Below are 144,179 nucleotides of genomic sequence, written 5' to 3' on the forward strand. Positions count from 1 at the left end.
TTTAGACCTCTTCGTGTCACGCGACCTTTAATTTATATGTGCACTACACATGTTTTACCGATCAAGGGCATGATCGTCATTCTGCGATTCACCGATATCCTAGGCATTAGGGAGCCGGAAACACCTCGATTTATGAACGGAAAAGGGCGGCCCGTTCGGGTGCGAGTTTCATTCGCACGGCCCATTCCGTTCACTTTCGGTGTTTCTATCTCCCTATTGTAGATTCGGCGGTGAACATTTTATTTCTGTTACAAAACATGAAGAACCAGATTAATCATGTACTTGACTTGATCAAACATTAGATAATGGATAGGTGGAATGTTAGGTTCCAATCTAGAGTAAAAAATACAAGTTTGGCTAATTCGGTGAAACCAAAGTGACACATCACTGAATAAAGTTTTAAAACAAATCCACACATTTAATTGGCCTAGAACCACATCCCAGCCCACCTCTTTGTTGGCCTAGGTTAGATACATTGTTTGCTAATCAACCCCGGTTAATAACTGATTAAATCACATACACTCGACTGAATATACAACTTGCCTGTATTCATCTATATTTGTCAGTTGTCGTCTGTTTTTCATCAATTTTATCAGTTTTCTCCTGTTTTCCACTTGCTTTTGCTGATTTGTTGTGGTTCGGGTCCGAGCCCATAGGTTACGTGTTGCACGGGGCCCAACGCCCAAAATCACCGAACACGAGGTCCAATGCCTCCTAATCCACTGAATGCGTGCAACCCGAGTGCGGAATGGGATCTAGCCTCAAGTCACCATCACACTCCAAATGCGGCCTATGTGGAAGGTAATTTGGATTGGATGTGTGAAACGTGTTTAGATATCACCCGGGAACTCAATCGGCCCAACGGTTACAGTGAGAACTAATTGGTTCTCCTGCAAACCGTCGTTTCGATTGGACCCAACCTCCGGCTCCTTGAGCCCGCATTGCCTTAATTTATTTATCGATCATTTAAAACACACGGTGAGCCGGAGTAGAATATTGGCCCAATGCAAACCGATCGGGATCCATTTACTTATTCAGTTATACTTTGTAATTATTCGAGAGAACATTGTGAGGATTTTATTTGTACATTCACTCATTCATTTGTAAGGATCCCCGATCGGCGAGCAAGAGGTTCGAGTATCGAACTGGTCAAGTCGGTCCATTATTACCAAGAGATGAGTAAGCTCGAACACTCGTGGTCTCGGTTCGCGCTGGGAATCGACCATCACGGTTCGATGAACTGTAACGCTAAGATAGTGAACCGATTCCTCGATGCACAAGCCTACTCATCTTTCGGATTATTGGCCCAACTTGATCAATTCATCGACTTTACGGTGTCAAAATGGGCGAGTTGAGTGCAACCCTAAATATCGCGGTAAATAAATAAAATGGCAAGCCTAGCAAACTAGAGTACCGAAAGGGCGTGCGGGATATAGGCCCGCACGTAATAGAACCCCCGAATTCGGAATTTCTGGTTCCATACGACCATTGCCTTAGTATTTAGGTGTACCTCGTACCCCTAGACCCGGGCGACTCAACGGCCCTCGACCTACGGGTCATAAACAGTAAGTGGCGACTCCTTCTCACGTGCGTCCGTCGCGCGTCCCCGGGAAGGTGGACACTCCCGAGCCGTGTTGCATAGGCTTCGCGCATCTTTGCCCCGATGAGATAAAATTCGGGTGCGCACAGCTTGGCGACTCCATTGGGGACAACTAGAGGGTTCGGGCTCGATTCCGTTTGTTTGCTTGCATGTTTATTTATTGCCTTCTGTACATTTATTTTAAGCACATTTATTTCGTGCACATTTACTTTACGCATTTGCATCGCATCATTCTAGCGGGTTCTTAGGTCCCTTGTCCGAAATCCCACAGGCACCAAAATAGGAAGCTAGGTTAGTCAGAGGTTCCGAGTAAGAGAACGGATCGAGTCGGCTATGCCATCGAACCGGCTCTCAAAGATCCTCGCTCGATTTTAAGGAATTCACACCCTTATATCGGGAGCCCCCATCCCTAGTTAGCGGTTCTCCCAATAGCACCGGAAACCATGCATACACAGGGACCGTCATGCTGGACTAATCTTTGCCTCCATGCCGCCAACCGACCCCAAAGTCAAGTCGTTGAGTCGGCCCGTAGTTTTTTTTAGGACGGGCTTTTGTTGTTTTCTTGAAGAAGGAGTGATGTATACTGTAAAGAACACGGTTATAGTTTATCTTTCCGCACTGCATGCATAATTTCCGAAAACGACTTAGGACATTACATTGGTTTGATTCTTAAAACGTTGAGTCGACATCTCCTCCATTTAGGTAAGGATGGACCGCCCGGCTCCCGGCCTCAGGCTCGAAGCAATCACACCGCCTAGGCAAGAAATCATGCGCATTTGGAGGACATTCCGCCCGGTAGATCGAGCCTTCATTCAAGACATCATCGGAGACGTGGTTATGTTCACTGAAACTCCAGTGGACTGGATCTTCTTAAGGACCGCGGCCAAATTCTGAGACCCCCAACATGCAGTGTTCAACTTTCAGGGAACAAAATTGGCACTCACAATTGAGGAGTATACGGCGCTTATCCAGAGGCCCACGCCCACGACCCAAGGCATCTTTGTGCCCAACCCGTTCGCGGTAATTCGAAGCCAACTCTCCACCCTCCTCGGCATACCCGTCCAAGAAGTCCACCAAGAGCTTCATCAAGGATGGGATCACGACGTCAGGATCGCATGGCTTTCAGACTGGACGCTTCTCCGTGCATTGACACCTTCGACGGCGTCCTACCAGCGCGACGCATGTCACGGGTTCCTGCTTTTGATCTTCGGCACCCTCCTGTTCCCATACGCGCCAAACCTCATTGACGGGGCTATAGCCCAAGTCGTCCTCCAAGCGGTGGGAGGCCATAGTTATGTGGAGGCTTTACTAGCCGAGATAGTTCGGTCTTTAGACTATGTTAGAGAGGTTCGGCGCGGCAGGATGAGAGGATCCCCGCACCTTCTGCAAGTTTGGCTCCTCGCACATATTCGCCCCTTCTGCTCATCACATCCTTTCTCCTACATTGCGGACGAGCGTTCGCTGATTGAGCGTCTAGTGCCGGTCTTTCCACCTCCTGAGCGCAGTTTCTCGGAATGGAGGCACTTTTGGCGCGAGTTGACACCCGCGCGATTCCTATGGGTCGCTCGTTGGAATCCCGACGGCCCCATGATCACAGGGTGTCCCGGAATAGTGGGAGTCCCTCTTCTCAGCCACTTGGGAAGCACGCTCATATTCCCTGGCCGGGTAATCAATCAACTCGGCGGCCTACAGGACATTCCCGTCGAGGCGGACCGCCTACCCTACCGCATCCAATGGGCCGACTCCACATCCACAGCCCCTGCAGGATTCCTACAGATCCGAGAGATTCATCGTCAACGGGATGCTAGCACCATACAGCGTCTTTACTTCCCCGAGCATCCCACCGACGAAGAGCGAGCACTTTCCGCCACATCAGTATATGTGGCCCAGTTTTATTCGCAAGGGCCGACGTCGCCATAGCGGTCCCAGACCGCCCCGATGCCCCGAGCCATGCCTACACCCGCCCCGGAAGTCGAAAGCTCCACCCAAGCGGCCATGCACGCAGAGCTACATTTCATCAGGGAAGAGCGAGATAGACTCCGTTGCGAGCTTGTTGACTCTCGAGCGGAAGTCGCGGACTACAGGGAGCTTCAGACGGAGTTGGCTCGAGCACGTGCTCGAATCGCAACCTTAGAAAGAGAGATGGCCCGCCTGAGCGCTACGTTGGACCGAGTGCGAGCAAGGGCGCGCGGAGCCCCCCATCCCTAGGATTAGTGGGCGCACTTGTTTTGCCCTCGCTTGGACCTACGCTGATCTCAACCGGCCACCGAGCACAAAGGGATGTCGGCTTACGTTTATGTTCCTTTTCTTTCGTGTACTGTATTTTGTAAAACTATGGAACTCGAATCAAACCAATGTAATGACATTAGCGTTTTGAAAACTCATGCATCTCATACATCCTGTTCTTTTATTTATTCCGTACTTATCGTTTCAAAATGTCGACGTCGCACTTACACACTCTTGGAATTCAAGTGATCGCAACTGGCGTCACACCGATACCCAACTCGTCAACATGTTAGGATAGCGAAAGAAGACAGTGTCGATATCTCCGAGGAAGTCAATCCACCGCCCCCGGCACATTCTCAGTCGCCCCCGACGCATGCTCCACCACCTCCGACTCTCGCGGGCGTACTTCCGACGTATTCGGGTGCCCCTCCGATGCATCTCCAGCCCCCAACGTCATCAGGGGTGCCTCTTCCGCGAGTCTCACTAACGTCGTCCGCCTCCGACGACCACGCCCGCATCGCAGCACTTGAGGGCACAGTTAACCAATTAGCTGCAAGCATGACAACCAACATGGCGGAATTGTTCGCCCTACTCAGAGGACCGAACCGCGCATCCTCAAGCTCTACACCACCTTCGGGACAAGGACCAACGGCCGACCCGACATCTTGGATTCTGCCAACCCAAGTTCCGGAAAACACTGATGCTCCCGCACCGCCAACGACGCACATGGCCGCGGCCCACCCATTTACCATCCCTTTTCCACCACCACCGGCCCCCGCAGCCGTCCCTCTTCCACCGGCGGCGTTCCTCACTTTGGATCAGGTCCTATCCTCGCCGCCACTTGTTTCCATGTCGACCCCAGCTGCAGTCTATACCGTCCCTCCGCCGATGGTTTTTTCGGCGCCAAGTGCACCTGCTCCGACTCACCCTCAAGCCGCAGAGCTTCCCTCCTACCCGCCTCTACAACCTCACACTAACTTCCCCTACCAAGCACCGCCGCCCATAAACACTACTTTCCTCGAACCAGGCACGCCGACTCACGCGGCCTTGTTCGCCTCACCAACTCACTTTTTCACCGAGGCTGACACCGAGCAGGAGCGAAGGCTCAAGAGGATGGAAGAAACAATACGGGCCCTACAGGCAAGTGAGGCTTGACCCGACGCGCGCTACGGCGACTGTAGTCTATTCCCGAGCATGCGGTTACCATCGAAGGTCAAGATCCCGGAGTTCAAGACTTACGAAGGCACAACAGATCCGCGGCACCATTTCCGCCATTACCAGGGGAAGATGCTACAGTATTGGGACCACGAGGAATTCGTTATCCATTCATTTCAAAACAGCCTGTCGGGATCCGCTCTCGATTGGTTCATGTCACTGAAGGCCGAGGACATTCCGACGTGGGAGGACCTCTCCCGGAAGTTCATCGACCAGTACCAATACTGTGCGGAAACGCCTCTGACCCTCTTAGAATTAAGCATGAAAGAGATGGCGCAAGGCCAAAGATTAGAGGAATACGCCACCAAATGGCATGCCCAAGCAGCGAAACACATCCCTCCAATCAGCAAAGTACAACAGATCCAGCTGTTCCACTCCACGCTGAGAGGAGTATATTATTCGCATTTATTGGCCCACACTTCTTCATTTTCCGACCTCATCGAGGCCGGAAAAAAGCTCGACTTGGGAATCAAGCTCGGCAGGATGGAGGGCCCCACCAGTAAAGGAGAAGAATCCTTGAAGAAGGCCCCTGCGATGACAACGCCCTCTAGCGGAAGAAGAGGGAAGGAGGTAGCAGTCAACGCCGTCAACCCCGCACATCCAGCGCCCCAACAATACTCGATGAATTTCACGTCTGCACCCCCCGTGGTCCCCTCCTATGCTCCGCATGTACCTCAATATCGGCCTCAACCCCCTACCCAACCGATCTACTACTCTGCACTGCCGCCTTCACCCCCGTCTACGGTACCATCGCCCGTTGTCCACCACTATGTCCCTACTCCACTCCAAGCCCCTCAATACCAACCCCCGGCTCTGAGAGTCTCTCAACCAACGCAACGAGTCCCACCCTTGCAAGGCCAACAGGGCGATGCAGCCCAACCGCGACCACGCAGACAATATCTGTCCTTGCCAGTTCCACTTGCTCACATTTATCGGCAACTCCGGGTGAGCGACAAGATCGGGACAATAGCGCCTGGTCCGAACTTCGACCCAACAAGCCAAGATCAAAGCAAACAGTGCGAGTACCATCGGGGGGCACCAGGGCACACCCTAGATACTTGTTGGAGATTAAGGGAGAGGATCCAGGAGATGATTGATGCAAAGGAGCTCTCGTTCAATGCGGTAAGACCTCCGAATGTACAAGCTAATCCCCTCCCCAATCATGGACCAGCCCAAGGGCCCTCCATCAACATGATCAGCATATGCGCATTAGGAGAGGGCGAAAGCGAACAAGGCGGTCCCTCCCCCTTCATGATTGAGTACATCCCCGCGGAAGCTGCAGTTGGGTTCACCGGGATTGACGCACCTCCTGCCCCGTTCGTCATAGATATTCCCGCCCGAGAACCATACTCGGACGACAAGGTCCCCTGGACCTATGAGGGAGGTGTTGGAAGCCTCGAGCAACAATTCGACGTCATGGGCATAACACGCTCGGGACGGGTATATGAGAATCCAGTAGCCACTGACAAAGGGAATGCACCCGCCGCGGAAACCGAGGCGATACCCGGAGTCCCGCCTACTCCGCCCAAGAAGGTGACCGAAGAAGAAGCTGAAGCCTTCATGAAAATCATCAAGGCAAGTGAGTATAAGGTAGTGGAACAGATGGCCAAATCTCCGGCCCATATATCGTTGCTCGCCCTCCTCCTCAGCTCGGAACCACATAGGGAAGCCCTCCTGCGGGTCCTAACGGCTACACAAGTTCCCAAGGGGACGTCTCCGGACCGGATAGAGGAAACCATCAACTCTATCTTCTCCAATACTATCTCGTTTTCGGACGACGAGCTCCCCTCTGAAGGATGCGCACATTCCCGGGCATTGCACATTGTCTGCAAATGCAACAACCATATCGTTGGTCGAGTCATGATTGACAACGGCTCCGCGCTCAACGTATGCCCGGTGACTACTTTGAAGCAGATGAACGTAGATCTCAATCGCGTCCGTCCAAGCAAGACAGCGGTCCGAGCCTTCGACGGCTCGCGGAGGGAGGTGAACGGGGAAATCGACCTCCTCATAGATGTCGACCCGTGCTCTTTCAGCGTCACATTCCAAGTGCTAGATATCTTGAACGCCTTCAGCCTACTACTCGGAAGGCCTTGGATCCACTCGGCTGGTGCCATTCCCTCCTCTCTACATCAGAAGTTGAAATTCATCGTCGAAGAGAGGATTATCATGGTCAAAGGGGAGGAAGACTACGCCATCTATAAAGAGACGGCAGTCCCTTACATCAACGTCGGAAACGACGAAAATCTGCCCTTCCACTCCTTCGAGACCATCTCCGTCATTCGGGATTACGGAGGGGACGGACCATCCCGCGTCGACTGCATGATAGGGAAAGTTCTCTTGCGCCACAACTACATCCCCGGCACCGGCCTTGGGGTTCGCGGGCAAGGGATCAACCGCCCCATTGAAGTTGAAGAGTATAAGCATAGGAGGGGACTCGGCTCTCGCCCCTCCTGCCATGAAATCATTGAAGCCCGCAGGGGCAACCACCTCCACCGCCTCGCCATGCACTATGGGAGGCTCAACAGGGGCATGCAAGTTCCCCTGCTGTCTCACTTCTTTCCCGGACCTTCACTCATCATCGGGAACACCCTTGACGGCCCTTCCTCGGACTTCGATGACACGCCTGATGGTTTGTCAACCGTGTATGCCGTCACCGAGGAGATTCCTTCAGGGGTTCACATCCGCCCGGCGCAAGAAAATGAGGAGCTTAATAACTGGACCTCAGTCCCCCGCTATTCGGCTGTGATCGCCGATGTGTAAGATTTATCTATGTAGAAGATGTTTCCCGCGTGTTGGCATAGCCATAGGCCGCACGACGAAAGAGGGATCACTGTTATGGTTTCACGATTCATACTATCAATGAAATCACTACATGCATTTTTTGAATTCCTACGTGTTTTATCTTCTTTCCCTATCCTCTCGTTCACAGCGTTCTAAATTTTCTAAAACAATCCTTTCAATTTTCCAGGCTCCACTCGAATCCAAATCATCGACATGTCGATTCGAACCCATCCGAAGAATGTCTCGGAGAGCCCGGACCCATATACTTCGGGGAAGGGCTCGACGAAGACAGTCAAGTGCCCGAGATAGAAGAGAGTTTGCGCCGCCTCGAGGATCGCCAGCTCACCTCACTCGAGCCAACGGAAGAGATTAATGTGGGCACCGAACATGAGCCCCGTACCTTAAAGATTGGCACGGGCCTCGACCTAACGCAACAAGCCCGAATGATCGATTTCCTGACAAGGTACCAAGAAGTTTTCGCCTGGTCCTACGCTGACATGCCCGGTCTAGATCCATCGATAGTCAAGCACTTCCTCCCACTTGACACGAAAAAGTTCCCACCCAAGCGACAGCAGTTACGACGGCAACCTCCTCCTCCGCATCAAAGAGGAGGTTGTCAAGCAGATCAACGCGGGCTTCCTCGAAGTCTGTAACTATTCCGAATGGGTGGCAAATATTATACCGGTAGAGAAGAAAGACGGAAGGGTCCGAGTTTGCGTCGACTACCGAGACCTCAACAAAATCAGTCCCAAAGACAACCTTCCATTATCTCACATTGACGTTTTGGTCGACAACACCGCGCGCCATACTCAATTCTCCTTTATGGACGGCTTCTCCGGATATAACCAAATCCGGATAGCCAAGGAAGACAAGATCAAGACGACATTCACGACGATGTGGGGAACCTTCTGTTATTGAGTCATGCCTTTCGGCCTCAAGAACGCCGGGGCAACCTATCAGAGGGCCATGGTCACGTTGTTCCACGACATGATGCACAAGGAAATAGAGGTCTACGTCGATGACATGATCTCCAAGTCAAGAGAAGGGGAAGATCACCTTGTCAACTTAGAGCGCCTTTTCGACCGCCTAAAAAAATATAGGCTTCAGCTCAATCCAACGAAGTGCACATTCGGCGCCAGGTCGGGGAAGTTGTTGGGGTTTGTGGTCAGTGAACGCGGCATCGAAGTTGATCCGGATAAAGTCAAAGCCATCAGAGAGCTCCCTCCACCATCGTCGGTCCGTGAAGTACGAGGCTTTTTTGGGCGATTGAACTACATCGCATGATTCATCGCAAACCCGATAGACAAATGCCAACCACTCTTTCGCTTACTCCGCAAGAACGCAGCGTTCAAATGGAACGAAGAATGTCAAAAAGCCTTCGACACCTCAAGGAATATCTAGTTCAACCGCCCGTATTGGTTCCGCCTACACCAGGCCGCCCCCTCGTGCTTTACCTAACGGTACGCTGACAATCATTGGGGTGCATGTTAGGGCAGGAGGAGGAATCCACACACACGGAGCACGCAATCTACTATCTGAGCAAAAAGTTCACCGACGGAGAGTCCAATTATCCGGAAATCGAGAAGAAGTGTTGTGCATTGGTGTGGGTCATGCAGAGAATCCGACAATACACTCTTTATCACACGATTCGTTTGCTGTCAAAGACGGAACCCCTGAAGTATTTGCTTGATAGCCCATCCTCCATGCGGAACTTCACCAAGTGGCGTTGTCAGTTAAGGGAATACGACATTGAGTACGTGTCCCGTACCTCGGTTAAAGGGCAGGCGATCGCAGATCATCTGGCAGAATTCCCAATTGAGGATAGTATGCCGATCAATCCCAACTTCCCGGATGAGGGGATTCTTCAAGTAGATAATGAGGAGGAGAAGCCGGAATGGAAATTGTATTTTGACAGTGCCGTCAACTCCACGGGGTCCGGCATCGGCGTAGTGCTAATATCCCCGGACGGACGCTATTACCCGGTGGTGGCAAAGATCGACTTCCCGTGCACCAATAACGTGGCCGAATACAAGGCATGCATCCTCGGCCTACAAGCGGCAATCGACTTCAAGGTAAAAGAGCTAGAAGTATTCGGCGATTCTATGCTCACAATCTTCAAAACATTGGGGCAGTGGAAGACAAAAGATGCGAAGTTAGTGCCATACCACAAGTACCTCGAGAGGTTAACGGAGAACTTCAAAGACATCTCGTTCACCTATACCCCACGCATGAAAAATCAGTTCGCAGATGCGCTTGCAATGCTTGCCTCCATGGTGAGCATCACGAGGGAAAACCTTATCGAGCCCCTCGAGATTGAGATAGCCAAAGGACCGGCACACTGCAACGCAATCGAAGCGTTCGAGGCAAAGCCGTGGTACGAAGATATTAAGAACTTCTTACGAACCGGCCAATACCCTCCATTTGCCGATCGCCGCGATCGAAAGACGCTCAGACGCCTCGCAATACACTATTTTCTGAGCGGCGAGATACTTTACCGCCATTCCTTTGACTCCACGCTCCTCTGGTGCATCGATGAACACGAATCACGACGTCTCATGGGGGAAATGCACGGGGGAAATTGTGGACCCCATATGAATGGTCTCATACTCGCTAAGAAGATTATGCGCTTAGGCTACTATTGGTCCACCATGGAGACTAATTGTGTGAAGCACGTCAGACATTGCCACCGATGTCAGGTTTACGCCGATCAGATCAAAGCGCCGCCCAATGAGCTACGCCCCATGACGGCACCGTGGCCTTTTTCAATGTGGGTGATGGATGTGATTGGCCCGATCAACCCCAAAGTGTCTAACGGACATATGTTTGTCTTGGTGGCAATTGATTACTTCACCAAATGGATCAAGGCTATCACTCTCGCATCGGTCACTGCAAAAGCCGTGGCCCGTTTTCTCAGACGCGACGTCATTGCTCGGTGTCAGCACCCCATTTTGGTCCACCGGCTCCAATAAAGGACTCCCGGATGAAGCTCGGATTACTATTCATGACCTGGCAACCAGGGGCGAACGTTCGGACATGAGGGCACGGACTACAGAAGAGAAGCAGGGATCACTAGAAAAGCACAGAAGGATAATCAAGAGAACGAACGAACAGCAAACCCCGAAAACAGCAGAGGCCGGCACTATGGCACTATTCATCACCGGATCATCGGAGTATCAGAAGGTATCCAATATGAGACTCTAAAAATCCCTCTTGGTGCCAAAATGACTAATGGCACATCCGAGTGCACTTCAGAAGCATCCTGCTTAAGTCGGGGCACTCCCAAACATTCACATACGCCTTCCTAACAGGGCCCCCGGGACGCCCGATCCACGAATGAGCAAACGACACTCGGAAACAGGCCTACACATGCCCCAGGACCACCAGGGCCATGGAGCAAGTTTCAGATTGCCTTTCGGAGTTCAACTTGGTCTCCCGAGTGGACCCCAACCTGGAAAAAAGGACCCTTTCAAACGGAATCTTTTGCTCAGAGCTCATTCGGGAAAATGTTGACATCCGAGCTTTGCACCACCCACTCCCAATAACCCCCAAGGGCTATGAAATCAATTCGGTTTGGACCAAGCAAGTCATACCGATCTCCCGAGTGACGTTTCAATGGTCACGAACGCCTCCCGACAAGCCTTCGGGACTCATTTTTGACAAACGGAGATCACAGTGGTCTCCGAACACATCAGAACACTCGAGAAACACTGAGAAAGCCCCGTTCGCAGATTCCTAGGTCACCTCCGGTTATCGATCTCCAACCGGGGTCGGTGAGTAAACCGTTTCGCTCAATGCGAAAAATACACCGGTGCGAGCCTTACAACACGCAGAAGTGCAAATAGGCGTCAGAAGCGGACAACTTCGCTCCGATCATCCAAACAGAGCAAAACCAGCTTTCGACTCCCCGAGTCATTCGAGCATTCGTTTTCAAGAAGCATGTCAATATTAGGCTCATTAAAACCGTATTCGCGCGCACATTGATAATTCGTCGTTCAAGCGAACCACGGAAATCGAACGCACGATCAATCGAGTCCCGAGCTTCTTCCGGCTTTCTTCCTAGTCAAGTGGGACCCTTGAGCTAGCCAAGCCAAGCCGAGCCGAGCCGAGCCGAGCCTTGCCAAGCCGCAAGCCATGGCTCTACTCTAGAGTTGAGCCAAATGAGCCTCCACCATACATTTCAAAATATCTCTTACACACTTCCCATCCATCCTTCCATCCATTAACTCTCATTTCCCTTCTCTTCCTTTCCCCACACTCAACAAGACAACTTCCCCACCCTAATCTTCCCTCCAAAATTCGGAACCCCTAAGCAATCCCCTCTAATTGCACTTAAACTCACTAATTTGGCTCATTAAGGCATCCTATAAGTGCCTAATTGCAAGAGACTTTAATCACAACTCCTCTTGCACTCTCTCTCTAGCTTTCTCACTCAAAAACTCTCTCAAATTCCTCTCAAACTCCAACACTTCGTTCAGCCCAAGCACAGCCCGGTCTAAGGCCAAAATTGCCGGAAAACTCAACCGTTTTTCGGCGACCGCCACTCAACCCGAACCAAACTTGACCAAACTTCATATCCCACACGTACTTGACCTCCCGAGTCCATTTCCGGTGTTAGTTTCGGCATTTGAAGCTTCCAGTAAGCAGATCCAGAACAGTCCAGAATCGGGTCTCTAGGTACTTTCCCGGTTCCTAGGCGAGTCCCGCCCCCCGACTTTGCCCGAGCCTTAACCAAACTTCTTACCCCACATGTTTTCGACCTTCTAAATCCATTTCCGAACTTAGTTTTAGCATTCAAAGCCACCAATACACCGTTTCAGCAGGTAACAGAAACAGTACAGAAACGGGTTTCCATAGCCACCCCGGGATCCTTGGCACGCCATTTCTTCCCACGACCATGGAAACTCGACATGTCCAATACTCATAAAACCACTGCAGGCATGATCCTCACTCAATTAGGAGTCCAATGCCGCCGACCTTGCATCAAAAGACCACCGGGAGCCTCCCGTAGAGTCGTTTCTTCATCGGGTGCCAGTCGGGTTTGTTCCTCTAGTTTTCTTTTCTAACCCAAACTTTACAGGAACGTACAGGTCAGCTCGGGTTGAATCTTGCTACTAGCCACCTATCACCGTGATCCTCAGTCAGTTAGGAGTCCAATGCCACCGATCTTGCATCAAAAGACCACTGGGAGCCTCCTGTGGAGCCATTTCTTCATCGGGTGCCAGTCGGGTCTGTTTTGACCCGATTGGGTCTGTCCTTTTTACTGACCCGACTTTGTTTTTTATTTCCCGAAAATCTACGCATGCTCTCCTCCCGAAACCACCACAGGCGTGATCCTTAGTCTCTTGGGAATCCAACGCAACCGGCCCCGCGCGAAAATTCCATCCCGGTAAACCAGTACAGCCCCGACAAGCCAGATTGCTAGTCGGGTCTGCCAGTCGACCCGACTGCACCGGTTCGGGTCTGTTCGTTCCAGCCGAGTCTCCCGACTCCCTTTGCCACTTCTCCGACTCTTTCCTCGTGTTCCGAGGCTAGGTAAAACTCCTCTATGACTTAGAGAAGCTAGGATCTTCGATACTTGTTTGTTATGGGGGTTAGGGTGGTTAACAAACCGAAATGCATGCAAGTTCAAGTTTTTATATATTCCCATGCAAATGTACGTCGTTTATCACGTTGCACGTCCATATAACGTATGTACCGTGATGGGAAATGGCTAGGATCGAGGTAGGAGAGACGTCTAAGCTATGGTCGAACCAAGGGAACCCACGGCCTAGTCCCAAGGAAGGGACCCGTGAGCTCTCTTGGCTCACCCGAGGCTAGGGCGGCCTCTCCTTCCCCGAAGTTAGTTGGTTCCCGTGTTTTTTCCGCCGTTTATCGCATGTAATGTATTAGTATGATGGGAAAGGATTTAGATCGGAATTGAAGAGCCCGTCTTGACCCATGTGAGCCATGGAAACTCACGGCCACTCTTGAGGGGATGTGGCCGAGAGTTCCTTTGGACCACACTGGTCCAAGGAGACCTCTTTCATTTCGAAATAGATCGGTTCCTGTGTTTTCGCATTTTACCATTGCATGAATCGACGCCGTTTTATCGATTCCTTTATATATATATTGTATGTGTTCGTTTGTGTGTTCGGTTGTGTTTCGAGATCTTGACGGCGTCGGTTTCCTTCCATTTTCACCGAAATATGTGTTATTATTGTGCTCGATGTATTACGTATGCGACGTACGGCTAGAATCGACGTAGGAGACTCTCCATAACCCAAGTCGGGTCAAGGAGAGCTCTCGGCCTAACCCTTGGAGAGGTGGCCGAGTGCCCTTTGACCCTTCCCGGGTTTAGGACGGTCTCCTTCGTTGCTTTGGAATCGTCCCTTGGAATTGAGTGTATTCATATTTTGCGTTTTTATCGTTGATCATGTGCTAGCCGCCTCCTAGGAGAGTTAGTTTTGGAAGATTATCCGTCAAGTCCACAATTCCTCGATATAAGATCACTACCACCGAATAATTTCACAAATGGGAGAAACGGGACGTATCATTCGGTTAATTAAATCACTTGGACTAAATAATTGGATAAATTGATTGCTAATTCGTAAGCGCATCGATGGTTCACGGAACGGCGGAATTGTCCTTTTCTTTGAAAGCTCACAATTTCAAAGCACCGAGACGTGTAACACGAATAGAATCGGTGTCTAGCGAGTACTCGCGTACTATGACTCAAGTCCGGGCCCAATTTGAGGCGGCTCGAGTCGAGACGCGCGAGTCCTTTATAGACCTCTTCGTGTCACGCGACCTTTAATTTGTATATGAACATCACATGTTTTACTACTCAAGGGCATAATCGTTCCGTGATTCACCGATATCCTAGGAATTAGGGGGTCGGAAACACCTCGATCTTTGGACGGAAAGGGGCGGCCCGTTCGGGTGCGAGTTTCATTCGTATGGCCCATTCCGTCCACTTTCGGTGTTTCTACCCCCTATTGTAGATTCGGTGGTGGACGTTCTCGTTACCATTGCAAAACACGAAGAACTGGATTAATCATGCATTTGACTTAATCAAACATTAGATAATGGATAGGTGGAATGCTAGGTTCCAATCTAGAGTAAAAAATACAAGTTTGGCTAATTCGGTGAAACCATAGTGACACTTCACTAAATAAAGTTTTAAAACAAATCCACACATTTAATTGGCCTAGAACCACATCCCAGCCCACCTCTTTGTTGGCCTAGGTTAGATACATTATTTGCTAATCAACCCCGGTTAATAATTGATTAAATCACGTACACTCGACTTAATATACAACTTGTCTGTGTTTATTTATATTTGTCATTCGTTGTCTGTTTTTCATCAATTTTATCATTTTCTCCCGTTTTCCACTTGCTTTTGCTGATTTGTTGCGGTTCGGGTCTGAGCCCATAGGTTACGTGTTGCACGGGGCCCAACGCCCCAAATCACCGAACACGAGGTCCAACGCCTCCTAATTCACTGAGTGCGTGCAACCCGAGTGCGGAATGGGATCTAGTCTCGAGTCACCATCACACTCCAAATGTGGCCTATGTGGAAGGTAATTTGGATTGAATGTGTGAAACGTGTTTAGATATCACCTGAGAGCTCGATCGGCCCAACAATTACAGTAAGAACTAATCGGTTCTCCTACAAACCGTCGGTTCGATTGGACCCGACCCCCGGCTCCTCAAGCCCGCGTTGCTTTAATTTATTTATCGGTCATTTAAAACACACGACGAGCCGGAGTGAAATATTGGCCCAATGCAAACCAATCGGGATCCATTTACTTATTCAGTTATACTTTGTAATTATTCGAGATAACATTGCGAGGATTTTATTTGTACATTCACTCATTCATTTGTAAGGATCCCCGATCGGCAAGCGAGAGGTCCGAGTGTCGAATCGGTCAAGTCAGTCCATTGTTACCAAGAGATAAGTAAGCTCGAACACTTGTGGTCTCGGTTCGCGCAGGGAATCGACCATCACGGTTCGATGAACTGTCACGCTAAGATAGTGAACCGATTCCTCGACGCACAAGCCTACTCATCTTTTGGATTGTTGGCCCAACTTGATCAATTCATCGACTTTACGGTGTCAAAATGGGCGAGTCGAGTGCAACCTTAAATCACGCGGTAAATAAATAAAACGGCAAGCCTAGCAAACTAGAGTACCGAAAGGGCGTGCGGGATGTAGGCCTGCACGTAATAGAACCCCCCGAATTCGGAATTTTCGGTTCCGTACTACCATTGCCTTAGTATTTAGGTGTACCTCGTACCCCTAGACCCGGGTGACTCAACGGCCCTCGACCTACGAGTCGTAAACAGTGAGTGGCGACTCCTTTTCACGTGCGTCCGTCGCGCGTCCCCGGGAAGGTGGATACTCCCGAGCCGCGTTGCGTGGGCTTCGCGCATGCGTGCCCCGACGAGATGAAATTCGGGTGCGCACACTCGGTGTGGGGTCCAGGCGACGATCATCACGGATAACGCCAAGAACTTGAACAACAAAGTCATCGACGAGCTCTGTGTCCAATTCAAGATTCAGCATCGCAATTCCACTCCATATCGTCCGCAAATGAACGGTGCAGTGGAAGCTGCGAACAAGAACATCAAGAAGATCATTGAGAAAATGACAGTGAATTACAAGGACTGGCACGAAATGCTCCCTTACGCTCTCTTGGCATACCGAACGTCAATCCGGACCTCCACGGGGGCAACTCCATATTCCTTAGTCTACAGCATGGAAGCAGTCCTCCCAATTGAGGTTGAAATCCCTTCCATAAGGATCCTTGCCGAAACCGAACTTGAAGAAGCAGAATGGGCAAAACAACGTTACGAACAGTTAAACTTCATTGATGAAAAGAGACTGAAAGCGCTATGCCATGGACAGTGCTATCAGCAAAGAATGGCTCGAGCATTCAACGCAAGAGTCCGTCACCGCGAATTCAACCCCGGTCACCTCGTTTTGAGGAAAGTCCTACATGTCACGCCGGACTCCCAGGAAAGTTCTCGTACAAATACGACGGACCCTTTGTTGTCAAGGAGACCTTCTCCGGGGGAGCCTTCATTTTAAGCGACATGGACGGGACTGAAAATGCGCTCCCGGTCAACGCTGATGCCATCAAGAAATATTATCCATGACCACCCATGTTTGTATCTCAATTGCTGGACCTCGTGTCCGTTTCTTTTATAACATCTTTTTCATTCATCCATGTGTATACAGACTCCCGTCATTCTCTTCACCACGCAACCTTCCTGACAGAAAAGAAGAATAATTTTCCCGCTATGTCGAAAACCTCCCCCGAGGCCGCCTAGGCAAAAGTTAGGGAACGAGGGGCACAGCTTAAAATCCCGCAAAGGGGAGTCGTGGCAAAATGAGAGCATAAATCATTTCCTCGCTAGGTCTAAGACCCTCAAAGGGAGGCCTAGGCAAAAGTCAGAGGACTCGAGAGGTGCGATCTCACCCAAAGCACGGGTGATCGTAGCAAAAGGTGAGCGTTCATGTGAGAAAAATCAAATAAAATATCCCGCTAGGTCATCACGCATCTCGCGGCCTAGGCAAAAGTTAGGGGACAATGTCGACTTGACCACGAAAGAAAGGCAACACTTCTCCGTGAAGCTACACCGAGTAGTGGTTCGGCATCCTCCGACACAAGCAAACTCTCTTCGGCTCTCCAGACTCGAAACTCGCCTCGAAATGGGGTCGAATCAACGTATCCTTGATTTGGAGGATCCCATAAGATCTCTCCTTTTACCTTTATGCACATATTCCACGGGTTACCCGTTCCAGAAAAAGCCATTCTCCGATAGGGACACGACCGCCCTCCAACGGTCACCAATAGGAAATCCCCGATACATCTTTACATAGATTCCTCTTACGCATTATAGTCTCGTCGACTGAGCGCGACTGACATCCTTTGTAGGTTTCCTTTTCTCCGCGCGCAGGTGCAGTCGGGAACCCTGAGAGGCATCTTCTCCCCAACGGACGCTTGATTGGCCCATGCAGCAGGTCGCGACCTCAAGCCGAGTGGAGTGCCTAACAATAAAGGGGAAAGCCATTCGACTCCGACTCAAAACACGACAAGTAGCACCCGGCGTTGCACAAGCATGACTTCGGCTCCGAACCGAACAATTCGCCTCTGTCGACACCTCTGAGATGCCTCCTGGCATCGATCCCCACCTCTACCTTCCCTACACTTTTGTGATTTACTGCTTTCTACGGGCTTCGGCCTAGTAATTTACTGCTTTCTACGGGCCTCGGCCTAGTGATTTACTGCTTTCCACGGGCCTCGGCCCTGCACATACTGTCATGTAGGCTTAGGCCCCTCATCTACATTTCATAATTTTCGCTTCTCAACCATATGGTTACCCTGTGACAAGTTCGAACACTTTTGCACATCCTCCCTACGTATCCAACTCGGAGGGGCGAGCTACTACAGGGAGTGACAACAAGGCGATCGCCGGGACCAAAAAGGGATGCTTCTCATGATCTTTGGTTACCTCCTCTAATCGAGCACGCAACCAAAGAGGGGCAAGCTGTCAGCACCCCATTTTGGTCCACCGGCTTCGACAGAGGACTTCTGACCAAAGCTTGGGACGCTATTCACGATTGGAAAACCGGAGGCGAACGTGCGAGCCCAGAGTCATGAATAAACAAGAGAAAAGCAAGGTCCACTAGGAGAGCAGGAGAGGGCAATCGGAAGAGTAAACAGACGACGGGTCCCGAAGCAACAGTAGCTAGCACTATGGCACTATTCATCACCGAATCATCGAAGCATTGAAAGGTGCCCAATGTGGGACTCTAAAAATCCCTCCCGGTGCCAAAATGACCAATGACACGTCCGGGCGCGTTTCGGAGGCATCCTGCTTAAGCCGGGGCACCCCCGAACTCTCACAAACGCCTTTTTCTGACAGGGCTCCCGAGCGCCCTATGCACGGACAAGTAAACGGCACCCGGGAATGGGCCTGCACGTACCCAGGGACCACCGGGATCATGGAACAAGTTTCAGATAACCTTTCGAAACTCGACTTGGTCTCTCGAGGGACGTTTCAGTGGTCACAAGCGCCTCTCGGCGAGTCTTCGGGGCATATTCATGGCAAACAGAGATCACAGCGATCCCCGAACACCTCAGGGCATTCGGTAAACATCGATAAAACCCGGATCACGAGTCCCTAGGTCACCTCCAGCTAATGGTCTTCGGTCGGGGACGGCGATCCAATGATCCCACGCAGGGCAAAGGGGTCACCGAGACGAACACCACAATGCACAAAGGAGCAATTGGAGAGCGGGGACGGTTAACTCCACTCCGAATGCTCAAACGGGACAAAACCGACCCTCGAGGTGCCGAGTCGTCCGAACATTCGTTCACATGACATATGGCGATATTAGGCTCATTTAAATTCTCTTCATGCAAGCATTCCAAATTCATCGATTAATCGGACCTCGGAAGGCACATGTGTAACCAATCGAGCCTCGAGCTTTTCCCGGTTTTTCTCCTAATCGAATGGGACCCATAGCTTAGCCAAGCCAAGCCTCCAAGCCACGGCTCAAGCCCACAGCCACGGCTCGAACCCAAGCCACAGCCCAATTGTCCCAAGCCACGGCTAAATCCCCCAAGGCCGGCGGCTCCAACCCCTCTCCTCCTCCCTTCACCGCACAATTTGAAATATCTTCTTACACACTTACATCCATCACCCATCCATCACCTCCCATCACTTCTCCCTTGCTTCCCCCACACTCTAAGTGACACAAATCCCACCCTAACCCCTCTTCAAATTTCGGCAGCCCACTAAACCCCCCCAAATCACACTTTGCCTCACTTAATCAAGCCATTAAGCTCCCCTTTATAAGCCCTTGCACCATTAAACTTAATCACTTCTTCATTCTCACTCTCTCTCAAGCCAACATCTCTCTAAAGTCCTCTCAAACCCCAGCCCTCTTCCTTGCTTCCGTCCGAACCATCTCAAGGCCGAAACCGGCCAAAACCAACGGAAAACCACCCGGTATTTCGATCACCACCCGACCCGACTTAAGCCAAACATCCCCAAACTTCCTAACCAACATATTTCCCACCCCCTAAGTCCATTTCCGGGCTTAGATTTTCCCTTGGAAGTCCCCAACATCACGTTCCAACCGTGAAGAGAGTTGGGGTCTCGGGAACCCTCGCCGGGCGCATCCAACTTCTACGACGTGCCATTTCTTCCCACGACTTCAGCGAGTCATGCCATCGCGTTCAAAGGGTTCCCCACAACCCCCACTCTCCCCCGTGAAGAGGTGGTCACGGTCCGAGAGCCCTACAACCGTGCACGACCTCCGTTTCGCTCCTTTCTTCTTATCAGGTTCCGTTATTTTTACCGAGTTTTCTCTCAACGTTTCGGGTTTGTCCAGGCCTTGGCACGTTCGGGACTGTCCACAAACGTCTAGGTCCATCTGTTAGGAGTCCAAGGAGCCCGATCTCGCATCGTGCCGTGGTCGGAGCTAGCATGCCAACCCCGTTCCCTCCAAGTTGTCGCTGCCGCTGCTCTCGGGTGTCCTTCGCCCATCGCGTCCAGCCGGGTCACCCGACCCTCTCGCCGCTTCCCCGACTCTTTCCCTCATACATCGAGGCTAGGTAACGCTCCTCTACGACTTAGAGAAGTTAGGTTCCTCACATTCGTTTGTTTTAAGGCGTTGAGGCGATTATTAACCAAAGAACATGCAAGTTAGCTCTTTTCATACGTTTCCATGCATTTCCATGCATTTTCATGCAACTTCATGCATCTCCATGCACGTACGCCTCCATGCATCGTTCACATGCCGCGTGAAACGTATGTGCCGTGACGGGAAATGGCTAGGATCGAGGTAGGAGAGGCGCTTAAGCCATGGTTGGACCATGGGAACCCACGGCCTATGTCCCGAGGGAGGGACCCGTGGGCTCCCTTGAACTTTCCAAGGCTTAATCGGCCTCCACTTCCCCGAAACTTGTTGGTTCCCGTGTCCTTACCATTGTTTATTGCATGTAATATATCGGCATGACGGGAAAAGGTTTAGATCGGAGTCGAAGAGCCCGCCTTGACCCACGTGAGCCACGGGAACTCACGGCCACCCTTGAGGGGATGTGGTCGAGAGCTCCTTTGGACCACACGAGTCCAAGGTGGTCTCTTTGGTTCCGAAATAGATCGGTCCCCGTGTTTCATGTTTTACCATTGCATGAATCGACGCCGTTTTTATTGATTCCTTTATATTACGTGCTATATGTGCTTATTTGCGTGTTTGATTGCGTTTAAAGATCTCGGCAGTGTCAATTCCCTTTCGTTTTACCGAAATAGGTATTGTTCTTGTGTTTGATGTATTATGCATGCAAGAGACGATCGGAATCGGCGTAGGAGACCCTCCTTAACCCAAGTCGGGTCGAGGAGGGCTCTCGGCCCAACCCTTGGAGGAGTGGCCGAGAGCTCCTTGCCCCATCCCGGGTTTAGGGTGGTCTCCCTCGTCGTTTCGGAGTCGTCCCTTGAATTGATTGTATTCATATTTTGTATTTTAATCATTAGAATGTGATAGTTACATGTTAGACGCGTTAATTTCGGACAATTACTCGTTAAATCCATAGCGCCCATGATATAAAATCGTTACCACCGAATAATTTCACAAATGGGAGAAATGGGACGCACCATTCGATTAATTAAATCATTTGGATCTAAAAGAATTGGATAAATTGATCACTAATCCGTAAGCGCATCGATGGTTCACGGAACGGCGGAAATGCCATTTTCCCTAAAAGATTCACAATTGTAAAGCACCGATACGTGTAACATGAATAGAATCGGTGTCTAGTGAGTACTCGCAAACTATGACTCGAGTTCGGGCCCAATTTGAGGCGGCTCGAGTCGAGACGTGCGAGTCCTTTTTAGACCTCTTCGTGTCACGCGACCTTTAATTTATATGTGCACTACACACGTTTTACCAATCAAGGGCATGATCGTTGTCAGCACCCCATTTTGGCTCACCGATTCAAATTACATTATCAGCAATGATCCAAGCTATGACTTGAGCAGAGTACAGAAAAACGACTCAACAGAGCGAAAAATCACTATTCATCCTCAAGTCGGCAAAATTGAGCAAATGACCCATGGATGTGACAGAAGGACTCCAGGGGTCATCAAAAGGCAACAGAGCGACCAAAAAGCTCAACAATGTCCAAAACCGGCATTTTCAGTATATCACACGGACGGTACTATTTTTCGATAGTTCGCTCAATCGTCGGAAGATAGCCAATATTGGACTCCAAAAATCCACTTCAATGCCAAACAGATGAAAAGTGTCCCCAAAGGCATTTTGCAAATCATCTGCTCTATACAGAACAACTTTCTGTATACAGACAACTTTTCAGTGGAAGTCCAAAAATGCCGGTTTCCTGGAGAAAAGTTAATTCCAAATATCAGACGCGGCCATGCCCCACCAGCACACAGAGCATGAACAATGCTTCAAATTGTCTCTTGGAAGTCACACACACACTTCAAATGATTTCCGAGCGGCAAAACAAGCACACCCCTCTTCGGAAGAGCATAGCCGGAGATTGGTCTGATGGAATTATGGCAAACGAAGTTCATACCGCATTGCCCTGAAAACTCTAGCAGACATTCACAATTGGGCAAAATAGACAGCAAAAACCTTATCAGTTTCCCGAGCAACCTCCGAGGAGCGGAAATGGCCATTTTCAGTAGAAATGCATATTCGGAGGTCCTTTTTACGGAAACTTGACGCCGGGTGTCTATCCTACACCATGCTAGCCTTCTCAGGGCTCAATGTGGAATCGTCGGAATAAATCACACGACTCATCTAGACCTCCCGAGCAATGCTTTAGAGGTCTCAGATACACTTTTCAAGTCCTTGGAGGTCTGATCTCGACAAACAGAGATTACAGTAATCTTCGGAGTGCCCAAGCAACTCAGAAATCATCCTGAGAAATTCAGTTTCGGCCTCCTAGGACGTCTCTAGCCCCACGTTAGCATTACTGGCTTAAGGGACAATTGTTCACGTTGTCTGACAATTTACGTCAAAATGATGTGAGATGCAGACACAAGATATGCTGTCAGAAGCGGACAACTTCGCTCTGGTCACCTATAATGAGTAAAACCGGCTTCTGAGCCTCATATGCTTCCGGGACATTTCTCCATGAAAAATGCCAATCTTAGACTCGTTAAAACCGTTTTCTCGCGCATATCAATAATTCGACGTTCAATTCAAACCACGAACTTCGAATGTGCGACCAATCGAGACCCGAACTTACCTCACGACCTGTGGGACCCACGGCCAACTCATTGCCGCGTCACCCATGCCCATTGCCGTCCATGTCCCTTGGCTTCTTCCTTCAAGGCAACTTGCATTTGTCTTCCACTTTAAAATATCTAAGTGTTTGAAGACAACACTCCAAGCTCATCAATGCTCTTATCTCTTCTCCATTAATGCAATGGATGAGGATGAAGCTTGATATTTCCTTAAGAAATTCGGATTCCACTAATCCATGGCCCTAATTACACTTTTCTCCAATAATCTTGCATTTAAGCTTTCCTATATATTGTCCAAATGTCATTAACATAATCATACACCTTCAAGCACTCTCTCTCTAGCATTTCTCACTCAAACAAAAGCTCTCAAACTCTCAAGGAGTTCAGCAAAATCGCAGCTCAGCAAGAACAAGCAAAACCAAGCAAAACCGGGCAAAGTCTTAAGTCGGAATCCATCCCGGCTTAAATCCAAACTTTACCAAACTTCATATCCCACATGTTTTTGACCCCTTCTATCCATTTCTGAGCTTAGATTTTAAGTTTGAAGCCTCTAAGCCATAGAACCAGCTTTGAACAAAATCTGGACAGATTTGGTCCTTCTCGGGTCAAAAATGTCAAACCAGGTTTCAAGCCTTTCCAAGTCGGTTTGAGCTACCAAAACCCATCAAACACCTCCCCACACAACCCTAGGGTGTCAAGGAGCCAAGAAATCCAAGACAAACCAGTCGGTTTAACCCCAGGAAGAAGAAAAAACCCGACTGCCCAGTCGGGTCGAAATTTCTGACTGTTTGTACGGTTTTCTTGCAGATCGGGTCGATCCAGGACTCTTTTCGGAAAACGACCACCACAGTCACCTCTGGAGGTGAGTTAGCAGTCGGGAGCCGTTGGCCTTGCTCAAAATTCCATCGGGAGCCTCCGTGGCAACGTCCGACCCGACTTGTGCCTGTCGGGTCTGAAATTCCAGACGTGCTCTGTTTTGGGTGATTTTTGCAGGACTGTACGGGTCGACCCGATAACTCTGGGAACAAACGACCACCACGGTCACCTAGAGGGGTCCCTTGGCTACCCAAGGCCGCCGACCTTGCCTCAAAATTCCATCGGGAGCCTCCGTGGCGAAGTCCGACCCGACTTGTGCCAGTCGGGTTTGTCCAGTATTCCAGCCGGATCTGTTTGGTGCCATTCGGGTCCGTTCAACGGAAAACAGCCCAAACCCGACCCATCAACGGTCCAACCCGACTCTTGAAGGTCCCATCCCGCATCTCGGGACTAGGTATGACCATTCCCGACTTAGAGGAGCTAGGACTTTTACATTCTCGTTGCGTTTATGGAGTTATAAGGGGTTTTATGTATGTTTTATCTTCAAGTTTTAATCTTTATGCATTTTCCATGTTATATCATGCATATTTATCCTTGATTTATATGCTAGCATGTCGGGAAACACTTGGATCGTAGTCGAGAAGAACATCCCGACCCGGGAAAGGCAAAGAGCTCACGGGTTTCCCTCCAAGGGAGGTGACCGAATGCTCTCTTGCTCCTTTCGGGCAAGGAACGATCTTCTTGACCCGATCCAAGTTCGATTCCCGAGTTTCATCGTATTTTCTCACGTGCATGAAGTCGGTATTGTTTTATCGATTCCTTAAATAACTTGTTTGTGCATGTTTCCATGTTCGAATGCGTTATTCAAATCATGGCAATACGGACTTTCGTTTAATCGTGTCATTTATAATATTTGTCGTTTAAGCATGCGAGAAATGATTCAAAACGAGACGGGGAAACCTCGTGGAACCCCATTCGAGCCATGGGACCTCTCGGCTATCTCTAAGGAGAAGTATCCGAGAGCCTCTTAGACTCGTACGGGTTGCATGAGGCTTCCTCTTCCAGTTTTGAGTTCGTTATCGGCTTTCGTGTAATTTGCAATTTACATTATCGTCGCAATATCGCATGAAAATGTCTTTTCAAAACAAAGCATGCATGGATTCGGGTATCGATGACTCATTCGGGTCCATTCGGTTACGAGGGTAGTTTCGGTCATTGGACCAAATTATCCTCGATCCTTATGGAATCGTCTTGGTCGTCGAGTTGCGAATCGTTTTCACAATTAATGCATTCGGCACAACCCTTAAACATTAATTCCACAAACGGGTTAATCGGGATGCTCATATGATTAAACCCACTTCACACTGATAAAGTTTACATGAATTGGCCATTAACTGATAACTCGCGTCGATGAGTTGTCAAATGACGTTGGTGCCCTTTTCAAACTTATCAATTTCAAAACCCGAAACGCGCGGTCCGATGTAGCATGGACGTCTGAAAAGGGCTTCTGTGTCTCAACTTGAGTTTTTACCTGATTCTAAGTAACTCAGGTTAGGATACAGAAGATCTTTCTAGATCACTTCCGGGCAGTTCGACCGGTTCTTTGGCTTTTTCGAGGTTCTTGCACAACCCTGGACGATCCAGGGAATTGGTCGACACCGGCTACAGGCCGAGGTGGCCCGCACTGCGATGTTTTCCCTTTTCTGAAAACGATTTTCAAATAAATGGCAAAATCGTCTTTTCACAATTCAGCGACACCCTTAGGGTTAGCATGATAGAAACACTACAGTACGATATAAGAACAGGCTACCTGTTCAGGTGCAGGTTCATCTGCATAGCCTTTTCTTATCTTAATGATGAGTTTCTGTCATCCTACCATAGACTCGGGTAACTAGAACGGTTATCTCTGTCAGAAAACATGCAAAATGCTGATTAACCTTTCATTCGACCTAACCAAACACTAGATAATGGTTAGGAGGAATTCTAGATTCCAAATCTAGAGTCAAAACACGAGTTTGGCTAATTCAGTGGAAATTCAGTGTCACAATACAGAACAACTGCAAAAGCAATCCATACACGTGAGATTTGACTCTCTTTGTCAAGTTCTCAAAACAAAACCGAATGCTAAAACATTGGCACGTGCTTGTTTGTCTAGGGTAGGATTTGCATGCCAAAATACCCCGGATTAACAACTTGTTAAAACATGTACACTCGATAATAACAAACACCTTGTCTGTTATTTACCTGCTGCGTGTTATCTTTCCGCACCTGTTTGCCATGCGGGTCGAGCCTGATCCATAGGCCGAATAATATTAGGGTTCAACGCCCTAATCATCGAGCACAGGGTTCAACGCCCTAATCAACACTCACAGGGTCCAACGCCCTATTCAGTGAGAGCGTCCATTGAATTTCAGTTCTTCGGTCTTTTCCCTAAACTCACGGTGAGTTAGAGTGGAATAATAACCGAACGCGAAACGACTGGAATTCGACCCTTTTGTAATTTGTATTTATTGTTTTCGAGAGCATTATAAGGATTTTATTTTGTACATTTATTCTGTAAGAATTCCAGTCGGTAAGCGAACGGTCCGAGAGTCGAATTAATCGAATCGGTCTAATGCTTGCCCAGATACAAGTAAATCCAAGAACTCGCGGTTCTGGTTCACGCAGGGATTCAACCTCCATGGTTCGATGAACTGTAACGCAAGATTATGAACCAACTCCCCGACATACGGGTTTACTTCTCTCTCGGCTTCTCAACCGACATCGTTTAGTTCACCGAATCTCCGGTGTCAAAACGTGCGAGCCGAGTGCAACTTAATTCAAGCGGTAAATAATAAAACATGCAAGCCTAGCAAACCAGAGTACCGAAAGGGCGTGCGGGATATAGGCCCGCACGTAACATGAACCCCCGAACTCGGACTTTCCAGTTCCGCACAGATCAATGCCTTAAAAACAACTAGGTGTTCCATACCCCTAGACCCCGGGTAACTTATCCACCCTCGACCTTCGGGTCGTAAAATGATAAGTGGCGACTCCTTCTCTCACGCGTCCCCACGGGAAGGTGGACACTCCCAAGTTGCGCGATCCAAAAGCGCGCAATGCGGGCCCCAATGAGAGTCCACATTCTGGTCCGTACAGCTTGGCGACTCCGCTGGGGACACACTTAGTGGGTTAAGGCTCGATTCGTTTGCTTGCTTGCATGTTCATTTACCGCTTTTCGCAATTTTTCGCTTATCTACTTTACGCACCTTTACTTTTCTGCACTTGCATTACATCATTCTAGTGGATTTAGGTACCTCGCCTGAATCCCACGGGCGCCGATTTAGGAAGCTAGGTTAGTCAGAGGTTCCGAGTAAGGGAACGGGTCGAGTCGGCTCTGCCACCGAATCGACCCCCAAAGATCCTCGCTCGATTTCAAGGAATTGACACCCTTGAATCGGGAGCTCCCATCCCTAGTTAGTGGTTATCCTAGTAGAACACTGAAACCATGCATAAACAGGGACTGTCATGCTGGACCAAAATTTGCCTTCATGCCGCCAACCGACCCAAAAGTTGAGTCTTTGAGTCGGCTCATAGTTTTCTTTTTAGGCGAGCATTTTGTTGTTTTCACTGAATGAGTGTTGTATAATGTAAAGAACTCGTGTTATAGTTTATTTTCTCCGCACTGCATGCACATTTTCAAAACAAACTAGGGCATTGCATCAGTTTGGTTATAAACATTAAACCAACATCTTTTCCATTTAGGTAAGAATGGATCGCTCGCGTCCCTGTCCTAGGCTTGATATCATCATCACACCATCTGTGGACATTACTCGCCTTTGGAACACATTCCGCCCCGTGGACCGTGCATTCCTCCGGCTCATCATAGGAGATCTACCATTACTCGCTGATTCTCCCATCGATTGGACTCTGCTCAGAACTGCCATTAGTTTTTGGGACACTCAGCGGGCCGTTTTCAGCTTTCATGGGACAGAGTTAGCCCCTACAGTAGAGGAATACGCAGCACTACTTCAGCGGTCTATGCCGATTCACGACATCGTGGTGCCCAACCAGTTCGCCACAATACAGAGTAGACTAACCATCCTTTTAGGTCTCCGCAATGAAGAAATTCGTTGCGAGCTTCAGTATGGAGGGGAGCACAGCATTAGGACTACATGGCTCATAGACTTCATACAGACCCATGCTCTGAATGCCACTGGAGAGTACTATCAGCGTGACGCTTGTCACGGGTTCCTTTTGCTCATCTTCGGGACTATGCTGTTCCCGTACTCGTCGAATCTCATAGACGGGGCACTTGCTCAGGTCATCCTCCAAGTGGTAGGAGGCCATAGTTATGTGGAAGCCGTTTTGGCTGAGACCATTCGGTCTCTTGACTATGTACGAGAGACTCGACGGGGCAGGATGAGAGGATCCCCACATCTGCTTCAGATTTGGCTTCTAGCACACATTAGACCGTTTGGCTTGTCCCATCCTTTTGCATGTATCACCGACGAGCTCTCACTCATCGCCCGTCTACTCCATGTGTTTCGACCCTCCGACCGTAACTACACCGACTGGACGAGGTTTATGGAAGAGCTCACCCCAGCACAGTTTTTATGGACCACACGTTGGAATCCCGGCGGTCCCATGATCATTGGATGTCCTTCAGTTATAGGACTTCCCCTTATCAGTCATTTAGGGAGCACACTTATCTTTCCAGCCCGAGTCATCAGACAACTCGGTGGACTACAAGATATTCCTATAGAGGCAGATCGCATTTCACACCGCTTCAGGTGGGCAAACACCACAATTTCACTCCAGGATAGGGTTCTACGGGTTAGAGAGGTCCGACGCTTATGGAGCACGCGCATCATTCAGGAGCTGTACTTCCCGGAGCATCCCACTGACGAGGAGCGGGCTTTCTCAGCTACTGCAGCATATGTGATGCAGTTCCATCCGTATGGATTCGCACCTGTTCGTCGGCTACGCATATCACAGATGCTGCAGACACAGCAGGCAGACATTCCAGACGCAGAGAGCTCAGTCCAAGGAGCCATGCACACAGAGCTGCAATTCATTAGAGCAGAGCGAGATCGACTCCGCTGCGAACTTGTGGATATTCGTGCAGAACTCACTGATCACAGAGAGCTTCAGAGCGAGTTGGCTCAGACTCGTGCGCGCATAGTGAGCCAAGATAGGGAGATAGCGCGTTTGAGCACTACGCTAGACCAAGCGCGGGCAAGAGCGCGCAGAATCTCTCATCCTTAGGTTCAGTTGCTGAGCGTTTTTGCTTGTACAGGACCCGCGTAGTGCTCACTCAGCTACGGGTTGTAATAGTTGTCGGTTTAATGTTTATGTTTCCTTTTTAAACAAACTGTCTTTGTAAATTATGGAACATGAATCAAACTGATGTAATGGCATTAGTGTTTTCAAACTCATGCATCTCATGCATTCATACACTGTCATTTATATTTTTGAAGATAGCCAACACACAACAATTACACTCATACACTTGTACATATAGGTACTAACAACTGGCGTCGCATCGATATCCTACTCGTGCATGTGGAAGAATGGCCGAAGAGTAACAACCCGTTATCTCGGAGCAAGACGCGCCACCGATCCCGGCACACTTCCTTCCGCAAGACACGCATGTGATGTCGTCTCCCGCCGCATCTATGGCGTATTCCGGTGTTCTTCCAATGCACCTCCCTTCTCCTGCACAGGCGCCATCCAATGTTATTGATCCCGCGCGTTTCACCGCACGCGAAGGGATGGTTAATCAGTTGGCTGCCAACATGAATACCAATATGACAGAGCTCATGGCTATGCTTCGGGATCAAAACCGAGCTTCCTCGAGCCACACTCCACCTCCTGAACGCAGGACAACCGTGCACCTGAATCCGGTCAACCCGCCTATTTATGTGACGGATAGCGAAGATATGTCTTTTTCAACAATGACATATGTGCCGACAGTCAGTCCAGTCAGTGATCCTATGCCACCGCCACCAGCTCCTACATCGGTACCTTTTCCACCCGCGGCGTTCCTATCAACGGATTCCGCAATGCTCACTTTGCCGCCGTTCATCATACCTACTCAACCTTCAATTTACACCGTTCCACCACCGACGGTTCCTCCAGTCGCGATCACACAAGTCCCTGCTTCCACTGTGGACCATTTCTCCTTCCAAGCTCCACAACCCCAAATGAGGTTCCCCTACCAAACTCCACCGCCTCTAAATGTTCCCCCACTGAACCGGGCACGCCTACTCATGCCGCTCCTCCAGTTCCACCGACAAACATTCCTCCTGAAAATGAGCAGGAGAAAAGAATGAAGAGAACGGAGGAAACCATTCAAGTCCTCCAAGCAGGCACGTCCCGTCCTGACTTCGGTGACAGCGACTGGAATCTCTTTCCGGGCATGCTGCTGCCCCCTAAGATCAAGATTCCAGATTTTAAGAGATACGATGTGACCAAAGACCCTCGGCATCATCTCCGTCACTATCATAGCAAAATGCTCTCGTATTGGGATTACAAGGAATTTGTCATTAAGACTTTCCAAGACAGTCTTACGGGATCGGCGCTAGATTGGTTTATGACCCTGAAAGCCGACGACATCCCTACATGGACAGATCTTTCTCAGAAATTCCTCGACCAGTATCGATTCTGTGCAGAGACACCCCCTACTCTTCTTGATCTTAGCATGACAGAGATGAGAGAAAGTCAAACTTTCGAAGCATACGCAACGGAATGGAGGGGAAAAGCGGCAAAGCACATTCCTCCAATCACTGAGCGACAGCAAGTTCAACTGTTTCACTCTACGCTCAGAGGCGCATATTACTCACATCTCCTGGCTCATACCTCCTCTTTCTCAGACCTGATTGAGGCAGGAAAGAAGTTGAACATGGGTGTTAAGCTAGGAAGAATTGAAGGCCCATCAAGGAAGAAGGACGAAGAGACACCGAAGAAACAAACCGCTGGAACATCTAGGAGAGGCAAAGACGCGACTATTGGCATCGTCAATTCTGGACATCAGGCTTCACAGCCGATTTCGGTGGACTACACCCCTGCATTACCGACTTCTCAGGCATATGCACATCCCGTGCATTATGTGCAGCCCTATCAAACGCCGTAGGCTTATTTCCCGACCTCGCCAACTGTTATCCAGTCGTAACCTCCGCAACAGTACGCTCCTGTTCAAGTTCAACAAGCTAGACCCCCGGCTTCGAGATCTCCTCAGCCGGTCAACGTGCTCCAACTCCTAGAACTCAACAAGGTAATGCTAATCAACCGCGTCCACGCAAGCAGTACACCACTTTACCAGCTCCTCCCTCTCACATATTCAGGCAGCTTCTTGCAGGCAACAAGATCAGAACAGAAGCACCCGGTCCCCATTTCGATCCTTCCATGCAGAACCAAAATTTATGCTGTGAGTTTCATCAGGGTGCTCCTGGTCACACTCTGGATACTTGCTGGAGACTCCGAGATAAAATCCATGAGATGATTGATACAAGACAGATCTCCTTTAATGAGGCGAAGCCGCCTAATGTCCGTGCAAACCCTCTTCCTGATCATGGATCAGGTTCAGGACCTTCTGTCAACATGATTAGCATTGCTGCTATTGAAGAGGAAGAAGACTCGCAGAAGTCCTCAATTCCATTTGTCATCAACTATGCTCCAATAGAAGTTGCATTCGCTCCCATCCCGTTCGTTATCGAGGTTCCTGCAAAGGAGCCTTATCACGATAGCCGAGTTCCCTGGACATATGAAAGCGAGGTTGCCAGTGCAGAACTAGAAATGAGTGCGATGGGAATCACGCGTTCAGGACGAGTTTACCAAGGTCCAGAACCTGTTGACAAAGGGAAGGCTCCTGCTACTGCGTTCTCAACCGTTCCAGAAGCCGTGTCATTCCCTACAAAGAAGGTCACCGATCAGGAAGCCGAAGCTTTCATGAAGGTGATCAAAGCTAGCGAATACAAAGTGGTCGAGCAAATGGGCAAGTCACCAGCTCATATATCGCTGCTCGCATTGCTTTTGAACTCCGAACCTCATCGGAACGCTTTGCTGAAAGTTCTCACTGCGGCACAAGTCCCGAAAGATACTGCACCGGATAGAATCAAGGAGACTGTGAACTCTATCTTCACAAATCAGATTTCCTTTTCGGAAGACGAAATTCCCTCGGAAGGACAAGGACACTTGCGGGCATTGCACATAGTTTGCAAGTGCAACAACCACGTCGTTGGTCGAGTCATGATCGACAACGGCTCTGCTCTTAACGTTTGCCCCGTCTCCACGCTGAAACAGATGAACGTGGACATGAGTCGCATTCGTGCAAGCAAGACCACCGTCCGAGCCTTTGACAGCTCTAAGAGAGTAGTGAACGGAGAAATCGATCTCCTAATTGATGTGGGTCCTTGCTCATTCTCTGTTACCTTCCAGATCCTTGAAATACCCAATGCTTTCAATCTCCTACTCGGGAGGCCATGGATTCACGCCGCCGGCGCTGTTCCTTCATCATTGCACCAGAAGTTGAAATTCTTTGTCGAAGGCAAACTCATCACTGTCAACGGCGAGGAAGATTATGCAGTCTATAAGGAAACAGCCGTCCCTTATATCAGCATTGGCGAAGACCAGAATCTTCCCTTTCACTCTTTTGACACGATCTCCGTAATTCGAGACTATGGAGAAGTCGGTCCATCGCGAACTGATCGCATGATTGGAAAGGTTCTCTTGAAGAACAATTACGTCCCCGGAACTGGACTTGGGGCACGTGCACAGGGAATCCTCTGACCTGTTGAAGTGGAGGAGTACCGCAATAGGAGGGGACTCGGTTTTCGCCCCTCCTGCCATGAGATCGTGCAAGCTCGTCGTGGAAAACATCTCCACCGTCTCGCTACACACTACGGAAAGCTCTTCAGGGGCATTCCAGTTCCACCACTCTCACAATTTTTTTTCGCACCGCCGCAGATCATGGGAGGCACCTCCGACACCCCAATCATTGAAACAGATGACTTCTCTTCGGATGTAGTGGAAGCGTTTTTGGCTTTGCCAGCCATATATGCCGTCACTGAGGAGACATCTTCCAGGGTTCATATCCGCCCTGTACGGAAGGATGAGAAGCTTACCAACTGGACTTCAGTCCCGCTTTACTCGGCCATAGTTGCCGATGTGTAAGACGGTCTTTATATATAATGCTACCTGCATGTCGGCAACGCCATAAGCCACATGACAGAAGAGGGGTTTTTGTTATGGCTTGTTAATAGAATCCCTGCATGCTTTTTGATTTCCTGTGTCTGAATTCTCTCTCTTGCACTTACTTCTAGCACCTTTAATTTCTAAAACAATTCACTTTCGTGTCCAGGCTCCAATCGAATCCAAATCACGGATACAACGATTCGAATTCACTCGAAACACACCTCGGAAAGTCCCTACCCATATACTTCGGGGAAGGACTTGACGAGGACGGTTGCGTGCCCGAGATAGAAGAGAGTTTGCATCTCTCGAAAACCACCAATTCACTTCCGTCGAGCCAACCGAAGACATCAACATAGGCAATGCAGAAGAACCACGCACCCTTAGAATCGGGACGGGACTCGACCCTGCGCAGAGGGCTCGAATGATCGATTTCTTAACAGAGTATCAAGAGGTCTTTGCTTGGTCCTATGCTGATATGCCAGGCCTAGACCCCTTAATCGTAAAGCATTTCCTTCCACTCGACACTGAAAGATTCCCACCCAAGCGCCAACACTTGCGACGTCAACGAGCTGACCTTCTCCTACGCATTAAGGAAGAGGTTATCAAGCAGGTAGACGCGGGATTCTTGGAGGTATGCAATTACTCTGAATGGGTAACGAACATCGTTCCAGTGGAGAAGAAGAATGGGAAAGTCAGAGTCTGCATCGACTACCGAGACCTCAACAGGGCTAGCCCAAAGGATAACTTCCCGTTGCCCCACATCGACGTCTTGGTGGACAATACAGCACGTCACACACAATTTTCCTTCATGGATGGCTTCTCTGGATACAATTAGATTCAGATGGCCGAGGAGGATAAAGTCAAAACCACGTTCATCACGATGTGGGGTACGTTTTGCTACAAGGTCATGCCTTTCGGTCTAAAAAATGCAGGGGCAACCTATTAGCGGGCAATGGTCACTCTCTTTCATGACATGATGCATAAAGAGATCGAGGTTTACGTCGACGACATGATCACGAAGTCCAAAGAAGGAGAAGATCATTTGGTTAACCTCAAACGACTATTCGATCGTCTCAGGAAGTACAAACTCCGACTTAACCCAGCAAAATGCACCTTTGGCGTTAAGTCAGGGAAATTGTTGGGGTTTATAGTTAGCGAGAAAGGCATCGAGGTCGACCCCGACAAGGTTAAAGCGATCATGGAATTGCCCTCTCCATCGATAGTGCGCAAAGTAAGGAGCTTCTTAGGACGGCTGAATTACATCGCGCGTTTCATTGCAAATTTGACAAACAAGTGCCAACCACTCTTCCGTTTGCTTCGCAAAAATGCAGCGGTCGAATGGGATGACGAGTCTCAGAAAGCTTTTGATACCATCAAGGCATACCTAATTCAGCCGCCGGTGTTGGTTCCACCTTCACCGGATCGTCCTCTCATTTTGTACCTGACGGTACGCCGACAATCCATCGGATGCATGTTAGGGCAAAAGGACGATTCCTCTCACGCAGAGCGAGCAATTTATTATTTAAGCAAAAAGTTCACTGAAGGGGAGTCCAACTACCCTGAGATAGAGAAAATGTGTTGCGCACTTGTGTGGGTCATGCAAAGGCTTCGGCAATACACTCTCTACCATACTGTTCGCCTGCTATCGAAGACAGATCCTTTGAAGTATCTACTTAGCAGTCCGTCCTCCATGAGGAACATAGCAAAATGGCGTTGCCAACTGACGGAGTACGACATCGAATATGTGTCGCGCACATCAATGAAGGGCCAAGCGATAGCAGATCATCTAGCAGAGTTCCCAATTGTCGATGACACACCAATCAATTCTGACTTTCCAGACGAAGGAATCCTCCAAATGAATGGTGAGGAGGAAATTACTGGATGGAAGATGTACTTCGATGGTGCAGTCAATTCCACCGGGTCGGGTATTGGCGCAGTGTAGATATCCCCTGAGGGGCGTCATTTCCCTGTTGCAGCGAAGATTGATTTTCCCCTGCACTAACAACATAGCCAAATATGAGGCATGTATCCTCGGCTTGCAGGCGGCGATCGACCTCAAAGTCAAGGAGCTTGAAGTGTTTGGAGATTCTATGCTCACAATCTTTCAAACGCTCAAACAATGGAAGACGAAAGATCCGAAACTGGTGCCATATCACGAGTACCTCGAAGAGTTGACAGAGAACTTCGAGGACATTTCATTTACGTACACTCCACGTATGAAGAACCAGTTCGCCGATGCACTCGCAACGCTCGCTTTTATGGTGAGCATCACAAAAGAGAATCTCATCGAGCCTCTTGAGTTCGAGATTACTTAGGGCCCTACCCATTGCGATGTAATCGACGCTGTCGACGGTAAACCGTGGTACGCAGACATCAAGTACTTGCTGCAAACAGGTCAATTCCCAGTGTTCACCGATCGGCATGACCAGAGGACTCTTCGGCGCATTGCAGCAAATTTCTTCCTGAGTGGTGAGACTCTCTACCGCCGTTCATTCGATGCTACACTGCTTCGGTGTGTCGATGAGAATGAGGCACAATGCCTCATGGAAGAAGTGCACGAGGGAAACTGCGGACCTCACATGAACGGGCTCATGCTAGCAAAGAAGCTCATGCGACTCGGGTACTTCTGGTCTACCATGGAGACCGACTGCGTCAAGCATGTCAGACACTGTCACTTGTGTCAAGTCTACGCGAATCATATCATAGCACCGCCCAACGAGCTACATCCAATGGCTGCTCCGTGGCCCTTTTCAATCTGGGGCATGGACGTGATTGGTCCTATCAACCCCAAAGCATCCAATGGACACTTGTTCATACTGGTAGCTATCGATTACTTCACCAAATGGATCGAAGCTATCACCCTTGCATCCGTCACTGCAAAGACTGTGGCACGCTTTCTCAAGCGTGACATCATCGCACGTTACGGGGTCCCTGCGACTCTTGTCACAGACAACGCCAAGAACTTGAACAATAAGCTCATTGACGAGCTCTAGGCACAGTTCAAGATCCTACACCGCAACTCTTCTTCGTATCGTCCACAAATGAATGGTGCGGTAGAAGCAGCGAATAAGAACATAAAGAAAATCATCGAAAAAATGACGGTGAATTACAAAGACCGGCACGAGATGCTCCCGTTCGCACTCTTGGCGTATCGGACTTCTATCCGCTCATCTACCGGAGCAACCCCGTATTCTTTGGTCTACGGCATGGAAGCAGTTCTTCCAATCGAAGTAGAGATTCCCTCCATGAGGGTCCTTGCCGAGTCCAAGCTCAAGGAAGCAGAATGGGTGAAGCAACGCTACGAACAGCTTAATCTCATCGATGAGAGGCGGCTAACAGCACTTTGCCACGGTCAGTGCTATCAGCAAAGAATGGCCCGAGCTTTTAACAAGAAAGTTCGTCCCCGCGAGTTCGGCCCCAGCGACCTCGTCTTGCGAAAAGTTTTGCATATCGCCCCTGATTCCAGGGGCAAGTTTGCTTACAAGTACGACGGTCCCTTCATCGTTAAAGAAGTCTTTGACAGAGGGGCAATCATTCTTAATGATATGGACGGGAACGAGAACGCTCTTCCGGTCAATGCTGATGCACTTAAGAAATACTACCCGTGATGGTGTTTCTCTTATTCCACTGGGGGTGTTTTTCTCAAATGCACATTACATTTTAGCTTCTTTCACATGTACAATTCCCAGCACTTTCATTTCTGCTTATTAATATACTCCCCTCTTCTGTTTTTTTGTCCTTTTCTCTGAACTTTTTCCTGAGAGAAAAAGAATGAATCTCCCGCTAGGTTGAAAACCTCTTTGAGGCGGCCTAGGCAAAAATTAGGGAATGAGGGGCACGGTTTAAAATCCCGAAAAGGAGAACCGTGGCAAAAGGAGAGTATACAACAAAATCCTCGCTAGAGTGAAAACCCGAAAAAGGGCGCTCTAGGCAAAAGTTAGAGGAACCGAGAGGTGTGATCAGACCCAATCAGGGCGGTCATAGCAAAAGGTAAGCTCTAAATGAGGGAAAAGTCAAACAAAACACTCCGCTAGGTAGTCACGCGTCTTGCGACCCAGGCAAAAATTAGGGGATCTTTGGTAGCTCGACCACAAAATGACAGCTACACTCAGCGTGCAGTGATAACAAGTAGAGGTTTGGCAGTCTTCGGTGCAAGCAAACTCTCTTTGACTCTCACAGCACAAGATACGTTTCGACATGCAGTCGAATCGTCGTATCCTTGATCTGGAGGATCCCAAAAATCCCTCCGTTTACCTTAATGCAAATTCTACGGGTCATGCCCGTTCCGTAAAAAGCCTTTCTTGTCAAGTCACAATTTCGGGAGACGACCACCCCTTTAAATGGTCATCAAGTTCAAATCCCCAAAGTATTATTATTCAGACTTCTTTACACATCTTCATTATGGCTGTAGAGTAAGATTGACAACCACTGTTAGCTCCTTTGGTTCTAGATGCAGGAAGCAAGATGTAAACCCCGAAAGGAGTTTTTCTTTGACGAATGCATGGCTGCCTTATGCCAAGGACTACAGTCAAAATCCGAGGAGAAACCTTCAGGATAGCACTCCAGGCATTCAGTGACATCACTATCAGTTGGCAAGCAACGAAGCATTCTGCCACAACATCGATTGCAACACAGACAAGCTCAGTGATGGAGGAAGCACAATGATTCCTTCCACACCTCACGCAACTCCCCAGCGTTTGCATTTACTTTGTGCACCCTTTATTTCTGCAATGCACCTTTCAATTGGCGTGCACCTTCTCAGGAACGCAGTGCACCTTTTATTTCCGCAATGCACTTTTCAATTGGCGTGCACCTTCTCAGGAACGCAGTGCACCTTTTATTTCTGCAATGCACTTTTCAATTGGCGTGCACCTTCTCAGGAACGCAGTGCACCTTTTATTTCTGCAATGCACTTTTCAATTGGCATGCACCTTCTCAGGAGCGCAGTGCACCTTTTATTTCTGCAATGCACGTTTCAATTGGCGTGCACCTTCTCAGGAACGCAGTGCACCTTTTATTTTCGCAATGCACGTTTCAATTGGCGTGCACCTTCTCAGGAACGCAGTGCACCTTTTATTTCCGCAATGCACCTTTCAATTGGCGTGCACCTTCTCAGGAACGCAGTGCACCTTTTATTTCCGCAATGCACCTTTCAATTGGCGTGCACCTTCTTAGGAACGCAGTGCACCTTTTATTTCCGCAATGCACCTTTCAATTGGCGTGCACCTTCTCAGGAACGCAGTGCACCTTTTATTTCCGCAATGCACTTTTAATTGGCGTGCACCTTCTCAGGAATGCAGTGCACCTTGCAAACCCGCCGAGCAAGCGCTCGTGCACCCCGCAAGTCCACTAGGTAGGCGCCTTTGAGCCATGCAGTTCATTCGGTATGCGCCCCGTGCATATTGCAAAACCCCGGGCAAGCGTCCATGCATCGGGCAACATATTGGGCAAGCGCCCATGCCTCTTGCAAAAGCACTTTTCAATTGGCGTGCACCTTCTCAGGAACGCAGTGCACCTTTCATTATTGCAATGCATTTTTCAATTGGCATGCACCTTCTCAGGAACGCAGTGCACCTTTTATTTCCACAATGCACTTTTCAATTGGCCTGTACCTTCTCAGGAACGCAGTGCACCTTTCATTAAGATCAGCACTTTTCATTAAACTTGGCATACCGCATTTCTAATTAAACAAAGCATTTCTCGTTAACTGCAATTTCCTTTATACATGTACCCCATTTGTTTACTGCCAAACTTATGCACATCTCACCTCACTTCCTTTATCTTTATGATAGGCACAATATCCCGTATATCCAAAGCAAGAAGGAGAAGGCCATATAGGAAATTCCACATCGATCATTGCTATCAAATTGGGATGCTTCTGAAGTCTTTGGCTGCATCGTCTACTCGAGCACGCAGTCAAAGAGGGGCAAGCTGTCAGCACCCCATTTTGGCTCACCGATTCAAATTACACTATCAGCAATGATCCAAGCTATGACTTAAGCAGAGTACAAAAAAAAAACGGCTCAACAGAGCGGTCACTATTCATCCTCAAGTCGGCAAAATTGAGCAAATGACCCATGGATGTGACAGAAGGACTCCAGGGGTCATCAAAAGGCAACAGATCGACCGGAAAGCTCAACAATGTCCAAAACCGGCATTTTCAGTATATCACACAGACGGTACTATTTTTCGATAGTTCGCTCAATCGTCGGAAGATAGCCAATATTGGACTCCAAAAATCCACTTCAATGCCAAACAGATGAAAAGTGTCCCCAAAGGCATTTTGCAAATCATCTGCTCTATACAGAACAACTTTCTGTATACAGAAAACTTTTCAATCGAAGTCCAAATATGCCGGTTTCCTGGAGAAAAGTTAATTCCAAATATCAGACGCGGCCATGCCCCACCAGCACACAGAGCATGAACAATGCTTCAGATTGTCTCTTGGAAGTCACACACACACTTCAAATAATTTCCGAGCGGCAAAACAAGCACACCCCTCTTCGGAAGAGCATAGCCGGAGACTGGTCTGATGGAATTATGGCAAACGAAGTTCATACCGCATTGCCCTGAAAACTCTAGCAGACATTCACAATTGGGCAAAATAGACAGCAAAAACCTTATCAGTTTCCCGAGTAACCTCCGAGGAGCGGAAATGGCCATTTTCAGTAGAAATGCATATCCGAAGGTCCTTTTTACGGAAACTTGACGCCGGGTGTCTATCCTACACCATGCTAGCCTTCTCAGGGCTCAACGTGGAATCGTCGGAATAAATCACATGACTCATCTAGACCTCCCGAGCAATGCTTTAGAGGTCTCAGATACACTTTTCAAGTCCTTGGAGGTCTGATCTCGACAAACAGAGATTACAGTAATCTTCGGAGTGCCCAAGCAACTCAGAAATTATCCTGAGAAATTCAGTTTCGGCCTCCTAGGACGTCTCCAGCCCCACGTTAGCATTACTGGCTTAAGGGACAATTGTTCACGTTGTCTGACAATTTACGTCAAAATGATGTGAGATGCAGACACAGGATATGCTGTCAGAAGCGGACAACTTCGCTCTGGTCACCTATAATGAGTAAAACCGGCTTCTGAGCCTCATATGCTTCCGGGACATTTCTCCATGAAAAATGCCAATCTTAGACTCGTTAAAACCGTTTTCTCGCGCATATCAATAATTCGACGTTCAATTCAAACCACGAACTTCGAATGCGCGACCAATCGAGACCCGAACTTTGGCCCGAACTTACCTCACGACCCGTGGGACCCACGGCCAACTCATTGCCGCGTCACCCATGCCCATTGCCGTCCATGTCCCTTGGCTTCTTCCTTCAAGGCAACTTGCATTTGTCTTCCACTTTAAAATATCTAAGTGTTTGAAGACAACACTCCAAGCTCATCAATGCTCTTATCTCTTCTCCATTAATGCAATGGATGAGGATGAAGCTTGATATTTCCTTAAGAAATTCGGATTCCACTAATCCATGGCCCTAATTACACTTTTCTCCAATAATCTTGCATTTAAGCTTTCCTATATATTGTCCAAATGTCATTAACTTAATCATACACCTTCAAGCACTCTCTCTCTAGAATTTCTCACTCAAACAAAAGCTCTCAAACTCTCAAGGAGTTCAGCAAAATCGCAGCTCAGCAAGAACAAGCAAAACCAAGCAAAACCGGGCAAAGTCTTAAGTCGGAATCCATCCCGGCTTAAATCCAAACTTTACCAAACTTCATATCCCACATGTTTTTGACCCCCTCTATCCATTTCTGAGCTTAGATTTTAAGTTTGAAGCCTCTAAGCCAAAGAACCAGCCTTGAACAAAATCTGGACAGATTTGGTCCTTCTCGGGTCAAAAATGTCAAACCAGGTTTCAAGCCTTTCCAAGCCGGTTTGAGCTACCAAAACCCATCAAACACCTCCCCACACAACCCTAGGGTGTCAAGGAGTCAAAAAATCCAAGAAACACCCGTCGGTTTAACCCCAGGAAGAAGAAACAACCCGACTACCCAGTCGGGTCGAAATTTCTGACTGTTTGTACGGTTTTCTTGCAGATCGGGTCGATCCAGGACTCTTTTCGGAAAACGACCACCACAGTCACCTCTGGAGGTGAGTTAGCAGTCGGGAGCCGTTGGCCTTGCTCAAAATTCCATCGGGAGCCTCCGTGGCAACGTCCGACCCGACTTGTGCCAGTCGGGTCTGAAATTCCAGACGTGCTCTGTTTTGGGTGATTTTTGCAGGACTGTACGGGTCGACCCGATAACTCTGGGAACAAACGACCACCACGGTCACCTAGAGGGGTCCCTTGGCTACCCAAGGCTGCCGACCTTGCCTCAAAATTCCATCGGGAGCCTCCTCTCTTGGTAACAATAGACCACGAGTATTCGAGCTTACTCCTCTCTTGGTAACAATAGACCAACTTGACCGGTTCGACACTCGGACCTCTCACTCGCCGATCGGGGATCCTTACAAATGAATGAATGAATGTACAAACAAATCCTCGCAATGTTCTCTAGATTAATTACAAAATACAACTGAATAAGTGAATGGATCCCGATCGGTTTGCATTGGGCAAATATTCCGCTCCGGCTCACCGTGTGTTTTGAATAACCGATAAATACATTAAGGCAATGCGGGCTCAAGGAGCCGGGGGTAGGGTCCGATCGAACCAACGGTCTGCAGGAGAACCGGTTGATTCCCACTGTAACCGTTGGACCAATCGAGCTCCCGGGTGATATCTAAACACGTTTCACACATCCAATCCAAATTGCCTTCCACATAGGCCATACTTGGAGTGCGATGGTGACTCGAGGCTAGATCCCATTCTGCACTCGGGTTGCATGCGCTCAGTGAGTTAGGAGGCGTTGGACCTTGTGTTCGGTGATTTGGGGTGTTGGACCCCGTGTATTACATAACCTATGGGTTCGGACCCGAGTCGCAATAGATCAGCAAAAGCAAATGGAAAACAGAAGAAAACTAATAAAACTGATGAAAAACAGACAAAAACTGATAAATGTAGATAAATACAGACAAGTTGTATATTAGGCCGAATGTACGTGATTTAATCAGTTATTAACCGGGGTTTATTAGCAAACAATGTATCTAACCTAGGCAAACAAAGAGGTGGGCTGGGATATGGTTCTAGGCCAATTATATGTGTGAATTTGTTTTAGAACTCTATTCAGTGAGGTGTCACTACGGTTTCACCGAATTTGCCAAACTCGTATTTTGACTCTAGATTGGAATCTAGCATTCCGTCTATCCATTATCTAATGTTTGATTAAGTCAGATGCATGATTAATCCGGTTTTTCGTGTTTTGCAACCGAAATGAAGATACCCGCCACCGAATCTACAATAGGGAGATAGAAACACCGAAAGTGGACGGAATGGGCAGTACGAATGAAACTCGCGCCCGAACGGGCCGCCCCTTTTCGTCCATAAATCGAGGTGTTTCTGACTCCCTAATGCCTAGGGATATCGGTGAATCACGGAATGACGATTATGCCCTTGAGTATTAGAACGTGTGTAGTTCACATATAAATTAAAGATCGTGTGACACGAAGAGGTCTAAAGAGTACTCGCGCATCTCGACTTGAGCCACCTCAAATTGGGCCCAAACTCGAGTCATTGTACGCGAGTACTCGCTAGACACTGATTCTATTTGCGTCACACGTCTCGGTGCTTTGAAATTGTAGGCTTTTAAAGAAAAGGGCATTTCCGCCATTTCGTGATCCATCGATGCGTTTACAAATTAATATTCAATTTGTCCAATTATTTAAGCCGAATGATTTCATTAACCAAATGACACGTCCTATTTCCCGTTCGTGGAATGGTTTAATGATTGAGACCTCGAACCTCAATTGTTATGGATCAATGAAATGATTGTTCGATATTAATGTACCTAGCATACAAATTAACATGAAACCAACGATTAAATGAAAATTGTGATTACAATCAATTCCAAGAATTGGCTTTCACCGTTTCTTGCATGCGTAAAACATCAAACACAATGACAATGTACATTTTTACATAGCCGGTGCCGCCATGATCTTAGGAACGCAATCAAATATACAAACAAGCACAAACACGATATTTAGAGGAATCGATAAAACGGCACCGACTCATACAATGGTAAAATGTGAAACACGGGAACCGATCTATTTTGGAACAAAAGAGGCCTCCTTGGACCCCGTGTGGTCCAAAGGAACTCTCGGCCACATCCCCTCAAGAGTGGCCGTGAGTTCCCATGGTTCACACGAGTCAAGGCGGGCTCTTCAATTCCGATCTAAACCTTTTCCCGTCATGCCAATACATTACATGCGATAAACGACGGTAAAGACGCGGGAACCAACTAGTTTCGGGGAAGAGGAGGCCGATTTAGCCTCGGAGGAACCAAGAAAGCTCACGGGTCCCTCCCTTAGGACTAGGCCGTGGGTTCCCATGGTCCGACCGTGGCTTAGACGCCTCTCCTACCTCGATCCTAGCCATTTCCTATCACGGCACATGCGTTCATGCGACATATAAACGAGACATAGGGGATGTACGTGCATGGGATTGCATGAAATTGAAGGAAATAACCTAACTTGCATATAACGTGCATATTAATCACTTTATTGTATCATAACAAACAAAGATCGAAAACCTAGTTCCTTCAAGTCGTAGAGGGGCGTTACCTAGCCTCGATGTATGAGGGAAAGAGTCGGGGAAGTAGCAAGAGGGTCGAGTGACCTGGCTGGACGTGATGGGCAGTGGACACCCGAGAGCAGCGGCAGTGGCAGCTTGGAGAAAATGAGGTCGGCACGACGACTCCGACCGCGGCACGGTGCAAGATCGGGCTCCTTGGACTCCTAAGGGACAAATCTAGACGTTCGTGGACAGTCCCGAATGTGCCAAGGCGGAGGTTGTGCACGGTGGTATGGCTCTTGGACCGTGACCACCTCTTCATGGGGAAGAGTGAGGGTTGTGAGGGACCCTTTGAACGTGATGGCATGACTCGCCGAAGTCGTGGGAAGGAATGGCACGTTGTAGAAGTCCGGGTGCACCCGGTGAACGGTCTCGGGACCCGATAGTCCACACAGCCAGAACGTGATGTTGGAGGCTTCAAATGGAAAATCTAAGCTCGGGAACGGACTTAGAGGGTGGTAAATATGTCGGATATGAAGTTTGGTTGTGTTTGGTTTAAGTCGGGCCGGGTGGTAATCGGAATACCGAGTGGTTTTCCGTCGGATTTGGCCGGTTTCGGCCACGGGATGGCTTGTGCGGGGATGAGGGAGTGGGCTGAATGTTGAGAGAATTTTAGAGAGAAGTTGGCTTGAGAGAGGATGAAGTTGAAGAAGTGATTAAGGCTAATGATGGATGGGAACTTATAGGGATGACTAATGGTGCGATTAGGATGAGCTAAATGTGGTTAGAGGGGTGAATTAGGGTGGCTGGATTTTGAAAGGTGATTAGGGTGGGGTTTATGTCACTTAGAGTTTAGGGGAAGTAAGAAGAGAAGTGATGGGAGGTGATGGATGGGTGATGTGTGTAAGAGATATTTGAAATGTGTAGAGGGAAGCTCTTGGGATTGAGCCATTGGGGCAAGGGTTGAGCCGCTTGGGATTGAGCCATAGGCTCTTCTTGGTTCGAGGAAAAGCCGGGAGAAGCTTGAGGCTCGATTGATCGCGCGTCCGATCTTCGAAGTCTGATCAATTGATAAATTTGGAGTGCTTGTATGAAAAGGATTTAAATGAGCCTAATATCGCCATATTTCATGTGAACGAATATTCGGGTGACTCGACACCTCGAGAGTCGGTTTTTCCCTGTTTGTACACTCAGAGTGGAGTTGACCGTTCCCGTCCTCCAATTGCTCCTTCGTGTATCGTAGTGTTCGTCTTGATGAGCTTTTTATTTCGTGTGGGATCATTGGATTGCCGTCCTCGACCGAAGACCATTAGCCGGAGGTGACTTAGGGACCCGCGATCAGGGTTTTATCAGTGTTCCCCGAATGTCCTGAGGTGTTTGGAGGCCGCTGTGGCCTCTGTTTGTCAGAGACATGCCCCGAAAACTTGCCGAGAGGCGTTCGTGACACTAAAATGTCACTCGGGAGACCTAACTCATCTACTTAGCCCGAGGCGAAGTGATTTCCCTAATCCTAAGAGTCATAGGGAATGAGTGGTGTGAAGCTCGGACGTCAACTTTCCACCGAATGAGCTCTGGGCGTTAGATTCTATCTGAAAGGGCCCCTTTCCCGGGTCGGGACTCACTCGGGAGACCAAGACGAGCCCTGAGAGGCAGTTTGAAACTTGTTCCATGGTTCTATTTGTCCTTGGGTGTGTGCAGGCCCGTTTTCGGGTGCCGTTTACTTGTCCGTGAACCGGGCGTTCTGGGAGCCCCGTTGGGAGGGCATCTGCAAATGTTCGGGAGTGCCCCGGCTTGAGCAGGAGGCCTCTGAATTGCGCTCGGAGGTGCCATTGATCATTTTGGTATCAAGAGGGATTTTTAAAGTCCCATATTGGATATCTTCTTACGCTCCGGTGATCTGACGATGAATAGTGCCACAGTGCCGACTTCTACTGTTTTGGGGTTCGTTGTTTATCTGCCCTTTTGACTGCCCTCCTGAGCCTTTTGGAGGACCCTGCTTCCCTTCTGTAGTCCATGCTCCCACGTCCGCGCATTCGCCTCCGATTGTCGGGTCACGAATAGTAATTCGAGTTTCGGCCGGGAGTCCTCGTGTCGGGAGCCGGTGGGCCAAAATGGGATGCCGACAAGTGTCAAAACGTGCGAGCCGAGTTCAACTTAATTCATGCGGTAAATAATAAAACATGCAAGCCTAGCAAACCAGTGTACCGAAAAGGCGTGCGGGATATAGGCCCGCACGTAACATGAACCCCCGAACTCGGACTTTTCGGTTCCACACAGATTAATGCCTTAACAACAACTAGGTGTTCCATACCCCTAGACCCGGGTAACTTATCTGCCCTCGACCTTCGGGTCGTAAAATGATAAGTGGTGACTCCTTCTCACGCGTGTCTGTCATGCGTCCCCACGGGAAGATGGACACTCCCAAGCCGCGCGATCCAAAAGCACACATGCGGGCCCCGACGTGAGTCCACATTCGGGTCCGTACAGCTTGGCGACTCCACTGGGGATTTACTTAGTGGGTTCGGGCTCGATCCCGTTTGCTTTGCTTGCATGTTTATTTATCGCTTTCCGTACATTTATTTCAAGCGTATTTACTTTATGCACTTGCATTGCATCATCCTAGCGGAATTCTAAGTACCTCGCTTGAATTCCCACGGGCGCTGTGCGCACCCGAATTTAATCTCGTCGGGGCACGCATGCGCGCGCCTAAGCAAACGCTGCTTGGGAGTGTCCACCTTCCCGGGGATGCGCAACGGACGAACGTGAGAAGGAGTCGCCACTTGCCATTTTACGACCCGAAGGTCGAGGGCCGGCAAGTTACCCGGGTCTAGGGGTACGGGGTACACCTAAATGCTAAGGCAATGGTCATGCGGAACCGAAAATGTAGGGGGCCGTGGACGTGGAGTCGGCCCATTGGATGCGGAAAGGTAGGCGGTTCGCGTCGGCCGGAATGTCCTGTAGGCCGCCGAGCTGTCTGATTACCCGGCCGGGAAATACGAGGATGCTCCCCAAGTGGCTGAGGAGGGGAACTCCCACAATTCCGGGACATCCCGTGATCATGGGGCCACCGGGATTCCATCGGGCGACCCATAAGAACCGTGCGGGCGTCAACTCACGCCAAAAGCGCCTCCATTCCGAGAAGCTGTGTTCGGGCGGTGGGATGACTGGTGCAAGGCGTTCGATCAACGAACGCTTGTCGGAGATGTAGGAGAACGGATGTGATGAGCAAAAGGGGCGGATGTGCGCAAGAAGCCAAATCTGAAGCAAGTGCCGGGATCCCCTCATCCTACCGCGCCGAACCTCCCTAACATAGTCAAGAGACCGGACGGTCTCGGCTAGTAAAGCCTCCACGTAACTATGGCCTCCTACCGCTTGGAGGACGACTTGAGCTATAGCCCCGTCAATGAGGTTCGGCGAGTACGGAAACAAGAGAGTGCCAAAGATCAAGAGTAGGAATCCATGGCAGGCATCGCACTGATAGGAAGCCGTTGTAAGCGTCATTGCGCGGAGGAGCGTCCAGTCGGAAAGCCATGCGATCCGGATGCCTTGATCCCACCTTTGATGAAGCTCCTCGTGGAAGTCTTGAGCGGGTATGCGGAGAAGTGTGGAGAGTTGTCCCTGGACGGTGGTAACGGATTCGGCACGAAGATGCCGTGGGTCGTGGGCGTAGGCCTCTGGATGAGCGCCGTGTATTCTTCGATTGTAGGTGCTAACTCCGTCCCCTGAAAGTTGAATACTGCGTGCTCGGGATCCCAAAATTCGGTGGCGGCCCTCAGGAAGATCCAATCCACCGGGGTTTCCGTGAGCATGACCATGTCCCCGATGATGTCTTGGATGAATGCGCGATCCGCCGGTCGGAGAGTCCTCCAGATGCGCATGATGTCTTGCCTTGGTGGCGTGATTGCTTCGAGTCTAAGACCGGGAGCCGGGCGGTCCATCCTTACCTAGATGGAGGAGATACCGGCTTAACGTTTTTAGAATCAAGTCAATGCAATGTCCTAAGTTTTTTTTCGAAAAAAAATGTATGCAGTGCGGAAAGACAAACTATAGTTGTGTTCTTTACAGTATACATTGCTCTTTCTTACAAAAACAAAAAAATGCCCGTCCTAACAACGACTACGGACCGACTCAAGGACTCGACTTTTGGGTCGGTTGACGGCATGGAGGTAAAAGTTGGCCCAGCATGACGGTCCCTGTGTATGCATGGTTTTCGGTGCTACTGGGAGAACCGCTAACTAGGGATGGGGGCTCCCGACTCAAGGATGTGAATTCCTTGAAATCGAGCAAGGATCTTTGGGGGCCGGTTCGGTGGCGTAGCCGACTCGATCCGTTCCCTTACTCGGAACCTCTGACTAACCTAACTTCCTATATTGGTGCCCGTGGGATGTCGGACAAGGTCCCTAAGAATCTAATATGATGTGCAATGCATGTGTGGGAAATAAAATGCGTAAAGTAGATAAGCGGGAAATGCGGAAAGCGATGAATAAACAAGCAAGCAAACAAACGGGATTGAGCCCGAACCCACTAAGTATGTCCCCAGTGGAGTCACCAAGCTGTGCGCACCCGAATTTAATCTCGTCGGGGCACGCATGCGCGCGCCTAAGCAAACGCGGCTTGGGAGTGTCCACCTTCCCGGGGACGCGCGACGGACGCACGTGAGAAGGAGTCGCCACTTGCCATTTTACGACCCGAAGGTCGAGGGCCGGCAAGTTACTCGGGTCTTGGGGTACGGGGTACACCTAAATGCTAAGGCAATGGTCATGCGGAACCGAAAATTCCGAATTCGGGGGTTCTATTACGTGTGGGCCTATATCCCGCACGCCCTTTCGGTACTCTAGTTTGTTAGGCTTGCCGTTTTGTTTATTTACCGCGTGATTTTAAGGTCGCACTTGACTCGCCCGTTTTGACACCGTAAAATCGATGGATTGATCAAGTTGGGCCAAGAATCCGAAAGATGAGTAGGCTTGTGCATCGAGGAGTCGGTTCACTATCTTAGCGTTACAGTTCATCGAACCGTGACGGTCGAATCCCTGCGTGAACCGAATCCACGAGTATCCGAATTTACTCACCCTTTGGTGGCGATAGACCAACTTAACCGATCCGGCACTCGGACCTCTCGCTCGCCGATCGAGGATCCTTACAAATGCATGAAATGAACATACAAATAGAGTTCTCGCAATGTTCTCTCAACTAATTACAAGGTATAACTGAATAAGTAAATGGATCCCGATCGGTTTGCATTGGGCCAATATTCCGCTCCGGCTCACCGAGTATTTTGAATAACTGATAAACAAATTAAGGCAACGCGGGCTCGAGGAGCCGGGGGTCTGGTCCGATCGATCCAATGGTTTTCGGGAGAACCGGTCAGTTCTCACTGTATCCGATGGATCGATCGAGCTCCCGGGTGATATCTAAACCCGTTTCACGCGTTCATTCCAAATCCGCCTTCCACATAGGCCGCATTCGGAGTGTGACGGTGAATCGAGGCTAGATCCCATTCCGCACTCGGGTTGCACGCGCTCGGTGAGTTAAGAGGTGTTGGACCTCGTGTTCGGTGATTTGGGGCGTTGGACCCCGTGCAACACGTGACCTGTGGGCTCGGGCCCGAACCGCAATAAATCATCATATGCAAAGACAAAACAGAAGAAAACTGATAAAACTGACACAATACAGACAACAACTGACAATTGTCGGTGAATACAGACAAGTGGTGTATTAAGTCGAATGTACGTGATTTAATCAGTTATTAACCGGGGTTGATTGGCAAACAGTGCATCTAATCTAGGCAAACATAGAGGGCGGGCTAGGATGTGGTTCTAAGCCAATTACATGTGTGTGTTTGTTTTATGACTCTTATTCAGTTAAGTGTCACTGTGGTTTCACCGGATTAGCCAAACTCGTGTTTTGACTCTAGATTGGAATCTATCATTCCGCTTATCCATTATCTAATGTTTGATTAAGCCAAATGCATGATTAATCCGGTTTTTCGTGTTTTGTAACTGAAATAAAATGTTCACCACCGAATCTACGATAGGAAGATAGAAACACCGAAAGTGAACGGAATGGGCCGTGCGAATGAAACTCGCACCCGAACGGGTTGCCCTTTTCTTTCATAGATCGAAGTGTTTCCAACTCCCTAACGCCTAGGGTATCGGTGAATCACGGAATGACGATTATGCCCTTGGATAAAATTGCGATGTTCGTATGTAAATTGGAGATCACGTCACATGAAGAAATCTAAGGAGGACTCGCGCGTCTTGACTCGAGCCGCCTCAAATCGGGCCCGGACTCGAGTCATAGCACGCGAGTACTCCTTAGACATCAATTCTATTCGTGTTACGTGTCTCGGTGTTTTGAAATTGTGATCTTTTAAGGAAAAGGGCATTCCCGCCGTTCCGTGAACCATCGATGCGTTTACGAATTAAGGACCAATTTACCCGATTATTTAGTCCGAATGATTTAATCAACCGAATAGCACGTCCCGTTTGTCCCGTTTGTGAGGTTTTTTTATGCATTTGTTATTCCATGTTACGATTATGGTTTTAATGGGAAATATCCGAGTCTAACAAGTCCCGCACGTAATAAGCATATAGACAACGATTAAGGAGGGAGCGTAACTACAAACAATTCCAAGGGTAAACTTCGGAACGACGAAGAGACCAACCACAACTCCGAGAGAGGTCATGGAGGAGTCGGTCACTTCCACTAGAATGGTTGGCCGAATACCCCCTTGACCCGATTCGGGTTTCGGTGGGTCTCTCGCATCGTTCCTAATCGTCCCTTGCATTCATCATGTAATATGCACGTGATACAACAGATTATCACTAAATCGACATCGACACGATCCCGATTTATACGAATAAACATGTGGTACACCCAAAACACCATATTCGAGGAATTAACGACACGATGTTAACTTACTCAACGATGAATTTGGGAATGACTCACGGGAATCACATTATTTCAAGGAAAAGAGAGCCCTAGGGCTTCGGGTGGACCAAGGACCCTCACGGCCCCCATCGCAAGGAGATGGCCGTGGGTCTCCTTGGCACAACCGAACCCCGAGGCCTCTCCGTTCGAGATTTCAAGGCCTTCCCGTCATGCCGTCATATTTTAACCGCGATTACGGACACCATGGCCGTGGAAATTGTCAAATCCGGAAGAATGAGAGGGTCATGGACCCTAGGGAGCCGAAGAGGCTCAAGGCCCCCCCTTTGTAAGGTTCGGCCGAGAGGCTCAAGGACTTCCTCGAGTCTATGGCGGTCTCATCCTCACGGATTCGGACCATTTCACGTTATACAAGCATGCTTATACGACATATGAACGTGATAAGGAAATGGAACACGTGACGATGCATGGTTTGCATGGGAAAGTACGGATCTAAAGGAAAAATGCTATCTTTCATGCATCCGAATCTCTAAAACGCATAACACTCCATATAAGTAAAGATCGAAGATCCTAACCCTTCTAGGTTGTAAAGGGGTGTTACCTAGCCTCGGTGCACGAGGAAAAGAGTCGGGGAAGCGGCCGTGGGAGTCGCTAGACTCGGCTGGAAGTTACGGCAGTGAGCAACCCGAGAGGAGACAGCCGCGGCTAGTCGGGGAAAAACGAGTCGGCACGCTTGCTCCGGTCACGGCACGAAACAAGGTCGGGCTCGTTGGACTCCTAAGAGGCAGATCTAGTCACCCGTGGGTGGTCCCGAACGTGCCAAGCCCTGGGTAAGCTCAAAAATATGAGAGAAAGTTCGGGTATGAACACATAAAACCCGGTAAGTGAAAAGACAATGAAACGGTGGTTGTGCACGGTGGATCGGCCCTCGGATCGTGACCACCTCTTCACGAGAGAGGATGAGGGTTGTGAGGAACCCTTTGAACGTGATGGCACGACTCTCCGAAGTTGTGGGAAGAAATGGCACGTCGGGAAGCTCGGTGTGCACGGCTAGGGGGTCTAGGGACCCGAATGTTCCTACGGCTGGAACGTGATGTAGAAAGCCTCAAATCGAAAATCTAAGCCCGGAAATGGACTTAGGGGGTGGAAAATGTGTAGGCTAGGGAGTTTGGTGATTATTGGCTTAAGTCGGGTCGGGTGGTTACCGGAATACCGGGCGGTTTTCCGACGGTTTCGGCCGGTTTCGGCCTTGGCATGGGCTGAACGGAAGTGAGGGAGAGGGCTGGGGCTTGTGAGGTTTTTGGAGAGAGATTGGCTTGAGAGAGAATGGAGTTGAAGAAGTGATTAGATTAGTGAGGCTTGGAGCTTATAAAGGATGCCCTAATGGTGTGTTCAAGTGGATTTAATTGCGGTTTTTGAAGTGATTAATGGGCTGCCGAAAATTTAAAGGGAGGTTAGGGAGGGGAAAATGTCAAATGGAGTTTAGGGGAAGCAAGAGGTTGAGTGATGGGGAGTGATGGATGTAAGTGTGTAAGAGGAAGTGATGGGTGTAAGAGCCAAAATTCAAATTGTATGGTGGGGAAGCCTTGGAGCCGCCGGCCATGGGAGGGGGAGCCGCGGCTTGGGCCGTCCAATCAGAGCCGAGGGTTGAGCCGTGGCTTGGGGTTGAGCCGCGGCTTGATGGCTTGGCTTGACTAAGCTGTGGGTCCCATTCAATTGAGAGAAAAGCCGGGAAGCGCTTGTTACTTGATTGAACGCGCGTCCGATCTCCGATGTCCAATTAATTTGAAGATTTGGAATGCTTGAATGACGAGGGTTTGAATGGGCCTAATATCGCCATGCGTCGTGTGAACAAACGTTCGGGCGACTCGGCGCCTCGGGAATCGGTTTTGCCCTGTTTGGACGTCCGGAGCGGAGTTTAGTGTCCCCCGGTCCCTGATTGCTCCTTGTGCGTCTTGACATTCGTTTCGGTGGCTCTTATGCCCTGTGGGGGATCGTTGGCTCGTCACCCTCGGTCGAGGACCGTTAGCCCGGGGAGGCCTAGGGACTTGTGACCGAGATTTTCTCAGTGTTCCCTGAATGTCTTGAGGTGCTCGGGGGTCGTTGTTGTGCTCAGGGATCGTTGTGATCTCTGTTTCCCGTGGGCGCGCTCCGAAGGCTCGCCGGGAGACGTTCGTGACCACTGAAACGTTCCTCGGGAAACCAAGTCGAGTTCCGGAAGGTCATCTGAAGCTTGTTCCCTGACCTTGGTGGTCCCTGGGTGCCTGTAGACCCGTTTTGTGGGGCCGTCTGCTTGTCAGTGGAGCGGGCCCCGGGAGCTCTATCAGAAAGGGCGTCCGTGAGGGATCGGGGTGTCCCGGCTTAAGCAGGATGTCCCGGAAATGCGCCCGGACGTGTCGTTGGTCACTTTGGCACTGAGGGAGATTTTTGGAGTCCCATATTGGGTGCCTTTCGGTACTTCGGTGACTCGATGATGAATAGTGCCACAGTGCCGGTTTCGCTGTTTTCGGGATTCTTTGTCTGTTTGTTCATTCTGATGGCTTTCCTCCGCTTTTCTCAGTGGCCTAGCTCTTTCTCCTATTGCTCGTGACCCCGTGCCCGCTTATTTGCCGCTGATTGCCGGGTGATGAATAATGTCCCTGGCTTCGATCGGGAACCCTCGTGTGGGAAGCCGGTGGGCCAAAATGGGGTGCTGACAGGCGCCGAAATAGGAAGTTAGGTTAGTCGGAGGTTCCGAGTAAGGGAACGGATCGAGTAGGCTCTGCCATAGAACCGACCCCCAAAGATCCTCGCTTGATTTCAAGGAATTGACGCTCCTGAATCGAGAGCCCCCATCTCTAGTTAGTGGTTTTCCCAGTAGAACACTGAAACCGTGCATAAACAGGGACCATCATGCTGGACCAAAATTGCCTTCATGCCGTCAACCGACCCAAAGTCCGGTCTTTGAGTCGACCCCAGGTTTTCTTTTAGGCGGGCCTTTTGTTGTTTTTCTACAATGAGCGATGTACGTTGTAACAACTACAATTATACTTTACTTTTCTACATTGCATGCATGTTTTTAAAACAACCTAGAACATTGCATCGGTTTGGTTTTAAACGTTGAACCGACATTCTCTCCATTTAGGTAAGGATGGATCGCTTACATCCCTGTCTTAGGCTCGATGTCATCTTCACTCCAACAGCGGTCATCATGCGCCTTTGGAGAACATTTCGCCTTGTTGATCGCACATTTCTCCGACTCATCATAGGAGACTTGCCACTGCTTGCTGATTTTCCCATCGATTGGACCTTGCTCAGAACAACAATAAGCTTCTAGGACACTCAGTACGCCGTATTCAACTTTTAGGGGATAGAGCTAGCCCCTACAGTAGAGGAATACGAGGCACTCATTCAGAGGCCCGTGCCCACTCGCGACATCGTGGTGCCCAACCAGTATGCCATGATACAAAGTAGACTAGCCGTTCTTTTAGGTCTTCGCGGTGAAGAAATTCGTCGCGAGCTTCAGTATGGATGGGAGCACGGCATTAGGACTGAATGGCTTATAGACTTCATACACATCCGTGCACTTCGTGCTACCGGAGAGTCTTATCAGCGAGACGCCTGCCACGGATTCATCCTGCTTATCTTCGAGACTATTCTGTTCCCGCATGCATCCGACCTCATAGACGGGGCACTTGCCCAAGTCGTCCACCAAGTGGTAGGAGGCCATAGTTATGTTGAAGCGTCTTGGCTGAGACTGTTCAGACTCTTGACTATGTACAAGAGGTTCGGTGCGGCAGAATGAGAGGGTCTCCGCACCTCCTGCAAATTTGACTCCTCGCACACATCAGATCGTTCGGCTTATCCCATCCATTTTCTTACATCACTGACGAACGCTCCCTCATTGCTCGTCTGCTTCATGTGTTTCAACCTTTCGAGCTTAACTACACCGATTGGAGGCAATTCATGGAGGATCTTACTCCAGCATAGTTTATGTGGGCCGCTCGTTGGAATCCCGGCAGTCCCATGGCTATCGGATGTCCATTAGTGGTAGGAATTCCTTTAATCAGTCATTTGGGGAGCACACTTGTTTTCCCAGGCTGAGTCATTAGACAACTCGGCGGCTTACAGGGTAGACACTTCAACTTCACTCCCAAAGAGGTTTCTACGAGTCCGAGAAGCTCGATGCTTGTGGAGTAGCGGACTATTTAGCAGCTTTATTTCTCGGAACATCCCACTGACAAGGAGCAAGATTTCTCTGCTACCACGGCGTATGTGGCTCAGTTCCACCCGCAGGGGTTAGCACCTGCTCATCAGCCTCGAACAGCACCGATTCCACGAGCTCCCCCAGTATCCATTCCCGATGCCGAGAGTTCCGCCTAGGCCGCAGTGCGCACAGAACTGCAGTCTATCAGGGAAGAACGAGATCGTCTCCGATGCGAGCTCATTGACACTCGCGCAGAGCTTGCAAAGCACAGAGAGCTCCAGAGGGAACTAGCTCACGCACGTGCGTACATTGCGAACCAAGACCGAGAGATAGCGCGTTTGAGAGCTACGTTGGACTGAGCACGGGCAAAAAAGCGCAAAGTTCCCCATCCTTGAGTTCACTAGTCAGCAACGTCTTTTTGCCCCGTTCAGACCTACGCAACGCTCACTCGGCTGTCGGGCGTAGTAGGATGTCGGTTTTATGTTTACGTTCCTTTCTTTGTCAAGAGTACTATCTTTTTAAATTATGGAACTTGAATCAAGTCGATGTAATAGCATTAACTTTTGAAAACTCATGCATTGCATGCATTCTATCTATTTCTATGTTTGCACAGCAGCTACCATGTGCCAACCTTCGCAGATAGACCACCCGTGGTCTGCACCTCTCCATGGCGAGACGTGCTGTGACCAGAGGCCGTTTATCCCAGCCACCCACCCCGCACGATAGGCGAGTCATGCCAACCTTCGCGGGCAGGCCACCTGCGGCTTTCACCCTTCCTCCATGGCAAGGCGAGCTACGGACCAAGGGCAGACCCACCTTCCTAGGCGAGACTAACCAACACTAACTTCTTCCTAACAGAGAGTGTCACCGCGTGATCGGACACACATCCCTCCGCGTGACCCCGCACATCTACTAGCGATCGAGCGCGCCTCACATATGTCCAAACATGCTCACACCAACTCATGCACGCATGCTCAACGTATCAATGCATGTCCTCGGCGAGCTGGCACGACGTCTACCAGGCCAGTTCGCTTCCCTACACTCTTGCATTGAAATCTTGAACAGTTCATACTCCTTCATTGTTTCCTTTTCCCATTGCAGGAAATCCACAACAAGCAGGCAGCTTAAATACTGAACCACCACAATCGAGAAAACAAACGTCTCTCATCCAACTCCTTGGGATTTCAACACTAAGTTCCCACCCTCCCTCCACAAAGAATGCGAGAAAATCAGAGTCACCGCTTTGCAGCGCCCTGCGTTGTCCTCAGCATTGACCTTTGCTTTTGCTTCTTTTGCACTTTCTTATCGAGCACGCATTTATTTCATTGGGCTTCGGCCCCGCATCGGGCTTCGGCCATGCATCGGGCTCCGGCACCGTATTTACTGTATTGGGCTCCGGCCCCGCATCGGGTTTCGGCCCTGCATCGGGTTCCGGCCCCGCATTTACCGTATTGGTCTTCAGTCCCGCATCGGGCTTCGGCCATGCATCGGGCTCCGGCACCGCATTTACTGCATTGGGCTCCGGCCCCGCATCGGACTTCGGCCCTGCATCGGGTTCTGGCCCCGCATTTACTATATCGGGCTTCGGCCCCGCATTGGGCTTCGGCCCTGCATCGGGCTCCGACCCCGCATTGTGCTTCGACCCTGCATCGGGCTCCGGCCCCGCATTGTGCTTCAGCCTTGCATCGGGCTCCGACCCCACATTTACTATATCGGGCTTTGGCCCCGCATTGGGCTTCGGCCCTGCATCGGGCTCCGACCCTGCATTTACTATATCGAGCTTCGGCCCCGCATTGGGCTTCGGCCTTGCATTGGGCTCCGGCACCACATTTACTATATCCGACTTCGACCCCGCATTGGGCTTCGGCCCTGCATCGGGCTCCGGCCCTGCATCGGGTTCCGGCCCCGCATTTACTACATTGGGTTTCGGCCCTGCATTGGGCTCCGACCCCGCATTTACTGCATCGGGCTTTGGTCCCGCATTGGGCTTCGGCCTAGCGTCGAGCCTCGACCCTACATTTACCACTTTCGGGCCTAGGCCCAGCATTTATTACTTTCGAGCCTCGGCCCTGCATTTACTGTTTTTGGGTTTCGGCCCAGTATTTACTATTTTCAGGTTTTGACACCCTGCATTTACTGCTTTCAGGCTCATTTGAAATCCAAAATCGACTTGGATTCAAATTCATTCAAGTGATACTTCGAGGAGCAAGTCTAATCATTTCACTGCAAAGGCCGAAAGTGACAGCTTTACAAACAGAGCATGACCTAACTCTCGATCGCAGGAGATACCAGCACCATCATGCCTCCGATTAAAGAATGGATCTCATCCACCTCAGTTGTGGTCGCCGATTGAATACAGGGGCAACATGCACAGTCTTCTTTAAACTCTCTTTTGCTTTAATTTAAATGCATTCCCACAAATAGGCTCCCGACATGAACAAATCCTTCAATGGAGCATTAGGACTGTCTCGAAGACGCCCTATTAGTTATGTCGGACTTGTTTGACTCGCTTGTCCTCAGGGGACTCGGCTTCTCGAGCCTTCCCTAGGGAAAACATGTTTATGTGACCCCAGTCACGGTCTAACCACTCCAGAGTGGTGATGACTAGATTCCCGGAAACAAATGTCGCCTACACGCGGTACCTTATGGGTCGCGCGCATGACAAAAAGGGATTTTCCCATGAGACCACCCCATATTTCCTACCACATATTCCCCCGCATAATCGCCTAATGCATTGTTTTCTTTGTCATCCTTCACAGGGGCACATTGACCACAAGCGAAGAGCGATGCGCGAGTTCACGCTTCCTTGAGAACTTGTCTCAGACCCTATCCTTATACTTTGACGAGGGAGGTGTCCGACGATGAGGTACCCCCTATGAAGTCGAAGACAAGGACAATCAAGCGAATCACTCAGCATTTATGCAACCATCTTCCTTGAGCATCCATTGACTTCAGCAGCGTGCACCTTCCAAGAGGCACGTACTGCAAGGAACAAAAAGAGATGATCGGAGACATCGCACCAGGCGCTTACCACGGGCCACTTCAACAAATGAAGACCGGGACATCCTCGTCCAACATTCGCACCGGGACAATCTCTTATTTTCTTTCTAGACAATAGGGGAAATTCAAATGTAAAGCTTGCAAGGGCAAATGACACGAAGTTCGACTTCCGAGTGCACAAGAGTCAAACTTCCAAGAAAGCCGACCCTCACAAAATAGGGCTAGCAACATGCAACAAGTCTCCATGAGGCGAAGCACACCAAAGCGGCCTCGGCCATGCAAAGTCGAGGAGTTTCAAACAAAGACATGGGGTACAAAACAAACCCCAGCTGCAAGAAAAAAAACCAGAGTGAAAAGAAGCGGGAAAAACCCGCCAATGAAGAGAGAGAGAAAAGACGCGGGAAAAACTTGCCAATGAACAAAACAAGGCACCGCCGAGATTTAAAACTCCGGCGTCGCCAATCCTGAGAAATTAATAAACCCAGACAAAAGGGGAGCAGCAGACACAACTCCTTGACGGAGACAGAAAACAATGCACTCGGAGGTTAAATCCTTCAAAAACTTCGCCCTTGCAAACTCGAGAGATAAAAGAATAGAGCCCGCTAGGTCGAAAACCCCTTTTGGGGCGGCCTAGGCAAAAGATAGGGTAAAAGAGAAGCACGATCGGAAATCCTTTGGGGCAGTTGTGGCAAAAGGAGAGTTGTTTCCCTTTAGGTTGAGAGGTGCGGCCCCAAGGTGGGTGACCGTAGCAAAAGGAGAGCAAAACGAAAGATAGATAAAATTGCCCCTAGTCTCTCACACATCGTGCGAACAAGGGATCCTCAAAGGAAGTGGTCAGCTTATCAATTCCAACACGATCCCCGATCAGCTCTCCAATACCATTCAACCGTTCAAGAGGGAACCTTCCTCAAGCATAGTGGGCAACTGAATACGCCATCCAAGCAGTTCGGTACAGCCTACACAACAGAAAGACGAAGGAAAATGGGGGTACATCTCGCATAAGCGTGAATCCGTGTATCATTTTAGCTTGGGGAAACGTGCTTCCCAAGCTTTCTCTTTCCTCTCTGTCTTTGCATAACTTCAAATGGGTCACAACCACCCTTCAATAGGCTACCACAAATCTAAAATCCCAGACATTCCTTTCCGGGGTCTAGTCATAATGCTTTGGAAATGGTCAGACCGAGTCAGACCGAATCTGAACATAAATCCCCAAGCGGGTTGCAAATGCAGTCGCCCTACGGCATCCGGATGACAAGGGTCCAAAGCTGACGGACGCGTCGAACAACTGATAGAATTGCTAGGGCATCGTCAAGGAAGTCTTGACATGCCCATGCATGGCTAACGGGGCCCCCTTAAGGCCTCGCATCTAGGCCTCCGAGAACGGGACCCATCTGCACTGTTAAAGCAAAATTCTTCACGAGTCACTTAGGTGACCCAAAATTGAAGATCTGCGTGTTGCAACAACATTTTCATGCTTACCTGTATCTATCACTCGTTAGTATTTCTCACATGATTTACTAGTAATGCCAGGATCACAAGTACTGCAAATGGCAAGAACTACGGCAGACTCTGATTCCCGATCACTCGGGATACGTAGGCGCTCCACCCCAGAGTTCGAGTCCTTCAGCACGCGGCATCCCGCAAAGACAAAATCCCTCATCGCAGCGCTGGGGCATCGCCAGCTAAAGCACAATGGCCAAACAGCAAATTCGGTATTCAACAATGATGCAACCGCTCCAGCATCAACGTCGGCCTCCAACGAATCAGAATTCTCGTAGCAACATCCGCCCCACTTCACTGCATTCGAGTTTCACATCCGTTTCACTACAGTCAGGGTTCCACACCCGTTCCACTGCATTCGGGTTTTACACCCAGGGTTTCACACACACATCCAAAGAGTCTTCAGGATAGCACTCAACGCACTCAGTTGCATCGCAAACAGATGACAAACAACGAAGCATGTTGTCACAGCATTGTTCGCAACACAAACGGGGCTACGGATCGATGTAACACAATGATTCCTTCCACACCTCACGCAACTCCCAAGCATTTGCATTTACTTTCTGCAAGCATTTTCATTTTGCAATGCACTTTTCAATTGGCGTGCACCTTCTCAAGAACGCAGTGCACCTTTTATTTTCTGCAACGCACTTTTTAATTGGCGTACATCTTCCCAGGACTGCAGTGCACCTTGCAACCCGTCGGGCAAGCGCCCTACACCTTGCAAACCAGCCGAGCAAGCGCTCGAGCACCCCGCAATCCACAGGGCAATGCACCCGTGCATATTGCAAACCCCTCGGGTCCATCTCGACTTTTAAATTTCTATTCAGGGGTCCATACCCTCGGATCCGTACCAACTTTTAAATTTCTGTTCAGGGGTCCTTCCCATTGGGTCCGTCCCGACTTTTAAATTTCTACCATGGGTCCGTCCTGACTTTTAAATTTCTGTTCAGGGGTCCATCCCCCCAGGTCCGTCTCGACTTTTAAATTTTTGTCAGGGGTCTGTCCCCTCGGGTCCATCCCGACATTTAAATTTCTGATCAGGGGTCCCTCCTCTCGGATCCGTCCCGACTTTTAAATTTCTGATCAGGGGTCCGTCCCCTCGGGTCCATCCCGACTTTTAAATTTCTGTTCAGAGGTCCGTACTCTCGGATCCGTCCCGACTTTTAAATTTTTGTTCATGGGTCCCTCCCATCGGATCCGTCCCGACTTTTAAATTTCTGCCATGGGTCCGTCCTAACTTTTAAATTTCTGTTCAGAGGACCATCCCCTCGGGTCCATCCCGACTGTTAAATTTTTGTCAAGGGTTGGTCCCCTCGGGTCCGTCCCAACATTTAAATTTCTGATCAGGGGTCCCTCCCATCGGGTCCGTCCCGACTTTTAAATTTCTAATCAGGGGTCCCTCCCCTCGGGTCCGTCCCGACTTTTAAATTTCTGTCAGGGGTCCCTTCCCTCGGGTCCGTCCCGACTTTTAAATTTCTGTCAGGGGTCTGTCCCCTTGGGTCCGTCCCGACTTTTAAATTTCTGCTCAGGGGTCCGTCCGCTCGGGTCCCTCTCGACTTTTAAATTTCTCTCAGGGGTCCGTCCGCTCGGGTCCCTCCCGACTTTTAAATTTCTCTCATGTGTCCGTCCCCTCGGGTCCGTCCCGACTTTTAAATTTATGTTCAGGGGTCCGTCCCCTCGGGTCCATCCCGACTTTTAAATTTCTGTCAGGGGTACGTCCCCACGGGTCCGTCCCGACTTTTCAATTTCTGCTCAGGGGTCCGTCCCGAATTTTAAATTTCTGTCGGGTTCGTCCCGACTTTTAAATTTCTTTTCAAGGATCCGTCCCGACTTTTAAAATTCTGCTCAAGGGTCCGTCCCGACTTTTAAATTTCGGTTCGGGGGTTTGTCCCCTCGGGTCCATCCTGACATTTAAATTTCTTTTCAGGGTTCTGTACCCTTGGTTTCGTCCCGACTTTTAAATTTCTGTTCAGGGGTCCCTCCCATCGGGTCCATCCTGACTTTTAAATTCCTTTCACGGGTCTGTCCCGAGTTTTAAATTTCTATTCAAGGGTCCGTTCTCACGGGACTGTCCCGACTTTTAAATTTTTGTCAACGGTCTGTCCCCTCGGGTCCGTCCCGACTTTTAAATTTTTGATCAGGGGTCACTCCCCTCGGGTCCGTCCCGACTTTTAAATTTCTGCACAGGGGTCCTTCCCGACTTTTAAATTTCTGCTCAAGGGTCCGTCCCCTCGTGTCCGTCCTAACTTTTAAATTTCTCTCGGGGGTCCGTCCCGACTTTTAAATTTCTACTCAGGGGTCCGTCCCGACTTTTAAATTTCTATCAGGGGTCCTTCCTCTCGGGTCCGTCCCAACTTTTAAATTTCTATTCAAGGGTCCGTCCCCTCGGGTCTGTTTCGGCTTTTAAATTTTAGCTCAAGGGTCCGTCCCCTCGGGTCTGTTCCGAATTTTAAATTTCTGTCGGGTCCGTCTCGAATTTTAAATTTCTTTTCAGGGATCCGTCCCCTCAGATCCAGTGCCCACCCGAATTTTATCTCGTCGGGGCACGCATGCGCGAAGCCTACGCAACGCGGCTCGGGAGTGTCCACCTTCCCGGAGACGCACGGCGGACGCACGTGAGAGAAGAAGTTGCCACTTACTGTTTACGACCCGTAGGTCGAGGGCCGTTGAGTCGCCCGGGTCTAGGGGTACGGGGTACACCTAAATACAATGGCAATGGTCATACGGAACTGGAAATTCCAAACTCGGGGGTTCTATTACGTGCGGGCCTATATCCCGCACGCCCTTTCGGTACTCTAATTTGCTAGGCTTGCCATTTTGTTTACTTACCGCGTGATTTAGGGTTGCGCTTGACTCATCCGATTTGACACCGTAAAGTCGATGAATTGATCAAGTTGGGCCAAGAATCCGAAAGATGAGTAGGCTTGTGCGTCGAGGAATCGGTTCACTATCTTAGCGTTACAGTTCATCGAACCGTGATGGTCGATTCCCTGAGCGAACCGAGACCACGAGTATTCGAGCTTACTCATCTCTTAGTAACAATAGACCAACTTGACCGGTTCGACACTCGGACCTCTCGCTCGCCGATCGGGGATCCTAACAAATGAATGAGTGAATGTACAAACAAAATCCTCACAATGTTCTCTCGAGTAATTACAAAATACAACTGAAGAAGTGAATGGATCTAGATCGGTTTGCATTGGGCCAATATTCCGCTCCGGCTCACCGTGTGTTTTGAATAATCGATAAATAAATTAAGGCAACACGGGCTCAAGGAGCCGGGGGTCGAGTCTGATCGAACCAACGGTCTACAGGAGAACCGGTTGATTCCCACTGTAACCGTTGGACCCATCGAGCTCCCGGGTGATATCTAAACAATTTTCACACATCCAATCCAAATTGCCTTCCGCATAGACCATATTTGGAGTGTGATGGTGACTCGAGGCTAGATCTCATTCCGCACTCGGGTTGCACGCGCTCAGTGAATTAGGAGGCGTTGGACCTTGTGTTCGGTAATTTGGGGCGTCGGGCCTCGTGCAACACGTAACCTATGGGTTCAGACCCGAACCGCAACAAATTAGCAAAAGCAAATGGAAAACAGAAGAAAACTGATAGAATTGATGAAAAACAGACAATAATTGACGAACATAGATAAATACAGACAAGTTTTATATTAGGCCGAATGTACGTGATTTAGTCAGTTATTAATCGGGGTTGATTAGCAAACAGTATATCTAACCTAGGCAAACAAAGAAGTGGGTTGGGATATGGTTCTAGGCCAATTACATGCGTGGATTTGTTTTTGAACTCTATTCAGTGAGGTGTCATTGTGGTTTTACCGAATTAGCCAAACTTGTATTTTTTTACTCTAGATTGGAACCTAGCATTCCACCTATCCATTATCTAATGTTTAATTAAGTCAAATGTATGATTAACCCAGTTCTTCGTGTTTTGTAACAGAAATATCGAAAGTGAACGGAATGGGCCTAGGATATCGGTGAATTGCGGAATGACGATTATACCCTTGATCGATAAAACGTGTGTGGTTCACATACGAATTAAAGATCGTGTGACACGAGGAGGTCCAAGAAGAACTCGTGTGTCTCGACTCGAGCCGCCTCAAATTGGGCCCGGACTCGAGTCGTAGTGCGCGAGTACTCGCTAGACTCTGATTCTACTCGCGTTACACATCTCGATGTTTTACAATTGTGAATCTTTTAAGGAAAAGGGCATTTCCGTCGTTTCGTGAACCATCGATGCGTTTACGAATTAGTGTTCAATTTATCCAATTATTTAGTCCAAGTGATTTGATTAGCCGAATGACACGTCCCATTCCTCCCATTCATGAGATTATTCGGTGATCATCATTTCATATAGCGATTATGGTCTTGATGGATGGTTATCTGAAACTAACGCACCTATCATTTAATTATCACGTGGCTAACGGCAAAAATACAAAATACGGATACAATTAATTCCAAGGAACGACTCCGAAGCAATGAAGGAGACCACCCAAAACCCGAGAAGGGTCAAAGAGCATTCGGCCACTCCTCCAAGGGTTAGGCCGAGAGCTCTCCTTGACCCGGCTTGGGTTATGGAGGGTCTCCTGCGTCGATTTCGTTCGTGTCTTGCATGCATAATACGTCAAGCAGAAGAATAACGCATATTTTAACCTAATCGATGCCGCCACGAACATAATTACGCAAACGGGCATGCAAACACGCACAAACAAAGTATTTAAAGAAATCAATAAAACGGCATCAACTCATATAACAACGAATTGAAAAATACAGGAACCAGCTTATTTCGGGGCGAAAGAGGATTCTTTGGACCCGTGTGGTCCAAAGAAACTCTCGGCCACCTCCCATGAGGAATGGCTGTGAGTTTTCGCGGCTCACACGGGTCAAAGCGGCCTCTTTAACCCCGATCTAAGTGTATTCCCGCCAAGTTAAGACATTATATGCGATAAGCGGAGATAAACTCACGGGAACCAACCCACTTCGGAACGGAAGAAGCCTCCTTGGACCAGTATGGTCCAAGGGGACTCTCAGTCACATCCCCTCAAGGGTGGCCGTGAGTCACCATGGCTCATACGGGTCAAGGGGGGCTCTCCAATCCCGATTTAGATCCTTTCCCGTTATGTTAAGACATTCTATGCGATAAGCGGCGGTAAATACACGGGAACCAACCAAGTTTGGGGGAGAAGAGACCATCATAGCCACGGATGAACCGATTGAACTCACGGGGTCCCCTCCTTGGGACTAGACCGTGGGTTCCCTCGGTTCGACCGTGGATTGGACGCCTCTCTTACCCCGATCCGAGCCACTTCCCATCACAGCTTGCATGTTATAAGGTCGTGTAACATGGTAATCGACGTACATTTTGCATGGGAATATAAAAGTATCAAGCTTGCATGCATTTCAGTTTGCTAATCACCCTTATACCCATAACAAGCAAGCATCGAAGATCCTAGCTTCTTTAAGTCGAAGAGGAGTCTTACCTAGCCTCGGAGTACGAGGAAAAGAGTCGGGGAAGTGGCAAGAGGGTCGGGTGACCCGGTTAGACGTCACGGACGGAGGACACCCGTAAGGCAACTTGGAGAAAACGGGGTCGGCACGCTAGCTCCGACCACGGCACGATGCAAGATCGGGCTCCTTGGACTCCTAAGGGACGGATCTAGATGTTCGTGGATAGTCCCGAACATGCCAAGTCCTGGAAAAACCCGAAATAGTGAGAGAAAACTCAGTAAAGCTAACGGGACCCGATAAGAAGGAGGAAGCGGAGCGGAGGTTGTGCAAGGTTGAAGGGCTCTTGGACCGTGACCACCTTTTCACGGGGGAGAGTGGGTCGTGAGGGACCCTTCAAATGTGATGGCACGACTCGCCGAAGTCGTGGGAAGAAATGGCATGTCGTGGAAGTCCGGATGCACCCGATGACGGTCTCGGGACTCGATAGCTTTAGCGGCTGGATTGTGATGTTGAAGGCTTCAAACTGAAATCCAAGCCCGAAAATGGACTTAGGGGGTGGGAAATATGTAGGCTAGGAAGTTTGGGGATGTTTGGCTTAAGTCGGGTCGGGTGGTGATCGGAATACCGGGTGGTTTTCCATTGATTTTGGCCGGTCTTGGCCACGGGACGGGCTGTGCGAGGATGAGGGGATGGGCTGGAGGTTGAGAGCTTTTTAGCTAGAAGCTGGCTTGAGAGAGAGTGAGAATGAAGTAGTGATTAGAGTTAATGATGCTAGAGGACTTATAGGAGGTTCTAATGATATAATTAAGCAAAGTTAAGTGGGGTTAGGGAGAGCTTAGGGTGGCTGCCGAATTTTGGAGGGAGATTAGGATGGGGAAATGGTCATGTTGAGTGTAGGGGAAGTTAGGGAAAGTTGATGGGAGGTGATGGATGTGAGTGTGTGTAAGAAGATATTTGAATTGTGTGGTGGAGGGAAGAGGCTTGGGGTTGAGCCGCCGGCCAAGAAGGGTTGAGCCGTGGCTTGGGCGGTCAAGCCGAGGTCATGGGATCGAGCCGTGGCTGCGGGTTTGAGCCGTGGCTTGGAGGCTTGGCTTGGTTGAGCCGTGGGTCCCATTTGACTAGGAGGAAAGCCGAGGGAAGCTCGAGACTTGATTGAACACGCGTCCGATCTTTGAGGTCCGATTAATTGATAGATTTGGAATGTTTGCACGAAGAGAATTTGAATGAGCCTAATATCGCCATATTTCATGTGAACGAATATTCGGGTGACTCGGCACCTCGAGAGTCGGTTTTGCCCTGTTTAGACATTCAGAGTGGAGTTGACCGTCCCTGTTCTCCAATTGCTCCTTCGTGCATTGTAGTGTTCGTCTCAGTGAGCTTTTTATTCCGTGCAGGATCATTGGGTCGCCGTCCTCAACCGAAGACCATTAGCGGGAGGTGACCTAAGGACCCGTGATCGGGGTTTTATCAGTGTTTTCCGAATGCCCTGAGGTGTTCGGGGATCGCTGTGGTCTCTGTTTGTCATAAGTATGTCCCGGGGACTCGCTGAGAGGCGTTCGTGGCCATTGAAACGTCCCTCGGGAGACCAAGTCGAACTCCGAAAGGCATTCTGAGACTTGTTCCATGGTCCCGGTGGTCTTTGGGTGCGCGCAGGCCCGTTTCCGGGTGCCGTTTACTTGTCTGTGGATCGGGCCCCTAGAAGCCCTGTCAGGAAAGGCGACTATGAGAGTTTGGGGCGCCCCGGCTTAAGCAGGATGCTTCTGAAATGCGCTCGGAGGTGCCATTGGTCATTTTGGTACCAAGAGGGATTTTTAAAGTCCCATATTGGATATCTTCTGACACTCCGGTGATCCGGCGATGAATAGTGTCATAATGCCAGCTTCCGTTGCTTCGGGGCTCGTTGTCTGTTTACTCTTCCGATTGCCCTCCTGCGCTTTCCCTATTGGACCTTGCTCCTCTCTCATAGCCCGTGCTCCTAGGCCCGAGCATTTGCCTCTGATTGCCGAGTCATGGATAGTAACCCGGGCTTTAGTCGGAAGTCCTCTGTTGAAGCTGGTGGACCAAAATGGGGTGCTGACAGATTCGTTCCGACTTTTAAATTTCTGATCAAGGGTCCGTCCCCTCGGGTCCGTCCCGACTTTTAAATTTCTGTTCAGGGGTCCGCCTATCGGGTCCGTCCCGACTTTTAAATTTCTGTCAGGGGTCCATCCCGACTTTTACATTTCTGTCAAGGGTTCGTCCCCTCGGGTCCGTCCCGACTTTTAAATTTATGATCAGGGGTCCGTCCCCTCGGGTCCGTCCCGACTTTTCAATTTCTAATCAGGGGTCCGTCCCCTCGGGTCTATCCCGTCTTTTAAATTTCTGTCAGGAGTCCCTCCCCTCGGGCCCGTCCCGACTTTTAAATTTCTACTCATGGGAGCGTCCCCTCGAGTCCATCCCGACTTTTAAATTTCTGTCCAAGGGTCTGTCCCCTCGGGTCCGTTCGAACTTTTATATTTCTGTCGGGGGTTCGTCCCATCAGGTCCGTCCCGACTTTTAAATTTCTAATCAGGAGTCCGTCCCCTCGGGTCTATCCCATCTTTTAAATTTCTGATCAAGGGTCCGTCCCCTCGGGTCCGTCCAGACTTTTAAATTTCTGTTCAGGGGTCCGCCTATCGGGTCCGTCCCGACTTTTAAATTTCTGTCAGGGGTCCATCCCGACTTTTAAATTTCTGTCAAGGGTTCGTCCCCTCGGGTCCGTCCCGACTTTTAAATTTATGATCAGGGGTCCGTCCCCTCGGGTCCGTCCCGACTTTTAAATTTCTAATCAGGGGTCCGTCCCCTCGGGTCTATCCCGTCTTTTAAATTTCTGTCAGGAGTCCCTCCCCTCGGGCCCGTCCCGACTTTTAAATTTCTACTCATGGGAGCATCCCCTCGAGTCCATCCCGACTTTTAAATTTCTGTCCAAGGGTCTGTCCCCTCGGGTCCGTCCGAACTTTTATATTTCTGTCAGGGGTTCGTCCCATCAGGTCCGTCCCGACTTTTAAATTTCTAATCAGGGGTCCGTCCCCTCGGGTCTATCCCATCTTTTAAATTTCTGTCAGGAGTCCCTCCCCTCGGGCCCATCCCGACTTTTAAATTTCTACTCATGGGACCGTCCCCTCGAGTCCATCCCGACTTTTAAATTTTTGTCCAAGGGTCTGTCCCCTCGGGTCCGTCCGAACTTTTATATTTCTGTCAGGGGTTCGTCCCATCAGGTCCGTCGCGACTTTTAAATTTCTGTTCAGGGGTCCTTCCCCTCGGATCTGTCCCGAATTTTAAATTTCTGTTCAGGGGTGTACGGACCCGAATGTGGACTCTCGTCGGGGCCCACATGCGCACTTTTGGATCACGCGGCTTGGGAGTGTCCACCCTCCCGTGGGGACGCGTGACGGACACGCGTGATAAAAGGAGTCGCCACTTATCATTTTACGACCTGTAGGTCGAGGGCGGATAAGTTACCCGAGGTCTAGGGGTATGGAACACCTAGTTGTTGTTAAGGCATTGGTCTGTGCGGAACCGGAAAGTCCGTGTTCGGGGGTTCATGTTACGTACAGGCCTATATTCCGCACGCCCTTTCGGTACTCTGGTTTGCTAGGCTTGCATGTTTTATTATTTACCGCGTGGATTAAGTTGCACTTAGCTCGCACGTTTTGACATCGGAGATTCGGTGAACTAAACGATGTCGGTGGAGAAGCCGAGAGAGAAGTAAACCCGTGTGTCAAGGAATTGGTTCACAATCTTGCGTTACAGTTCATCGAACCATGGAGGTTGAATCCCTGCATGAACTAGAATCGGGAGTTCTTGGATTTACTTTCCTTTGGGCAAGCATTAGACCGATTCGATTAATTCGACTCTCGGACCGTTCGCTTACCGATTGGAATTCTTACAGAATGAATGTACATAATAAAATCCTTACAATACTCTCAAAAACAATAAATACAACTTGCAAATGGCTGAATTCCAGTCGACTCGCGTTCGGTTATTATTCCGCTCTAACTCACCGTGAGTTTCGGGGAAAAGACCGAAGAATTGAAATTCAATGCACGCTCTCACTGAATAGGGTGTTGGACCCTGTGAGTGTTGATTAAGGCGTCGAACCTTGTGATCAATGATTAGGGTGTTGAACCCTAATATTGTTCGGCCTAGGGATCAGGCTCGACCCGCATGATAAACAGGTGCAGAAAGATAACACGCAACATGTTAATAACAGACAAAATGTTTGTTACTGCCAATTGTACGTGTCTTAGCAAGTTTATTGACCCATGGGTGTTTTTGCAAGCAAATGCCATATGCTAAGTAAAGAATCATGCAAAAAATTTTACATTCGGCTTTGTTTTGAGAACTTGACAGAGAGAGTCAAATCTCGTGTGTGTGGATTGCTTTTATAGTGATTCGGTGTTGTGACACTGAATTACCACTAAATTGATCCAAACTTGTGTTTTGACTCTAGATTTGGAACCTAGAGTTCCACCTAACCATTTTCTAGCATTTGGTTAAGTCGAGTGAAATGATCAATCAGGTAATTGTATTGTTGATACAGAATACCCAACTGACATCTTAAACGATGCTAAGATGACGCCAAATCACAAAATGATGTTCTTGCCCTTGATTTGAAAATTTGTTTTCAGAAAAGGGAAACAACACAATACGGATTTGAAAGTATGAGGGTTTTGAAAAAGGCATTAACTCCGTTTTGTAATTCGTCGACACGAGTTACAAATTAATGCTCAATTCGTGCAAACTTATTTAAATTGAATGAATTACTCGTGTGAGCGTCCCGATTAACCCGTTTGTGGAATTAATGCTCAAGGTTATTGCCGAAAGCATTAATTGTGAAAACGATTCATGACTCGACGACCAAGACTATTCCATAAGGATCAAAGATAGTCCGATCCAATGACCGAAATTACTCTCGTAATCGAATGGACACGAATGAGTCATTGATACCCGAATCCATGCATGTTTTGTTTTAAAAATACATTTTCATGCGATATTAGGATGATAATTGTTAGCACCCCATTTTGGCCCACCAGCTCCCGACACAAGGACTCCCGACCGAAGCTCAGGTTACTATTCGTGACTGTCAACACCCCATTTTGGCCCATCGGCTCCAACAGAGGACTTTCGACCAAAGCTCGGGACACTATTCACGATCGGGAAACCGGAGGCGAACATGCAGGCATAGAGTCATGAATTACGGGAGAGAAGCATGGTCCACTAAAAAGGCAAAGGAGAGCAATCAGAAGAACAGACATACAACGAACCCCGAAAACAGCAAAGACTGGCACTGTGGCACTATTCATCACCAAATCACCGGAGCGTCGAAAGGCGCCCAATGTGGGACTCTAAAAATCCCTCCTGGTGCCAAAGTGACCAATGACACGTCCGGGCGCGTTTCGGAGGCATCCTGCTTAAGCCGGGACACCCCTGAACTCTCACAGACGCCTTTTCCGACAGGGCTCCCGGGTGCCCAATCCACGGGCAAGTAAACGGCACCAGGAAACGGGCCTGCACGCATCCAGGGACCACCAGGATCATGGAACAAGTCTCAGATGACCTTTCGGAACTCGACTTGGTTTCCCGAGGGACGTTTCAGTGGTCACAAACGCCCCTCGGCGAGTCTTCGGGGCATATTCAAGACAAACAGAGATCACAGCGATCCCCGAACACCTCAGGGCATTCGGTAAACATCGATAACACCCGGATCATGAGTCCCTAGATCACCTCCAGCTAATGGTCTTCGGTCAAGGACGGCGATCCAATGATCCCACGCAGAAAAAAGGGGCCACCGAAACGAACACCGCAATGCACAAAGGAGCAATTGGAGAACGGGGACGGTTAACTCCACTCCGAATGCCCAAACTGGACAAAACCAGCTCTCGAGGCGCCGAGTCGTCCGAACATTCGTTCACATGACATATGGCGATATTAGACTCATTTAAATTCTCTTCGTGCGAACATTCCAAATCTATCAATTAATCAGACCTCGAAAATCGGACGCCCGATCAATCGGGCCTCTAGCTTCTCCCGGCTTTCCTCCTAGCCAAATGAGACCCACAGCCCAACCAAGCCAAGCCTCCAAGCCACGGCTCAAACCCACGGCTTCGACTTGACCGCCCCAAGCCACGGCTCCAACCCATCTCCTCTTCCCTCCACCACACAATTCAAATATCTCTTACACATCCTCACATCCATCACTTCCCATCACTTCTCCCTTGCTTCCCCCACTCTCTAAGTGACCATTTCCCCTCCCTAATCCCTCTTTGAACTTCGGCAGCCCCCTAAGCATGCCATAATCTCACTTAACTTGCCTTGGTTGCTTAATTAAGCTCCCCTTTATAAGTCCTTGCACCATTAAGCTTAATCACTTCTTCATTCTCACTCTCTCTCAAGCCAACTTCTCTCTAAAAAGCTCTCAACCTCCAGCCCATCCCCTCATCCTCGCACAGCCTGTCCCTTGGCCAAGACCGACCAAAATCAACGGAAAACCACCCGGTATTCCGATCACCACCCGACCCGACTTATGCCAAACATCCCCAAACTTCCTAGCCTACATATTTCCCACCCCCTAAGTTCATTTCCCGGCTTAGATTTTCAGTTTGAAGCCTCCAACCCCAGGTTCCAACTGAAAACACCATCGGGTCCCGAAAGCTCCCCGCCGGGTGCATCCAACTTCTACGACGTGCCATTTCTTCCCACGACTTCGGCGAGTCGTGCCATCACGTTCGAAGGGTCCCCACGACCCACACTCTCCCCCGTGAAGAGGCGGTCACGGTCCGAGAGCCTTTCAACCGTGCACAACCCCCGTTTCACTCTCTCATTCTTATCGGGTCCCATTAATTTTTACCGAGTCTTCTCTCACTATTTCGGGTTTCTCCAGGCCTTGGCACGTTCGGGACCGCTCACGAAAGTCTATGTCCGTCCCTTAGGAGTCCGAGGAGCCCGACCTTGCACCGTGCCGTGATCAGAGTCGTCGTGCCGACCCCATTTTCCCCAAGCTGCCGCTGCCGCTGCTCTCGGGTGCCCGTCGCCCATCACGTCCAGCCGGGTCACCCGACCCTATCACCGCTTCCCCGACTCTTTCCCTCGTACATCGAGGCTAGGTAATACTCCCCTACGACTTAGAGAAGTTAGGATACCCATATTTGTTTGTTTTAAGACGTTGAGTTGGTTATTAGTCAAAGAATGCACAAGTTAGTCCATCCCATGCACGTCCATGCATCTCCACGTAATCGCCCGTACGTTCACCCTCCATATCATATCCGTATGATGCATAAACTCATGTACCATGATAGGAAATGGCTCGGATCGAGACGGGAGAGACCCCCTTGGCCACGGTTGAGCCACGGGAACTCACGGCCTAGTCCCAAGGGAGGGACCCGTGAGCTCCCTTGGCCTACCCGAGGCTAGGACGGTCTCTCTTCCCTCGAAACGAGTTGATTCCTACGTCTCCATATTGTTAATCATGCGTAACATGCTAGTATAACGGGAATGGATCCAAACCGGGGCCGAAGAGATCATCCCGACCCGTGTGAGCCACGGAAGCTCCCGGCCATTCTTGATGGAATGTGGCCGAGAGCTTCCTTGGAGCACATGAGTCCGGGAGGCCCTCTTTCGCCTCGGAACGGGTCGGTTCCCGTGTTTTCTCTGTTTCGTTGTCACTTGAGTCGATGCCGTCTCATTGATTCCATTAAATATTTTGTTCGTGTGTGTTTGTATGCTTTTTTGCGTGATTATGACCATGGCGGCATCGATTTGATTAAGACGTATATTATTATCATGTTTGACGTATTATGCATGTAAGATGCGATCGGAATCGTTCCTTGGAATTGTGTGTATGGATATTTGTGTTTATCATTGGCTACGTGATAATCACATGATGGATGTGTAGGTTTCAGACCATTGTTCATTAAATCCATAATGTCCATGACATAGGACCATCGTCACCGAATAATTTCACGAAGGGGACAAACGGGACATGCCACTCGATTAATTAAATCACTCGGATCAAATAATTGGATAAATTGATTATTAATTCGTAAACGCATCGATGGTTCACGGAACGGCGGAAATGCCCTTTTCTTTAAAAGCTCACAACTTCAAAGCACCGAGACGTGTAACACGAATAGAATCGTGTCTAGCGAGTACTCGCGTACTATGACTCGAGTCCGGGCCCAATTTGAGGCGGCTCGAGTCGAGACGCGCGAATCCTCTTTAGACCTCTTCGTGTCACGCGATCTTTAATTTTATATGTGAACCACACACGTTTTACCGATCAAGGGCATAATCGTCATTCCGTGATTCACCGATATCCTAGGCATTAGGGAGTTGGAAACACCTTGATCTATGGACGAAAAAGGGCGACCCGTTCGGGTGCGAGTTTCACTCGCACTGCCCATTTCGTTCACTTTCGGTGTTTCTATCTCCCTATTGTAGATTCGGTGGTGAGCATTTTATTTCTGTTGCAAAACACGAAAAATCGAATTAATCATGCATTTGGCTTAATCAAACATTAGATAATGGATAGGCGGAATGCTAGATTCCAATCTAGAGTCAAAATACGGGTTTGGCGAATTCGGTGAAACCGCAGTGACACCTCACAGAATAGAGTTCTAAAATAAATTCACACATTTAATTGGCCTAGAACCACATCTCAGCCCACCTCTTTGTTGGCTTAGGTTAGATACATTGTTTGCTAATCAACCCCAGTTAATAACTGATTAAGTCATGTACATTCGATTTAATATACAACTTGTCTGTATTTACCTATATTTGTCAATTGTCGTCTGTTTTTCATCAGTTTTATCAATTTTCTTCTGTTTTCCCTTTACTTTTGCTAATTTGTTGCGGTTCGGGTCCGAGCCCATAGGTTGCTTGTTGCACGGGGCCCAACGCCCCAAATCACCGAACACGAGGTCCAACGCCTCCTAACTCACTGAGCGCGTGCAACCCGAGTGCGGAATGGGATCTAGCCTCGAGTCACCATCACACTCCAAATGTGGCCTATGTGGAAGGCAATTTGGATTGGATGTGTGAAACGTGTTTAGATATCACCCGGGAGCTCGATCGGTCCAACGGTTACAGTGGGAACTAATCGGTTCTCCTCCAAACCGTCGGTTCGATTGGACCCGACCCCCGGCTCTTTGAGCCCGCGTTGCCTTAATTTATTTATCGGTTATTCAAAACACACAGAGAGCTGGAGTGGAATATTGACCCAATGCAAACCGATCGGGATCCATTTACTTATTCAATTATACTTTGTAATTATTCGAGAGAACATTGCGAGGATTTTATTTGTACATTCACTCATTCATTTGTAAGGATCCCAATCGGCAAGCGAGAGGTCCGAGTGTCGAACCGGTCAAGTCGGTCCATTGTTACCAAGAGATGAGTAAGCTCGAACACTCGTGGTCTCGGTTCGCGCAGGGAATCGACCATCACGGTTCGATGAACTGTAACGCTAAGATAGTGAACCGATTCCTCAACGCACAAGCCTACTCATCTTTCAGATTATTGGCCCAACTTGATCAATTCATCGACTTTACGGTGTTAAAACGGGCGAGTCATGTGCAACCCTAAATCACCCGTTAAATAAATAAAACGGCAAGCCTAGTAAACTAGAGTACCGAAAGGGCGTGCGGGATATAGGCCGCACGTAATAGAACCCCCGAATTCAGAATTTCCGGTTCCGTACGACCATTGCCTTAGTATTTAGGTGTACCTCGTACCCCTAGACCCGGGTGACTCAACGACCCTCGACCTATGGGTTGTAAACAGTGAGTGGCGACTCCTTCTCACGTGCGTCCGTCGCGCCCCGGGAAGGTGGATACTCCCGAGCCGCGTTGCGTAGGCTTCGCGCATGCGTGCCCCGACGAGATGAAATTTGGGTGCGCACAGCATGGCGACTCCACTGGGGACATCTAGAGGGTTCGGGCTCGATTCCGTTTGCTTGCTTGCATGTTTATTTATCGCTTTCCGCACATTTATTTTTAAGCACATTTATTTCTCGCATTTACTTTACGCATTTGCATCGCATCATTCTAGCGGGTTCTTAGGTACCTTGTCCGAAATCCCACGGGCACCAAAATAGGAAGCTAGGTTAGTCAGAGGTTCCGAGTAAGGGAACGGATCGAGTCGGCTATGCCACTGAACCGGCCCCCAAAGATCCTCACTCGATATCAAGGAATTCACACCCTTGTATCGGGAGCCCCCATCCCTAGTTAGCGGTTCTCCCTGTAGTAGCGGAAACTACGCATACACAGGGACCATCATGCTAGACCAATCTTTGCCTCCATGTCGCCAACAGACCCCAAAGTCAAGTCGTTGAGTCGGCTCGTAGTTTTTTTTTAGGACGGGCTTTTTGTTGTCTTCTTTTGGAAATAGTGATGTATACTGTAAGAGACACGGTTATAGTTTATCTTTCTGCACTGCATGCATTATTTCCAAAAATGACTAAGGACATTACATTGGTTTGATTCTTTAGACGTTGAGTCGACATCTCCTCCATTTAGGTAAGGATGGACCGCCCGGCTCCCGGCCTCAGGCTCGAAGCAATCACACCGCCTGGGCAAGAAATCATGCGCATTCGGAGGACATTCCGTCCGGTGGATCACGCCTTCATTCAAGGCATCATCGGAGACGTGGTTATGCTCACTGAAACTCCGGTGGATTGGATCTTCCTAAGGACCGCCGCCGAATTTTGGGACCCCCGACATGCAGTGTTCAACTTTCAGGGAACTGAATTGGCACCCACAATCGAGGAGTATACAGCGCTCATCCAGAGGCCCACGCCCACGACCCAAGGGATCTTTGTGCCCAACCCGTTCGCGGTAATTCGAAGCCAACTCTCCACCCTCCTCGGTATACCCGCCCAAGAAGTCCACCAAGAGCTTCATCAAGGATAGGATCACGGCGTCAGGATCGCGTGGCTTTCAGATTGGACGCTTCTCCGTGCATTGACACCTTCGACGACGTCCTACCAGCGTTACGCGTGTCACGGGTTCTTGCTTTTGATCTTTGGCACCCTCCTGTTCCCATACGCGCCAAACCTCATTGACGGGGCTATAGCCCAAGTCGTCCTCCAAGTGGTGGGAGGCCATAGTTACGTGGAGGCTTTACTAGCCGAGACCGTTCGGTCTCTAGACTATGTTAGAGAGGTTCGGCGCGGCAGGATGAAAGGATCCCCGCACTTTCTGCAAGTTTGGCTTATCGCGCATATTCGCCCCTTTTGCTCGTCACATCCTTTCTCCTATATTGCGGACGAGCGTTCGCTGATTGAGCGCCTAGTGCCAGTCTTTCCACCTCCCGAGCGTAGCTTCTCAGAATGGAGGCACTTTTGGCGCGAGTTAACACCCGCGCGATTTTTATGGGTCGCTCGTTGGAATCCCAGCGGCCCCATGATCACAAGATGTCCCGGGATAGTAGGAGTCCCTTTCCTCAGCCACCTGGGAAGCACGCTCATATTCCCGGGCCGAGTAATCAGACAACTCGGCGGCCTACAGGACATTCCCGCTGAGGCAGACCGCCTACCCTACCGCATCCAATGGGCCGACTCCACATCCACGGCCCCCGCAAGATTCCTGCAGATCCGAGAGATTCACCGTCAACGGGACGCTAGCACTATACAGCGTCTTTACTTCCCCGAGCATCCCACCGACGAGGAGCGAGCGCTTTCCGCCACATCAGCGTACGTGGCTCAGTTTTATTCGCAGGGATCGACGTCGCCACAGCAGTCCCATACCGCCCCGATTCCCCGGGCCACACCTACATCCGCCCCCGAAGCCGAAAGTTCCACCCAAGCGGCCATGCGCGCAGAGCTACAGTTCATAAGGGAGGAACGAGATAGACTCCGTTGCGAGCTTGTTGACTCTCGTGCGGAAGTCACGGACTACAGGGAGCTTCAGACGGAGTTAGCTCAGGCACGAGCTCGAATCGCAAACTTAGACCGGGAGATGGCCCGTCTGAGCGCTACGTTGGACCGAGTGCAGGCAAGGGCGCGCAGGATCCCCCATCCCTAGGATTAGCGGATGCACTCATTTTGCCCTCGCTCGGACCTACGCCGCTCTCAACCGGCCACCGAGCGCAAAGGGATGTCGGCTTATGTTTATGTTCCTTTTTCTCTTCCGTGTGCTGTACTTTATAAAACTATGGAACTCGAATCAAACCAATGTAATGACATTAGCGTTTTGAAACTCATGCATCTCATACATCTTGTCCTTTCATTTATTCCGCACCTATCCTTTTGAAGTGTCGACGTCACGCTTACACACTCTTGGAATTTAGGTAAATCGCAACTGGCGTCGCACCGATACCCAACTCGTCAACGTGTCAGGATGGCAGAAGAGGACAGAGTCGATATCTCTGAGGAAGTCAACCCACCGGTCCCAGCTCATTCTCAGCCGCCCCTGACACAAACTCCACCGCCTCCGACTCCCGCAGGCATACTTCCGGCGTACTCAGGCGCCCCTTCGATGCATCTCCCGCCTCCGGCGTCTTCAGGGGCGCCCCTCCCACGAGTCTCATTGACGTCGTCCACCTCCGACCACCATGCTCGCATCGCAGCACTCGAGGGCACAGTTAACCAACTAGCTGCGAGCATGACCACCAACATGGCTGAACTGTTCGCCCTACTCAGAGGACCAAACCGCGCATCCTCAAGCTCCACACCTCCGCCGGGGCAAGGACCAACAATCGATCCGATCCCTTGAATTCCGCCAACCCAGGTTCCGGAAAACACTGATGCTCCCGCACCGCCAACGACGCACGCGGCCGCGGCCCACCCATTTACCATCCCTTTTCCACCACCACTGGCCCCAGCCGCCGTCCCTCTTCCACCGGCGGCATTCCTCACTTCGGATCAGGTCCTATCCGCGCCGCCACCTGTTCCCATGCCGGCCCCAGCTGCAGTCTATACCGTCCCTCCGCCGATGGTTTTTTCGCTGCCGATGGTTTTTTCGCCGCCGATGGTTTTTTCGGCGCCAACCGCACCTGCTCCGACTCACCCTCAAGCCACAGAGCTTCCCTTCTACCCGCCTCTTCAACCTCATATCAACTTCCCCTACCAAGCACCGCCGCCCATAAACACTACTTTCCTCGAACCAGGCACGCCGACTCACGCGGCCCAGTTCGCCTCAACTCACTGACTCACTTTCTTCCCGAGGTTGACGCCGAGCAGGAGCGCAGACTAAAGAGAATGGAAGAGACTATACGAGCCCTGCAGGCAAATGAGGCTCGACCCGACGCGAGCTATGGTGACTGCAGTCTCTTCCCGGGCATGCGGCTACCCTCGAAATTCAAGATCCCGGAGTTCAAAACCTATGAAGGTACGACAGATCCACGACACAACCTCCACCATTACCGAGGGAAGATGTTGCAGTATTGGGAATACGAGGAATTTGTCGTCCACTCATTTCAAGATAGTCTGTCGGAATCAGCTCTCGATTGGTTCATGTCCCTAAGGGCCGAGGACATTTCGACGTGGGCAGACCTTTCTCGAAAATTCATCGACCAGTACTAGTAATGTGCGGAAACACCTCCGACCCTCTTGGAATTGAGCATGAAGGAGATGACGCACAGCCAAAGATTCGAGGAATACGCTACCAAATGGCGTGCCCAAGCAGCAAAGCACATCCCTCCAATCAGCGAAGTACAACAGATCCAGTTATTCCATTCCACCCTGAGAGGAGTGTACTATTCGCACTTGTTGGCCCACACCTCTTCATTCTCCAATCTCATCGAGGCCGGGAAAAAGCTTGACTTGGGCATTAAGCTTGGCAGGATGGAAGGTCCCACCAATAAAGGAGAGGAACCCTCGAAGAAAGCCTCCGCAATGTCGACATCTTCTAGCGGAAGAAAGGGGAAGGAGGTAACAGTTAACGCTGTCAATCCAGCACATCCAACGCCCCAACAGTACTCGGTGAACGTCACGTCTGCACCCCCCGTGGTCCCCACCTATGCTCCGCAATATCGGCCTCAACCCCCTACCCAACCGATCTACTATTCTGCACTACCACCTCCACCCCCACCTACGGTGCCGTCGCTTGTTGTCCACCACTATACCCCTACTCCACCCCACACCCCAAACTCCTTAATACCAACCCCCGGCTCCGAGGGTTTCTCAGCCAACACAACGAGTCCCACCCTCGCAAGGTCAACAGGGCGGTGCAGCACAACCGCGACCCCGCAGGCAATACCCGTCCCTGCCAGTCCCACTTTCCCACATTTACCGGCAAATTCGTGACAAGATCAGGACAATAGCGCCCGGTCCGAACTTCGATCCAACCATCCAAGATCAAAGCAAGCAGTGTGAATATCATCGAGGTGCCGGGGCACACCTTGAATAATTGTTGGAAGCTATGGGGGAGGATCCAGGAGATGATCGATGCAAAAGAACTCACGTTCAATGCCGTAAGGTCCCAGAATGTGCAGGCTAACCCCCTTCCCGATCATGGACCGGCCCAAGGGCCTTCCATCAATATGATCGACATATGCGTGGAAGAGGAGGGCGAAAGCAAACAAGGCAGTCCCTTCCCCTTTGTGATTGAATACGTTCCCACGGAAGCTACGGTTGGGTTCGCGGGGATTGGCGCATCCCCTGCCCCGTTCGTCATAGATGTCCCCGTCCGAGAACCATACTCCGACGACCAGGTCCCTTGGACCAATGAAGAAGGTGTCGGGAACCTCGAACAACAATTCAGCGTCATGGGCGTGACGCGCTCGGGACGGTTATATGAGAGCCCGACAGCCGCGGACAAAGGGAAGGCGCCCGCAGTAGGAGTTGAGGCCATACCCGAAGCCCCGCCTACTCCGCCCAAGAAAGTGACCAAAGAAGAGGCTGAAGCCTTCATGAAGATCATCAAGGCGAGCGAATATAAGGTAGTGGAGCAGGTGGCCAAATCTCCGGCCCACAACTCATTGCTCGCCCTCCTCCTCAGCTCGGAACCACATAGGGAAGCCCTCCTGCGGGTCCTAACGGCTGCACAAGTTCCCAAGGGGACATCTCCGGACCGGATAGAGGAAACCATCAACTCCATCTTCTCCAATACGATCTCATTTTCAGACGACGAGCTCCCCTCTGAAGGATGCGCACATTCCCGGGCATTGCACATTGTCTGCAAATGCAACAACCATATCGTTGGTGGAGTCATGATCGACAACGGCTCCGCGCTCAACGTATGCCTGGTGACTACTTTGAAGCAGATGAACGTAGACCTCAATCGCGTCCGCCCGAGCAAGACAGCAGTCCAAGCCTTTGACGGCTCGCGGAGGGAGGTGAACGGGGAAATCGACCTCCTCATAGATATCGGCCCGTGCTCTTTCAGCGTCACATTCCAAGTGCTGGATATCTCGAACGCCTTCAGCCTACTACTCGGAAGGCCTTGGATCCACTCGGCCGACGCCATTCCCTCCTCTCTACATCAGAAGCTGAAATTCATCGTCGAAGAGAGGATTATCACTGTCAAAGGAGAGGAAGATTACGCCATCTATAAAGAGATAGCGGTCCCTTACATCAGCGTCAGAAACGACGAAAATCTGCCCTTCCACTCCTTCGAGACCATCTCCGTCATTCAGGATTATGGAGAGGTCGGACCATCCCGTGCCGACCGTATGATAGGGAAAGTTCTCTTGCGCCACAACTACATTCCCAACACCGGCCTTGGGGCGAGCGGGCAAGGGATCAACCGCCCCATTGAAGTTGAAGAGTATAAGCATAGGTGGGGACTCGGCTTTCGCCCCTCCTGCCATGAAATCATTGAAGCCCGCAAGGGCAACCACCTCCACCGCCTCGCCATGCACTATGTGAGGCTCTACCGGGGCATTCAAGTTCCCCCGCTGTCTCACTTCTTTCCCGGACCTCCACTCATCATCGGGAGCACCCTTGACGGCCCTTCCTCGGACTTCGATGACACGCTTGACGCTTTGCCAACCGTGTATGCCGTCACCGAGGAGATTCCTTCAGGGGTTCACATCCGCCCGGTGCAGGAAAATGAGGAGCTTAACAACTAGACCTTAGTCCCGCGCTACTCGGCTGTGATCGCCGATGTGTAAGATTTATCTATGTAGAAGATGTTTCCCGCGTATTGGCATAGCCATAGGCCGCACGACGAAAGAGGGATCTCTGTTATGTTTTCACGATCCATACTATCAATGAATTCCCAGCATACATTTTTTGAATTCCTGTGTGTTCCATCTTCTTTCCCTGCTCTCTTGTTCACAGCATTCTAAATTTTCCAAGACAATCCTTTCAATTTTTCAGGCTCCACTCGAATCCAAATCATCGACACGTCGATTCGAACCTATCCGAAGTGTGTCTCGGAGAGCCTGGACTCATATACTTCGGGGAAGGGCTCGACAAAGACAGTCAAGTGCCCGAGATAGAAGAGAGTTTGCACCGCCTCGAAGATCGCCAGCTCACCTCGCTCGAGCCAACGGAAGAGATTAATGTGGGCACCGAAGATGAGCCCCGTACCTTAAAGATTGGTACGGGCCTCGACCCAACGCAACGAGCCCGAATGGTCGATTTCCTGACAAGGTACCAAGAAGTTTTCGCCTGGTCCTACGCCGACATACCGGGCCTAGATCCATCGATAGTCAAGCACTTCCTCCCACTTGACACGGAAAAGTTCCCACCCAAGCGACAGCAGTTGCGACGGCAACAAGCGAGCCTCCTTCTCCGCATCAAAGAGGAGGTTGTCAAGCAGATCAACGCGGGCTTCCTCGAAGTCTGTAACTATTCCGAATGGGTGGCAAATATTGTACCGGTAGAGAAGAAAGACGGAAGGGTCCGAGTTTGCGTTGACTACCGAGACCTCAACAAAGCCAGTCCCAAAGACAACTTTCCATTACCTCACATTGACGTTTTGGTCGACAACACCGCGCGCCATACTCAATTCTCCTTTATGGACGGCTTCTCCGGATATAACCAAATCCAGATGGCCGAGGAAGACAAGATCAAAACGACATTCACGACGATGTGGGGAACCTTCTGTTATCGAGTCATGCCTTTCGGCCTCAAGAATGCCGGGGCAACCTATCAGAGGGCCATGGTCACGTTGTTCCACGATATGATGCACAAAGAAATAGAGGTCTACGTCGATGACATGATCGCCAAGTCAAGAGAAGGGGAAGATCACCTTGTCAACTTAAAGCGCCTTTTCGATCGCCTAAAAAAATATAAGCTTCGACTTAATCCGACGAAGTGCACATTCGGTGCCAGGTCGGGGAAGTTGTTGGGGTTTGTGGTCAGCAAACGCGGCATCAAAGTTGATTCGGATAAAGTCAAGGCCATCAGAGAGCTCCCTCCACCATCATCGGTCCGTGAAGTACGAGGCTTCTTAGGGCGATTGAACTACATCGCACGATTCATTGCAAACCTGACAGACAAATGCCAACCACTCTTTCGCTTGCTCCGCAAGAACGCAGCAATCGAATGGAACGAAGAATGTCAGAAAGCCTTCGACGCCATCAAGGCATATCTAGTTCAACCGCCTGTATTGGTTCCGCCTACACCGGGCCGCCCCCTCATACTTTACCTAACGGTGCGCTGACAATCATTGGGGTGCATGTTAGGGCAGGAAGAGGAATCCACACACACGAAGCACGCAATCTACTATCTGAGTAAAAAGCTCACCGACGGAGAATCCAATTATTCGGAAATTGAGAAGATGTGCTGTGCATTGGTGTGGGTCATGCAGAGACTCCGACAATACACTCTTTATCACACGATTCGCTTGCTGTCAAAGGCAGACCCCTTGAAGTATTTGCTTGATAGCCCATCCTCCATGCGGAACATTGCCAAGTGGCGTTGTCAGTTAACGGAATACGACATTGAGTACATGTCCCGTACCTCGGTTAAAGGGCAGGCGATCGCAGATCATCTGGCAGAATTCCCAATTGAGGACAGTACGCCGATCAACCCCGACTTCCCGGATGAGGCGATTCTTCAAGTAGATAATAAGGAGGAGAAGCTGGAATGGAAGATGTATTTTGACGGTGCCGTCAACTCCACGGGGTCCGGCATCGGCGCAGTGCTAATATCCCCGGACGGACGCTATTACCCGATGGCGGCAAAGATCGACTTCCCGTGCACCAATAACGTGGCCGAATACGAGGCATGCATCCTCGGCCTACAAGCGGCAATCGACTTCAAGGTAAAAGAGCTAGAAGTATTTGGCGACTCTATGCTCACAATCTTCCAAACATTGGGGCAGTGGAAGACAAAAGATGCGAAGTTAGTGCCATACCATGAGTACCTCGAGAGGTTAACGGAGAACTTCAAAGACATTTATTTCACCTACACCCCACGCATGAATAATCAGTTCGCAGATGCGCTCGCGACCCTCGCTTCCATGGTGAGCATCACAAAGGAAAACCTTATCGAGCCCCTCGAGATTGAGATAGCTAAAGGACCGGCACACTGCAACGCAATCGAAGCGTCCGAGGCAAAGCCGTGGTACGAAGACATTAAGAATTTCTTACGAACCGGCCAATACCCTCCATTCGCCGACCGCCGCGATCGAAAGACGCTCAGGCGCCTCGCAATACACTATTTTTTGAGCGGCGAGATACTTTACCGCCGTTCCTTTGACTCCACGCTCCTCCGGTGCATCGATGAACACGAATCACGACGTCTCATGGAGGAAGTGCACGGGGGAAATTGTGGACCCCATATGAATGGTCTCATGCTAGCTAAGAAGATTATGCGTTTAGGCTACTATTGGTCCACCATGGAAACTGATTGTGTGAAGCATGTCAGACATTACCACCGATGTCAGGTCTACACCGATCAGATCAAAGCGCCGCCCAATGAACTACGCCCCATGGCGGCACCATGGCCTTTTTCAATGTGGGGAATGGATGTGATTGGCCCGATCAACCCCAAAGCGTCTAACGGACATATGTTTACCTTGGTGGCAATTGATTACTTCACCAAATGGATCGAGGCTATCACTCTCGCGTCGGTTACCGCAAAAGCCGTGGCCCGTTTTCTCAGACGCGACGTCATTATCGAGGAGCTCTGTGCCCAATTCAAGATCCAGCATCGCAATTCCACCCCATACCGTCCACAAATGAACGGTGTGGTGGAGGCTGCGAACAAGAACATCAAGAAGATCATTGAGAAAATGACAGTGAATTACAACGACTGGCACGAAATGCTCCCTTACGCTCTCTTGGCATACCGAACATTAATCCGGACCTCCACGGGGGCAACTCCATACTCCTTGGTTTACGGCATGGAAGCAGTCCTCCTGATTGAGGTTGAAATCCCTTCCATGAGGATCCTTGCCGAAGCCGAACTTGAAGAAGCAGAATGGGCAAAACAGCGTTACGAACAGTTAAACTTCATTGATGAAAAGAGACTGAAAGCGCTATGCCATGGACAGTGCTACCAGCAAAGAATGGCTCGAGCGTTCAACGCAAGAGTCCGTCACCGCGAATTCAACCCTGGTGACCTCATCTTGAGGAAGGTCCTACACGTCACACTGGACTCCCGGGGAAAGTTCTCGTACAAATATGACGGACCCTTTGTTGTCAAGGAGACTTTCTCCGGGGGAGCCATCATTTTAAGCGACATGGACGGGACTGAAAATGCGCTCTCGGTCAACGCTGATGCCATCAAGAAATATTATCCATGACCACCCATGTTTGTATCTCAATTGCCGGACCTTGTGTCCATTTCTTTTATAACACCTTGTTCATTCATCCATACATACACAAACTCCCGTCATTCCCTTCGCCACGAAACCTTCCTGAAATAAAAAGAAGAATAATCTTCCCGCTAGGTCGAAAACCTCCCCGAGGCGGCCTAGGCAAAAGCTAGGGAATGAGGGGCACGGCTTAAAATCCTGCAAAGGGAAGCCGTGGCAAAATGAGAGCATAGATCATTTCCTCGCTAGGCCTAAAGCCCCAAAAAAAGAGGGGCCTAGGCAAATGTCAGAGGGCTCGAGAGGTGCGATCTCACCCAAAACATGGGTGATCGTAGCAAAAGGGGAGCGTTCATGTGAGAAAAAAAATCAAATAAAACACCCCGCTAGGTCATCACGCATCTCGCGGTCTAGGCAAAAGTTAGGGGACAATGTCGGCTCGGCCACGAAAGAAAGGCAACACTCCTCCGTGCAGCTACATCGAGTAGTGGTTCGGCATCCTCCGACGCAAGCAAACTCTCTTCAGCTCTCCAGGCTCGAGACTCACCTCGGAATGGGATCGAATCAATGTATCCTTGATCTGGAGGATCCCATAAGATCTCTGCCTTTACCTTTATATGCATATTCCGTGGGTTACCCCGTTCCAGGAAAAAGCCATTCTTCGATAGGGACGCGACCGCCCTCCAACGGTCACCAATAGCAAATCCTTGATACATCTTTAGATAGATTCCTCTTACACATCATAGTCTCGTCGACTGAACGCGACTGACATCCTTTGTAGGTTCCTTCTTCTCCGCGCGCAGGTACAGTCGGGAACCCTGAGAGGCATCTTCTCCCCGACGGACGCGCGATTGGCTCATGTAGCAGGTCGCAACCTCAAGTCGAGTGGAGGGCCCCAACAAAAAGGGGGAAAACCACTCGACTCCCGCTCAAACCGCAACAAATAACACCTGGTGTTGCACAAGCACGACCTCGACTTTGAGCCAAACAATTCGCCTCCGCCGGCGCCTCCAAGATGCCATCTAGCATCGATCCCCACCCCTACTCCCCCTATACTCCTCACACTTTACTGCTTTCCACGGGCTTCAGTCTCGCACTTTACAGCTTTCCACGGGCTTCGGCCTAGCGCTTTACAGCTTTCCACAGGTTTTCGCCTCGCACTTTATTGCTTTCCACGGGCTTCGGCCTCGCACTTTATAGCTTTCCACGGGCTTCGGCCTCGCACTTTACTGCTTTTCACGGGCTTCGGCCTAGCGCTTTACTGCTTTCCACGGGCTTCGGCCTCGCATTTTACTGCTTCCCACGGGCTTCGGCCTCGCACTTTACTGCTTTCCACGGGCTTCGGCCTCGCACTTTACATCTTTCCACGGACTTCGGCCTCGCACTTTACAGCTCTTCACGGGCTTCGGCCTTGCACTCTACTGCTTTCCACGGGCTTCGGCCTAGCGCTTTACAGCTTTCCACGGGCTTCGACCTCGCACTTTACAGCTTTCCACAGGCTTCGGCCTCGCACTTTATTGCTTTTCACGGACTTCGGCCTCGCACTCTACTGCTTTCCACGGGTTTCGGCCTAGCGCTTTACTGCTTTCCACTGGCTTCGGCCTCGCATTTTACTGCTTCCCATGGGTTTCAGCCTCGCATTTTATTGCTTTCCACGGGCTTCGGCCTCGCACTCTACTGCTTTCCACGGGTTTCGGCCTAGCGCTTTATTGCTTTCCACGGGCTTCGGCCTCGCAGTTTACTGCTTTCCACGGGATTCGGCCTCGCACTTTACTGCTTTCCACGGGTTTCGGCCTCGCACTCTACTGCTTTCCATGAGCTTCGGCCTGGTACTTTACTGCTTTCTGCGGGCTTCGGCCCTACACATACTATCCTGCGGGCTAAGGCCCTTCATCCACCACTTCATAATCTTCACCTCTCAATCATGCCAATATCTTATGACAGGTTCGGGCATTTTGCACATCCTCCCTAAGTATCTAACGTGAAGGGGCGAGCTACTACAGAGAGTGACACCAGGGCGATCGCCGGCACCAAAAAGGGATGTTTCTCGTGATCTTTGGTTACCTCCTCTAATCGAGCACGCAACCAAAGAGGGGCAAGCTGTCAGCATCTTATTTTGGCCCACCGGCTCCAACAGAGGACTTCTGACCAAAGCTCGGGATACTATTCACGATCAGGAAACCGGAGGCGAACATGCAGGCACAGAGTCATGAATTACGGGAGAGAAGTATGGTCCACTAAAAAGGCAGAGGAGAGCAATCAGAAGAACAGACATATAACGAACCCTGAAAACAGCAGAGACGGACACTGTGGCACTATTCATCACCGAATCACCGGAGCGTCGAAAGGTGCCCAATGTGGGACTCTAAAAATCCCTCCCGGTGCCAAAGTGACCAATGACACGTCCGGGCGCGTTTCGGAGGCATCCTGCTTAAGCCGGGACACCCCTGAACTCTCACAAACTCCTTTTCGGACAGGGCTCCCGGGCGCCCAATCCACGGGCAAGTAAACGACACTCGGAAACAAGCCTGCCCGCATCCAGGGACCACCGGGATCATGGAACAAGTCTCAGATGACCTTTCGAAACTCGACTTGGTTTCCCGAGGGACGTTTCAGTGGTCACAAACGCCCCTCGGCGAGTCTTCAGGGCATATTCATGACAAACAGAGATCACAGCGATCCCCGAACACCTCAGGGCATTCAGTAAACATCGATAACACCCGGATCACGAGTCCCTAGGTCACCTCCAGCTAATGGTCTTCGGTCAAGGACGGCAATCCAATGATCCCACGCAGAGCAAAGGGGCCACCGAGATGAACACCGCAATGCACAAAGGAGCAATTGGAGAACGGGGACGGTTAACTCCACTCCGAAAGCCTAAACGGGACAAAACCAGCTCTCGAGGCGCTGAGTCGTTCGAACATTCGTTCACATGACATATGGCGATATTAGGCTCATTTAAATTCTCTTCGTGCGAACATTCCAAATCTATCAATTAATCAGACCTCGGAGATCGGACGCCCTATCAATCGAGCCTCTAGTTTCTCCCGGCTTTCCTCCTAGCCAAATGGGACCCACAGCCCAGCCAAGCCAAGCCTCCAAGCCACGGCTCGAACCCATAGCCACGGCTCAAACCCACGGCTTCGACTTGACCGCTCCAAGCCACGGCTCAACCCCTCTTGGCCGGCTGTTCCAGCCCATCTCCTCTTCCCTCCACCACACAATTCAAATATCTCTTACACATCCTCACATCCATCACTTCCAATCACTTCCCATCACTTCTCCCTTGCTTCCCCCACACTCTAAGTGACCATTTCCCCTCCCTAATCCCTCTTTGAATTTCGGCAGCCCCCTAAGCATGCCATAATCTCACTTAACTTGCCTTGGTTGCTTAATTAAGCTCCCCTTTATAAGTCCTAGCACCATTAAGCTTAATCACTTCTTCATTCTCACTCTCTCTCAAGCCAACTTCTCTCTAGAAAGCTCTCAACCTCCAGCCATCCCCTTATCCTCGCACAGCCCGTCCCTTGGCCAAGACCGACCAAAATCAATAGAAAACCACCCGGTATTCCGATCACCACCCGACACGACTTAAGCGAAACATCCCCAAACTTCCTAGCCTACATATTTCCTACCCCCTAAGTTCATTTCCGGGCTTAGATTTTCGGTTTGAAGCCTCCAACCCCACGTTCTAACCAAAAACACCATCGAGTCCCGAAAGCTCCCCGCCGGGTGCATCCAATTTCTACGACGTGCCATTTCTTCCCACGACTTCGGCGAGTCGTGCCATCACATTCGAAGGGTCCCTCATGACCCACACTCTCCCCCGTGAAGAGGCAGTCGCGGTCCGAGAGCCTTTCAACCGTGCACAACCCCCGTTTCACTCTCTCCTTCTTATCGGGTCCCATTAATTTTTACTGAGTCTTCTCTCACTATTTCGGGTTTCTCCAGGCCTTGGCACGTTCGGGACCGTTCACGAACGTCTAGGTCCGTCCCTTAGGAGTCCGAGGAGCCCGACCTTGCACCGTGCCGTGATCGGAGTCGTCGTGCCGACCCCATTTTCCCCAAGTTATCACTGCCGCTGCTCTCGGGTGCCCGTCGCCCATCGCGTCCAGCCGGGTCACCCGACCCTCTCGCCGCTTCCCCGACTCTTTCCCTCGTACATCGAGGCTAGGTAATACTCCCCTACAACTTAGAGAAGTTAGGTTACCCATATTTGTTTGTTTTAAGACGTTGAGTTGGTTATTAATCGAAGAATGCACGAGTTAGTCCATCCCATGCACGTCCATGCATCTCCACGTAATCGCACGTACGTTTACCCTCCATATCATATCCGTATGATGCATAAGCTCATGTACCATGATAGGAAATGGCTCGGATCGAGACGGGAGAGACCCCCTTGGCCACGGTTGAGCCACGGGAACTCACGGCCTAGTCCCAAGGGAGGGACCCGTGAGCACCCTTGGCCTACCCGAGGCTAGGACGGTCTCTTTTCCCCCGAAACGAGTTGATTCCTACGTCTCCATATTGTTAATCATGCGTAACATGCTAGTATGACGGGAATGGATCCAAACTGGGGCCGAAGAGATCATCCAGACCCGTGTGAGCCACGGAAGCTCCCGGCCATTCTTGATGGAATGTGGCCGAGAGCTTCCTTGGAGCACAAGAGTCCGGGAGGCCCTCTTTCGCCTCGAAACGGGTCGGTTCCCGTGTTTTCTCTGTTTCGTTGTCACTTTAGTCGATGCCGTCTCATTGATTCCATTAAATATTTTGTTCGTGCGTGTTTGTCACGAGCGGTACAGCACGTAGAGGCGCGAACATGCAACAGAAACGGACAACTTCGCTCCGATCATCCAAACGGAGCAAAATCGGCTTTTAAGTGCCCGGGCTACCCGAGCATTTACTTACACGGAGCATGTCAATATTAGGCTCATTAAAATCGCATTTGCACGTACATCGATAATTCGTCGTTCAAACGAGCCACGAAAATCAAACGCGCGACCAATCGAGCCCCGAGCTTCTTCCGACTTTCTTTCTAGTCAAGTGGAACCCTTGAGCTAGCCGAGCCGAGCCGAGCCAAGCCAAGCCGCAAGCCATGGCTTCTCTCTAAGGGTGGCTAAAAGCAAGCCAACTCTCCCCCATCCACCCATTTCAAAATATCTCTTACACCCCATCACTTCTCTTCTTCCATCCATCACCTCCCATCAACTTTTCAAGACAACTTCTCCTCCCTAATCCCTCTTAAAAATTCGGATGCCCTAAGCACCCCCCTCTAATTGCACTTAATTTAACTAATTTTGCATCATTAGCCTTCCTATATAAACCTCTTGGGTCATTAACTTAATCACAACTCAACTTCCATCATCTCTCTAGCTTTCTCACTCAAAAACTCTCTCAAATTCCTCTCAAACTTCAACACTTCGTTCAGCCCAAGCACAGCCCGGTTCAAGGCCAAAATAGCCGGAAAACTCAACCGTTTTCCGGCGACCGCTACTCAACCCGAACCAAACTTGACCAAACTTCATATCCCACACGTACTTGACCTCCCAAGTCCATTTTCGGTGTTAGTTTCGGCATTTGAAGCTTCCAGCATGCAGATCTAGAACAGTTCAGAATCGGGCCTCTAGGTACTTTCCCGGTTCCTAGGCGAGTCCCACCCCCCGACTTTGCCCGAGTCTTGACCAAACTTCTTACCCCACATTTTTTCGACCTTCTAAATCCATTTCCAAACTTAGTTTTAGCATTCGAAGCCTCCAACACTCCGTTTCAGCAGGTAACAGAAACAGTACAGAAACGGGTTTCCATAGCCACCCCGAGATCCTCGGCACGCCATTTCTTCCCACGACCATGGCGAGTCGTGCAATCACTTCCTAGGGGTTCCTCACAACCCTCACTCTTCCTCATGACAAGGTGGTCGCGTGCCGAGAGCCGTTCAACCGTGTACCACCGCCTTTTCTCTCCTTTCTCCCTTCACAGATTTTTCCAGTTTTTTCCTGGTTTTCTTTGCATCTTTCAGGAACATCGACATGTCCAATCCTCATGAAACCACTACAGGCATGATCCTCACTCAGTTAGGAGTCCAATGCCACCAACCTTGCATCAAAAGACCACCGGGAGCCTCCCGTAGAGTCGTTTCTTCATCGGGTGCCAGTCGGGTTTGTTCCTCTGGTTTTCTTTTCTAACCCGAAATTTTCAGGAATGTACAGGTCATCTCGGGTTGAATCTAGCTACGAGTCACCTATCACCATGATCCTTAGTCAGTTAGGAGTCCAATGCCACCGACCTTGCATCAAAAGACCACCGGGAGCCTCCTGTGGAGCCGTTTCTTCATCAGGTGCCAGTCGGGTCTATTTTGACCCGACTGGGTTTGTCCTTTTTTTTACTGACCCGATTTTGTTTTTGATTTCCGGAAATCTATGCATGCTCTCCTCCCGAAACCACCACAGGCGTGATCCTTAGTCTCTTGGGAATCCAACGCAACTGGCCCTGCGTGAAAATTCCATCCCGATCAACCGGTACAGCCTCGACAAGCCAGACTGCCAATCGGGTCTGCCAGTCCACCCGACTGCACCGGTTTGGGTCTGTTCGTTCCAGCCGAGTCTCCCGACTACCTTTGCCACTTCTTCGACTCTTTCCTCGTATTCCGAGGCTAGGTAAAACTCCTCTACGACTTAGAGAAGCTAGGATCTTCGATACTTGTTTGTTATGGGGGTTAGAGTGGTTAACAAACCGAAATGCATGCAAGTTCAAGTTTTTATATATTCCCATGCAAATGTACGTCGTTTATCACGTTGCACGTCCATATAACGTATGTACCGTGATGGGAAATGGCTAGGATCGAGGTAGGAGAGACGTCTAAGCTACGGTCGAACCAAGGGAACCCACGGCCTAGTCCCAAGGAAGGGACCTGTGAGCTCTCTTGGCTCACCCGAGGTTAGGGCGGCCTCTCCTTCCCCGAAGTTAGTTGGTTCCCGTGTTTTTTTTTCCGTCGTTTATCGCATGTAATGTATTAGTATGATGGGAAAGGATTTAGATCAGAATTGAAGAGCCCGTCTTGACCCGTATGAGCCATAGAAACTCACGGCCACTCTTGAGGGGATGTGGCCGAGAGTTCCTTTGGACCACACGGGTCCAAGGATACCTCTTTCATTTCGAAATAGATCGGTTCCCATGTTTTCGTGTTTTACCATTGCATGAATCGACGCCGTTTTACCGATTCCTTTATATATATATTGTATGTGTTTGTTTGTGTGTTCGGTTGTGTTTCGAGATCTTGGCTGCGTCGGTTTCCTTCCATTTTCACTGAAATATGTGTTATTATTATGCTCGATGTATTATGTATGCAAGGTACAGCTAGAATCGACGTAGGAGACTCTCCATAACCCAAGTCGGGTCAAGGAGAGCTCTCGGCCTAACCCTTGGAGAGGTAGCTGAGTGCCCTTTGACCCTTCCCGGGTTTAGGACGGTCTCCTTCGTTGCTTCGGAATCGTCCCTTGGAATTGAGTGTATTCATATTTTTCGTTTTTATCGTTGATCATGTGCTAGCCGCCTCCTATGAGAGTTAGTTTTGGAAGATTATCCGTCAAGTCCACAATTCCTCGATATAAGATCACTACCACCGAATAATTTCACAAATGGGAGAAACGGGACGTATCATTCGGTTAATTAAATCACTTGGACTAAATAATTGGATAAATTGATTGCTAATCCGTAAGCGCATCGATGGTTCACGGAACGGCGAAAATGCCCTTTTCTTTAAAAGCTCACAATTTCAAAGCATCGAGACGTGTAACACGAATAGAATCGGTGTCTAGCGACTACTCGCGTATTATGACTCGAGTCCGAGTCCAATTTGAGGCGGCTCGAGTCGAGACGCGCGAGTCCTTTTTAAACCTCTTCGTGTCACGCGATCTTTAATTTATATGTGATGGCTCAACAGAGTAGGAAATCACAATTCATCCTCAAGTCGGCAAAATCAAGCAGATGACTTGTACACATGACAGAAGGACTCCAGGGGTCACCAAAGGGTAACAGAGTGACTAGAGAGCTCAACAACGTCCAAAACTGGCATTTCCAGCATACCACGTGAACATCTCTATTTTCCGATAGTTCGCTCGTCCATCAGAAGATAGCCAATATTGGACTTCAAAAATCCACATCAATGACAAACAGATGAAAAGTGTCTTCAAACGCATTTCACAAATCATCTGCTCTATACAGAACAACTTTCTGTATACAGACAACTTTTCAGTGAAAGTCCAAAAATGCCGGTTTCTCGGAGAAAAGTTAATTCCAAATATCAGATGCGGCCATGCCCCACAATCATACAGAGCACGAGCAGTGCTTCAAATTGTCTTTTGGAAGCCATACAAACACTCTAAATGACTTCCGAGCGACAAAACGGGCATACCCCTCTTCGGAAGAGCATAACCGGAGACTGATCTGACGGAATTACGACAAATGAAGTTCACACTACATTGCCCTGAAAACTCCAGTGAATATTCGCAATTGGGCAAAACAGATAGCAAAACCTTTCTCGATTTCTCGAGTAACCTCCGAGGAGCACAAAATACCATTTTTAGTGGAAATCCATATACGGAGGTCCTCTTTGGGGAAACTTGAAGCCGGGTTGGCAATTCCAGTGCCACTTATCTCAACGCTCAATGTGAAATCGTCGGAATGAATTACACAACGCATCTGGACCCCCCGAGCAGTGCTTTAAGGGTCTCAGATGCACTTTTCATGTCCTTAGAGGCCCAATCTCGACAAACAGAGATCAGAGTGATCTCCGGATCGCCCAAACAACTCAGAAAACAATATGAGAAATCCAGTTTCGGCCTCCTAGGACATCTCCGGGTCCATATTGACATTACCGGCTTAAGGGTCAAGTGCCCACATGATTTGACAATTTATGTCAAAATGACCGACGTGGGATGCAGATGCAAAATATGCTATCAGAAGTGGGTAACCTTGCTCTGAATGCTTAAAAGGAGCAAAACCGGCTTCCGAGCCTCATACAGACATTTGGCAATTTTCCACGAAAAATGCCAATCTTGAGCTCATTAAATCCGTTTTCTCGCGTATATCGATAATTCGACGTTCAATTCAAACCATGAACTTCGAATACGCGACCAATCGAGACCCGAGCTTTTTCCCGGTTTCTCCTCTTCGGTCGTGGGACCGATGGGATGCCCAAGATGAGTCACCCTTTGCTCTAGAAGCTTCTTTTTCTTCTTCAATGCAAGAAGCCAACTTGCACTCTTGCATGAAAATATCCAAGAAGTTTGAAGACAACACTCAAGCCTTCATCAATGCTCATCAATGCTTTTGGCTCTTCCACATGAAGGATACTTGGCTCACATTCATCCTCATCCTCATTAAATGGCCGAAATTTGCTAAGTATGGGGGTTAAGAGCACTTGCTTTTGCTAATTGTATCATTAGTTTTGCTTATAAATTGCCCAAAGTAATTAAGTTAATCACTTCTCCTCTTGCACACTCTCTTCAAGCTTTCTCCCTCAAGAAAAGCTCTCAACTCCATAGCCAAAACCGGCAAGTTTCAACACTTCAAAACCAAGAAAGAAAACCCAAAGAAAACCCGAAGGAAGCTTTGAGTTATTAAGTCGGAAGCCGATGTTTATCATCCCGACTTAAGTTCAAAAATTCTCAAACTCCATGGACCACATGTTTCTGACCCAAGGAGTTCATTTATGAACTTAGATTTTTGGTTTGAAGTCATTTGCTCATGATTTCAGGTCAATTCCATCATTCCGGGTGAAGGACGTGCTCTCGGGTGAACAGTGCACCCGTAGACGCACGCTCCCCCGCGCCCGCGCACGCCACCTGCACACTTCCCGGGCGCTTGACCCCCTGCCACGCCCGTGCATGCTCGCGCACGCCTAGCCCCGTGCACCTAGCTCCCCGAACGTGCATGCCCTTGCACCCAAGCGTGCATGCCCTTTCCAGTTCCGCACAGATCAATGCCTTAACAACAACTAGGTGTTCCATACCCCTAGACCCGGGTAACTTATCCGCCCTCGACCTTCGGGTCGTAAAATGATAAGTGGCGACTCCTTCTCTCACGAGTGTCTGTCACACGTCCCCACGGGAAGGTGGACACTCCCAAGCCTAGCGATCCAAAAGCGCACATGCGGGCCCCGACGAGAGTCCACATTCGAGTCCGTACTGCTTGGCAACTCCACTGGTGATTTCTTAGTGGGTTCAGGCTCGATTCGTTTGCTTGCTTACCTGTTCATTTACCGCTTTCTGCAACTTTCACGCTTATCTACTTTACGCACTTTTATTTAAGCACTCGCATTGCATATCACGGTAGCTTTAGGTACCTATGGGTCGCGTCCCACGACCGATGATAGGCAACCCAGGTTAGACAGGGGTTCGAAGTAGGGGTACGGCGCGCGGTTCGACTGTCGCTTAGGCCTTGAAAAGAATCCCGCCCGATTTAAAGGAATTGATACCCTTGAGTCGGGAGCCTCCATCCCTAGTTAGTTGCTATCCTAGTAGTACATAAACCATGCATAAACAGGGACCGTCATGCTGGACCAAAATTGCCTTCATGCCGTCAACCGACCCAAAGTTCGGTTTTTGAGTCGGCCCCTAGTTTTCTTTTAGGTGGGCCTTTTGTTGTTTTCTACAATGAGCGATGTACATTGTAACAGATATAATTATAATTTATTCTTTCTGCACCTGCATGCATATTTTCAAACAAACTAGGACATTGCATTGGTTTCTTGCTTAAGTTCCCTTTTTCAAATGAACCATCTTCGTAAATCTGGGAGCTTGAATCAAATCAATGCAACGGCATTAGCTTTTGAAAACTCATACATTGCCTGCATCCGATGTTTGCACAGCAACTACCATGTCCCGCACGACATGCGAGTTGTGCCAACCTTCGCGAGTAGACCACCCGCGATCTTCACCTCTCCATGGCGAGACGTGCTATGACCAGAGGCCGTCCAACCCGGCCACCCACCCCACATGACCGGCGAGTCATGCCAACCTTCGTGGGAAGGCCACCTGCGACCTTCACCCTTTCTTCATGGCAAGGCGAGCTGTGGACCGAGGGCCGACCCACCTTCCCAGGCGAGACTAACCGACACTAACTTCTTGCTAACAGAGAGCATCACCGCGTGATCAGATGCACATCTCTCCGCAAGACCTTGCACATCTACTAGCGACTAAGCGCGCCTCATTCATGTCCAAGCATAGTCACACCAACTCATACATGCATGCTCAACGTATCAATACATGTCTCTTGGTGTGCTCACACGACGCCTACCAAGCCAGTTCGCTTCCCTACACTCTTGCATTGAAATCCTGAATAGTTCATGCTCCTTCATTGTTTTCTTTTCCCATTGCAGGAAATTCTCAACAAGAAGACAGCCTGAATACTGAGCGACCACAATTGAGACAACAAACGTCTCTCATCCAGCTCCTTGGGATTTCAACACTAAGTCCCCATTCTTGCTCCACAGAGCAATACTGCAAGCAAATCAGCGTCACCGCCTTGCAACGCCCTGCTCTATTCCCCAGCATTGACCTTTGCTTTCACATTTCTTGCACTTTCCTATCGACCCTGCATTTACTGCATTGAGCTCCGGCCCTACATCGGGCTCCGGCCCTGCATCGGGCTCCGGCCTCGCATTTACTACATTGGGCTCGAGCCCTACATCAGGCTCGGGCCCTGCATCGGGCTCCGGCCCCGCATTTACTGCATTGGGCTCCGGCCCTACATCGAGCTCCGACCCTGTATCGGGCTCCGGCCCTGCATTTACTGCATCGGGCTTTGGCCCCACTTTTGGGCTTCGGCCGCTCATCGAGATTCGGCCCCACTTTTGGGCTTCAACTCGCATTTACTGCATCGGGCCTCGGTCTTGCATTTATTGCTTTCGGCCTCTGGCCCAGCATTTACTGCTTTTGGGCTCCGGCCCGGCATTTACTGCTTTCAGGTTTTGACACCTAGCATTTACTGCTTTTAGGCTCATCCGAAATCCAAAATCGACTTGGATTCAAATTCATCCAAGCGATACTCCGAGGAGCAAGTCTAATCCTTCCATTGCATAGACCGAAAGTGACAGCTCCACAAACAGAGCATGACCCAACCCTCAGTCGTAGGAGATACCAGCACGATCATGCCTCCAATCAAAAAATGGATCTCATCCACCTCCGTTGGGGTCGCTGATTGAATACTGGCAACATGCGCAATTTTCTTTACACTCTTTGTTGCTTTCATTCAAATGCATTCCCACAAATGGGTTCCCGACTTGAACAAATCCTTCAAACAGGACATTAGGACAATCTTTGCGACGCCCTATTAGTTCTGTTGGACCTGTTCGACTCGCCTGTCCTCATGGGACCCGGATCTTCGAGCCTTCCCTAGGACGGCTGCGCATGTCTACTCGCAATTAGGGAAAACATGCTTATGTGACCTCAGTCACTGTCTAACCACTCGAGAGTGGTGATGACCAGATTCCTGGAAACAAATGTCGTCTGCACGCGGCACCCCATGGGTAGAGCGCGGGATAAAAAGGGATTTTCCCATGGGACCACCCCATATTTCTTACCACATATTCCCCCGCATAATCGCCTAATGCATTGTCTTTTTTGTCATCCTTCACAGGGGCACATTGACCACAGGCGAAGAGCGATGCACGAGTTCACGCTTCCTCGAGAACTGGTCTCGAACCCTTTCCTTATACTTTGACGAGGGAGGTGTCCGACGATGAGGTACCCCCTATGAAGTCGAAGATGAGGACAATCGAGCGAATCATTCAGCATCGATGCAACCGTCTTCCTCGAACATCCAGTGGCTTCAACAGCGTGCACCCTCCAAGAGGCACGCACTGTAAAGAACAACAAGAGATGATCGAAGACATCGCACCAGGCGCCTGCCACAGGCCACTTCCACAAATGAAGACCGGGGCATCCCCGATCAACATTCACACCGAGGCAACCTCGGTTCCCTATTCCACATGGGGCAATTTGATATTTTCTTTTCCTAGACGATAGGGGAAGTTCACCTGTAAAGCTCGCAAGGGCCAATGATACGAAGTTCGACTCCCAAGTGCACGGGAGTCAAACTTCCAAGAAAGCTGGCCCTCACAAAACAGGGCTAGCAACATGCAACAAGTCTCCATGAGGTGAAGCACACCAAAGCTGCCTCGGCGATGCAAATTCGAGGAGCTTCAAAAAAAGACACGGAGCACAAAACAAACCCCAGCTGCAAGAAAAAAATAGAGCGAAAAGAAGCGGGAAAAACTCGTCAATGAAGAGAGAGAGAAAAGACGCGGGAAAAACCCGCTAATGAACAAAACAAGGTATCGCCGAGATTTAAAACTCCGGCGTCGCCAATCCTGAGAAATCAGCAAACCCCGACAAAAGGGGAGCAGCAAACACAACTCCTCAACGGAGATAGAAAACAATGCACTCGGAGGTTGAATCCTTCAAAACCATCGCCCTTGTAAACTCGAGAGATAAAAAAAAAATCGAGCTCGCTAGGTCGAAAACCCCTTTTGGGGCGGCCTAGGCAAAAGCTAGGGTAAAAGAGAAGCACGACCGGAAACCCTTTGGGGTGGTTGTGGCAAAAGGAGAGCTCTTCCCCTTTAGGTTGAGAGGTGCGGCCCCGAGGTGGGTGACCGTAGCAAAAGGAGAGCAAAACGGGAGATAGATAAAATTACCCCCTAGTTTCTCGCACATCGTGCGGACTAGGGATCCTTAACGGAAGTGACCAGATTATCTACTCCAACATGATCCTCGATCAGCCCTCCAATACAGCTCAACCGTCCAGCGCGGATTCCTCCTCAAGCACAGTGGGCAAACCGAGCATGCCATCCAAGCAATTTGGGATAACCTACACAACAGAAGAACGGAGGAAAAGGGGTACATGTCACTGCAGGCGTGAACTCGTGTATCCTTTTAGCTTGGGGCAGCGCGTTCCCCCAAGGTTTGTCTTTTCTCTTTGTCTTTGCATAACTCTAGAATGGGTCATAGCCACCCTTCAACAGGTTACGACAAAGCCGAAATCCCAGACATTCCTTTCCGAGGTCTAGTCATAACGCTTTGGAAATGGTCAGACCGAGTCTGACCAAATCTGAACAGAAATCCCCAAGCGGGTTGCAAATGCAGCCGCCCTACGATACCCTATTGAGAAGGGTTCAAAGCCGACGGGCGCGTCGAACAACCCATAGAACTGCTAGGGCATCGTCGGGGACATCTCGATATGCCCATACATAGCTAACGAGAACCCCGGGGAGGACCTGCATCTAGGCCTCCGAGAACGGGATCCATCTGCATTGTCAAAGCAAAATTCTTCACGGGTCGCCTAGGTGACTCGAAACTGAAGATCTGTGTGTTGCATCGACCTCTTATGCTCACCTGTGTCTATCTTGCATTAGTATTTCTCACGTGATTTACAAACGATGCCAGGATTACAGGTACCGCATTGCAAGAACTACGACGGACTCTGATTCCCGACCACATGGGATACGAAGGCGCTCCTTCCCTAGAGCTAGAGTCTCGCAAGACAAGATATCGAATCCTGGCGAACTTCCAACAGGTCAAAGTATGATTGCCCAAGCCAGTAAAATCGGTCTTCAACAAAGCGTAACCATTCAAGCAATACGTGCCTTTGACGGATCAACACTTTCAGGGCAGCATCCGCCCCACACAGCCACACCACCATTGTTCTACAGCTTTCGGGTTTCACATCTAACATTTACTGCTTTCGGATTACACACCCAACATTTACTGCTTTCGGGTTTCACACCCACACGGGTTTCACACCCAACATTTACTGCTTTCGAGTTTCACACCCACACGGGTTTCACACCCAACATTTACTGCTTTCGGGTTTCACACCCAACATTTACTGCTTTCGGGTTTCGCACCCACACGGGTTTCACACCCAACATTTATTGCTTTTGGGTTTCACACCCAACATTTACTGCTTTCGGGTTACACACCCAACATTTACTGCTTTCGGGTTTCACACCCACACGGGTTACACACCCAACATTTACCGCTTTCGGGTTTCACACCCACGCGGGTTTCACACCTAACATTTACTGCTTCCGGATTACACACTCAACATTTACTGCTTTCGGGTTTCACACCCACCCGGGTTTCACACCCAACATTTACTGCTTTCGGGTTTCATACCCAACATTTACTGCTTTCGGGTTTCACACCCACACGGGTTTCACACCCAACATTTACTGCTTTCGGGTTGCACACCTAACATTTACTGCTTTCGGGTTACACACCCAACATTTACTGCTTTCGGGTTTCACACCCACACGGGTTACACACCCAACATTTACCGCTTTCGGGTTTCACACCCACGCGAGTTTCACACCTAACATTTACTGCTTTCGGGTTACACACCCAACATTTACTGCTTTCGGGTTTCAGACCCAACATTTACTGCTTTCGAGTTTCACACCCACACGGGTTTCACACCCAACATTTACTGCTTTCAGGTTACACACCCAACATTTACTGCTTTCGGGTTTCACACCCACACGGGTTTCACACCCAACATTTACTGCTTTCGGGTTACACATCCAACATTTACTGCTTTCGGGTTTCACACCCACACGGGTTACACACCCAACATTTCCTTCTTTTAGGTTACATACCCACACATTTACTGCTTTCGAGTTACACACCCAACATTTTCTACTTTCGGGATGCACACCCAACATTTACCGTTTTCGGGTTATACACCCCTCATTTATTACTTTCAGATTCCACACCTACCTAAGTAACACACCTTTCATTAAGCTCAGCACTTTTCATCAAGTTTGGCATATCGTTTTTTAATTAAACAAAGCATTTCCCATTAACTGCAATTTCCTTTATGCATGCACCCTGCTTGTTACTGCCAAACTTATGCACATCTCACCTCACTTCCTTTATTTTTCTGTTAGGCACAATATCTCATATATCCAAAGCAAGAAGGAGAAGACCATTATAGGAATTTCCATATCGATCATTGCTATCAAACTGGGGTGCTTCTGAGGTCTTTGGCTGCATCCTATACTCGAGCACGCAGTCAAAGAGGGGCAAGCTGTCAGCACCCCATTTTGGCTCACCGATTTAAATTACATCATCAACAATGATCCAAGCCATGACTTGAGCAGAATACAGAAAAACGGCTCAATAGAGTAGGAAATCACTATTCATCCTCAAGTCGGCAAAATCAAGCAGATGACATGTACACACAACAGAAGGACTCCAGGGGTCACCAAAGGGCAACAGAGTGACTACAGAGCTCAACAACGTCCAAAACCGGCATTTCCAGCATACCACATTAACATCCTTATTTTCCGATAGTTCGCTCGTCCATCGGAAGATAGCCAATATTGGATTTCAAAAATCCACATCAATGCCAAACAGATGAAAAGTGTCTTCAAACGCATTTCGCAAATCATCTGCTCTATACATAACAACTTTCTGTATACAGACAATTTTTCAGTGGAAGTCCAAAAATGCCGGTTTCTCGGAGAAAAGTTAATTCCAAATATCAGATGTGGCCATGCCCCACAATCATACAGAGCACGAGCAGTGCTTCAAATTGTCTTTTGGAAGCCATACAAATACTCTAAATGACTTCCGAGCGACAAAACGGGCATACCCCTCTTCGGAAGAGCATAACCGGAGACTGATCTGACGGAATTACGGCAAATGAAGTTCACACTACATTGCCCTGAAAACTCTAGCGGACATTCGCAATTGAGTAAAACAGACAGCAAAACATTTCTCGGTTTCCCGAGTAACCTCCGAGGAGCACAAAATACCATTTTTAGTGGAAATCCATATACGGAGGTCCTCTTTGGGGAAACTTGACGCCGGATGGTTGGCAATTCCAATGCCACTTATCTCAACGCTCAATGTGAAATCGTCAGAATGAATCACACAACGCATCTAGACCCCCCGAGCAGTGCTTTAAGGGTCTCAGATGCACTTTTCATGTCCTTAGAGGCCCAATCTCGACAAACATAGATCACAGTCATCTCCGGATGGCCCGAACAACTCAGAAAGCAATTTGAGAAATCCAGTTTCGGCCTCCTAGAACATCTCCGGCTCCATATTGGCATTACCGGCTTAAGAGTCAAGTGTCTACGTGATTTGACAATTTATGTCAAAATGACCGACGTGGGATGCAGATGCAAAATATGCTATCAGAAGTGGGTAACCTCGCTCTGAATGCTTAAAAGGAGCAAAACCGGCTTCCGAGGCTTATACAGACATTTGGCAATTTTCCACGAAAAATGCCAATCTTGAGCTCATTAAATCCGTTTTCTCGTGTATATCGATAATTCAACGTTCAATTCAAACCACGAACTTCGAATACGCGACCAATCGAGACCCGAGCTTTTTCTCGGTTTTTCCTCTTCGATCGTGGGACCGACGGGATGCCCAAGATGAGTCACCCTTTGCTCTAGAAGCTTCTTCTTCTTCTTCAATGCAAGAAGCCAACTTGCACTCTTGCATGAAAATACCAAGAAGTTTGAAGACAAAACTCAAGCCTTCATCAATGCTCATCAATGCTTTTGGCTCTTCCACATTAAGGATACTTGGCTCACATTCATCCTCATCCTCATTAAATGGCTGAAATTTGCTAAGCATGGGGGTTAAGAGCACTTGCTTTTGCTAATTGTGTCATTAGCTTTGCCTATAAATTGCCCAAAGTGATTAAGTTAATCACTTCTCTTCTTGCACACTCTCTCCAAGCTTTCTCCCTCAAGAAAAGCTCTCAACTCCATAGCCAAAACCAGTAAACTTCAACACTTCAAAACCAAGAGAGAAAACCCGAAGGAAGCTTTGAGTTATTAAGTCGGAAGCCGATGTTCATCATCCCGACTTAAGTTCAAAAATTCTCAAACTCCATGGACCACATGTTTTGGACCCAAGGAGTTCATTTATGAACTTATATTTTTGGTTTGAAGTCATTTGCTCATGATTTCAGGTCAATTCCATCATTCCGGGTGAAGGATGTGCTCTCGAGTGAACAGTGCACCCGTAGCCGCACGCTCCCGCTCGCTCGAGCGTCCAGCCGCGTATCCCGCCGCGCGCCCTCGCACGCCAACTGCGTGCCCCGCGCGCCGTCACACGCCACCCGAGCACTTCCCGTGCGCCTGACCCCCTGCCGCGCCCGTGCATGCTAGCGCACGCCTGGCCCCGTGCGCCTAGCTCTCCGAACGTGCATGCCCTTGCACCCAAGCACCCTTCTAAGCGTTGAACCGAGTCACCCGACTCTCGAACACTTCCCCGACTCTTTCCTCGCATCCCGAGGCTAGGTAAAACATTCTCGACTTAGAGGAGTTAGAACCTTTTACATTATTTGCATGGCTATGGAGTAATATGGCGTTTTATGCATGTTTAACTTGCAAGACTTAATTTTTATACACTTTCATGTTATATTATGCATGCTCATCGTCATATAACATGTTAGCATGTCGGGAAACGTTTGGATCGACCCTTGGAAGACCTTCTCGACCCGAAATAAGCAAAAGAGCTCTCGATTTTGCCTCAGGAAGAGGTAACCGAGACTTGGCTTGCTTTCCTTGGGTTAAGAACGGCCTTCTTAGCCCGATCCAAGTTCGATTCCCGAGTTTTCTCGTGTTTTCTTACATGCATGAAGTCGGTATTGTTTTATCGATTCCATGCATAACATATTTGTGCATGCTTGTATGTTTAAATGCGTTTTTGCAAAATCATGACAATACCGCCTTTATAAAATACGTGTTATTTATCATGTTTAATGTTTGTCCATACGAGTCGAACCTGACCCATAGGACGCATTGCACTTAGGGTCCAATGCCCTATTCATCGATCACAGGGTTCAACGCCCTGATCAACACTCACAGGGTCCAACGCCCTATTCAGTGAGAGCGCTCGAATTTCAGTTTATCGATTTTTTCCCTAAATTCATGTTGAGTTAGAGTGGAATAATAACCGAATGCGAGTCGACTGAGATTCACCCCTCTGTAATTTATAATTTGTTGTATTTTTCTGAGAGCATTGTAAGGGTTTTTATCTTGTACGTTCATTTTGTAAGAATCTCAGTCGGTAAGCAAACGGTCCGAGAGTCGAATCATTCGAATTGGTCTCGTGCTTGCCCAGTCAAAAGTAAATCCGAGATTTCGCGGTTCTAGTTCATGCAAGAATTCAACCTCCACGGTTCGATGAACTGTAACGCAAGATTGTGAACCAATTCCCCGACAGACAGATTTACTTCTCTCTCGGCTTCTCAACCGATATCGCTTAATTCATTGAATTTACAGTGTCAAAACGTGCGAGTCGAGCGCAACTTAATTCACGTGATAAATAATTAAAACATGCAAGCCTAACAAACCAGAGTACCGAAAGGGTGTGCGGGATATAGGCCCGCACATAACATGAACCCCCGAACTCGGACTTTCCGGTTCCGCACAGATCAATGCCTTAACAACAACTAGGTGTTCCATACCCCTAGACCCGGGTAACTTATCCGCCCTCGACCTTCGAGTCGTAAAATGATAAGTGGCGACTCCTTCTCTCACGCGTGTCCGTCACGCGTCCCCACGGGAAGGTGGACACTCCCAAGCCGCGCAATCCAAAAGCGCGCATGTAGGCCCCGACGAGAGTCCACATTCGGGTCCGTACAATGTAGATGAACATGCACCCGAACAGGTAGCCCGTTCCTATTCCGATACCGCTTTGTTTCCATCAAACTAACCCCTGGGGTGTCGCCAAATCACAAAATGATGTTCTTACCCTTGACTTGAAAGTTTATTTTCAGAAAAGGGAAACAACGCAATACGAGCCACCTCAGCCTGTAATCGGTGTTGACCAATTCCTTGGATCTTTCACGGTTATGCGAGAACCTCGTAAAAGCCAAAGATTTGGTCGATCTATTCAAAAGTGGTCTAAAAGGAACTTTTGTATTCCGACTTGAATTACTTGAAGTCAGGTGAAACTCAAGTCAAAACATACAAATTTCTCCTAGATGTCCATGTTACTTCGTATTGCATATCTCGGGTTTGGAAGTATGCGTATTTTGAAAAGGGCATTAACACCATTTTGTAATTCGTCGACGTGAGTTACAGATTAATGTCCAATTCGTGCAAAGTTGTTTAAAGTTGAATGAATTAATCGTGTGAGCATCCCGATTAACCCGTTCATGAAAACGATTCGTGACTCGACGACCAAGACGGTTCCATAAGGATCGAGGATAATTTGGTCCAATAACCGAAACTACTCTCGGAACAGAATGGACCCGAATGAGTCATCGATACCCGAATCCATGCATATTGCTTAAAAAGACATTTTCATGCGAGGTTTTGCAATGTAAAGGAAATTGCAATTACACACAATCCGAGAACGGACTTAAAACAGAAAGAGGAAGCCTCATGGAACCCGAATAAGCCTATGAAGCTCTCGGCCACTACTCCTTAGAGAGAGTCGAGAGGTCCCATGGCCCGAATAGGGTTCCACGAGGTTTCCCCGTCTCGTTTCGAATCATTTCTCGCATGCTCAAACAACAAACACGATAAATGACATGATTTTAACAAAAATCGGTATTGTCATGATTTGAATAACACATTTAATCATGCAAACATGCACAAACATGTTATTTAAGGAATCGATAAAACAATACCCACTTCATGCACGTGAGAAAACACGATGGAACTCGGGAATCGAGCTTGGATAGGGTCAAGAAGATCGTTCCTTGCCCGAAAAGAGCAAGAGAGCATTCGGTCATCTCCCTTGGAGGCAAACCCATGAGCTCTCATGCCTTTCCCAGGTCGGGATGTTCTTCTCGATTACAATCCAAGTGTTTCCCGACATGCTGACATATAAATCAAGGATAAATATGCATGATATAACTTGGAAAATGCATAAAAATGTAATCTTGCAAATGAAACATGCCTAAAACACCATATTATTCCATAAACATGCAATAAATGTAAAAAGCCCTAACTTCTCTAAGTCGAGGATGTTATACCTAGCCTCGAGATACAAGGAAAGAGTCGAAGAAGTGTTCGAGAGTCGAGTCACTCGGTTGAGTTCTTGGAAGGACGTCGGGTGCAAGGGCAGCACGCTCGGGCAAGCTTGGCGCGTGGCTGGATGTGCGCAGGCAGGCAGAGGCGCGGCAGGGAGCTCAAGCGCACGGTCGAGTGTGTAGGTAGGCGTTGGCGCAGGCAGGCGCGGGCGGACGAGCACGGGTAGGCACGCGGTCATCAACGAACGTCCGGACGTGCATGTGCATGCATCAGGGGACGTGCGGGGCGCACGGGCGCAGCGCGCAGACGTGGTGACGGGCGCAGGAGCGTGCGCTGGAGCAGATGAGCGCGCGGGCGTGCGCTGGAGCGGGAGCGCACGGGCGTCACCGAGCGCCTGGACGCGCGGCTGGTGATGGGTGCACTGTTCACCCGAGAGCATAGTCTTCACCCGAAAAGATGAAATCGACCTGAAATGATAAGCAAATGACCTCAAACCAAAAATCTAAGTTAAGAAATGAATTCCTTGGGTCCAAAACATGTGGGCCATGGAGTTTGAGAATTTTTTGATCTAAGTCGGAATAGTGACCGCCATAGATTTCGACTTAAACTCTAAGGGTTTTGGCTTGAATATTTCGGTTGCTAGAGCTAAAGCTTGTTGCTGGTGCTAAGGAGGAATTGAGAGCATTCCTAGAGTGAGAAAGCTAGAGAGAGCATGCAAGAGGAGAAATCATTAGCTTAATGACATAGGAAGTATATATAGGCAAGCTTAATGAGCAATTAAGTGAAGAAAAGCTTGATTAAGGGCATGGCTTAAGGAGGGGCGGCTAGCTTAGGAAAATATCAAACCCAATCTTCTTCCATTGCATTAATGAGGAAGAGATAAGAGCATTGATGAGGAGTTGAAGTGTTGTCTTCAACTTCTCCTTGATATTTTGGGCTAAGAGTGAGCAAGAGAGTTAGAGGATGAGGCCGAAAATATTGAGGCAAGGGGTGGCTGCCCTTGGGCAACCCGTGGGTCCCACGGCTATAGAGGAAAAATCGGGAGAAAGGTCGGGTCTCGATTGATCGCGTATTCGAAGCTCGTGGTTCAAATTGAACGTCGAAGTGTCGATATACGTGAGAAAATGTATTTAATGAGCCCAAGATTGACACTTTTCGTGGAAAAATGTCTTGGGTTCGTATGAGGCTCAGAAGCCGTTTTTGCTCGTTCCAGTTGACCAGAGCGAAATTAACCGCTTCTGACAGCATATCTTGTGTCTGCATCTCACGTTGGTCATTTTGATATAAATTGTCAGACAACGTGAACAATTGACCCTTAAGCTGGTAATGCAAACGTGGAACCGAAGACATCCTAAGAGGCTGAAACTGGATTTCTCATATTGCTTTCTGAGTTGCTTGGGCACTCCAGAGATTACTGTGATCTCTGTTTGTCGAGATTGGACCTCTAAGGACTTGAAAAGTACATCTAAGACCTCTAAAGCACTACTCGGGAGGTCTAGATGAGTTGCGTGATTCATTCCGACGATTCCACATTGTTCCTTGGGACGGCTAGCACTGTGTAGGGTAGGCATCCGGCATCAAGTTTTCGTAAAAAGGACCTCCGAATATGCATTTCCACTGAAAATGGTCATTTCTGCTCCTCCAAGATTACTCGGGAAACTGAGAAGGGTTATGATGTCTGTTTTGCTCAATTGTAGATGTCCGCTAGAGTTTTCAAGGGCAATGCAATACGAACTTCGTTTGTCGAAATTCCATAAGACCAGTCTCCGGTTATGCATTTCCTAAGAGGGGTATGCCCGTTTTGTCACTCGGAAGTCATTTGAAGTGTCTGTATGGCTTCCAAGAGACAATCTGAAGCACTGCTCATGCTCTGTATGCTTGTGGGGCATGGCTGCATCTAACATTTGGAATTAACTTTTCTCCGGAAATCGGCATCTTTGGACTTCCACTGAAAAGTTGTCTGTATATAGAAAATTGTTTTGTATAGAGCAGATGATTTGCAAAATGCTTTTGAAAACACTTTTCATATGTTTAGCATTGATGTGGATTTTTGAAGTCCAATATTGGCTATCTTTCGATGATCGAGCGAACTATCGGAAAATAGGACTGTTTATGTGATATAGTGAAAATGCCGATTTTGGACGTTGTTGAGCTCTCTAGTCACCCTGTTGCCTTTTGGTGACCCCTGGAGTCCTTCTGTTGCATGCACATGTCATCCGCTTGATTCGGCTGACTTTAGGGTGAATAGTGTTTTCTTGCTCTGTTGAGCCTGTTTTTGTATTCGTGCTCAAGTCATGGTCTGGACCATTACTGATATTGTTGTTTGGCATGGTGAGTCAAACTAGGGTGCTGACAGTATTGCAGCACACTTTTTCCTGAGTGGTGAGACACTCTACCGCCATTCATTCGACGCCACACTACTCCGGTGTGTCGAGAAAAGCGAGGCACAACGCCTCATGGAAGAAGTGCATGAAGGGAATTGCGGACCTCACATGAATGGGCTCATGCTTGTAAAGAAAATCATGCGATTGGGTTACTTTTGGTCTACCATGGAGATTGACTGTGTCAAGCATGTCAAGCACTGTCACCTGTGCCAAGTCTATGCGAACCAGATTAGAGTATCGCCCAATGAGCTGCATCCAATGGCAGCTCCATGGCCCTTTTTAATGTGGGGCATGGACATGATTGGTCCTATCAACCCCAAAGTATCCAATGGACACTTGTTCATACTAGTAGCTATCGATTACTTCACCAAGTGGATCGAAGCTATCACTCTTGCATCTGTCACTACAAAGGCTGTGGCACGCTTCCTCAAACGCGACATCATTGCGCGGTACGGGGTCCCTGTAACTCTCATCAAAGACAATGCCAAGAACTTGAACAACAAACTCATCGACGAGCTCTGTGCACAGTTCAAGATCCAGCATCGCAATTCCTCTCTATATCGTCCTCAAATGAACGGTGCGGTAGAGGCAGCGAACAAAAACATAAAGAAAATCATCAAAAAAATGACAGTGAATTACAAGGACTAGCCTGAGATGCTCCCATTCGCGCTCCTGACATATCGAACATGTATCCGCTCGTCTACCAGGGCAACCCCGTACTCTTTGGTCTATGGCATGGAAGCAGTTCTTCCAATTGAAGTGGAGATTCCCTCCATGAGGGTTCTTGTCGAGTCCAAACTTAAGGAAGTTGATGGGCAAAGTAGCGCTACGAACTGCTTAATCTCATTGATGAGAAACAACTCACAGCGCTTTGCCATGGTCAATGCTATCAGCAGAGAATGGCCCGGGCATTTAACAAGAAAGTTCATCTCCGCGAGTTCAGCTCTGGCGACCTTGTCCTACGGAAAGTCTTGCACATTCGCCCAGATTCTAGGGGCAAATTCGCATACAAATACAATGGACCTTTCGTTGTCAAAGAAGTCTTCGATGGAGGAGCAATCATCCTTAACGACAAGGGCGGGAACGAAAATGCGTTCCCAATCAATGCCACTGCCCTCAAGAAGTACTATCCTTGACAGTTTTCCATCATTCGGCTACTTTATGATGCACGTGCACGCGCAACTCCCTGCACCTACAATTCGGTAAATCTTGTACAATCTTCTTCTTCTGTTCTTTCTCATCTCAAAACTTTCTTGAGTGAAAAAGAATAAATTTCCCGCTAGGTTGAAAACCTCTTCGAGGCAGCCTAGGCAAAAATTAGGGAATGAGGGGCATGGTTTAAAATCCCGCAAAGGGGAACCGTGGCAAAAGGAGAGCATGAAACAAAATCCTCGCTAGGTTGAAAACCCGCAAAGGGCGGTCTAGGCAACATTAAGAGGAACCGAGAGGTGCAATCAAACCCAACTAGGGCGGTTGTAGCAAAAAATGAGCTCTAAACGAGGGAAATGTAAAAAAAAAAAAAATTACCCCGCTAGGTCTTCACGCGTCTTACGACCTAGGCAAAAGTTAGGGGCCTTTGGCAACTCGACCATGAAAGAATAGCTACACTCAGTGTGAAGCGACAACGAGTAGTGGTTTTGCAGTCTTTGACATAGGCAAGCTGTCCTTGACTCTCCGAGCATGAGATACCTTTCGACATGTGGTCGAATCGTTGTATCCTTGATCTAGAGGATCCCAAAGATCCCTCCCTTTACCTTTATGCAAATTTCACGGGTTATGCCTGTTCTGCAAAAAGCTTTTCTTTTAAGTTAGAGTCTTGTGGGACACGGCCACCCCTTCAAATGGTCATCAAGTTCAAAATCCCCGAAGCATTATTACTCAGATCTCTTTGCACATCTTTGTTATGGCTGTATGGTAGGACTGACAACTATTGTTAGCTCCCATGGTTCTATATGCAGGTATGAGGATGTAAACCCCGAAAGGTGTCTTCCTCTGACGAATACATGTCTGCCTTATGCCAAGAACTACAGCTTTAATCCGAGGAGAAACCTTCAAGATAGCACTCGATGTACTCAGTTGCATCACAATCAGATGACAAGCAACAAAGCATTCTGTCACAGCATTGTTTGTAACATAGACAAGCTCAACGCTGAGCGAAGCACAATGATTTCTTCCACACTTCGCACATTTTCATTAAGCAATGCACATTTTCATTAAGCAAGCACATTTTCATTAAGTAATGCACTTTTCATTAAACAAAGCACTTTTTCATTAAGCAATGCAATGCATCTTTCTTTAAGCAATGCAATCCACAAGGTAATGCGCCCGTGCATATTGCAAACCCGCCGGGCAAGCGCCCGTGCATCATGCAACTCGCTGAGCAAGCGCCCGTGCCTCTTGCAAATGCACTTTCTTTAAGCAATGCATTTTCATTAAGCACCGCACTTTCAATTAAACAACGCATTTTTATTAAGCACCGCACCTTTTCTTTAAGCAATGCATCACATTTTCGTTGCGCATCGCACTTTCATTAAACACCGCATTTCCGATTAAACAAGGCATTTTCGATCAACTGAGCACTTTTCTTTATACATGCACTTCTTGTCCTCTGTAAAACTATTTCATATCTCATTCTGCTTCTATTATCTTAGGTACAATATTTCTCACATATCCAAGGCAATAGGGAGAAGACAGTCATTGGAGGTGCCAAATTGATCATTACTATCAAATTGTGGTGCTTCTGAAAGTCTTTCACTGCATCCTCTACTTGAGCACGCAGTCAAAGAGGGCCAAGCTATCAACATCCCATTTTGGCTCACCAATTCAGGCAATGTTTATCCACAGCGATTCAAGCCATGACTTGAGCATTGATACGGAAGAAGGCTTAACAGAGCTGCAAATTGCTATTCATTCTCTAGTCAACAAAGACAAACACCTGATTCAAGCACATGACAGAAGAAAATACAAAATCATCCAGTGACATACAGAGCAAACAGGGAGCCCAAATAGCATCTAAACCAGTGTTTTCAGTATACATCACTTACAGCGCTATTTTTCGCTGGTTCGCTCGACCATCAGAAGATACTCAATATTGGACTCCAAAAATCTCTCGCGGTGCCAAATAGATGAAAAGTGTCTTCAATCACATTTCGCAAATCATATGCTCTATACAGAGCAATTTTATGAAAACAGACAGCTTTTCAGTGGGAGTCCAAAAATGCCGGTTCACCAGAGGAAAGTTAATGCCCGATGTCAAATACAGTCACATCCAGCAATTATACAAATCACAAGCATTGCTTTAGATTGTCTCTCGGAAATCACACAGACTCCTCAAATGACTCCTGAGCGACAAAACAAGCATACCTTTCAACGGAAAACCATATCCGGAGACTGGTCTGAACAAACATCGGCAAACGAAGTTAGTCATGCATTGCCCCAAAAACTACAACGGATAGATGCAATTGGGCAAATCAGACTGCATAATCCCTCTCAATTTCCCGAATGACCTCCGAAGGGCAGAAAAGACCATTTTCAACATAAATTCTTAACCGGAGGTCCTTTTCACGGAAACTTGACGTCGGATGATTGGCCAATCTAGTGTCGTTTATCCCAAGGCTCAATGTGAAATTCTCAGACGGAATTCTACAATCCATATAGGCCCTCAAAACAGTGCTTTTAGGGTTTTAGATGCAATTTTTCAATCCTTCGGGGTCTGTTCTCAACGAACCGAGATCGCAGCGATCTCCGGATCACCCAAGTAACTTAGAAAGCATTCTGAGAAATCCGGCTTCGAACTCCTAGAATGTCTCTGGCTTCACATTTGCAATACCGACTTAAGGGTCAATTATTCGGTCTAATTGACAACGCACGTCAAAATGACTAATGCGGAATGCAGACACGAGATGTGCATTCAGAAATGGCTAACTTTGCTCTGATCGCTTGAAACGAGTAAAACCGGCTTCTGAGCCAAAAAACCACACAAGCACTCCTTTATGCAAAATGGATGATTTTGGGCTCGTTTGAACCATTTTCGCGCGCACAGTGACAATTCAACGTTCGTTTGAACCACGAACCTCGAACACGCGATCAATCGAGACCCGAATCTTTGTCCCAAACTTCCTCAAGACTCGTGGGGCCCACGGGCTGCCCTAGCCGCCCCATCCATTACCCAAACTATCACCTCCCTTGGCTTCTTCCTCCGTGCAACTTGCCTTCTCTTCTTCAAAAAATATCAAGCCTACAATCTTACTTCAACACCCCAACTTCAATTCACCATCAATGCTCCTATCTCTTCGCCATTAATGCAATGGATGAGGATTGAGCTTGATATTTCCCTAAGCTAGCGGCCCAAGCCTAATCCAAGAGGCTAATTGCACTTTTCTTCAGTTAATTGCAGTTAAGCTTAGCCTATATATTGCATTATTGTCATTAACTTAATCACAACATCCTCCATGCCATCTCTCTAGTATTCTTCACTCTTCAAATCCTCTCAAGATCCCTCAAGAAAACCGCAACACCTCAGCTAGCTTCAGCAAGCAAAAGTCGGAATCATGGTATTTACCATCCCGTCTTAAATCTAAACTTGACCAAACTTCATATCCCACATGTTTTCGACCCCCTCTATCCATTTCTGAGCTTTGATTTTAAGTTTGAAGCATCCAACTCATCGGAATAGCCCACCACAGAACCGAACCTTTGTTTGGTCCATTTCGGGTCAAAAATGCCAACCCAAGTTTCTCACCTTTTCAGGTCGGTTTGAGTTGCCAAAACCAATCAAACACCTCCCCACACGACCCTAGGGTGTCAAGGAGTCAAGAAATCCCAGAAAAACCCACTGGTTTTGACCCAGCACCAAGAAATAGCCCGATTGCCCAGTCAGATAGAATTTTCTGGCTCACTTCCGGTTTTCTTTGTAGATCAGGTTGATCCGAGACTCTTTTCTTCGAACGACCACCACAGTCACTTTCGGGGGTCTCTTAGGAGTCGGGAGCCACCGACCTTGCATCAAAATTCCATCAGGAGCAATCGTGGTGACGTCTGACCCGAGAACTGCCCAGTCGGGTCTGTTCTTAGACGTGCTCTGTTTTCCGTGATCTTTGCAGGGCTATACAGGTCAACCCGACATTTCTGGAACCAAATGACCACCACCACCACCTAGGGGGGTCCCTTGGTTGTCCAAAACCGCGATGAATCGACTAGAAAACTGGTCGAAATGACTTGAACCGGCCTGCTCTTTATCGGGTGCCAGTCGAGTCTATTCACTCCCCTAGTCGGGTCTGTTCACTCCCCCAGTCGGGTCTGTTCAAACCAAAACAGGCCAAACCTAACCCACCAACGGTCCAACCCGACTTCTAATAGTCTCATTCCGCATCCCAAGACTAGGTATAACCATTCCTGACTTAAAGGAGTTAGGACTTTTACATTTTTGCTATGTTTAGGGAGTTATAAGGCATATTTAGACATGTTTACTTGCAAGATTTCATTTTATGCAATTTTCATATTACATAATGCACATTTATCATCGTAATATGTGTTAGCATGTCGGGAAGTGTTTAAATCGGAGTCAAGGAAATCATTCCGACCCGGAAAAACCAAGGGGGCTCTCGCGTTTGTCTCCAAGGGAGACAATCGAAACCTATTTTGGGTTTTTCGGGTCAAGAATGATTTCCTTGCCCCAATTTAAGTCGTTTCCCAAATTTTATGTTTTCCTGCATCCATAAATTCGGTATTGTTTTATTGATTCCATAAATAACGTGTTTGTGCATGCTTGAATGTTTAAATGCGTTTTTCAAATCATGGCGATACCGGCTTTGTTAAATAAGTGTCATTTATCATGTTTGTACGGACCCGAATGTGCTCAAGTCGGGGCCCGCATGACACCCATGACGGACAGGCTTTGAAAGGAGTAACCACTTACCATTTTACGACCCGAAGGTCCAGGGCCGGTAAGTTACCCTAGTCTAGGGGTAGTGATACACCTAGTTTTGCTAAGGCATTGGTCTGTGCGGAACCGGAAAGTCATAGTTCGGGGGTTCACGTTATGTGGGGACCTATATCCCACACGCCCTTTCGGTACTCTGGTTTGCTAAACTTGCCTATTTTAATTATTTATCGCGTCAATTAGGCTGCGCTTGGCTCACACGTTTTGACACCGAAAATTCGGTGAAACAAACGATGTCGATTGAGAAGCCAAGAGAGAAGTAGACCCGTATGTCGGGGAATTGGTTCACTATCTTGCGTTACAGTTCATCAAACCATGATGGTTGAATTCTTGCGTGAACCAGAACCGCGAGACTTTGGGATTACTTTTGTCTAGGCAAGCATTGGACTGATTCGATTATTTCGACTCTCTGACCGTTCGCTCACCGACTGAGATTCTTACAGAATGAATGTACAAAGTAAAATCCTTACAGTGTGTTCTCAAAATAATACAACAAATTACAAATTATAAATGGTTGAATCTTAGTCAGCTTGCATTTAGTTATTATTCTGCTCCACCTCACCGTGAATTTTGGAAAATTACCGAAAACTAAATTCAACTGCGCTCTTAGTGAATAGGGTGTCATACGCTGTGATCGAGGGTTAGGGCGTTGAACCCAAGTGCATTGAGTCCTATTGGTCAGGCTCGACCCGCATGACAATCAAGTGTAGAAAATAACAAGTAGCATGCAGAACAAACAAGGTGTTTGCTTTTACCGAATTTACATGGATTAACAAGTTATTAGCCCGAGGTATTTTGACATGCAAATCCTACCCTAGACAAATAACACGTGCAAGACATTTTGCATTCGGCTTTGTTTTCAAGAACTTGACAGACATGGTGTTTGAAGTCAAGTCTCAGATGTGTGAATTGCTTTTTAAATTGTTCTGTATTGTGACACTGAAATGCTTACAGGTTATTACAGAACAAGTCTTTTGCCCAAGAACGCCTAGAACTTGATCTCCTAACCCGCTATTGCCCGTATGTTCTTAGGTCGGATGCATGCTTAGTCAGGTAATTGTGTTTTGATCCAGAATACCCGACTAAATACCCGAAACTATGTTATAATGACAGAAACTCATCAGTTGGATAAAAAGGGTTATGCAGATGAACCTGCACCTGAACAGGTAACCCATTTTTATCCTAATACTGTAGCATTTCTATCAAGCTAACCCCTGGGGTGTCGCCAAATTGAAAAATGACGATTTTGCCCTTGATTTGAAAAATTATTTTCAGAAAAGGAAGACAACGCAATGCGAGCCACCTCGGCCTGTAACCGGTGCCAACCAATTCCTTGCATTTTTCAGGGTTATGCAAGAACCCCGAAAAAGCCAAAGATCCAGTCAATCTACCGGAAGTGATTTAGGAAGAACTTTTGTATTCCGACCTGAATTACCTGAAATCAGGTAAAACTCAAGTCAAAACACACAAGTCTTTCCTAGACGTCCGTGTTACATCAAATCGTGCGTCTCGGATTTGAAAGTATGTAAATTTTGGAAATGGCATTAACGTCATTTTGTAATTCGTCAACGCGAGTTACCAGTTAATGGCCGATTCGTGCAAGATTGTTAAAGTCGAGTGAATTAATCGTGTGAGCGTCCCGATAAACCCGTTCGTGGAATTAATGCTTAAGGATTATTGCCGAATGCATTAAATACGCGAGTTACAGACAATCAGATAGATCATGAATTGATCCACTGAATAGAGTCTGAATACCCAAAAAACTTAATTTAATGAAAAACGATTCGTGAATCGGCGACTAAGACGGGTCCAAAAAGGTCGAGGATAATTTGGTCAAAATGACCAAAATACCCTCGAGACCCAAATGGCCCTGAAAGAGTCGTCAACTCCGAATCCATGAATGTTTCTTAAGAAATAACATTTTAAAAAGTGTTTAAATGCGGGATTCGCGATAATATTGAAATTGCAATTACACAAAATCCGAGATACAGACTAAACTCGGGAAGAGGAAGCCTCGAATGACCCGAATAAGTCCACGAGGTTCTCGGCCTCTTCTCCTTAGAGAAAGCCGAGAGGTCCCATGGCCCAAGTCGGGTTCCACGAGGTTTCCTCACCTTGTTTTCAATCGTTTCTCGCATGTTCAAACATCAAACATGATAAATAGCACGTTTTTAGCGAAATTCGGTATTGACATGATTTGATAACAAGTTTAAACATACAAACATGCACAAACATGTTATTTAAGGAATCGATAAAATAATACCGACTTCATGGAATACTAAAAAGCATAACCAATTCGGGAAGCAACTTGAATCGGGATAAGAAGACCGCTCCTTGCCCAAAAAGAGTAGGTGAGCATTCGGTCTCCTCACTTAGAGGTAAACCCGAGAGCTCTTTTACTTTTTCCAAGCCAGAATGGTCTTGTTGACTACGATTCAAACGTTTCCCGAGATGCTAGCACGTAAATCGAGGATAAACATGCATGATATAACATGAAAGTGCATAAAAATAAGATCTTGCAATTGAAACATGCTTAATACACCTTATTCTTCCATAAACATGCACAAAATGTAAAAAGCCATAGCTTTTTTAAGTCGGGAATGTAATACTTAGCCTCGGGATACGAGGAAAGAGTCGGAGAAGGGCTAGAGAGTCGGGTGACTCGGTTGGATCTTCGGAAGGGTGTTCGGGTGCACGAGCCAAGCGTTCGGGTGTGCTGGAGCACGGGTCGTGAGCGTTGGGAGGTGTCTGGACCCGAGCTTGCGCGCTGGCGTGCGCGCTGAGGCGCGGGGAGGCAAGAGAGCTAGGACGTGCACACGGGGGTGCGATGTCTGAGCGCGCGGAGCGCGAGCGTGCGCGCAGGCGAGCAGCAAGCGGTGTCTGAGCACATGGAGCACGAGCGTGCGCGCATGAACACGCAACTGAGCGCTTGGAACGCCTAAACGCGCGCGACTGGTCACGAGATCAACCTGAAACGATAAGATAGAAGCTTCAAAATAAAAATATGGGTTTGGAAATGAACTCAAAGGATCCAAAATATGTGGGATATGAATTTTGGTTGAGTTCGGATTTAAGTCGGAATAGTGACCGCCGTGGTTTCCGACTTAAGTTTGAGAGTTTTTGGCTTGGTTTTCTAGTTATTATGGCTGATATGCTTGCTGCTGGTTGTAAGGGAGTTAGAGAGCATTTTTTGAGAGAGAATTGCTAGAGAGAGTGTGCATGCTAAAAAGTGATTAGCTTAATGAACTTTGTGCAATATATAGGCAAAGCTTAAGTGCAATTAAGGAAAACAAAGTGCAATTAGGGGCTAGCTTAGCAAAAGTCGGTTAGCTTAATGAAGATGAGGATGAATGTTAACCAAGTATCCTTCATGAAGAAGAAGCCAAATGCATTAATGGCTTGGATGGTGATGGTTGAGTGCAGGAAGGATAAAGCTTGATATTTTGCATGCAACTTGGCTAGCTTTGTCTTGAGCAAGGGGAAGAAGATGCCGTGGGTCCCACTTGGGATGGAGTTGAGTCGGGAGGAAGCTCGAGTCTCGATTGATCGTGCGTTCGAGGCCCGTGGTTCAAATTGAACGTTGAATCGGCGATGTACGCGATAAAACTGTTAAAATGAGCCCAAGATTGCTATTTTTCATGAGAAAATGTCTCGGGTGGTCATGAGGCTCGGAAGCCGGTTTTGCTCTTTTTAGGCGATTAGAGCGAAGTTAACCGTTTTTTATAGCATATCTTGCATCTGTGTTCCGCGTTAGTCATTTTGATATGCATTGTCAGTTGGACTGAATAGTTGACCCTTAAGTCAGTATTGCACATGTAGAGCCGGAGACGTCCTAAGAAGCCGAAACTGGATTTCTTAAATTGCTTTCTGAGTTGCTTAGGTGAGTCGAAGATCACTGGGATCTCTATTTGTTGAAAACAAACCTCTAAGGACTAGAAAAATCATCTGAGACCTTTAAAGCACTACTCGGCAGGCCTAGATGAGTTATGCAGTTTAGTCTGATGATTCCACATTGAGCCTTGAGATGTCTAGCACTGTGTAGAGCAGTTGTCCGGCATCAAATTCTCGCAAAAAGGACCTCCAGATATAGATTTCTACTGAAAACGACATTTTCTGCTCCTCGGAGGTTACTCGGGAAACTGAAAGGGGTTATGCTGTCTGATTTGCCTAATTGCGTCTGTCCGCTGTAGTTTTCAGGACAATGCAGGGTCAACTTCGTTTGCCGATATTCCGTCAGACTAGTCTCTGATTATGCATTTCAGAGGAAAGGTATGCTTGTTCTGTCCTTCGGAAATCATTCAAAGTGTCTACGTGGCTTCCAGGAACAGGTCTGTTGTGATGCTTATGCTCTATATGTTTGTGAGACATGGCTATGTCTGACGTTGGGCATTACCTTTTCTCTAATGAACCGGCATTTTTGGACTTTCACTCAAAAGATGTCTGTATTAAAAAAAATTGCTTTGTATAGAGCAGATGATATGTAAAATGTGTTTGAAGACACTTTTTATCTGTTTGGCACTGATATGAATTTTTGGAGTCTAATATTGACTATTTTCTGAGGGTCGAGTGAACCATAAAAAAATAGCACTGTCGGCTTTGTACTCTGCAAAATGTCGATTTGGGGATTGTTTGGCTTTCTGGTTGTTCTGCTAGCTCTTGTTGACCGAGAAAGTTCTTCTGTTGTGTGCCTATGTCATATGCTTGTCCTTGCTGACTTGAGGGTAAATGATGATTTGTTGCTCTATTGAGCCTTTTTCCTCATCAATGCTCAAGTTGTGACCTGATTCGCTATTGATATTGTTGCTTGCCCCTCTTTGACTACGTGCTCGGGTAGAGGATGCAGCCAAAGACTTTTAGAAGCACCTCAGTTTGATTGCAATAACCACCATGGCACTTCTGATCACCCTCTTCTTCTCCCTTTTTGGATGTGTGGGAAATATCGTACTGAAAGTGCGAGGCTTAATTTGAAAGTGTGGAGCTTGTTCGAAAGTGCAGAGCTTAATGAAAAGTACAAAGCCTAATGGAAATGTGCGAAGCTTAATTGAAAGGTGTAGAGCTTAATGGAAAGTGTGAAGCTTAATTGAAAGGTGCAGACCTTAATGGAAAGTGCGAGCTTAATGGAAAAGTGCAGAGCTTAAATGAAAGGTGCGAAGCTTAATGGAAAGTGCGAGCTTAATGGAAAAGTACATAGCTTAATTGAAAAGTGTGAAGCTTAATTGAAAATGCAGAGCTTAATTGAAAAATACAGAGCTTAATTTGAAAGTGCGAAGCTTAATTGAAACGTGCATTGCAAAAGGCACGGACGCTTGCCCAGCGAGTTCACAAGATGCACGAGCGCTTGCCCGGCGGATGCAGTGCTTAATGAAAGGTGCAGTGCTTAATTAAAAAGTGCAGAGCTTAATTGAAAAGCGCGAAGCTTGAGAGTGCGTGCATAAAGTGTGTGCATGAAGTAAAGTGCTTGCATAAAACATTCAAATCAGTGAAAATGAGTGTGAAATCCTAAAAGCAGTAAAGTGATGGGTGCGAAACCCGAATGCAGTAAAATGGGTATGAAACCTAAACGCAGTGGAATGGGTGTGAAACCCGAATGCAGTTGTGCGCACCAGAATTTTAATCTCATCGGGGCACGCATGCGCGCACCTACGCATCGCGGTTTGGGAGTGTCCACTTTCCCGGGGACGGGCGACGAACGCACGTGAGAAGGAGTCGCTACTTACTGTTTATGACCCGAAGGTCGAGGGCCGTTGAGTCGCCCGGGTCTAGGGATACAAGGTACACCTAAATGATAAGGCAATGGTCTTGCGGAATCAGAAATTCCGAATTCGGGGATTCTATTACGTGCGGGCCTATATCCCACACGCCCTTTCGGTACTCTAATTTGCTAGGCTTGCCGTTTATTATTTATTTACTGCGTGAATTAGGTTGCGTTCTCCTTACCCGTTTTGAAATCGTAAAACCGATGAATCGATCGATCCCAATCAAGAATCCGAAAGGGAAAGCCTTTTAATCATTTTGGTCCTAAAACTTTTTCTTTTATCATTTATATTCTCAACTTTTCATTTTGTTTCATTTTAGGCCTATAAAGAAAAATCGAAGGGAGAGGGGGTCGGGGCTACCAATCAGTGACCCCGACCCCTCCACCAAGGGCGTCGGTACCCACAAAGGACGCCGGCGACCTCGGTGGAAGGGCCGAGGTCGCCGATTAGCGGCCCCGACCTTGAATCGACCGGGGACCCCTAGTCAAAGTCTCCGGTCGATTCGGGGTCGAGCAGCCAATCGGCAACCTCAACGCCCTCGGTGGGTGCCGGCGGCCTCGACCCCGAATTGAACAGGGACCCCTAGTTGAAGTCCCCAGTCGATTCGGGGTCGGGCCACCAATCGGCAACCCCGACCCCTCCACCGAGGGCGTCGGCGTCCTTTGTAGGTGCCGGCACCCTCGGTGGAGGGGTCGGGGTCGCCAATTGGCGGCCCCGACCCCGAATGGACTAGGGACCCCGAGTCGAAGTCCCCGGTCGATTCGAGGTCGGGGCCGTTAATCGGCAACCCCGACCTCTCCACCGAGGGCGTCGGCACCCACAGAGGACGTCGGCGCTCTCGGTGGATGGGTCGGGGTCGGCAATTGGCGGCCTTCACCCTTTCCTCCTTCGATTTTTCTTTATAGGACTAAAATGAAACAAAATGGAAAGTTGAGAATATGAATGATAAAAGAAAAAGATTTAGGACCAAATGATTAAAATGTTAAAGATTGAGTATTAAAAATGGAAAAAAAAAATTAACGTCGTAACCCCCTATGTCTAACGGAACAAACCACAAGGGGCTAATTATACCAAACAAAATAATATGGTGCGATTTATCCCGATCCCAAACCATAAGAGGGATTTTTGTGTTTTTCCCTTAATTAATTTGTAAATGGTAACCATGTCCCCATCTAATGGAAATTTGCAGTAGTTCCCATTTAATTACTATGGCGAGTACCACATTTGATTGATTGATATGATAAATAGTAATCACATATGGTAAGTACTATATTTGGTTAACTAGGTTATTGAATTGGTGCATTGTACGAACTTTGAAATAAAAGTAAATTTCAAAAGGTATTATCATTATTGTAAATTTTCTATTGAATTTGCCCCATTATTATATGAAATGTAAGTGAGATTAAAACACCAACGGATAAATTAACTTTAAAATTCATAAACTTTATGATTATTATTCTTTTATAAACTAAATTAACAATTTAGAATTTTTAGGATTTTAAAATATTTTTATCATAAATAGATTGATAATTGAGATTATCTATGTGAATTATTTTACATAAATTATTTGTTGGAGCTCTTGAACTAATATTATCTAACATGTGTCTAAAATTTGCTTTCTTAAAGTTTGTATTGTATAAAAACTAATTTTTCTATATACTAAGATAAAATATAAATTAATATAAATTATTGTTTTAATAGCTAACTTCTCATGGTAACATTGTTTACAAAAACGTACTATATATATACATATATATATAAATGTATATACAAACGTATATAACATATTATATTATATGACTTCAAATACATATGATTAAGAGATATACATATATGTATAAATAGACTTCAAATATACATAACGTAAATATTAATAAAATCAATCATTTATAAATTTTAAAATATAACGTTATATTTTTTATTGAGTATATGTATATATATATATATATATATATGGCAGATAGATATTCATGTAAAAAAAAAGTGAAGTTTTCCTCACTCAATAATTTCCTAATTTTCTATTTTGTTTCTCTAAAAGAATTTGAGTCCATTTAACTAATATTATCTAATGTGCGTCTGAAATTTACTCTATTAAATTTTATATCGTATAAAAATAATTTTTCTATAAATTATGATAAACTATAAATTAATATTAAATTATTCTTTTAATAGCTCACTTCTCATAATGACATTGTTTTTAAAAAATTCACGCAATTGCATGGGTTCAATAACCAAGTATATATATATATATAAACGTATAGACAAACATATATAACATATTATATTATATGACTTCAAATAAATTGATTAGAGAAATATATATATATATATAATTTAAATGTTAAGAAAATCAATTTTTATAAATGCTAAATATTTGTATTATTTTTAATGAATATATATATAATTGCAAATACATATTCATGTAAAGAAGTACGAAGTTTTCCTCACTAATAATTTCCTAATTTTCTATTTTTTTCCTAATAAAATTTGAGTCCATCCATTTAAGTTTTTCTATCTAGGATAAGCTAACATAAATTACCAAATTGAAACCGTAAAACATTAATGCAAAGATTCTCAAATTTTATTGCCTAATTTGCCCTTGCTTTCTTGCCTGATAAATCCACGTCTCCTTTTACCATGTAAACTCCCAGCATTTTACAACAAACTTAACAATAAATTTATATGCGACATAAAAAAGAAATAATAGCCAAAACAAAAGCATATAAACCAGGAAAATAATCAAATGTACTAGCATTTAAAACATCAAACCGAATGGAAATGTTATGATCACCTATAAGGGGAAAATGGACATATGGTGGCTGGAGGAAGTGAATAAAGAAAAGAACCAATCACGAAAATATACAAAGCAGTAAAAGGAAAAAAGCTGTTGTCAAAATGTTGGCGCAAAATGTCATAAGGAATGAAAAATGGCGCGAAGATTAGTCATTTGCCAACTAATACACAAAGAGATATTCAAGATCTTCTAATTAAAATGCTAGGAGTTTATAAGGTAAAAGGATACGTGGATTTATTAGGTGAGAGAAAATAAAGATAATATAGGCACTAAGATTGAAAACCTTTGTATTAATGATTTATAGTTTCAATTTGGTAATTGACGTTTACTTCTCCTATGCACTTGATATATTTTTTAATATAATAAAACATAATATGCCATAATATAGAATAATATGACATGACATGATATAATATAATATTATTTGGCAAATAGATATTCATGTAAAATATTACTGGTAAACCTTTTCGAGTTAAGGAATTTTTGCAATTCAATTATCCATAACTGTAAGTACTTTATGTATCTTCTCTCCGATATTTTTTTATTTTGCATAAGAATTCATTTTATTTATTTATTTCTTGATTTATAGCATAGCGAATTCTATGGTGTTATTTTTTTATTTAGTCGTTTATAGTTGTAAGTATTTTTTTCATCTTCTCTTTTCGTTATTTTTTGCATGAGAATTTTACTTTTATTGATTTTTTTTATTTATAAGTTATAATATAGTAAAATTTTGAGTTGCTATAATCATTTATCACATGCATGGATGATTAGAATGTAATTCTAAGATCATGAGATATTGTAAATCCAAGGAGTTACGAAATCATACACATACATGGACAATTAGAATGTGATTCTAAGATCATGGAATATTGTAAATCCAAGGAGTTACGAAATCATCAATATGATGACAAGATCACTATGTGTGCAAGAAGCTTTATTAATTTTTAATTTTCATGATAAGGTTCACAATATATAATATAATTTATCAATCTTTTCTTGACAAATGATAACTCATCTAATCTTTAGAAATTAAGAAATTATTTTATTTAAAAATTGATATTAATCATTTTTCTATATGGGCGGAGCTAAATCGACACTTGAACCTAATATATAGGAGTCGCCACTACCTGTTTAAGATCGTTAGAACTTTGGGCTGGTAAGTTGCCTCAGTTTAGGAAGGTATATGATACTAAACTCTTATCAAGTCGGTCTTAAACAAAAAAAAAAAGGTTCGAGAATTCCGTTATGTCCGGTCACCAAATCCGAGTGCTCGAAAATTAGTTCTCTACTAGCCTAAGGTTTGCCCTTTTTCATTATTTATCGATTTGTTAGAGGTAGTTCGCATTTATGGCAAAAGTTGAGGATAGAAGTGTCCATTTCTCTTGTTTTAGATATGATTTGACCAGTGATTTGAGCTAAATCGAACTTTGGCGGCTTTTTGAGATGGATAAATTAATAACTATAGGGGGCAAATTGAAATTATTACGATTCTCTACCCCTAAGGTGAACGTACGGTGACTGTCTATCTTCTGCTCTCTCCCTCACTCCCCCTCTATCCAGTCTCCACGGCGGCGAACCAAGGGCTTTGGCTTACATGGCACCGAAGCGTCCGGCTCCAGCCGACAAGCAGCCGCCACCGGCCGTCTCCACCGACGAGGAGTCCTCTGAGTCCGCAGGGTCCGAGGAGGAAGAAGAAGAAGAAGATGACGAGTCTTACGACTCCGACGAGCCAAGGGGGTTCCAACAGAAGGCTCCACAACCCAAACCCTCCTCTGCTCCACCGCCGCGTGCTCAGACTAAGCCCCAGAAGCCCGTTTCTTCTTCCGAGCCCGAGTCGGAGTCCGAGTCCGACGAGTCGAAGGGGAACCTGGCTGAAAGCGATTCGGAGTCCGACTGCGATGTCACGCATGTGGCTGCAGCGAAGCCCGTGGAGGGCGAGGGGACCCCAAAGTCCAAGAAACTGATCCTGAAGCGACCAGCAGCAGAGGATGCTGCTACGACCCATTCGAAGAAGTCTAATGCCGCCTCTCGGAGCAGCCGCAACCCAGGGGAGGAGGGATCCTCGAAGAAGACGCCCTTCCAGCGGGTTTGGAGCGATGAAGACGAGATAGCCTTCCTCGAGGGCATGATCGAGTTCTGGGAGAAGAGGGGCGTCGATCCTAAGTTAGATATCAACAGCTTTCATGAGTTCATCAAGGGTAGGCTCCACCTGGCCGTTGTTCCGGCACAACTGGCCAATAAGATTAGGACTTGCAAGAGGAAATTCAAGAATAACCAGGCGAGGGCGATGAATGGGAAGGGCGTGAGGCCCAATGACCGGAGGGCTTACGAGCTCTCCAGGAGGCTCTGGGACTCGGAGGAGGGGATTATCGGAGAGAACTCCGTCCCCAAGGCCACCAAGAAGAGGAAGACCTCCACTGCTACTGTTGTCCCGATGAAGGTTAAAGGCAAGGACAAGATGGCCGAGACCTGGCACAATGATGCCAGCCCAATGTCCCTCTGCGAGGCTGAGCTGTCTCGTATTTTGGACGGCCATCTCAATGGTAGTTCCTTGAGAAGAGGGCTGGAGCATATGAGCGATTCAAGGAAGGAGAAGATGGAGGAGGAGTGGGAGAAGCTGCAATTGGCTGAGCTGCAGGTTCAAGCGAATCGGGCTCTGATGATTCACGAACATGCAAACTTGATTATAAATGCGTACAAGAAATAGGAAAAGTGGTACTGTTCGAGTTGGGTAGTAGATTTTGCTTGGTAGGTTTACTCCGTGCCTCTCACTATTGGGTATTTACATCCTCAATTTATATGAACCACGGGATTAGTGTCGTCTATCTGGTGCTAATGATCTTATCGTTTAACTTTTGGATGTTTGGTTGGGAAATGTTATATATTGACATGTCCAGTTTTCGGTTGAAATGTTAATTGACTAGCCTTTTTGATCTGCTTACCTTGTGAGCTTTGTGGCTTTATCACGATATTTCATGTGAAATCTGTTTTGGAAATGCTATGTTCGGTGAATTTTAATGGAGGTTTGGATCTTTGATATTCCTTTTCTCAAAAATTGCGAGTTCGTTCCAGTCCATAGGCAGCTGTTCATGTTGTTGTGTCTTTCCTCGTGGTGTTAGTCGTATCAAACCTGAACAGGAATCATTTTTTCATCTTGTAGTTGTCAGATTGAGTTGGTCTTCTTTTCAGGAACAGGCAACATGGATTCTTTGAATTCTTTTTTTTTCTGTTATTGAAATTGTAGAATTCATTATTGCTCACTTTGTACTATCTGTTTAATGTGCTTATTTGGAGGGAAAGCTAGGGAAGGGACTAGAAGAGAGGCTGTTATTTCTGCTACTTCCTCTGTTGAAGTCGGTGAATGTTTTGCCTAAATTGTAGATAAAAACGTGTTGTCCACTCGAGTATGAAGTTTAGGTTAGTATGTCAGGAGATTTTGTTACCTGGAGACTCAAGTCTTATGGGCTTAGGTGAGAAGAGAAAAGGTTGTCAACTATGTAGTCGAGAGAGCTCGGAAAATTCTAGTGCTCTAGCAAACCTCAAGCATCCTCATCTTTTCACCAAGTTTTGGACATACATAGCAATATAGGATAGTTGAGTATTGCTGTTGTGTATGAGTTATATGGATCCTGTTGGTAGTATTTCGAAAGAGATGTTATTCTCGAGAATTGTATAGTTGAATAAATGTTTTGTTTTCCGGTGAGCTGTGGTAATGGTTTGGAGATGCTATATTGCAAAGTTAATGACATATCTAATTCTCAGTTCAAACGTTGGCTAATCTAAGAGGTTTTTGGATTTGCTCTGCTTATTAGCTGTGGCTTGATCACAATCTTTATGTGAAATTTGTTTGGGAAATGCTGTGTCTGGTGGATTAAACGAACGTTTTGGAATCTTTGCTCTCCCGTTTTTCATTAATGCAAATTCATTCTATTTCTTAGCTAGCTAGCTAGCTGTTCACATTATGTCTTTCCTTGCGTTTTTGGTCTTATGATACCTGAACCGGGATGATCATTTTCATTACATTGAGTTGGTCTTCTTTACAGGAATAGACAGCATGGTTTCTTTGAAATCTTTGCCTCTTCTGTTATTAAATTTGTAGACTTGCTTAGATATATGAATTCTTTGAATTCTGAGTGAAAAAGATCCTGTTTCAGAAACTGATCTTACGGTAAGCAAGTTCTTATTGGCTGGTTGGTTTGATGAATTCGTGTCTTGAGTGCATGCAAGAATGAACTTAATTGTCCCGGAAGAGCTGTTTCAAAATGCACTGGAGTTGAACAAATTACGAATGTGATGGAAGGTTGGTCCAAGCATGGAGTTTTATGGTGACTTCTCACAGTGATTGCCTTAGAAGCAAAATAAGAGACTGTTTGAAGTAGGGAGTCATTGCTATCAGTGACATTTGATCGTCTACGATTACTAACAATTGATGTCCCAGCAATGTCAGTTTCATCGGTTCTTAGATAATCTGCGTACCGCTCGTAATGGCTTTAAGTGCAACTGCAGAAGCAAGGATATCTTGTTCCGTGGATATAGAGAAGGTGCTTTGAAGCACCTTTGCAGAGTGGATGCAATCGTGGCCATGTAGAACTTTCAAAGTTCTTCCTGCGTTGGTTTGCACTGGCTGAGCATTTCGTTATGATATGTCCAGGATTCTTCTTTTGTATCGGGTGTCTGCAGTCAGCCGTGGCTTGGTTGAGACGTATTGAATTATGAATAAGCTCGGAAAACATTCAATATGCTGTCATGAGTGCATGCATTCTTGGGCTAGGGAAAACACTGGATCTGCCAAGTTAATGAGTACTACATCTCTTAGGATGGAACAGTCTTCTTCTATGATGGCTTCTCTCTTCTAGTTAGAGCTTCTCTCTCTAGAATTTCTCTTTGTTGGAAGTTTTCTACCTCTTCTACCTCTCTTCTCTTCTACCTCTTCTGCTCGACTCTTCACCGCAAGCACTTATGGCCCTTCAACCATCACAAGCATGGAAGGAATACCAAGCCTTTGCAACGCAAATGAAGGGGTAATTACACTAGTGGTCCAAAAAGTTTCACCAATGTATCAAGTTGGTCCAAAAAGTTTTTTTTACTACTTGATGGTACAAAATGTTTCAAAGTTGTAACATGATAGTACAAACCGTTATCTCGCCATTGATGTCGTCATCTCGCCATTGACATGGGTGGACCTTTAAGTTAATTAAAGAAATATTTTGTACTATTATGTCACATCTGTAAAACATTTGGGACTATTAAGTGACAACTTCAAAAGAGTTTGAACCATCATGTAACGTTCCACCAACTCCTAAAAACATATAAGAGTCACGTGTCGGCCACGTTTTAGCCACGTCAGCTTCGCTTAACGGTGTCAATGGTGAGATAACGGTTTGTACTATCATGTTACACTTTTGAAACATTTTGTACTATCAAGTAGCAAAAAAAACTTTTTGGACCAACTTGATACATTAGTGAAACTTTTTTGACCACCAGTGTAATTACCCCGCAAATGAATGCCAACTACACCTACACAACATGGAAGACAGATCAATCCTCCGTAAAACAGGACAATGTCAGTTGCAATTACTCAGCTTGCAACCAGCCCTCAGATTCTACAAACAAGCAAATCTACTATGCCATTACTCCTCCAACCAACATGCCGTACTTAAACTCAAGATCATTAACCACCTCCCTTTACACCATAAAACACTCACCCTCTTCACCACAATCGGTACACACATACAAGCATCCACATTACCTCTCCATCCTTCCCAAAACATCCCTGCAACCATAGGACACACCACCACCCCCCATGGAAAACGCTGACCTTGATTCCTCTCTAGCCGAGATTTTCTACAACCTAATGACCATGGATAAAAAACCAAGAAATCCTTGACCTGCAGACAAATGAAGAAGAAGCTCAGGAAACCATACCCTTAACTCTCCTCATCAAACCATTTGACTTCAAACCACCACCACCAAAAGCTATTATCCCTAGACTTCTGCAAACATGGAACATAAAGAGGGGGTCACCATAGCACTGAAAAAATTCACAGAGGATATACCACTATGTCTATTCAGAGTTGAAAGAGAGATGAAGCATGTGGAGAGAGATTGGGCATGGTCGGTTCAAGGAGCACATATGATGCTAGCACGATGGGACAAGGGATTATCATTAGAGGAAATCAAATTCGACACGGTTACCTTCTGGATTCAGATTAGAGGCATCACCCCCGAATTGCTCTCAAAACAAAACATCACCAGACTCGCTGAACAGGCGGACAAGGTCTTGGAAATCGATTGGAAAGACACACCATCTCTTCTAAAGTGGTATGTCATACCAAGAGCACTGGTCCAAGTCCCGGTCACCAGGCCTCTGTGTTCAGGTCGTTGAATCAATAGGAAAAACAGGACGCCTACATGGGTATTCTTCAAGTTTGAGTACCTAAAGACTTTCTATTACGACTGCGGCATCCTAGGACACGACCAAGCTCACTGCACATCGGAGACTCCAACGCCATTGAACCTGTATGGTCCGTGGCTTCGCTTTGACAATCAGACCGACCTCCTTCCCCCTCAAATCACTGCATCTTCACTTACGACGACACAAAACACATCCACAACCCAACACCCAGACTCGGAACCGACCCCGCCAACCGCCCACAAGGGCGCAAACCCCTAAAAAATCGACCATCAACTCAGCCTCAATCAATCGAGAGAAACAGAGCACCACAGTCAAGACAGTGACAGCATGGCAACAATTAATGCAACAAGGGAAAAGAATTCGGCGCAAACAAGACAGATACTTACCATTGCAGGTTCAAAAGGGAAGGAGGTGGACAGCTTAGAGCCAAGCTTTATACGCCGCTCATGCGAGGAAGTCTGCATTCCAGGGAGAAAGGGGAGAGGAAAGCCTTCAAGAACCTTCATCCAAACCGACACAATGTACTCAAGCCTGATAGCAGATCAAGTGGAAGCCCTTTTTCCAAGCGGAAGCCAGCCCATATCAAAGCCCTATACAAAGCCCCATGCAAAGCCAAGCCTACATGTTTGAAGCCCAACACCATTCACTGGGCAGCCTAGACCAATACCAGAGCCCAACTCCCCTTCGCAGGAACAGAGGGCAACTTAGAGCCCAAAGTCAATCAAGGCCCAAATCTCACCAAAGCCCAGCCCCGAACGCACAGATAGTCCAAGGCCTTTCAAACCCAGCCAATCCAAAGCCCACAGGCCCCACAGCACTTCACCAGCCCATATTTTTTCAACAGCAACGGGGCCCAAATTTTCTAACAAAGGAAAAGGAAGAACGAAATGTCCCTAGAAGATTACCTCAATTTAGCAGTTCCCTACTGTGCGCACCCGAATTTAATCTCGTCGGGGCACGCATGCGCGAAGCCTATGCAACGCGGCTTGGGAGTGTCCACTTTCCCGGGGATGCGCGACGGACGCACGTGAGAAGGAGTCGCCACTTACTGTTTACGACCCGTAAGTCAAGGGCCGTTGAGTCGCTCGGGTCTAGGGGTACGGGGTATACTTAAATGCTAAGGCAATGGTCATACGGAACCAAAAATTTTGAATTCAGGGGGTTCTATTACGTGCGGGCCTATATCCCGCACGATTTTTCGGTACTCTAGTTTGCCAGGCTTGCCGTTTTGTTTATTTACCGCGTGATTTAGGGTTGCACTTGACTCGCCCGTTTTGACACCGTAAAGTCGATGAATTGATCAAGTTGGGCTAAGGCCTCGAGAGAAAAGTAGGCTTACGTCTCGATAAATCGGTTCACTATCTTCGCGTTACAGTTCGTCGAACCGTGATGGTCGATTCCCTGCGCGAACCGAGACCACGAGTGTTCGAGCTTACTCATATCTTGGTAACAATAGACCAACTTGACTGGTTCTACACTCGGACCTCTCGCTCGCCGATCGGGGATCCTTACAAATGAATGAATGTACAAACAAAATTTTCGCAATGTTCTCTCGAATAATTACAAAGTACAACTGAATAAAGTAAGTGGATCCTGATCGGTTTGCGTTGGGCCAATATTCTGCTCTGGCTCACCATGAGATTTTTGAGTGATCGACAAGTAAATTAAGGTAACGCGGGCTCGAGGAGCCGGGGGTCGGGTCCAACCGGACCAACGAGCGACGTAAGAGTCGATCGATTCTCACGATAATCGTTGGACCGTTCGAGCTCCCGGGTGATGTCTAACCACGATTCACACACCCGATCCAAGTCGTCTTCCACATAGACATTACTAGGAGTAGAGTGGTGACTCGGGGCTAGACCCCATTCCGCACTCGGGTTGCGCGCGCTCGATGTACATGGGGGTGTTGGACCCCGTGGTCAATGGTTCAGGGTGTTGGCCCCTGTTGTAAGCGTGACCTATAGGTTCGGGCTCGAACCTCAACAGACAGCAAGTAACAGTGGAAAACGGAAGAAAACCGATAAAAACTGATAAAACAAATGAAAACAGACAAATACAGACAAATCGTGTATTATGCCAAGTTTATGTGATTTAGCCAATTATTAATCGGGGTTGATTGGCAGACAATCTCCCTACCCTAGACAAACAGATGAATGTGCTAGAATGCAGTTCTAGGTCAACTATGTGTATGAGTTTGTTTTAATACTTTATTCTGTATAGTGACAGTGCGGTTTCACTGAATCTTCCAAACTCATGTTTTGACTCTAGCTTTGGAACCTAGAGCTCCACTAGCCATTATCTAATATTTGATTAGGTCAAATGAATGATTAATCCGGTATTATGTGTTTTGCAATAAAAATAACAACGCTAACCACCGAATCTACGGTAAGACGATAGAAACACCAAAAGTGGATGAAATGGGCTATGCAAATGAAACTCGCACCCGGACGGGTTGTCCCTTTTTTATCCATAGATCGAGGTGTTTCGGTCTTCTTAACGCCTAGGATATCGGCGAATCACGAAATGACGGTTATGCCATTGGACGATAAAATGTGCGAACTGTATGTGTAAAATTGAGATTGCGTGACACGAAAAGGTCTAAAGAGGACTCGCACACTTCGACATGAGCCGCCTCAAATCGGGTCCGGATTCGAGTCATAGTACGCGAGGGCTCCCTAGACACTAATTCCGTTTGTGTAATGCGTCTCGATGTTTTGAGATTTTGGACTTTAAAAGGGCATTTCCACCATTTGGTGATCCGTCGATGCGTTTACAAATTGACATTCGATTCATCCAATTGTTTAAGCCGAATGATTTAATTAATTAAATAACACGTCCCATTTCTTGTTTGTGGAGTGGTTTAGTGATTGAGGAGTTGAACCTCGATTATTATGGGCTAATGAGATGATTGTTCGGGGTTAATGCGCCTAACATGTAAATTAATCGTGAAGCTAATGATTTAAACGAAAAATGTAATTGCAATCAATTCCAAGAATCGGTTTTAATCGTTTCTTGCATGCATAAGGCGTCAAGCATAATAAGAACACACATATTTACAAAGTCGATGCCACTATGGTCTTGGAATCACAAATAAACATGCGATACAAACACAAACATGATATTTAATGGAATCAATAAAATGGCATCGGTACGAAAAACGAGGTAAATCGTAAACGCAATAAACATGAAAACAGAGTTGAATCAGGGTCAAGGGGTCTATTTTGGATCTAGATTCAGTTTGGAGAGGGCTACATTAGACAAAAAAAACAGTGTAATCTGATCTGTCGAATAGATGGAAAGTTCGGTAAATAATTTTTATTCGGAGTTACGATTCCCGTAAAAATATGACATTTTGTGTGGAAGCTTAAAATAACATCAGGAATGTGTGGTAAAAATTTCAGTTCATTTTGAAGTCGGATGGTTCACGAGATCTATCAAAATCAGACCGAAAACACCGAAATGACAGGTAAATATTTTTTTATCGGGTGATCCAGCGTCCAGAAAAATATGAAATTTTGTTTAGGGACTTAAAATATCATCAAGTGTCTGTGGTAAAAATTTCAGCTCATTTCGAACTCGGATGGTTCACGAGACATATCGAAATCTGACCAAGAATACCGAAATAACGAGTAAACATCAAGTGTCTGTGGTAAAAATTTCATCAAGTGTCTGTGGTAAAAATTTCAGCTCATTTCGAACTCGGATGGTTCACGAGACATATCGAAATCTAACCAAGAATACCGAAATAACGAGTAAACATTTTTTATCCAGAGATCCAGCGCCTAGAAAAATTTGAAATTTTGGTGGGAACTTAAAATAACATCAAGAGTTTGTGGTAAAAATTTCAGCTCATTTCGAACTCGGATGGTTCACGAGACATATCGAAATCGGACCGAGAATACCGAAATAACGGGGTAAACATTTTTTATTTGGAGATCCAGCGCCCAGAAAAATCTAAAATTTTTCATGGGGACTTAAAATAACATCAAGAGTCTGTGGTAAAAATTTCAGCTCATTTCGAACTCGGATGGTTCACAAAGGTGCTCAAGGGCCAAACCCGGGATCTAAGGAAAATCATGTGAAATGAGCCCTTAACACCCATCCAACACTCCAGCAGCAAACACACATGCAATAAGTCAATGCTTACCTAGCCTCGGGATGCGAGGAAAGAGTTGGAGAAGTGGTCTAGAGGGTCGCTAGACCCAGTTGGACGGCAAGGGCATAATGCACCCGAGAGGAGCAACCACGGTAGCCGAGAGAAAGGTGAGTCGGCACGGTGGCTCGAACTTGGTTCCTTGGGTCGGCAAGGGTCCTTGGGCTCCCCTAGGAAGTGCTGAACGTTGTTGTGGTGGTCCGACACGAGGTGCATGCACGGTTTTTCTCGGAAACACGAAATAAGACCGTGAGACAATAAGAGAACTCGGCAAAGAGAAAAAGGAAGAAAGGGAGGTCGTGCTCGGTTGCGCGGCTCTTGGACCGTGACCACCTTGTCACGGGGGAGAGTGAGGGTCGTGAGAGACCCTTAGAACATGTAGGCACGACTCGCCAAAGTCGTGGGAAGGTAAGGCACGTCTAGGACCCGAAAGTGATGGAGAAAACCCGGTTGCGCACTATTTCTGTGCTGAACTGAAACGACATGGTGGAAGCCTTGAATGCTAAAACTAAGTCCATAAATGGATTTAGAAGGTTGAAAACATGGGGGTTATAAAGTTTGGTTAAGTTTGGTTCGGGTTGAGGGGCGGTCGCCGGAAAACGGTTGAGTTTTTCGATAATTTCGGCCTTGAACCGGGCTGTGCTTGGGCTGAATGACCAGGGCTGATTGCTGGAGTTTGTGAGGGTTTTGGAGGTTCTCTTAGAGTGAGAAAGCTTGAGAGAGAATGGAAATTGAGTTGTGATTAAGGTTAATGATGCATAGGAACTTATAGGAGGCTTAAAGAGGCATAATTAGTGAAATAAAGTGCAATTAGAGGGGAGTGCGTAGGAGATCCGAATTTTTAAGAGGGATTAGGGAGGAAAAGTTTTCTTGAAAAGGTTGATGAGAAGTGATGGATGGAAGAGTGGAGTTGATAGATGAAAGAATGGAGTTGATGGGTGTAAGAAGTATTTTGAATGTGAGTGGTGGAGGCTCATTTGGCTTGCCTCTAGAGAAAAGCCATGGCTTGCGGCTTGGCTTGGCTAGCTCAAGGGTCCCACTTGACTAGGAGAAAAGCCGGAAGAAGCTCGAAGCTCGATTGGTCGCGCGTTCGATTTTCGTGGTTCGCTTGAACGACGAATTATCGATGTACAAGCGAATACGATTTTAATGAGCCTAATATTGATATGCTTCTTGTAAGCGAATGCTCGGGTGACCCGGGGACTCGAAAGCCGATTTTGCTCCATTTTGGATGATCGAAGTGGAGTTGTCCGTTTCTATCGCTTGCTCGCGCCTCTGCGTGATGTACTGCTCGTGTTGGCGTGCTCCGTGCTTTGGGCAGAACGGTTTACTTGTCGGCCTCGGCTGGAGATCGATATCCGAAGGCGTCCTAGGAATCCGCGAATGGGGCTTTCTCAGTATTTCCCGAGTGTTCTGATGTGTTCGGAGACCACTGTGATCTCCGTTTGTCAGAAACGAGTCCCGAAGGTTTACCAGGAAGCGTTCGTGACCATTGAAACGTCACTCAGGAGACCGGTATGATTCGCTTGGTCCTAGTCGAAATGATTTCCTAGCCCCTAGGGGTTGTTGGGAGTGAGTGGTGCAAAGCTCGGACGTCAACATTTCCCCGAATGAGCTCTGAGCACCAGATTCCTCATGAAAGGGGCCATTTTATTATCGGAATGGTACTCGGGAAACCTAAATGGATTGTGCAATGTGATTAAAGTTCATTTTCCAAGCCCTTGAGGTCCTTGGGATTGATTGGCATAGATCTCGTGCACCGACGATTTGTTAAAGGGGGTCTCTAGCTATGTTTCTGTGTAGAAAATGCCCCTTTTTTTAGGTTAGGATCCACTCGGGAGACCAAGATGAGTTCCGAAAAGCAATCTGAAACTTGTTCCCTGGTCCAAGTGACCCTTGGATGCATGCAGACCTGTTTCCGGGTGCCGTTTATTTGTTCGTGGATCGGGCGTCCCGGGAGCCCCGTTAGGAAGGCGTCTGCAAATGTTCGGGAGTGCGCCGGCTTAAGCAGGAGACTTCTGAAATGTGCTCGGAGGTGCCATCGGTCATTTTGGTACCAAGAGAGATTTTTAGGGTCCCACATTGGATACCTTCTGACACTCTAGTGATCCGGCGGTGAATAGTGCCATAGTGTCGACTTTTGCTGTTTTGGGGCTTGTTGCTCGTCTATTCTTACGACTGCCCCTCTTGGGCCTTTATGGTGGTCCCTGCCATTTTTTGTGATCCATGCCCCGTAATTGCATGCTTGCCTCTACTGACCCGATTGTGACTAGTGGCCTGAGCTTCTGCTTGGTGTTCTTCTGTTAAGCTTGTCGGGCTGTGATCAAGGTTACCGGTGGTGCTCCCTATTGGAGCCGACGAGCCAAAATGGGGTGCTGACAGCTTGCCCCTCTTTGGTTGCGTGCTCGGATAGAGGATTCAGCCAAAAACTTTGAGAGAAGCACCCCGTTCGGCCCCAGTGACTGCCTCGATGCCTCCCTAATGGCCGCTCGCTCTCCCATTTTGGATGTGTTGGGATGTGGTTCCTGGCATGGAAATAGAGTGAATTAGAATGAGATATGGATGAGGAATGCATAAGTTTATTTGCATAAAGGGAATGTGTCTGCATAAATGAAAGTGTTTGTATGAAGTAAATGTGCTTGTATTAAGTAAAAGTATTTGCATGAAGAAAAGGGCTTGCTTAATTGAAAAAGCGTTTGCATAATGAAAAGTGCGTGCATAGTTGAAAGACGCTTGCATAATTGAAAGGTGCTTGCATAATTGAAAGGTGCTTGTTTAATGAAAAGGGTGCGTGCATAAAGGAAGTGCAGGATCCACAGGGAGGGCCTAGAAAAGGTGAGGAAAGAGTGCTTGCTTAAAATAAATGCAGAATCAACGAATATGGCCAGAAAAGGTGAAGAAGAGAGTGCTTGCTTAAAATAAATGCAGAATCAACAAGTCCAGCCCGGAAAGGTGAAGAAGGGGAGTGCTTGCTTAAAGTAAATGCAGAATCAACGGGTCCAGCCCGGAAAGGTGAAGAAGGGAGTGTTTGCTTAAAGTATATGCAGAATCAACGGGTCCAACCCGGAAAGGTGAAGAAGGGGATGCTTGCTTAAAGTAAATGCAGAATCAACGGGTAAAGCCTGGAAACGTGAAGAAAGGGGTGCTTGCTTAAAGTAAATGTAGAATCAACGGACAAAGTCAGGAAACATGCAGAAGGGGGTGCTTGCTTAAAGTAAATGTACAATCAACAGGTCCAGCCCGGAAAGGTGAAGAAGGGAGTGCTTGCTTAAAGTAAATGCAGAATCAACGGGTCCAACCCGGAAAGGTGAAGAAAGGGGTGCCTGCTTAAAGTAAATGCAGAATCAACGGGTCCAGTCCGGAAAGGTGAAGAAGAGAGTGCTTGCTTAAAGTAAATGCAGAATCAACGGGTCCAGCCCGGAAAGGTGAAGAAGGGAGTTTGCTTAAAGTAAATGCAGAATTAACGGGTCCAGCCCGGAAAGGTGAAGAAGGGAATGCTTGCTTAAAGTAAATGCAGAATCAACGGGTCCAGCCCGGAAAGGTGAAGAAGGGAGTGCTTGCTTAACGTAAATGCATAATCAACGGGTAAAGCCCGGAAAAGTGAAGAAGGGAGTGCTTGCTTAAAGTAAATGCTGAATCAACGGACAAAGCCCGGAAACATGAAGAAGGGGGTGCTTGCTTAAAGTAAATGCAAAATCAACGAGTCCAGCCCGGAAATGTGAAGAAGGGAGGTGCAAAAGGATGGTTGTGGTTTGCTTGGCATTGGGACTTGTATATGCTGCAAATGATGCTGTGACAGATCGCTTTGTCGTTTGTTAAGCGTTTGAGTTGCGGCTTGATGATTTTGTCTAGTGTTGATCATTGTCGCGTCTGGGTGGGATGCCCCAATCGATGTGTTCATCGGGAATGCCCTGGTTGCTTCCGTTTGTCGCTTGTGGGGCAAACGTTGCCCCGAGAATGCTGATTCGTTGGAGGCCGACGTTATTGTTAGAGAGGCTGCACTTTGCTGAAGATCGGCTTTTCTGCTTGGGCAGTCGCCCATTGGACAACCAAAGGTCAGCTTTGCAGTTGGAGTGATTGCTTGTTGATCTGTCGAGGATCGGCGCCTTGTGATAGAGGATTATGTTGCTTCACCGATGGTTGGCCTTGTCATTAGGGCGGCTGTTTCGCTGAGGATGCCCCGATCGTGCGATGAGGGACTCGAGCTCTGGGGTAGAGCACCTACGTATCCCGAGGGGTCGGAAATCAAAGTCCGTCGTAGTTCTTGCGTTTGTTGTACCTATGATCATAACATTATCAGTAAATCATGGGGGTTACTAACAATGTGTAAACACGAGTAAAATGATGTCTTTGCGACGCATGCTCTTCAGCTTCGCCTGAGCGACCCCTGGAGAGTCTTTATTTTAGTGATGCGAGTGGGGTCTGGCTTTCAGAGGCCTCGATGCGAGGCCTCCGGGGTTCATGTTGGCTAGGTATTGGCATATCGAGATGTTCTCAAAGATGCACAAGTGGCCCTATCGGTTGTTGGACGTGTCTGTCGGCTTAGACCCTTCTCATCAGGATGCCGTAAGGCGGCTGCGTTTGTGACCCGCATGGGGATTTCTATGCAAATTTGGTCAAATCTCGATCTAGTTATTTCCGAAGTGTTATGACTAGACTCTCGGAAAGGAATGTTTGGGATTTTTGGCTTTATGGTAGCCGATTGAAGGGTGACGATGACCCATTCTGGAGTTATGCAATGACAAAGAGAAAAGGGAAAGCTTGGGGAGCATGTTGCCCCAAGCTAAAAGGATACACGAGTTCACGCCTGCAGAGAGATGTACCCCATTTTTGTCCTTCTATTGTGTGGGCTGCGCTAAACTGCTTGGATGGCTTGCTCGATTGACCACTATGCCTGAGGATGAATCCGCCTTGGAAAGTTGAGTTGTGCGGGAGAGCCGATCGGGGATCGTGTTAGAGTGAATAACATGGGCATTTCCCTTGGGGATCCCTGGTCCGCACAGTGTGCGAGAACCTAGAGTGATTGTTTTGTTTATCTCTCATTTTATTCTCCTTTTGTTACGGTCACCCACCTCAGGGCCGTATCTCTCAACTTAAAGGGGATGAGCTCTCCTTTTGCCACGGCCGCCCACAAGGGGTTTCCGGTCGTGCCTCTCTCTTGCCCTAGCTTTTGCCTAGGCCGCCCCGAAGAGGGATTTTCGACATAGCGGGCTCGATTCTTTGTCTCTCGAGTTTGCAAGGGCGGAGGGTCCGAATGATTCCACCTCCGAGTGCGTGGTATTCTGTTTCCGTCAAGGAGTTGCGACTGCTGCTTCCCTTTTTTGTCGAGATTTGTTCATTTCTTTTGGATTGGGGGCGCCGGTACTTTTGGTGAACCTTGGCGTTGCCCCGTTTTTTGTTAGCGGGTTTTTCCCGCTTCTTTTCTCTATCTCTTCTCTTCTTTGTTGGCGGGTTTTTCCCGCGTCTTTTCGCTCTTTTTTTTTCGCAGCTGGGGTCTTTATAGTGCCCCTTGTATTTGTTTGAAACTCCTCGACTTTGCATCACCAAAGCCGCTTTTGTTTGCTTCGCCCCGTGGAGACTTGATGTACTTCGTTGTCCTAGCCCAATTTTGTGATGGCTGGTTCTCTCAGAAGTTTGATTCGTGTGCACTCGAAAGCCGAACTTCGCGTCTTTTGTCCTCGCAAACTTGACAAGTCCTTTCCCCTATTGTCTAAAAAGAAAACAAAATTGCCCCAGGAGTGTGGGTGACCAAGGTTGCCTCCGTGTGAATGTTAGACGGGGATGCCCTGATCTTTGTGGTCTGTGTCAGGCGTCTTGTACGATCGCCGCTCCCGATCATGCGTTGTCGCTCCCGTGGAGAGTGCCCCTTGGAGGATAGGCGCTCTTGAAGCCGAATGTGTCCTGCCTCGGAGCTTATCATTGCATGTTGTCGGTGATGGGTCTTTGCAATGGGGAAGGCCCGATTTTCCCCAAGGTGCCGCTCTATCTCGGTAGAGACGCACGCGTCGAGGTTGAATGGTTTGTTTAGTTGTCTCTGTCTCCGGCTTCGTGGGGAGTACCTATTCATCGGACACCTCCCTCGTCGAAGTATGAGGAAATGGTCCGAGAGGAATTCTCAAGGAGGTGTGAACCTATGTATCGTTCTTTGCCTGTGACCTGCGTGTCCCTGTGAGAGATGTCAAAGAAGATGATACATTAGGCGATTGTTCGGTGGAATATACAGGCGAGTCGAAGAATGCTAATAGAACCAATGGGGCGTCTTCGGGACTGTCCTAGCGCCCCTTGAAGAGTCTATTCATGCCGGGAGCTTATTTGGGATGCATTAAAGATAAACTAAGAGGGAGTATAGAGAAGAGCGCATGTGTCGCCCCATTGGTTTGGTCGGTGGCCGTAGTGGAGGGTTGGCAGGGATCCCGTCCTCTGTGATGTTGCTTGAGGGGCCTTTGGATCGGGTTCAATTGCCTTGGATTTTGGAGCCTAGAAACGAGAATGATTTGCTTCAGAATATGAAAATGCTTGGCAGGAAGCAAAAGGAATGACAGATGTGGAAGTCTCAAAAGTTGGATAAGGGATTTCCATTAAAATCGAAAGTTCGATACAACAAAAGATCCATCTTCCGTCGTGCGGCTTATAGTTTCGCCTACACGTGGGGAACATCATATGTAGACATGAAGCCTCATGCGGAGGTTGATTCTTCCTCCTTGTCTTCATCCTCGCCCTGGGAGCATATGTCAACCAAGTTGATTGTCGGTCCTGAGCTTGACGCGTGGTCAGGGGAGTTGGTCTGGACGTTCGGAGGTCTCACGGCATTGAACGAGAGTTCCTTCGCATCGATCATCTCTTGGATCTTTTCCCGTAGCCTCCAACTGTTGTCGAGGGTATGGCCAAGAGCTCCCTGGTGGAACTCGCAATGCAAGTTTTGACTTTGAGCCGCCGGGTTAAAGTTGGGACCGGGTGATTCCGGTTTGATTTTATTATCCACAAGGAGCTGCCGGTATATGTGGGAGGGGGGAGCTGGTAGGGGCGTGAATTGCTTGCGTTGGTAGGGTTAGAAGGCGCTACCCTGTTGTCCCTATGAGGCGGGAGCTCGTTGCGCCGGTTGTGCAGATCTCGTAGTCAGGGATACGTATTGCTGGGTCTGAGAAGGAGCAGGAGTGTAGTGGTGGACGATTTGCTGCGGGGCTGGGGATGGTAGGATAGGTGGCGGTGCCGAGAAGTACTGTTGTTGGTACTGGGCAGGGGGCGAAGCATAGGCTTGAGCTATCGGTGGCGTAGGTTGGAAGTTCACAGTATACTGCTATGAACCTTGGCGCCCTAGATTGATGGCGTTGACGGATACTTCCTTCCTCTTTCTGCCCCCCCATGGGGGTTGCCTCGGTGGTAGCCTTCTTGGAGGACTCACCCTCCGTCCTCCCAACTGGTCCTTCTATCTTGCAGAGCTTGATGCCCATGTCGAGCTTTTTCCCGACTTCGATGAGGTTAGAGAATGACGAAGAGTGGGCCAACAGGTGCGAGTAGTACACTCCTTTCAGGGTGGAGTGGAACAATTGGATCTGCTGCACCTCGCTGATGGGGGGAACGTGCTTTGCCGCTTGGGCACGCCACTTGGTAGCATAGTCTTCGAATCTTTGGCCCTCTACCATTTCCTTTGTGCTTAGTTCCAAGAGAGTTGGGGGTGCCTCCGCACAGTACTGGTATTGGTCAATGAATCTCCGAGAGAGATTCGCCCATGTAGGGATGTCTGTAGCTTTCAACGTCATGAACCAGTCGAGGGCCAGTCCTGTCAGACTGTCCTGGAATATATGAATGATGAACTCCTCGTAATCCCAATATTGCAGCATTTTTCCCCGGTAGTGGCGGAGGTGGTGTCAGGGGTCTTTTGTACCCTCGTACGTCGTGAATTCGTGGATCTTAAACTTTGGGGGTAGACGCGTGCCCGGGAAGAGGCTCCAGTCACCGCAGCCCATGTCGAGGCGGGTCTCCTTTACTTGTAGGGCCTTTATCGTTTCCTCCATCTTCTTCATCCTACGCTCCTGCTCTGTCTCCTCTTGCGAGAGAAAGTTCATGAGTGGAGCCACGAGGGCCGCATGGATCGATGTGCCCAATTCAGGGAATGGGATGTTCAGGGACGGTGGAGCTTGGTAGGGGAGGCTAATATTCGGTTGTGGAGTTGGGAAAGGGAAGGATTCGGTGATGTGAGCAGGAGCAAAGGTCGTCGATGCCGGGAAGACCATCGGTGGGAAAGCAGTATAGATCAGGGTCGAGATCGACATGAAAACAGGCGGTGGCGCAGACATGGTCTGGTCCGATGTCAGGAATGCTGCCTGTGGAAGAGGGACAGCTGTAGGGGCCGGTGGCGGCGGCAAAGAAATAGTAACCGGGTAAACCGCCGCTGCGTGTGTTGTTGGTAGGGCGGGCGCATCAACGCTTTCCGGAGCATGGGTCGGCGGGATCCAAGGGGTGGGGTCGACCGTTGGCTCTTGCCCCGAAGGCGGGGTGGAGCTCGAGGAAGCACGATTTGGCCCCCTAAATAAAGCAAATAGTTCGGCCATGTTAGCGGCCATGTTGGCAGCTAGTTGGTTAACCGTGCCTTCGAGTGCTGCAATGCGCGCATGGTCGTCGAAGGTAGATGATGCTTGCACTGCTGGCGATGGGACTTGTAGAGGAGGTGCCCCTGAGTACACCGAGGGCATGCCTGAAGATGCCGGCGGTGGGAGATGTACCAAGGTAGCACCTGAGTACGCCGGTGGTATGCCTGCGGGAGTTAGAGGCGGTGGAGCATGCGTCAAGGGTGGTTGAGAATGAGTCGGAATTGGTGAAGTGACCTCCTCAGGAACATCGATTTGGTTCTCTTCTGCCATACTGACGCGTTGGCGAGTGGGGTAGTGATGTGACGCCAGTTGCTAGTACCTACATTCCTCAAGTGTGTAAGTGCACGCGCAATATTGACCATTTCGAAAAAAGGTAGGTGCGGAACAATGAATGAGGGAATGAGACGTATGAGATGCATGAGTTTCAAAATACTAATGTCATTACATTGGTTTGATTCGAGTTCCATAGTTTGCAAAGATAATACATTAAAGGGAATGGAACGTAAACATAAACCGACATCCCACGACGTTCGGTAGCTGAGTGAGCATGGCATAGGTCCGAGCGAGGCCAAAAGACGCATCTGATTGCTATACCTAGGAATGGGAGACCTTACGCGCCTTTGCCAGCGTTCGGTCCAGCGCAACGCTTAAATGGGCTATCTCCCAGTCTAAGTTCGCGATTTGGGCGCGCCTACGCTAGCTCCCTCTGAAGCTCCGTGTAGTCTGCAAAATCTGTGCGGGTGTCGACAAGCCTCGCTAAATCCCCAATGATGCGTCGGATGAAGGCATGATCTACCGGGCGGAATATCCTCTAGATGAACATGATTTCTCGTCCGGGCGGTGTGATTGATTCGTGCCTAAGGCCGGGAGCCGAGCGGTATATTCTTACCTAAATGGAGGAGATGTCGGTTCAATGTTCAAGAATCAGACCAATGTAATGTCCTAAGTTATTTTGAAAACAATGTATGCAGTGTGGAAAGGTGAACTATAACTATATCCGTTACAAAGTACATCACTCTCGAAATAAAAGAGACTCAAAATGGCACGCAGGCCGACTCGATGGACTGTTTGCTGGAGTCGGGTTGAAGGCTTGCATGGAGGTATAGTACGATGCATGGTTCGGTGTTACAGGGACCGTGCTATCTATGGATTGGGGCTCCCGACTTAAGGGTGTGAATTCCTTGAAATCGAGCGAGGATCTTTGGGGGCCGGTTCGGTGGCATAACCGACTCGATCTGTTCCCTACTCGGAACCTCTGACTAACCTAGCTTCCTAGTTTGGCGCCCATGGGATTTCGGACGAGGTACCTAAAGCAAGCATGATATGCAATGCATGCGCAAAATAAATGTGCGTAAATAAATAAGCGGTAAATGACGTAAAGCAGTAAATAAAGAAGCAAGCAAGCAAACAGAATTAAGCCCGAACCCTCTAGATGTCCCCAGTGGAGTCGCCAAGCTGTGCGCACCCGAATTTAATCTCGTCGGGGCACGCATGTGCGAAGCCTATGCAACGCGGCTTGGGAGTGTCCACTTTCCCGAGGATGCGCGACGGACGCACGTGAGAATGAGTCGCCACTTACTGTTTACGACGTGTAAGTCGAGGGCTGTTGAGTCGCCCGGGTCTAGGGGTACGGGGTACACCTAAATGCTAAGGCAATGGTCATACGGAACCGGAAATTTCAAATTCGGGGGTTCTATTACGTGCAGGCCTATATCCCGTACGCCCTTTCGGTACTCTAGTTTGCTAGACTCGCCCGTTTTGACACCGTAAAGTCGATGAATTGATCAAGTTGGGCCAAGGCCCCGAGAGAAAAGTAGGCTTACGTCTCGAGAAATCGGTTCACTATCTTCGCGTTACAGTTCGTTGAACCGTGATGGTCGATTCCCTGAGCGAACCGAGACCACGAGTGTTCGAGCTTACTCATCTCTTGGTAACAATAGACCAACTTGACCGGTTCGACACTTGGACCTCTCGCTCGCCGATCAGGGATCCTTACAAATGAATGAATGTATAAAAAAAATCCTCGCAATGTTCTCTCGAATAATTACAAAGTACAACTGAATAAAGTAAGTGGATCCCGATCGGTTTGCGTTGGACCAATATTTCGTTTTGGCTCACCGTGAGATTTTTGAGTGACCGACAAGTAAATTAAGGCAACACGGGCTCGGGGAGTTGGGGGTCGGGTCCAACCAGACCAACAAGCGATGCGAGAGTCGATCGATTCTCATGATAATCGTTGGACCGTTCGAGCTCCCGAGTGATGTCTAACCACGATTCACACACCCGATCCAAGTCGTCTTCCACATAGACATTACTGGGAGTAGAGTGGTGACTCGGGGCTAGACCCCTTTCCGCACTCGGGTTGCGTGCACTCGGTGTACATGGGGGGTGTTGGACCCCGTGATCAATGGTTCAGGGTGTTGGCCCCTGTTGTAAGCGTGACCTATAGGTTCGGGCTCGAACCTCAACAAACAGCAAGTAACAGTGGAAAACGGAAGAAAACCGATAAAAACTGATAAAACAGATGAAAACAGACAAATACAGACAAGTCGTGTATTATGCCAAGTTTATGTGATTTAGCCAATTATTAACCGGGGTTGATTGGCAGACAATCTCCCTGCCCTAGACAAACAGATGAATGTGATAGAATGCAGTTCTAGGTCAACTATGTGTGTGAGCTTGTTTTAAGACTGTCAACATCCCATTTTGGCTCACCGATTCAAAT

General features: G+C 48.1%; 1 protein-coding gene across 1 annotated transcript; it reads left to right on the forward strand.

Moving 5' to 3' along the window:
• Positions 1–123,775: 123,775 nt before the first annotated feature.
• Positions 123,776–125,236, forward strand: LOC116192676 (STOREKEEPER protein-like). Its single transcript, XM_031521287.1, has one exon. The coding sequence runs from the start codon at positions 123,890–123,892 to the stop codon at positions 125,000–125,002; it is 1,113 nt and encodes a 370-aa protein (XP_031377147.1). The 5' UTR covers positions 123,776–123,889; the 3' UTR covers positions 125,003–125,236.
• Positions 125,237–144,179: the final 18,943 nt, after the last annotated feature.

Source organism: Punica granatum, chromosome 1 (genome assembly GCF_007655135.1).
Source record: "Punica granatum isolate Tunisia-2019 chromosome 1, ASM765513v2, whole genome shotgun sequence".
NCBI lineage: Eukaryota > Viridiplantae > Streptophyta > Magnoliopsida > Myrtales > Lythraceae > Punica > Punica granatum.

Excerpts from the sequence above, each read along its gene's own strand:
- LOC116192676 (XM_031521287.1), top strand. The coding sequence starts at position 123,890 with ATGGCACCGAAGCGTCCGGCTCCAGCCGACAAGCAGCCGCCACCGGCC.